The sequence below is a fragment of the Parasteatoda tepidariorum genome, chromosome 2, assembly GCF_982258835.1.
Source record: "Parasteatoda tepidariorum strain Cologne lab strain chromosome 2, Ptep-v5.0, whole genome shotgun sequence".
Taxonomy (NCBI): Eukaryota; Metazoa; Arthropoda; class Arachnida; order Araneae; family Theridiidae; genus Parasteatoda; species Parasteatoda tepidariorum.
In genome coordinates, this window is record NC_141756.1 from 56,302,527 (window position 1) to 56,428,371 (window position 125,845).

The window sequence follows — 125,845 nt, forward strand, 5'->3', positions numbered from 1 at the left end:
TTGTGAATTTGCACAAAAAATAGACTGAACATGTTATTTTAGAACAACCATAGCTTGGAGATCAAAATAATCGATTGCAAAATTAAAATCAGTGACGCGAAAGTATCCAAGATCCGTTAAAAATCTCCGACAACAGAAAACAAGTAAAAAAGATTTGGTCCCCAGTGATATCATTATCAATATTTCTTCAAAAAATATTTTTTTTACTTAAAATTTTTCTATAACAAGATCATTTGTTTTAGAATATTATACTGGTAATTTAACTACTAAGTTGTCCTAGTATTTGTAAAATTCAAAGCTTTCATGAAATGTTTAAATAAATTTCAACTTAGAATTAGAGGATTAACATATTTAAAGTGAACTGTATAAATTTAATATAATGAATATCTGGGAGCAAACAATGGAATACAATTATTTAAAAGAGCTTTTCTATGTATTTTTTTATATGTAAATTTCTGATGAATTTATTCTGCTATAAATAAACAAAAGTCAGTTTAAAATGCTTAAAATTTAACATTGTTACATTTGTAATATTATTTACATTAAAAATATCGATATTTATAATTCCAAATTTTTTATTCTGTTTCATGTAAAAAAAAAATTATATATATATATATATATATATATATATATATATATATATATATATATATATATATATATTGAAAACTTTCTATTTCCCCAACTAGCAGAGCTTCAGCCACATGTCTTTTTGCAACAAGATGGTGCACCACCTCATTGGGGTATCATTGTTCCTAGTTCTTTGAATGACCATTTTCCAGGAAGATGGATTGGGCGAAAAGGTCCGATTCCTTGGCCTCCCAGATCACCTGATATAACGCTGCTGGACTTTTTTCTTTGTGGATTTATAAAGGACAATGTTTACAGGAGAATCGTGTCGAACATTGATGACCTAAAAGCCAGAATTACAACAGCATTAGCCTCTGTGGATGCCGACATGCTTGCCGCAACCTGGCGTGAAACTGACTATCGACTTGATATTCTCCGTGCGACGAAAGGGGCGCACGTGGAAGTTCATTGACATGGGTCATGAAACTTTTTGAGTCTATCTAACCATTTATGTTATTAATTTTAATCTATCTTTATTATTTTATGAGTTATTAAACATCAAAATGGGCCCGGGACTTTATAAACACTCTGTATATATGTGTGTGTGTGTGTGTGTGTGTGCGTGTGCGTGTGCGTGCGTGCGTGCGTGCGTGCGTGCGTGTGCGTGTGCGTGTGCGTGTGCGTGTGCGTGTGCGTGTGCGTGTGCGTGTGCGTGTGCGTGTGTGTGTGTGTGTGTGTGTGTGTGTGTGTGTGTGTGTGTGTGTGTGTGTGTGTGTGTGTGTGTGTGTGTGTGTGTGTGTGTGTGTGTGTGTGTGTGTGTGTGTGTGTGTGTGTGTGTGTGTGTGTGTGTGTGTGTGTGTGTGTGTGTGTGTGTTTTTAAATTTTAAAATATTTATTTTCAGCATGCTCCATAACAAGAGTTATAATACATGCATTGAATAATAAGAATAACAAATTTAGATCAAAAATACAAAATGAAATTCAAATATAAAAGCAGACAAGTAAAATCAAAAAGAAAGAAAAGGAATATCATGAACAAACTTTTGAAAAATTGGTAGACAGTCAGTATTAATCAGAGTTTGACAGTTTGGTGGCCATTGTAATCCGCTTGTGATTACATATTTGAAAAGTTCACTTCGATGAGAGTCTAATTCAGGGCAGAAGAATAAAATATGTTCAATACTTTGAATTTTATTTTGATCACAGCTGCAGAGTGGAGAATCTACGTGCTTGAATCTATGTAAGTATTCTTTACAACGAGCGTGTCCGGATAAAATTTGTGTTAATTTGAAATTGGGAATGAAATTTTGGGTCATTCTTTCTTGCACTGATGGAAAAAACTTCTTTGTTATATTGCCGTTTTGTGTGGAGTCCCACTCACCTTGCCACATATCCTTGGTCTTTTGAAGAATATCATTTTTAATAAAAGATTTAGGCAATTTACTGAAGCTGATGGTAAGATCTGATTCGGCTGCCGCTTTTGCAAGCTCATCAGCCTTATCATTTCCGATTACTCCAGAATGGCCCTTGACCCAATTAATGGTTATATTGATGTTTCGTCTAGAGAGTTTCCAAATCATGAAACGGATATTTTCAGTAGTATCGTCATGGCACTTCCTATCTTGAATTTTAGATATGTTGACTTGGCTATCTGTGAATAGTATGATGTTATTGAATGAGAAGTCATCCCTGGAGTTCATCCAGTTCAAAGATTGGAGAATGGCAAAAGCCTCTGCCTGGTTATTAGAACAATTAGGGTGAAGCTTAAATGATCTTTCAGTAACAATATTATCATTGTAATACGCCACAAAAGCGCAGCCTGTGCAATTATTGATTTTGCTTCCATCTGTATAGATGAGAAGATGATCATCACTATCTAAATTATTGTTAGTAGAAGCGACCCTTCCAGGGTGCAGCCAATATCTTGGGGCAAGATTTGACTCCGTATCACTCAATGTATCTGGTTGCACCTTAAAGTAAATGTCTGCACATTCCTGTATTTTAATACAGATTGGTACAAGTCCAGCTAGGACACAAGAAGCCTCATATGAGATCGTGCGAAATCCTTTAGTAATTCGTAGGGCTATTAGTCTCTGGATCGATCTTAGCTTGCGCCTGTTATATTTGTAGCGGATGCCATCAGACCATGCTGGTGCAGCATAAGTAAGCTGAGGCAAAATTGCTCCATCATAACTAATTTTTAAGGCCTTTGAACCCATGCCCCAGTTCACCTTTGCCAATCTGGCAAGGGCATTGAGGGTGTAGCTAACTTTTTTGAACATATTTGTAATGTGTGCATTCCAGCAAAGTTTCCTATCAAGAATCACGCCCAGATATCTCATCTCACTAACACTATTCAATATACTGCCGTTCATATATATTTTAATATCTCTTCTAATTCGTTTTTTTGATAAAAGCAAGATATTAGATTTTTCTGAGTTAAATGTTATTTTATTTTTGTTTGACCAGTCCAAGATTTTTGACAGACAAAAATTACCGTCCGCTTCCAATTCTAGTTCAGACTTTGCAGTAATAAGCATGAGCAGATCATCGGCGAAAGCAACTATGTGAACATTTTGGAGTCATAAAAGATTGTCCAAAATCCCGGACCGCAGCAAGACCCCTGAGGGCAGCCCATTGTAACTTTTCTTCTGATGCAATTCGTTGAAGTACGTAAGCAAGCCGAACGTTCGGAAAAATAGCTTCTAGCAACCAAGTAAAAATTATTGGGACATTTAAAATTTCTCAATTGATTCAATATCGCCGGCCACCAAGCAGCGTCAAATGCCCCTTTTACATCCAAAGAAACAGCTAAAACCTGGAAATTATTCCGTAAGTTTTCTTTTGCAAAATTGGTAACATTCAAAACAGCATCAGTAGTTGACTTTCCCGGTGTGAATCCAAACTGATTTGAGCTTAATTTATCATTTGAGTACAAAAAATGCATAATTCTTTCAATAAGCAATTTTTCGAGTATTTTTCCACTGACAGGAAGCAAACTAATTGGTCTAAATTTTGATGGGTTGAAGGATGTTTCTTTACCAGGCTTTGTAAAGTATCGAAGGCAAGAATGTTTCCACTGGCGTGGGAACTCTCCTCTAGATAAGCATTCATTATAAATTGCTGAAATAAATTTAGGATAAAGCCTAAAAACCTCAGACACAATTCTACTAGATATCCCATCTTCCCCTGGAGTCTTCCCCGGGTTCATGCTAGTAATAGCAAACTTAATTTCCTCTTCAGAGAAGTTCAAATCATCTTGAGTATTCATGGGAATATCAATTAATGTTCTTAAATTAGCTTGGTACGAATTGTCTAAACTGATATCGTCCAGAGGCACGAATTGTTTGGCAAGAGTCTCCAAAGTTTCGTCAAGATCCGATGTATAAAAGCCTGTTGGAGTGTGAACAGTTGTTAATGTTGTTGGATTTTTAAGCTTACCTGAAGCGATCTTATGTAGAATAGTCCAAGGTTGTGAGCCAATATCTGTGCAAAAATCCCTCCATGACTGAATTTTTTTTTTTTGCAGCCCTGAGTTTTCTACCATAAATCTGTTTACAACTGAAATAATCAATTTTCCTAGCATCTCTTAGAGTCAAATTGTTAAAAGTCCTTTGGTATAGTCTTCTTTTGGAATTAACAAGTTTTCTCATCTCCGTAAGTTCATTGTTCCACCACGGAACTGTTCTCTGTCTATTTTGTTCAGAATTCAGTCTCTTAACTGGCATTGACTTGAAGCAAGCATTCTTAATACAGTTAATATATTTAGAAACAAAGCTATTCAAGTCACACACTTCTCTTACAATACTGACTAACTCTGTATCGAGATCCTGGACATGAGTGTGCTTCAATCTTGGATTAAAATTGATCAAAAGTTTAGTGAATTCTTTTTGTAAGATTCCATGAAAAGTGGACCAGTTTGCTTTATCAAAGATAAATTTTAGCATTGTATAAGCAGTGCATATAGTTGATTTATTATTGAAATTGATGGAAAATTCAATAAATTTTAGCATTGTATAAGCAGTGCATATAGTTGATTTATTATTGAAATTGATGGAAAATTCAATAATTCTGTGGTCAGAACAGCTTTCCTCGTCCAAAACAGACCAGGAACGAATACATTGCAGTAATGAGTTAGATGTAACAGTCAAATCAATAAAACTCTGTCCATTTGGTGAGCAAAAAGATGGAGTATTCATATTGTCATTAACAATCCAAAGACACTTTGAAGATAAAAAAGATTCCAAAACTCTACCGCGAGAGTTTGTATGTGAATCGTACCATGAAAGTGAGCGAGAATTAGTGTCCATGGCCAATAACAAATGTTCACGAGCACAGAAGTCAGTGATGAGATCAATTTTTGAAACATCTAGATTGATATCTCTATGATAGTCCATGTACACACTAGCAGCATAAAAATGAATGTTATTAATGATGAATTCTGCAAGAATCATATCTTCACTGGAATGTTGACTAATTAGGATAGCATCAATATTCTTGTTAGCAACAAGAATAGCAGCCCTCTTGAGACCAATGCCCATTTCAAAAATTCTAAAAGATCTAGAAAATCCAGCCACCTTGTTATTAATACAATAAGGCTCCTGAATAAAAACAATGTCAGTGTTATTGTTCTGGATTATAGCAGAAAGATTAATAGCAGCCTTACGAGATTTCTGAAGATTGATTTGTAAGCAACGAATATTAACATTATTTGCACTAGTTACCATAGTTACCATAGTCGACATTCTGTTTTTTTCTCTCAATCTGTTTTAAATATGTAGGGCATCTTCTATCCAAGGCCTCGTGCTTAATATCAACTTTCATTTCACCCTTGACATACTTATTATAGTTTATGCAATTAGAGCAATTTAATTCATTCCGCGATGAGCAATCTCTCATTAAATGAGTACCAGAACAAATTGGACAAGTGGTCTGAGATCTACAGTTAATTGAATCATGATTAAATTTATTGCATTGGAAACATCTCTTGACACTAATGTAATCTGAACACCTGCACATTGACCACTTCAATTTGATTCCATATTCAAGAAAATATTTCCTAGCTCCAGGAGAAACTTCAGCAACTAAGAATCGTCTATTTATATTTTTTTTCATTGCCCTAATAAACTTGACATCATCCCCTTTTGAATTATCTTGATTTTGATTTTTAACAATCATTTCAGCATTATTTATGTCTATTTCTTCCGGTATATCAAATATAATAATCTGAGGTAGAAACTTTTTATTTTGTGATATACTCATTTCCTCGCCCAATTGTTCATCAACTGCGTGGCAAAGTTTATCTAAATCCTGTTTATTTTTACAGCTAATCAAAATCTTACCTCCATTTAGAGACTTCATTCTCTCCACTCCAATTTGAGAATCTTCTGGGTTAACTTTTCTTTTGAGACGTTCCCTCAATTCCTCCGAAGTCTGCTTTTTCAATGGCGCAATCACCGCAGTAAACATCGGGAGCTTCCGCGGCCGGTCATCGGTAGGGCGCGGCGTTGAACTCGAGACGATCTCCGCAAAGGTTCTTCCCGTTGTAGGCTTAGTATTTGCAGCAGCCATTGTGAGTTTTGAATCCTTTAGTTGATCATTTAAAGACAATATCATCGATTTATAATCATTTTTAACTGCATTCAGATCGCTTATTGCCTCCAGAATGCTTTGCTTCAAGTCTTTTCTCAAATTCCCACTAATTTCGCATACTTTTTTCAGTTTTTCAACAGCCGATAGGAATCTCGCGTCTACCTCGTCCGCCATTCTCCCGCGCTGTGTCATGTGTGTGTGTGTGTGTGTGTGTGTGTGTGTGTGTGTGTGTGTGTGTGTGTGTGTGTGTGTGTGTGTGTGTGTGTGTGTGTGTGTGTGTGTGTGTGTGTGTGTGTGTGTGTGTGTGTGTGTGTGTGTGTGTGTGTGTGTGTGTGTGTGTGTGTGTGTGTGTGTGTGTGTGTGTGTGTGTGTGTGTGTGTGTGTGTGTGTGTGTGTGTGTGTGTGTGTGTGTGTGTGTGTGTGTGTGTGTGTGTGTGTGTGTGTGTGTGTGTGTGTGTGTGTGTGTGTGTGTGTGTGTGTGTGTGTGTGTGTGTGTGTGTGTGTGTGTGTGTGTGTGTGTGTGTGTGTGTGTGTGTGTGTGTGTGTGTGTGTGTGTGTGTGTGTGTGTGTGTGTGTGTGTGTGTGTGTGTGTGTGTGTGTGTGTGTGTGTGTGTGTGTGTGTGTGTGTGTGTGTGTGTGTGTGTGTGTGTGTGTGTGTGTGTGTGTGTGTGTGTGTGTGTGTGTGTGTGTGTGTGTGTGTGTGTGTGTGTGTGTGTGTGTGTGTGTGTGTGTGTGTGTGTGTGTGTGTGTGTGTGTGTGTGTGTGTGTGTGTGTGTGTGTGTGTGTGTGTGTGTGTGTGTGTGTGTGTGTGTGTGTGTGTGTGTGTGTGTGTGTGTGTGTGTGTGTGTGTGTGTGTGTGTGTGTGTGTGTGTGTGTGTGTGTGTGTGTGTGTGTGTGTGTGTGTGTGTGTGTGTGTGTGTGTGTGTGTGTGTGTGTGTGTGTGTGTGTGTGTGTGTGTGTGTGTGTGTGTGTGTGTGTGTGTGTGTGTGTGTGTGTGTGTGTGTGTGTGTGTGTGTGTGTGTGTGTGTGTGTGTGTGTGTGTGTGTGTGTGTGTGTGTGTGTGTGTGTGTGTGTGTGTGTGTGTGTGTGTGTGTGTGTGTGTGTGTGTGTGTGTGTGTGTGTGTGTGTGTGTGTGTGTGTGTGTGTGTGTGTGTGTGTGTGTGTGTGTGTGTGTGTGTGTGTGTGTGTGTTGGCAAGGGCCGGCAAACGAGGACACACATAGGCAATTTCACCGTCGAACGAGGACCTCGTGCCAACCGAGGACGTCCTCGGTTAGAAAATGGTATTTTCGTACTCAGGGGGTCATGAAATAGTCCCAGAAAATTTTTTAGCAAAATCTAATTTTGTCCTCGATTGGCAGCATTTATCAAAGTTGTGTATAAAGAGCCGAGTCGAAGTGTGTATGCGTGCAAAAACGACGTCCTCGGTTGTCCGATAAAACCACACGTTCAGCGGGGGTCCTCGTTTGCACTTAAAAACCGCCTACTCGGAAACACACACCCCGGTCTTTTTCGTATTTAACGAATAAGCATGAAACAAATAAAGGAAATACTTAAAACATATTTACGTACGATGTTAACTGATTTCATTTCATTTTTATCAGATAAATGTAGATGAAAGTTCATCAGTTAATATATAGGAATAAATAATTGTTTCTATTTGAAATATTATCACATCCATATTAACTAGTAACTTTTCCTTAGTAACTTTTTTGGTATGTAAGAAATACATAGAAACGTTTTCACGCAATTTTAAGAGAAATTAATGATTTTCTTTAATTTTATTTCTCTGAAAGTGTTTGTATGTTTATAGCGAAGAACATGTTAATGAAAAATAATACCGTTAGCTAGTCATTATTAATTAAAATGCAGTCATTTAATGTTAAATTGTTATCTTAAAAAGCTCTCCTTTTTTAAATTATTTTTTCTGTTAAATTCAGATGATTTTAACATGAAATACCTTTCAAAATAACAGCTTTTTAAAAATTCGCCTTACACATATTTTAATGTTTACACGCGTTTCGAAGAAAACCATTTTCTTAATTTTCTTGTATGATAAGACTTCTTTTAATAAATTGTAATCGAATTATTTTTATTTTGTTGATAAAATAATCTAGTAATTACATTAGAAGCTTTTAAAAATTTATATCTGACATTTTCTTAGGACTAAAATATTATTTACGTCTCTATTATTAATTAGAACTTATTAGAACTATACGTTCGAAAAAAAATAAAATTAAACATATTTTGTAATTAAATTTAATATTCGAAATAAATTGTTCTAAATAAAAAAAAACGATTAAGCTTTTTGCTTTTTAAATGCATTCTAATTGAGATTAAGCTGGAAATCAGTTTTAGATATTTTCTTCAAACTAGAACTTTATTATTTTAAAGAACTTAGCGAAAAACTTTCGTACGCACAGCCTACAATACATACAGCCAAACGAGGACCTACAATACACACAGCCAATCGTGGACCTACAATACACACAGCTAATCGAGGACCTACAATACACACAGCTAATCGAGGACCTACAATACACACAGCTAATCGAGGACCTACAATACACACAGCCAATCGCGGACCTTAATTACTCGCGGCTAATTGAGCTTTTTTAAGGGATAATGAGGAGCTAATTTTATTAAGATTAGTGACTAATCATCCATATGATATTGACTTATACTTTAAGGCTTTGTTAGTGATATTTTTTCCATCAGACTTTAATTTTAAAATTGCAAACTAACTGAAAATGCTCTAATATTAACTAATGCTCGGCATAAAAATTTTTATCTTTAGGTCATTCAGAGTGTTTTGTAAATACCACCTTTAAAAACTATTTATTTAATATTTGTCGAAATTGAAGACAAAAAATATGTTTATATGAGGTCAAAAGTTATATTAACGCAAGGTAAAAATAAAAATACAGAAATACAGTCAAAATATAACATATCACAGTACAGTGAAGCAAATGAAACAGAGAACAAGGCATTTTTGATTGGGGAATAGAACAGAAAACAGTTGAAAAACGATGGTAAAAACATTTAAACCTCAATAAAACTTTTTTTTTTTGCTTATTGGACATTCACACTCCTCTATATTATAGTTAGTTAGATTTCGATAGACTTTCTGTTTTTAATCACTTAAATACTAATTTACAAACCCCAATTACTTGGTTTTCATTTTTAATAAAGATTTTAAATTTACATATAAATTGCGGTTTTTACCGAACACCCTGTACTCTTATAGGTCAAAGCTTAAGAATGAATATTACAGAAACATTATGGAATTAAATTGCCAGAAAATATGCAGCAATCAATTGCAAATTCTTTATTTGAAAGAAAAAAAAAGTGTTTAAATTTGGCAAAAGACGAATCAACAGTTAACCAAAAAGATTTTATTTGTGAACAAAAACAATATTTTTTGCATGAAATTTATTTATTTCTATAACATCAAAAGATAATAGTCTTACAGTTTCTTACTGTTATCTGCGCAAACTTACTGACCACAAAAATTCTATCTTGGTGTTTTTAACTAAAAAACATCTGAAAAAAGTTCGCCGTCGTCAAGAGGAGTTAATAAAAATCATGATCCTACTTTTTTCTTATCTCGTTTGAAGGTATCTTTATTCGGTTCTATTTTGATTACAGAGGTATTTAATATAAATTTATTGAAGATATTTCCAACTTTTTGAACTCTCACAAGCAGTCAAAAATATAAAATCAAAGACATAAAGTCCAAAAAATAAAAGCTGAAAGTGGTGTCCCTTTATTATAATTTCTCATGATGTTATCTAATTACGCTACATTTTTTGATAAGCATGTTATCGGTTTACAATCAATAAACGATCATTAAGTTATGTTTGCTTATAAATATTTTTTAAGTATAACTACTTCCTATTAACTAGAATAATAAATAGTTGAAAAACATGCAAAATAGTTGAGCAATATTAGAGAGTCATTTTTCGCACTATTTCTACACTTTTTCTTCAGCGAAAAACATTTAAAATATTTTTATAGTAGCAACAAATTAAGTAGATAAATTGGAGTAAATAATCAAGCAAATTTATTACATTTAAATTCCAAAAAAAATAAAATTAGAAATTGTTACATAAATAAAATTAATGTGGGAATTTTATTTATAGAGGATTTAAAAAAGAAATTCGGGATACTTTCATAATTATTTTTTTAATTTGATGCGGTAGCATAGCAAAAATGAATGCGTAGAAGTAATAGGGGTTGATGAGAGAATCGATCAGATCGAACAGATTTTATATATATATCTGTTGGTTGGACGGTATTTCTATGAAGGTTACATAACTTAAATTAGGAATAATATTCTTAATTTTTTTTTAAACAGTCGATGAACAGCCGACCCAATGTAGGGTATACGTCTACCATCTCCATATCCTTCCAATTTTTAACCCAAACCAGAAGACTAAGGAACTCATGGATCAAGTTTTGTGAGAAATTTTACTTCGTGAAGGGTTTTTTGAAGTAACTAGACCGCTTTTGCGTTAGATGATGAGGAAAACCACGAAAACCTCTCGCAGTAGGACTAACTGCAAGGGGACTTTAACCCATAATCCGTCTGCCCCTGAGGATATTAACTCAGCTCTGAGGTCGGTGCGAGCCGGGTGCAAAATTGAAATCTACCAGGCGTTGCCGGCATTCGAACCTGGTTCACCTCATTGGGTGGCAATCGTTCTATCCCCTGACCCCAACTGCTCTCCTAATTTTATTATCCTTTTGCTACCACTTAGTAAAGTTTTTCTCAATCATCATTTTTAAAGAGCCATGAATGCATCTGCTATGCTAATCTGGTCTACGCCCTTAGAAAGCTAAAAACTGGTTCTAAAATTTCAAAATTAGTGCATGAAATTAAATATTCTTAATAATCAAATAGAGCAAAATTAGATAGAACAAAAATACTTAGCAAAGGTTCTCTAATTATTTTTTGTAAATAATTGGAAAGATAAAGATGTGAGTTCTCGAATGCTCGTTTAAAAAGATTGCTACCGGTTTTTAATTTTCTGAAGAACCTGGTCACCTTACGCAACGCCGCAGTGCAGTGGTCCACATACCTCTGCAAAAAATGTGGTTTATGTAGATAATATATGAATAATTTCTTTCCTAAGACATAATTTAAGTTTCAAAATTAACATAAATGCTTGAATTTCATAATTTCATAGAATGAGACAAAGATATATATATATTTTTTTATTATTATGACACAGATGATAACGCTTTACTTCTTCTTTACGAAATATATTTGTGCAATTATGCTGCAAATAACATAATGTAAAATTACAAGGGGCTAGAGAAAAAATTTTCAGTATTTATGTTCTATTTTACTTTCATAATTCAGCATTAACCAAAAACAACTTTGCAGTGTAAGACAATTGAAATCAGCAATGGTCACCGTATAATATGAATGGCTTCCCATTTTTTCATCAGAAACTTTCCATCTCGAATTTACTGAACATAAAATAAAATAAAAATTTAATTCAAATTCCATAAGTCCAATTCTATAATTCCAAAATAACTGAGTGATCTTTTATATCCCTGAATGATCTATTGAACATTTAGTTTTATCTAATACATAATAAGTGAGAGCATGAAACCAATATATTTTAGTTGCAAATATTTTGTGTTTCAAAAAAATATTGCTTGTTAACAAAAAATTACTATACATGAGATTTCCTGCCTACGCATGATATACTTATCTTTTTCTTTTAATTTTATCGATCGTTTTAAGATTTTTAGTTGATGAGCTTATCTCTTCATTAAAAACTATCAATTTTATAAAAGAATATTCTTATGCTAGATGTCAAACGCGTTTTTCTAAGAACTACCTTTTTAAAGTTTACAAGCACACTTTATTCTTTTGGATTATTTTACTGCTTATGCACATTGTTTACATTATTAGAAATCTTGGGTTTTAATTTTACAATCGAATAGTATTTCCTACTTATCTGCCATGCGCTAAAATGGTAGTTATTTAAATAATATATTTGATCGTTTTACTCGATTTTAACTACTTCAGGAGTTGAATAATAGTGTTTAAATTCTGCCTTATTACATTATACAGCAGTTAAAAATGTTAAAATATTTCTTAAATAATAATTTAAGAAATATCTATGATGAAAATATGGCTCCTAATTGCCTGTGTTTAAATCTAGATAAAAAAAAATTTCATTCTTCAGATATTATGTTTTCATTAAATATCATGGAAATAATAATATATATAAATTATTTTTATTAGCTGAGCATTTTTCTGAAGAAAAATGTTTACAATCCTCCTTGAAAGGGGGGGGGATGGGAGCAAGGGTGATTGTTTACAGTGAGAGACTAAACCATTCTATGCCTGGAAGCTAAAAGGGGAGCGGAGTGATTAAACTGGTTCTTCACTGTGCACATACTCCTTTTGCACAAATGACTTTAAAGAGCTTCTTTTTTAAATCCAAGAATTCCAAAATTTTATCGGAATTGGTATTACACACAAAGTGAATAAAATATTTCTTATTATGCTGCAATCATAATCATTTTTTTTTCTATTTTTAATTCTTTGATGATGTATAACTGAGTTATTCGCCAATTTTGTCTGTAAGGTTTTGACGTGGGAAGTACGTTTATAAGAATTAACTACAAATAATTCATTCCCCCCCCTTCAAATTTCCTAAAAATTAGGGAATATGACATTCCAATTTTTAGTAACTTTCTTAAATCCCCGTATTTTGCAATAAATGCGGTTTTCTAACATTTAAGCACTAATGGAAAATAAAATATCAAATGCAACTGTTCTTCATAAATTTAGTTGAAACTATAAAATATGATAAATCAGTTACTTTAGATATTTACTAAAAAATTTAAAAGAAATAAAAATAAATTTGTATAAAATTTATTAAAAAATGAACTTTGGAAATTAAAGACGATATTTATCCAAATCACACAATAGATGTGCTAAGAGATTTTTATCTAAAAATTAAATTGACTCGCTGTAAGTTTTTCGCAATTAAGATCTAGAAACAATTTTAAATATTCTGAAATGAAGCCTATTGTCTGATTCAACTGTAGATCAAATATTTAATCAAATTAACAAAATAGCGATATTTTTGTTTCATGAATACATCGTTATGCTTGATGAAGGAGAGAAAAAGGTAAAAATAACATAATTAAACGTAATATATTCAAAAACAATTATGTAATAATTTGATAGTTCATATAAGCACTTTACATCACTTTTAAAATTAAACGACATAAACATACTCAGTTCCCCACCTACCCAAGGAACTAAAATTATGGTTAGTATAACCTAAAAATGAGACTTTAAGAGACAGAGAAGTTCTAAAATGAATATATACATAAAATGGTCGTACCGTTAATCGTTGTATAAAAAAGTCGATTTCAGAAAAGTTATTGTCTCCAACAATGCAGTTTGAAAATTTTTTGTTTCGAATGTGCTTCTCATTTTCAAAACTTAAAAACGATTGGCTGAAATTTTGTAATATCAAAATTTTATTGATGCGCTCTTTAATTTTCGAGTTACTTCATGTAGAAATTAAAGAAATTTTTTGTAGGATTGTAATTTAGTTTAGCGAAAATAACTGGAAGGGAAATGATTATAGGTGGAGAGTTTTCTGCAGTCATGCTATTAAGATTTAAAATTTGGAAAATTAAACTTTATTTAAAATTTATAGTTATGTTGCAAAAACAAATTCGATTCTTATAATTTTAATTATCATGATTTATATTCCATGGCGTGCTTTCAACAATAAATTAGATGCTGTCAATCTAATTATAACACTTACGAAACAATTATAAGAAAAACTGTCTTTGTAGCCCTTGTCTTTATTTCAGCAATATTTGAAATGTTGCATTTTGTCAGAAATATAAGTTAAGATTTGAAAGTAATAGGGGGACTGGAAATTAATGTCGTTTTTCCTGCCATTAAATGTTCGTTAGTCTTAAAAGCCAATTCATTCCTTTTCGATCCATGTCGATTCATTTTCTATCTGGCATTGAGAGGTTGTTACTAATGAGGGAGAATATATTATTGATTAAAAATAAAATCTTGATACGAAATATCAAATGCACCAAAAAGACATTACTTTCTGGTCCCCCTAATATTACAGATTAACCGACTTTAAAATCCCCGTTTTCTAAAATGTATAGGATTTACAAATATATTTTCATTATTTTATACAAACTCTAAAATCAATATTTTATATAATTACAAAAATACTGTATTTCGTAAACCTCAAATAACTCTCTATTATTAGATAACTGGCATCATCAGAAGCACTAAGAAACTAGCAATGAAGTTTCTGAAAAAACATTCAAAAATTTACCTTTTTAAAAAAATTATTGTTAGAAAATCTCAGAGAGGGAAAACGTGGGTCATGACAGTGGATTGCAATGTTATTCCGAGTTATCCAGGTGTACCTCAACCTTCCAAAAAATTCATTACTACTGTTTTTAATCATTATACTTAAAAAGTGAGAAATGAAAGTTAGATATGGACTGGGCTACAAATAGATTTTGAATAGAAACACACTAATTTACTAAGAATATTACTTTCCTCTTAGGATATCTTAACTCCAATCTTACTTCTCTCCAATAGGATATCTTTACTTTCCTCCTTCTGTTTGTTATATGAAAATAAATGTAGCATATTTTGGTTATTACTAAACGAACCGAAGTATAAATTAATTCAAATTTTTCTTTTCAAATCTGGTATCATGCTTAATAATTTAAATAACTTTAAAATATTCCAATAACTGATATTTAAATAATGTAGCTGAAATTTTCCTGAAAAGCTTTAAATAGGAAAAGTTAACAACAAATTTAACTGCAATCCAACTTAAAATTATTATTGTTATTTTTCTTCTTTTTTTCAAGTAACAACCGAATTTTAAAAATCATGAAAAATTTTGACCGCAATCAATATTATTGATCAATATTTTCCGACGTAAAGCTACCGGAAGGAATTAACGAATGAATCCAATACGAGGACAAAACTAATGAAATAAATTGTTCAATTATAGCAACAAAAAAATTTACAAAATAGGACTAAATGTATCAAAAACAATGATAAGAGTACGTCTAAGAAAAGGAATAAGTATATCCAAAACTATTGCATAAGTATTTTCAAAAGAATGGTATGAGTATATCCGAAGAAATTGATTGAGGAATAGCTTAACTTTAAATTATTATAAATCTTGAAATTACGAAGCAAAGACAGATTTATTTCGTCAATTGATAACATTTTTCAACATTATTATAGGATCACTTAATACATTTGCGTCTTTTTGCTAAAGTTGAAAATTCATTTTAAATCAGAGTTTGCAAAAGAAGAACTAAGGAACTCATGGATCAAGTATTGGGAGAAATTTGACTTCGTGGGGGACTTTTTGATGAAACTAGATTTGCGTTACATGAAGAAGAATATCAAGAAAAACTCCCACTGTAAGCCTGATTGAAGAGGGACATTAACCAATGATTTGTCTATCACCGAGGATATTTTACCTCAACACTGTGGTCAGCGCGAGCCGGGTGCAAAATTCGAATCAACCAGCCATTGCCGGAATTTGAAACTGGTTCGCCTCATTGGGAGGCAAGTGCTCTATCCCCTGTCCCACAACTGATCTCCTAATTTTATTATCCTTTTGCTACCACTCAGCAAAGTCTTTCTCTACGATCGTTTTTAAGTAGGCATGAATGCATCTGCTATGCTAAGCTGGCCTGCACTCTCAGAAACCTAAAAACTGGTTCTTAAATTTCAAAATTAATACATAAAATTAAATATGCGGAGAATAGAAGTACTTCGCAGAGATTCTCTAATATTGTTTTTAAATAATTAGAAAGCTAATGAGGTGAGTTCTCGAATGCTCTTTTAAAAATGTTGCTACCAGTTTTTAGTTTTCTGAGGACCCTGGTTACCTCACGCAACGCGGCAGTGCAGTGGTCCACATGTCTCAGCAAAAAATGTGGTTTATGTAGATACTGTATCAATAATTTCCTTTCTACGATGTAGCTTGAGTTTTAAAATTACCACAAACGCTTGAATTCCGTAGAATGAGGCAAGAAAAAAGTTATATTATTATTATGTCACAGATGATAAGGCTTTACTTCCCCGTTACAAAATATATCTGTACAATTATACTAAAAATAACATAATATAAAATTACAAAGGACTGCGGAAAAAAATTTCAGTCTTTATGTTCCATTCTACTTTAATAATTTAACATAACCGAGAATAACTTTGCACAGTCAGAAAATTGAAATCAACGATAATCATCATATAATATGATTGGACTCCCATTTTTTATCAGAAACTTTCCATCTAGAATTTAATGAACATAAAATAAAAACAATTTGACTCAAATTCCATAATTCCAATTCTATGAATCAATAATTACTGAGTGATCCTTCATATCCTTGAATGACCTATTGAATACTTAGTTTTATCTAATACATAAAAAGTGAAAGCATGAAACCAATATATTTTAGTGGTAAATATTTTATGTTTCAAAAAAATATTGACAAAAAATTAATCACAATCTTCAATTAACACTAGATTGCCTAAGGAAGTCATTTTGACTGCTTTTAATTTCAATTAGAAAAACAATGACGTATAAAATGACACAATTTCTAAGAATTTTGTGACTTTTTGAACAACATATAAATTTTTTTATTGTTAATATTTACTAATAACTCGTTTCATAATTGTAAATAATATAAAAAATTTTAAAAATTAATTTTAAACAAATTTATTGACGCATTCACAATTTAGTCATTTTGACTGCTTTTCGGCAATATAGGTACATACTAATTTTCTGTCTTTCTAGTGTTAATAACAATCTTTAACAAAAAATTACTACACATGAAATTTTCGACCTACGAATGATATGCTCTTTTTTTTTTAAATTTTATTAATAGTTTTAAGATGTTTAGTTGGTGAGCTTATCTCTTCATTAAAAACTATCAATTTGATGAGAGATGTTCTATGTTACTCTTATGTTAGATGCTATAATATTCTAATTCAAACGCGTTTTTCTAAGAGCTATCTTTTTAAAGTTTTCAAGCATGTTTTTAAATAAGTCATGAACTAGCTACATTGTCCATAATAAATTCGCACATTACGTATCTTTTTTTAAAAAAATAATAAAGTAAATAATTCTTTTTATTACTTTTTTATAACACATTGCTTCGTTTCATTAGGAAAAAGCCGAACATTTATGTACTAAAGCGAGTACACTATTTCGATAATTAACCTTAAAACAGAAAATTAAAAATTCTCTTTTAATATAATTTTTTTAATTTTATTTTTATTACAAAAATTTAAACGCATCATATAATTCGCAACATAGAAGAAGTAAGAACCACTGATACTATCTCTTATATAGTTTTCAAATAAAACAAAATTCTTTGTACAAGTTAAAGAATTTTTCATTACTTATTTTGCGACCATTTAAAAACCATTTTTATTCAATCATTCCATGTCAACAACTACGTGTTTACTTAATTAAGCAACTATCGTAGTTATTTAATTAATTTATTCACTCTTTTTGTTTGATTCTTTTAATTTTCAAAACAACTCTGAAGAGTTGGGTTAAAAAGTGTTTAATTTAAATACTTCATAAAGCAGAAGAATAAGTAAAACAACTTATAAAAATTAAAATATATCATAAAAACTAGATGAGAAACATTCAAGTAATTTTCTCTAAAGAAATCATGTTTTATTAATAACCAAGTACAGATCTCGACAGTTTTCAGTTTATCTCTTTTTATTAGATATAATATTATCATTTTGATAATAATGCATTTCAAACAAACTCTACGTATTCCATGCATATTTTACCAAATAAAAATGTTTAGCGGGTAGTAAAAGGGTATCCTCTTTTCTCTATTATTTTATTCTCAGACTATTTACAATGACGCGGAAGTAACACTCCCTCCTCCTCCTAGTTGAGGGGAGAGTAAAACTGGTTCTTGACTCCCGACCCCCTAAGAATTGTTTCCAAACAAATGCCAAGAGGGCTTTTGGAGACCAGTTTTTTAATGCTTTTATAATTTATAATATTATTTTTATATTATTAGTTTATTTTATTATTAATATTTCATTATTTTCAGTTTATTTGACATTATTATTTTTTTATATTATTATTTTTATTTTCGTCTCAATGCTTTAGCATGAAAAGCATACTTATTAAAGTTAATTTTTAATATTTTTTTTCTCCAAATTTTGTAAAAAACTTTAAAATTAAAATCTAATTTAATTTACTTTTTAATTCAAATATATGACACAAAATAAGATTCATCGAACATTTAGGTACTCATAATTACTTGAAATTATCTTCGAATAAAGATTTTTATGAATGTGTGTAAAAACTTTTCGAATAGCTTAAAAACTTCTCGAGATATAACAAGACACGTAAAAAAAAATTAACGTTAAAGATTGCATTCCTACTTAAGCTATGAGGGCCATATTTTCCATAGTGGCTACAAGGTGACCAGTGTCCTCAAAAAAACTAAACTGGTAGAAAATTTTTTTAAAAGAACATTCTGTAATTTATCCTTTTACCTTTTCAATTGTTTCAAAAATATATACATCTTTTTCAGACACTCTCGACGAGGGGCTTCTGTTCTCAGATTATTTAATTGCAAAGGTTAATCATTGGGTTTTCAAATGCACATTTTTTAAAATTTTAGCAAAAGTTTTATTTAGTTTTCTGAGGACGCTGGTCAGCTAAGAATACCCTCCATATCTTCAGAAATTCATCAGAAATCCAAATCCGATTTAAGAAAGGGTATACTTATTCAGAGAAAGTAAGTTTTTGTATCTAATTTCAAAACTTAAAATATAGTCTATGCTTAACTAGCTCTCAATACTGAATAATCCTAGCACATAAAATTGTAACCACTAGCCCGAAGTTATTCATTGAATTCGCAATTTCATTTTGCGCAATGTGCGCTTGAAGTTATCACAGGATTGCAAGAGTCTGGAAAATTTCACAAAGTGAAAGAAAATATTAAACGAAACAAAATTTTTCATTTTAATAAAATAAAAAAAATAGTCGTAAATCAAATATGTATGTTAAAATTGCTAAAATCTTATTTTGAAAGTGGAATTGAAATTGGTGAAATTTTAAACAACAGCATTTTTTAAATATTTCTGGACCATAGTCATCCTGCCGTAACAACACGGTTTACGAAGGTTAATAAAAAATTGCTACTAAGGAGAAATTTAAATTCAACAATATTACAGATCCAGTTTTCTGATTTTTTTTATCCTTGTGAAATACTTCATTATTTATTAACTTTATTTACATTATTAAAAATCTTGGATTTTAGATTTACATTAAATTAGGGTGATGTAATGTTGCGATGTTAGTGTGATGCGTTAAAAAATAATTTTGTAAGAAAATTTCTTCGTTAATTAGTCGACTGTTTTATATTTGTCTGAACATTTTATACACAATAAAATTTTAAAAGCTAAGCTCGTTTGAAAAGAAAGTCTGCTTCAGAGATGTCTGCTCCGAATTTCTTCATTTTAAAGACCTTAAAATTAAAACCTGACACTAAACAGACACTTGAGATAAAAAATTGGGTAATTTTCCTAAAATACACCTATTTAAAAATTATAAATAAATAAATTTGAAAAATTACTAATCCGATCTTACTTTACTTATGGATTGATCCATTACGACCTTATGGATTGATCCATTATTTCATCGACATCCTCTTATCTTAAATGAAAAATAAGCAATATAAAATTCATTTGTAATTTTCTTTTCCTTACACATTATTGGAACATTTTATATTTTTTATCGACAATATAGTACATCCATTCTTCATACAATTTAATGTACTTTAATAGAGTGATAAATCACGTTTTGAAAGAGTTACGGTCAGAAGACTTCATAAAAATAAAAACAATAACTCATTTTGAAATTATACAAAGTAATTCAAAACTAGAAGAAATAATAACCTGGTTGGTTAACTCTAATTGGAAATACAATCCTAACTAGATACTTCTTAGAGTCTGACGCAGGTACTGCGTCAACAGTCACGCGCAAGGGCTGTTCGAAATGAAATTAAACTATGATTCTATCATTGGAAGAGAAAATATGGACTCATTTTGGATGAAGTTTGAAAATGCTAAGCTTAAATTAAATTATCATTTTCCTGTTTAAGATTTTATCCGAAGTTTCATATTTAAGGGGCCATTCTTACTGCATGCGAATATCCTATTGTAACAAGCAAGAAGTTTTTCTTGAAGCAGTTTCTAATAATTTTCACATGCACGATGAGAAACCAAATGCTAAGGAAATGGGCATTAAGTCGTGCTCAGAATCTGATGATGAGACAAGCAATGGCATGTCTTTCTGCATATGCGTTGGCATGTCTTCTAGGATCTAAGCAGTGCTCACGTTACGAAACTTACGGTAATTCCATCACTACTCAGAAAAATCATTGCTTGTTTAAAGCAAGATCTTTGGTTTGGTTTGAATTTCTGTTGGATTCCTACTTTATTATCTATATTATTATACCTCTGACAATCGTTGCCGCTTGGGTCGCGATGTAGCATCTGCGTCAGCCCCTAGAAACCTTCTAGCAATGGATTTGTGTTTTCGACACCGCGTATTTGATTTCAAACTGTTAAATGTACAGTGTCACGTACTATTATGCATTCACAATATTTCATGAGGCTAAAAACCAGTATGATAATTAGATTACGTATGGTCACAATAGTTTATGTAGAGAGCGAACGAAAATTTAAGTCCTTTGATGTTAATTTCCTTTTCTGCATAGTATGCCATATCTCATGAACTATTTAATATCTTAGCACACTATTACTGACGGTCAAATATTGTTTAAATCATGAGGTATACAAATTTGTACATCATTTTCAAAGTGCGTTGCTGTTATTCATAAAATACGAAATTTTGAGTGAAATCGGCTGAATCGTTTTTGAGTGATAAAAAATTGCTTTCCTAAATTTCATTTCTCTACTAAAACTAAAAGATGCCAAAATTTCTATCATACAAGTAAGACTCAGGAGGATTTTCACAAAAAAAGCAAATTTCGAAAAATTTCTTCAAAAAATTTTAATAAGATAAATGGGGTGAACAAATTTAATGTTTAGTACACGAATTCTTCGCATAGTTTTATATAAAAAAAAGTGCAGTTAGTTATGATTTTTGCAAATTGAATCAAGGAATTCAATAATTTGAGTACAAAAGTTTATAAAAATTATATTTTAAATACTATTTCCCCGACTGTAAATCTTGTTATGTACAGTTAGAAATGATTTTATTTAATATAGCTAAATTAACACAGTTAAATTATTCCGATTTATTTACTAATGTAGCAAGACTTATTTTAAGAGACATATTTAAAGAATAAAAAAAACTCAATTAGTTAAAAAAAATGTTTTAAAAAATTCTTAAAAACCTAACAAATACCTGAAGTTACCCCACAAAATCTTTGTAAATGGGTTTTTTCTGGAATACAAATCCTTTTTTTTTTCAAACTATGTTTGAAAGTCAAGTGACTTTTTAAATAACATTTTTTTTTTTTCACTTTTCTTATTTCCGTTTTAGACAGTATAACTTTGCATATCAGCCATAGTCTTTAGTAGCCCAGTAAAAGCTGTTTTTTCTCTTTTCTTCTTCTTCTTTTTTTTTTTTTTTTAAATTTTTTTTTTTTACAAAAAAGTGTTACATTGTTGTTGCTCTGCTACACACATTTGTAGCTATAAAACATGTACAAGCCATATTTTTGCTAATTTTTAAAAACGTAGAATAGCTATAAGCATCAAAGCTACTTGATAGCTATAAGCATCAAAGAAGTTTAATTTTAAAGTAAGACTTCTACTAATATTTTAATATGCGTGAAGTATAGTATTTGTTAACAATTAAGGAATGCAAGAATTATTTTCTGAAATATTGAATTTAAGAAACACCGCAAAAATATTATGAGAATGTTGCTCTAATATTATTATTATTTTTTGATTTAACGTTCTAACTTGCCTTTTTTTAATCTAAAAATTATTTTCAACTTATGAATAACGAAACAATAAACTATGCGTACTTCTTATAAGAAAGAAAATAAAAAATAAAGTGTTTTTCTATCAACTTAATGTCAAAGTATTTACGCATATTTACAATTCTTAATAATTTATCGCATAATTGGTTTTTCTGTTATTTCCAACCTGTGTTAATACAATATAATAATAGTTTCTAATTTTATCGTAATCATTTTCCCCCAATCTTTTTAACATACAAAAAATTTTAGTCTGGAGATTTCCTAAAACATATGGTGAAGCATTACAACTTATACTAAATACTGTAAAATAATTTTTTAATCGTAATATTTATTCTTGAAACTACTATTTTTATTCATTCCAGTTAAACTGTTAAGAATTAAAACTTCCTAAATCATGAACATGATTATATAAAAACGACTAGTTTTTAAACAAGGAAACTTTCATGTGAAACGCGAAAATTTTGTAGAAACATCGTGTAAACTTCCACAATAGTTTGAAACTTATTTGAATTGTAACTCACTGAAATTTTAATCGCTCCCACGAAGATAGCATTTGTACCCTGAAGGACTTCCGTAAATAAAGTTCAAAATATTTCTATGGTCTTTCCTTTTATTTTACTTAATATGATTTTTTATTAGACGTTCGGTGCAGCGTAACCCCTTTCAGCTTTTTCTCATCAAGCTTTAAATTCAGCCAGCTAAAATGTGATCCACAATACTTAAAGTTATGTTTCTTTAATTCTTAAAAAGAATTTATTTATTCTGCTACAATGCAGTTCAAGAATGGCAAGCCTATTGGGGAAAAGTGTCACAATCAGTAGGGGAAAAGATTATGCGTGACACAATTTTCAGAATTATAAAAATTTGAAAAATATTTATATACTCTGATCAGTCGCGTCTAAATACTTTCAAATCAAATAATTTACATTTAATTAGACTAAACATTTCAATTCGAAGAAAAGTATGCAAATCTAAATGAGCTTCGTTATTTATACTCCGTACTTTTAAAATTATATCTTGTAGAATTATCTATGATTTCTTTTTCAAAGCTTAAGAATCTGCTAAAATTATTATTGTTATTTTTTTAAAAATTATTACTTCAATTTTCAAATTAATTATAAGTTCAAAGATCCAATTTTTTTTTAATAAAATCTACTGTTGCTGATATTTTCAGAGGCATTGGTCAATATTTAACCACTCAAATATATTTCTTGAAAAATACAAATTTATGCCCCCTGAAAATGCACATGCTGCCCCTGCATTTTTTTTTCTTTTTGCAGTTCCTTCAACTTCAATGCGAGCATATGTAAAATAAATACATAAGTAAATCAATAAAAAAATTAATTATAAATAAAAAATTTTTAAATAAATAAATAATAAAAAGAATTGCAAGGAGCATGTTAGCACCTATTATTTCTTGCGTTGTGAAAAACTTGTGCTTAACCAATTCAATGAGAGCAGTATTCTGCCTTACATTAATATCCTATCTAGATTGATTTAATAAGTTTACAAATTTTTAGTATAGAATGAAGTAAAAATGACAACTTTTTGCTTAATTATGTTGACTGAGTTTGAGCGTTCCTAATTGTAGTTTCAACAATTCAATTTTAAGTCATTTCAATAATTCAATTTAATTTAGAAGAAGTTAAATTGGCATTTTATTAATGTATTTTTGAAGTTGGAATTTAAATGTCTACTTGTTACATGAGCTGGAATTTGTTGTTTCTTTTCTTATTTTTGTTCTCATTGCTGTGTTAAAGTAATGCATTCGAGTAAACAAATATAAGTGTAAAGAGTGATTTTCCTAATTTTCCATCAAATAAGAAAATATATGTTTATTCACACAGTTTTAAGTAATATGAAAGTCTCTCGAAAAGGAATTTCCAAAGGGTACAGTACATGTGTTCTATTTCTACAAAAAGAGCTGGAATGCAGAAAGCGCGGGAATTTCTCCGAATCATCTTTTCAGGAATTAGGTAGGGTCCATCCATGTCCATCCGGCACCAACCTTTCTTTGCCCCAAAGCATGGGGGAGGGGAGACTTCCCTCTGTTTTCAAAATGAACCGTCAAAGAGAAGGGTCAAGCTGATAAATAATATAAGGACAGTGACCTTTCTGTCATAAATGCAAACAGTAAACACTTTCCCTTACACTGAATATTCTAATTGTTAATGAATAATGCTTCGACACCTTTAAAATTATAAATAAAAATGCCAGTATTTATCAATGTTTCGATTTTTTATTATAATTTATTTTATTATTATTAAAATTCTAGAAGCGCCAAACTTCCCAACTATTTCTACAATTTTTTAAATATCCGAGACCCTTTCAAAGATAATTTTTAAGCGAAACTATTATGTTTTTCTAGTTATCATTATTAGTTATTTTTTATCTAGGTATAATCTAGTTACTTTTTCTATACTGCGCACTAGAATAATTTTAAAAAATACTAGTTAAAAATGAAAAACGTCCTCATCTATATTTTGTAGACTTATATAAAACAGTGAGAGAAATGGCTAATTATAAAGCATAGGAAATAAAAAAAAAACAATTAAAAATTGCAATTATTAATTATTGCAATTACAGGAGGCAAGGCAAGGAAAGGAAAAGGAAACGTTGCTTTAGTTATCTTATTTCCTAAAATATCTTTTTTTTCTTTTACTTATATCTTATCTTATCTTATATATAGTGTTTTATTTATAAGGATATCAAATTTTTTTCACAGTGAAATAAAATATAGACCCTTACGAAGTAATTAAAAAAAATTTTCCACTATATGCAAGGCAATGCACAAAATGAAATTTAGTATTTTTTTCTCTAAATTTGAATTCTCGAATGAAAAGTCTTAAAACTTTCATTTTATTTTGAATAAAAATCATTTTTAATTAAAATAATTCAACATTTCTAAAAAAAAAGTTGCAAATAATCCCACAGAAATTTATCCCTACAACCAAACTTTAGAGCATGTATAAAGGCATGAATTTCGTGTTCTTAGGAAGCAAAACTTCAAATAATAATGTTTTTACATTCCAATAATCAGGAACTATTTAGCAGCTACTGTTAAAAAAGTAGAAACGTTTATATAATGTAAAGCATGTGAAGAAAATTTGAAAATCCTAATACATCAATTAAAATGCTAAAACTTTTCCCTCAACGAAATTATCACATTTTAAGCTACAATAAGATAACCAGGTCTTTCTTTTGAGCCGGACTTATTTATTTCATACTTTTTTCATTATTTTGTATTAATTTAGGAGAAAATAAATGATTATAATATCGTGCCTTTTAATAATTTTTGGAAATAAAAAACAACATGAAACACCAGTTGTATTGAATTAAAGTCATTAGATCTAAGCTAAACAGTTAGCCATCGTAGAACTTTTTTTTACTTTACAGAATTAATAATCCATACATTTTTGAACATGAATAAAAAAAAAATGTCAGGCCACATTTTTTGTATTTTATATTTTTAACCAAATATAAATCCGATAAACTGACTTTTTTTTAGTAACTATTAAACTGTTTTTTACACTTAAAAAATACCAAAATATATTTTTGATTGTAATTAAAGCGTTAAAAATATATATACATAAGAGACACCGATGATCCATCTGGATCAAAGGGTTAAGAAACAATTATTTCTTAACCCTTTGATGCAGTTGGAAACAATTATATTAAGGAACAATTATATTAAAAACAATTATTTCAAAGGGTTAAAACATCTTCCTTACATCGGAAAGGTTCTGGGTTCGAATGCCGGACAAGGCAAGGATGTTTTTTTCATTTTCTGTGCTATCTGTCCTTACTATGGGAGCAACATTAGCTCACCTAATATGGTGCATTGGAGGAAAAAAATAATAAATATCTCAATCAACGCTTCTGTTTTGGATGTTCAACATTTTATTACTCTACGTTTTGCTCTCAAAAACTATACGACTTAGAAGCGTGAAAGTTTAGCGATTTTTGTAGTGAACGGTAAGGTGTTTTTAGAATGACGCTTAGAATTTAGATCTATGGGTATTTAGAATGACGTAAATTTTGTGTTTCATAATTTTTGACTTATAATTGTGTATAAGAAAGGGGTAGGTTGTCTTGCTAACTGCAACAATATTATTCCAAGAAAAAAAAATTAGATAACAAAAGAAGCTAATAAACAAATCAACTCCATTATACCAAATGATGCAGAATAGTCCAGCACAACAATCAGTTTTTGCGGCTAGTAAATATATTCCCACTTTGATTTTTGGATATTATTAAACTCCTTTTTTATATTAGTCAGACTCAGATTTTAATATCTCAGAATGCTCTCAGCAGAAGAAAAGAAAATGTAATGTTTTTTATTAGTCTTTAACATTGTTAAGATTTTATTCTTTAGCATGCTTTTGTTTCACGAGTATGAGTATGAGTATCTTCCTTTTAATATTCTTTTGTTATGCTGACATTCCTAAATTAAATTCTTGAATAAATTTAGTATTAACAAAATTTATTGTTTTATTTCATATTTTTATTTTTATTTATTTAATATTAATCCTTCAATCTTTTTCATTTAATATTTGTTCGCATACTATTGCTAAAAAAACCTGGAAACCTGGAGTGGTAAGATCTTGCTGCAATGTAATAAATAGCTAAAATTTTAAATTTTCGTGTTCGTCGGGAGTTTTTTGCTATCTATATATTACACTGACTAATAAGATGAAAATAATTATAGTTACATGATGATTATTAAAATAATTTTTAAATTTTGGATAATTTAATAATACAATTTTAGAAATGTTTACAAAAAATTGGTATGTGATTCTCTAAAGTTGAAAAACAACAAACTATTGAACTATCAAATTAGTTATATCTTCTATTATATTGTTTTTAATCCCTTAAGGATGTAAATCGCGTGATTCTTTCTTCACTACCCACGGTATCAAAACTTTCTCTCTCTAGTAGCCCAAAATCACAAAGGATGGGTTTTTTATACGTTAGACTCTTATTACATATTGTATTCATATGTATACATACTCTTTAGTGCGTATACTCTTGGAGTATTTCGGGCTGCAAAAGTTCTTTCTCATTTTGAATTCGGTTAATAATCAATATTTAGATTAAAAATTATATTGTCTCATGTGAAAAAATCTCAAAAGTTTCTAGGTATGTGTACGATGTATATTAACAATATTGATTTCTAATGATCCTTGATACCCTAATATAACACCATTTAATATCTTTCAGTCGAAAGTTATTTAACAAGAGGCATTTTGTATTAGTAAGTGAGTGATCAATAAGAACAAATAAACTAATTACTATAATTTAGGAATATAGGAAATGAATTAATGAATGATTAGAAGGACCGGTAAATTTGCAATACGGCTATAAATCTGTGACGAAATCAATGTATTTCTGAATTGGAGAGGGGTCAGTGGCTCGTACTGGGCAAGGGAGTGAATCTGTGATTGAACTAATCAAAGAATATGCGATCAGTTTAAATTTGAATCAATTTGAAAATAAATAAATAGAAAGACTTAATGTAAATCTTCGAACGAATTTGGGAGGCCGCAAATTTTCTCGAACCTATTTTTATAACTAATTCCGCTAAATGAATTCACTAAGTTTAGTCGCAATGAACTTAGATAATAGTTAAAAACTAACTAGATTGTTCTAATCACATTGCTAGAAAGTTGTAATTTAATCGCTGAGTCAACCGTTAATGAATGTAGTTTTTAAAATAAATTGAAATAACTGGATCATCCATGAAAAATTTCAATTTTAGGTTTAAATTCATTATGGATGAATACATCATAAATATTAATTAAATGCTGATTTCGACTTAAATTTCTAAATCAGAATCTAAATTGTTCTAACTCAAGCATGATAAAAAGAAGTAAATTTAGTGTTTCCCGTAAAGTATATTTAGCTAATTATGAGATCTACTGAAATTTTCTTAATATTGTCCCTCCGAAATACCTTGTTAGCCAACTCAATGCACGTTGCTGAAATATCTGATTTTAGAATTGTTATATATTAGTCTGAATTTACTTCAAATTTTTTTAAACAATTCTTAGAAAATTCGAAAATATGCCTGAAAATATCATTTATTTATATTTAGTTTTTTAACTTCTGGTTCATTCGTTCAACATTGATTTTCATTGCTTTTAAAACGAACATTTACTTTTTAAAAGGGATCTATACAATAGGTTTTCGAAGCGGATTCTGTGCGAGAGTATTTAAAAGAAACCCCTCTTGACTAGCCAGATGGTATAATCTATTTGTCCACCTGTTGTTGGAAATATGTTGTATTCGTTTCGGGATTCAGAGCAGAAAAATAACACAATTAATGACTAATCACAGAGAAAGGAATTTTTAAAAAAAATCATTTTTTTATTTAATCTGAGAATTTTTGGCTCTCATACAGCATTTGTTCGGTTAGAATAGCACGGTGATTGATCGCATTAAATTTGTTCCTGTATTTTTAAAACATGCATTTTTAAAGTCCTCAGTTGCCGGCGTGTATTGCAGGAGTCCGCGGTTGCCGGGGTGTATAGTAGAAGTCCGCGGTTGCCGGGGTGTATAGTAGAAGTCCGCGGTTGCCGGGGTGTATAGTAGAAATACACAGTTGAATTAATGTATAAGTAGTTTTTGTTCATTGCTCTTCTTATTAGAAATAATTTCGCTGTTCTATATGTTTGCAGTAACACCTTGGTTGCTGATTTACAAAAATCTTAGATTTTAAGAGGTTTACATTCACATATTTAGCTTTCGGAAAAGAAACTAATAGAATATTTAAGAGTTTCCTTGATTTTGATACTTTAAGCATTCCCCTTTCTTCATTCGCTACTTTGCAGTTGAAAACAACTTTAGTTATGGACATGTTATAAGTTTCATCAATAAAAAATTTAACACACTTCTTAACTAAATATTTAAAAAAATGACAAGCATAAACAAATTTTAAAAAAATTAACAAATTAAATAAACAAATTTAAAAAAAAACTATAAATCATGAGAACAAAATATCCGTGATGCGCAAGGAACTCCAGTTTTGTAGGAATGGTACTGTCATTGTAGTCTGCATTGCGCGCACCGACCGCCTTTACTTCCCAAATAAGTTTATTTTTATTGATCTGAATCTGGATGAGCTTTAATGTGCGACCGAGTTTAGTGCCCTAACATAAGCAAAATAATGAAAAAGTATGGTATTTGAGAATTGAAGGGATGTATCTTAAATTTTAAGAAAATTTAATTTTTAAAAGCTATAAAATAGAGTCTATTTTGCCATATAGTTATTAATTTTCATTCGAGTTGTCATATTTCTAGGACCAAAAAGGTTTTAAAAAAATTCAGCATCTAAACACGAAATATATATATTTTTTTGCAATAACATTCAAATAAAATGTAAAACACAAAGTATAAGCATCTCCTAACTAAATGATTTAAAATTTAAATGACTTGGAACAGAGTAATTCTGTAAAAATGCATGCTATGCGACTTTTTCTACTGAAGGTCCTCGATTAGCTGTGTAAAGTGTGTATGTTGTGTATGGAAGTCCTCGCTTACCTTGCAAAATTGCCTACTTCGAAAAAATAAAAATATTTCAAATTTGAGCATAAAACTATTATCAACCATGTATTAGAATATATATACCCAAATTTTATCAAAATACACCCATTATTAACGGAGGTCCTCGGTCGCGGGTACCGGCACACACGTCCCCGGTTGCAGGCTCTTGCGTACCTGTGTGTGTGTGTGTGTGTGTGTGTGTGTGTGTGTGTGTGTGTGTGTGTGTGTGTGTGTGTGTGTGTGTGTGTGTGTGTGTGTGTGTGTGTGTGTGTGTGTGTGTGTGTGTGTGTGTGTGTGTGTGTGTGTGTGTGTGTGTGTTGGCAAGGGCCGGCAAACGAGGACACACATAGGCAATTTCACCGTCGAACGAGGACCTCGTGCCAACCGAGGACGTCCTCGGTTAGAAAATGGTATTTTCGTACTCAGGGGGTCATGAAATAGTCCCAGAAAAATTTTTAGCAAAATCTAATTTTGTCCTCGATTGGCAGCATTTATCAAAGTTGTGTATAAAGAGCCGAGTCGAAGTGTGTATGCGTGCAAAAACGACGTCCTCGGTTGGTCGATAAAACCACACGTTCAGCGGGGGTCCTCGTTTGCACTTAAAAACCGCCTTCTCGGAAACACACACCCCGGTCTTTTTCGTATTTAACGAATAAGTATGAAACAAATAAAGGAAATGCTTAAAACATATTTACGTACGATGTTAACTGATTTCATTTCATTTTTATCAGATAAATGTAGATGAAAGTTCATCAGTTAATGTATAGGAATAAATAATCGTTTCTATTTTAAATATTATCACATCCATATTAACTAGTAACTTTTCCTTAGTAACTTTTTTGGTATGTAAGAAATGCATAGAAACGTTTTCACGCAATTTTAAGAGAAATTAATGATTTTCTTTACTTTTATTTCTCCGAAAGTGTATGTATGTTTATAGCGAAGAACATGTTAATGAAAAATAATACCGTTAGCTAGTCATTATTAATTAAAATGCAGTCATTTAATGTTAAATTGTTATCTTAAAAAGCTCTCCTTTTTTAAATTATTTTTTTCTGTTAAATTCAGATGATTTTAACATGAATTACCTTTCAAAATAACAGCTTTTTAAAAATTCGCCTTACACATATTTTAATGTTTACACGCGTTTCGAAGAAAACCATTTTCTTAATTTTCTTGTATGATAAGACTTCTTTTAATAAATTGTAATCGAATTATTTTTATTTTGTAGGTAAAATAATCTAGTGATTACATTAGAAGCTTTTAAATTTATATCTGACATTTTCTTAGGACTAAAATATTATTTAAGTCTCTATTATTAATTAGAACTTATTAGATACGTTCGAAAAAAAATAAAATTAAACATATTTTGTAATTAAATTTAATATTCGAAATAAATTGTTCCAAATAAAAAAAAAACGATTAAGCTTTTTGCTTTTTAAATGGATTCTAATTGAGATTAAGCTGGAAATCAGTTTTAGATATTTTCTTCACAGCCTGCAATACATACAGCCAAGCGAGGACCTACAATACACACAGCCAATCGTGGACCTACAATACACACAGCTAATCGAGGACCTACAATACACACAGCTAATCGAGGACCTACAATACACACAGCTAATCGAGGACCTACAATACACACAGCTAATCGAGGACCTACAATACACACAGCCAATCGCGGACCTTAATTACTCGCGGCTAATTGAGTTTTTTTAAGGGATAATGAAGAGTGTCTAATTTTATTAAGATTAGTGACTAATCATCCATATGATATTGACTTATACTTTAAGGCTTTGTTAGTGATATTTTTTCCATCAGACTTTAATTTAAATTAATTTTAAAATTGCAAACTAACTGAAAATGCTCTAATATTAACTAATGCTCGGCAATAATGCTCGGCAATAATAAAAATCAAGATCCTACTTTTTTCTTATCTCGTTTGAAGGTATCTTTATTCGGTTCTATTTTGATTACAGAGGTATTTAATATAAATTTATTGAAGATATTTCCAACTTTTTGAACTCTCACAAGCAGTCAAAAATATAAAATCAAAGACATAAAATAAAAGCTGAAGGTGGGGTCCCTTTATTATAATTTCTCATGATGTTATCTAATTACGCTACATTTTTTGATAAGCATGTTATCGGTTTACAATCAATAAACGATAATTAAGTTATATTTGCTTATAAATATTTTTAAGTATAACTACTTCCTATTAACTAGAATAATAAATAGTTGAAAAACATGCAAAATAGTTGAGAGTCATTTTTCGCACTATTTCTACACTTTTTCTTCAGCGAAAAACATTTAGAATATTTTTATAGTAGCAACAAATTAAGTAGATAAATTGGAGTAAATAATCAAGCAAATTTATTACATTTAAATTCCAAAAAAAATAAAATTAGAAATTGTTACATAAATAAAATTAATGTGGGAATTTCATTTATAGAGGATTTAAAAAAGAAATTCGGGATACTTCCATAATTATTTTTTTAATTTGATGCGGTAGCATAGCAAAAATGAATGCGTAGAAGTAATAGGGGTTGATGAGAGAATCGTTCAGATCGAACAGATTTTATATATATATATATATATATATATATATATATATATATATATATCTGTTGGTTGGACGGTATTTCTATGAAGGTTACATAACTTAAATTAGGAATAATATTCTTAATTTTTTTTTTTCAACAGTCGATGAACAGCCGACCCAATGTAGGGTATACGTCTACCATCTCCATATCCTTCCAATTTTTAACCCAAACCAGAAGACTAAGGAACTCATGGATCAAGTTTTGTGAGAAATTTTACTTCGTGAAGGGTTTTTTGAAGTAACTAGACCGCTTTTGCGTTAGATGATGAGGAAAACCACGAAAACCTCTCGCAGTTGGACTAATTGCAAGGGGACTTTAACCCATAATCCGTCTACCACTGAGGATATTAACTCAGCTCTGAGGTCGGTGCGAGCCGGGTGCAAAATTGAAATCTACCAGGCATTGCCGGCATTCGAACCTGGTTCACCTCATTGGGTGGCAATCGTTCTATCCCCTGACCCCAACTGCTCTCCTAATTTTATTATCCTTTTGCTACCACTTAGTAAAGTTTTTCTCAATTATCATTTTTAAAGAGCCATGAATGCATCTGCTATGCTAATCTGGTCTACGCCCTTAGAAAGCTAAAAACTGGTTCTAAAATTTCAAAATTAGTGCATGAAATTAAATATTCTTACTAATCAAATAGAGCAAAATTAGATAGAACAAAAATATTTAGCAAAGGTTCTCTAATTATTTTTTGTAAATAATTTTAAAGATAAAGATGTGAGTTCTCGAATGCTCGTTTAAAAAGATTGCTACCGGTTTTTAATTTTCTGAAGAACCTGGTCACCTTACGCAAAGCCGCAGTGCAGTGGTCCACATACCTCTGCAAAAAATGTGGTTTATGTAGATAATATATGAATAATTTCTTTCCTAAGACATAATTTAAGTTTCAAAATTAACATAAATGCTTGAATTTCATAATTTCATAGAATGAGACAAAGATATATATATATATTTATATTATTATGACACAGATGATAACGCTTTACTTCTTCTTTACGAAATATATTTGTGCAATTATGCTGCAAATAACATAATGTAAAATTACAAGGGGCGAGAGAAAAAATTTTCAGTATTTATGTTCTATTTTTCTTTCATAATTCAGCATTAACCAAAAACAACTTTGCAGTGTAAGACAATTGAAATCAGCAATGGTCACCGTACAATATGAATGGCTTCCCATTTTTTCATCAGAAACTTTCCATCTCGAATTTACTGAACATAAAATAAAATAAAAATTTAATTCAAATTCCATAAGTCCAATTCTATAATTCCAAAATAACTGAGTGATCTTTTATATCCCTGAATGATCTATTGAACATTAAGTTTTATCTAATACATAATAAGTGAGAGCATGAAACCAATATATTTTAGTTGCAAATATTTTGTGTTTCAAAAAAATATTGCTTGTTAACAAAAAATTACTATACATGAGATTTTCTGCCTTCGCATGATATACTTATCTTTTTCTTTTAATTTTATCGATCGTTTTACGATTTTTAGTTGATGAGCTTATCTCTTCATTAAAAACTATCAATTTTATAAAAGAATATTCTTATGCTAGATGTCAAACGCGTTTTTCTAAGAACTACCTTTTTAAAGTTTACAAGCACACTTTATTCTTTTGGATTATTTTACTGCTTATGCACATTGTTTACATTATTAAAAATCTTGGGTTTTAATTTTACAATCGAATAGTATTTCCTACTTATCTGCCATGCGCTACAATGGTAGTTATTTAAATAATATATTTGATCGTTTTACTTGATTTTAACTACTTCAGGAGTTGAATAATAGTGTTTAAATTCTGCCTTATTACATTATACAGGAGTTAAAAATTTTAAAATATTTCTTAAATAATAATTTAAGAAATATCTATGATGAAAATATGGCTCCTAATTGCCTGTGTTTAAATCTAGATAAAAAAAATTTTCATTCTTCAGATATTATGTTTTCATTAAATATCATGGAAATAATAATATATATAAATTATTTTTATTAGATGAGCATTTTTCTGAAGAAAAATGTTTACAATCCTCCTTGAAAGGGGGGGGGGGGCAACGGGGTTGTGATTGTTTACAGTGAGAGACTAAACCATTCTATGCCTGGAAGCTAAAAGGGGAGCGGAGTGATTAAACTGGTTCTTCACTGTGCACATACTCCTTTTGCACAAATGACTTTAAAGAGCTTCTTTTTTAAATCCAAGAATTCCAAAATTTTATCGGAATTGGTATTACACACAAAGCGAATAAAATATTTCTTATTATGCTGCAATCATAATCATTTTTTTTTTTTATTTTTAATTCTTTGATGATGTATAACTGAGTTATTCGCCAATTTTGTCTATAAGGTTTTGACGTGGGAAGTACGTTTATAAGAATTAACTACAAATAATTCATTCCCCCCCCCCTTCAAATTTCCTAAAAATTAGGGAATATGACATTCCAATTTTTAGTAACTTTCTTAAATCCCCGTATTTTGCAATAAATGCGGTTTTCTAACATTTAAGCACTAATGGAAAATAAAATATCAAATGCAACTGTTCTTCATAAATTTAGTTGAAACTATAAAATATGATAAATCAGTTACTTTAGATATTTACTAAAAAATTTAAAAGAAATAAAAATAAATTTGTATAAAATTTATTAAAAAATGAACTTTGGAAATTAATGACGATATTTATCCAAATCACACAATAGATGTGCTAAGAGATTTTTATCTAAAAATTAAATTGACTCGCTGTAAGTTTTTCGCAATTAAGATCTAGAAACAATTTTAAATATTCTGAAATGAAGCCTATTGTCTGATTCAACTGTAGATCAAATATTTAATCAAATTAACAAAATAGCGATATTTTTGTTTCATGAATACATCGTTATGCTTGATGAAGGAGAGAAAAAGGTAAAAATAACATAATTAAACGTAATATATTCAAAAAAAAAAAATGTAATAATTTGATAGTTCATATAAGCACTTTACATCACTTTTAAAATTAAACGACATAAACATACTCAGTTCCCCACCAACCCAAGGAACTAAAATTATGGTTTGTATAACCTAAAAATGAGACTTTAAGAGACAGAGAAGTTCTAAAATGAATATATACATAAAATCGTCGTACCGTTAATCGTTGTATAAAAAAGTCGATTTCAAAAAAGTTATTGTCTCCAACAATGCAGTTTGAAAAATTTTTGTTTCGAATGTGCTTCTCATTTTCAAAACTTAAAAACGATTGGCTGAAATTTTGTAATATCAAAATTTTATTGATGCGCTCTTTAATTTTCATGTAGTTACTTCATGTAGAAATTAAAGAAATTTTTTGTAGGATTGTAATTTAGTTTAGCGAAAATAACTGGAAGGGAAATGATTATAGGTGGAGAGTTTTCTGCAGTCATGCTATTAAGATTTAAAATTTGGAAAATTAAACTTTATTTAAAATTTATAGTTATGTTGCAGAAACAAATTCGATTCTTATAATTTTAATTATCATGATTTATATTCCATGGCGTGCTTTCAACAATAAATTAGATGCTGTCAATCTAATTACAACACTTACGAAACAATTATAAGAAAAACTGTCTTGTAGCCCTTGTCTTTATTTCAGCAATATTTGAAATGTTGCATTTTGTCAGAAATATAAGTTAAGATTTGAAAGTAATAGGGGGACTGGAAATTAATGTCGTTTTTCCTGCCCATTAAATGTTCGTTAGTCTTAAAAGCCAATTCATTCCTTTTCGATCCATGTCGATTCATTTTCTATCTGGCATTGAGAGGTTGTTACTAATGAGGGAGAATATATTATTGATTAAAAATAAAATCTTGATACGAAATATCAAATGCACCAAAAAGACATTACTTTCAAGACTATTACCCCCTAATATTACAGATTAACCGACTTTAAAATCCCCGTTTTCTAAAATGTATAGGATTTACAAATATATTTTCATTATTTTATACAAACTCTAAAATCAATATTTTATATAATTACAAAAATACTGTATTTCGTAAACCTCGAATAACTCTCTATTATTAGATAACTGGCATCATCAGAAACACTAAGAAACTAGCAATGAAGTTTCTGAAAAAACATTCAAAAATTTACCTTTTTAAAAAAATTATTGTTAGAAAATCTCAGAGAGGGAAAACGTGGGTCATGACAGTGGATTGCAATGTTATTCCGAGTTATCCAGGTGTACCTCAACCTTCCAAAAAATTCATTACTACTGTTTTTAATCATTATACTTAAAAAGTGAGAAATGAAAGTTAGATATGGACTGGGCTACAAATAGATTTTGAATAGAAACACACTAATTTACTAAGAATATTACTTTCCTCTTAGGATATCTTAACTCCAATCTTACTTCTCTCCAATAGGATATCTTTACTTTCCTCCTTCTGTTTGTTATATGAAAATAAATGTAGCATATTTTGGTTATTACTAAACGAAGTATAAATTAATTCAAATTTTTCTTTTCAAATCTGGTATCATGCTTAATAATTTAAATAACTTTAAAATATTCCAATAACTGATATTTAAATAATGTAGTTGAAATTTTCTTGAAAAGCTTTAAATAGGAATAGTTAACAACAAATTTAACTGCAATCCAACTTAAAATTATTATTGTTATTTTTCTTCTTTTTTTCAAGTAACAACCGAATTTTAAAAATCATGAAAAATTTTGACCGCAATCAATATTATTGATCAATATTTTCCGACGTAAAGCTACCGGAAGGAATTAACGAATGAATCCAATACGAGGACAAAACTAATGAAATAAATTGTTCAATTATAGCAACAAAAAAATTTACAAAATAGGACTAAATGTATCAAAAACAATGGTAAGAGTAAGTCTAAGAAAAGGAATAAGTATATCCAAAAATATTGCATAAGTATTTTCAAAAGAATGGTATGAGTATATCCGAAGAAATTGATTGAGCAATAGCTTAACTTTAAATTATTATAAATCTTGAAATTACGAAGCAAAGACAGATTTATTTCGTCAATTGATAACATTTTTCAACATTATTATAGGATCACTTAATACATTTGCGTCTTTTTGCTAAAGTTGAAAATTCATTTTAAATCAGAGTTTGCAAAAGAAGAACTAAGGAACTCATGGATCAAGTATTGGGAGAAATTTGACTTCGTGGGGGACTTTTTGATGAAACTAGATTTGCGTTACATGAAGAAGAATATCAAGAAAAACTCCCACTGTAAGCCTGATTGAAGAGGGACATTAACCAATGATTTGTCTATCACCGAGGATATTTTACCTCAACACTGTGGTCAGCGCGAGCCGGGTGCAAAATTCGAATCAACCAGCCATTGCCGGAATTTGAAACTGGTTCGCCTCATTGGGAGGCAAGTGCTCTATCCCCTGTCCCACAACTGATCTCCTAATTTTATTATCCTTTTGCTACCACTCAGCAAAGTCTTTCTCTACGATCGTTTTTAAGTAGGCATGAATGCGTCTGCTATGCTAAGCTGGCCTGCACTCTCAGAAACCTAAAAACTGGTTCTTAAATTTCAAAATTAATACATAAAATTAAATATGCGGAGAATAGAAGTACTTCGCAGAGATTCTCTAATATTTTTTTTAAATAATTAGAAAGCTAATGAGGTGAGTTCTCGAATGCTCTTTTAAAAATGTTGCTACCAGTTTTTAGTTTTCTGAGGACCCTGGTTACCTCACGCAACGCGGCAGTGCAGTGGTCCACATGTCTCAGCAAAAAATGTGGTTTATGTAGATACTGTATCAATAATTTCCTTTCTACGATGTAGCTTGAGTTTTAAAATTACCACAAACGCTTGAATTCCATAGAATAAGGCAAGAAAAAAGTTATATTATTATTATGTCACAGATGATAAGGGTTTACTTTCCCGTTACAAAATATATCTGTACAATTATACTAAAAATAACATAATATAAAATTACAAAGGACTGCGGAAAAAAATTTCAGTCTTTATGTTCCATTCTACTTTAATAATTTAACATAACCGAGAATAACTTTGCACAGTCAGAAAATTGAAATCAACGATAATCATCATATAATATGATTGGACTCACATTTTTTATCAGAAACTTTCCATCTAGAATTTAATGAACATAAAATAAAAACAATTTGACTCAAATTCCATAATTCCAATTCTATGAATCAATAATTACTGAGTGATCCTTTATATCCTTGAATGACCTATTGAATACTTAGTTTTATCTAATACATAAAAAGTGAAAGCATGAAACCAATATATTTTAGTGGTAAATATTTTATGTTTCAAAAAAATATGGACAAAAAATTAATCACAATCTTCAATTAACACTAGATTGCCTAAGGAAGTCATTTTGACAGCTTTTAATTTCAATTCGAGAAACAATGACGTATAAAATGACACAATTTCTAAGAATTTTGTGACTTTTTGAACAACATATAAATTTTTTTATTGTTAATATTTACTAATAACTCGTTTCATAATTGTAAATAATATAAAAAATGTTAAAAATTAATTTTAAACAAATTTATTGACGCATTCACAATTTAGTCATTTTGACTGCTTTTAGGCAATATAGGTACATACTAATTTTCCGTCTTTCTAGTGTTAATAACAATCTTTAACAAAAAATTACTACACATGAAATTTTTGACCTACGAATGATATGCTCTTTTTTTTTAAATTTTATTAATAGTTTTAAGATGTTTAGTTGGTGAGCTTATCTCTTCATTAAAAACTATCAATTTGATGAGAGATGTTCTATGTTACTCTTATGTTAGATGCTATAATATTCTAATTCAAACGCGTTTTTCTAAGAGCTATCTTTTTAAAGTTTTCAAGCATGTTTTTGAATAAGTCATGAACTAGCTACATTGTCCATAATAAATTCGCACATTACGTATCTTTTTTTAAAAAAATAATAAAGTAAATAATTCTTTTTATTACTTTTTTATAACACATTGCTTCGTTTCATTAGGAAAAAGCCGAACATTTATGTACTAAAGCGAGTACACTATTTCGATAATTAACCTTAAAACAGAAAATTAAAAATTCCCTTTTAATATATTTTTTTTAATTTTATTTTTATTACAAAAATTTAAACGCATCATATAATTCGCAACATAGAAGAAGTAAGAACCACTGATACTATCTCTTATATAGTTTTCAAATAAAACAAAATTCTTTGTACAAGTTAAAGAATTTTTCATTACTTATTTTGCGACCATTTAAAAACCGTTTTTATTCAATCATTCCATGTCAACAACCACGTGTTTACTTAATTAAGCAACTATCGTAGTTATTTAATTAATTTATTCACTCTTTTTGTTTGATTCTTTTAATTTTCAAAACAACTCTGAAGAGTAGGGTTAAAAAGTGTTTAATTTAAATACTTCATAAAGCAGAAGAATAAGTAAAACAACTTATAAAAATTAAAATATATCATAAAAACTTGATGAGAAACATTCAAGTAATTTTCTCTAAAGAAATCATGTTTTATTAATACCCAAGTACAGATCTCGACAGTTTTCAGTTTATCTCTTTTTATTAGATATAATATTATCATTTTGATAATAATGCATTTCAAACAAACTCTACGTATTCCATGCATATTTTACCAAATAAAAATGTTTAGCGGGTAGTAAAAGGGTATCCTCTTTTCTCTATTATTTTATTCTCAGACTATTTACAATGACGCGGAAGTAACACTCCCTCCTCCTCCTAGTTGAGGGGAGAGTAAAACTGGTTCTTGACTCCCGACCCCCTAAGAATTGTTTCCAAACAAATGCCAAGAGGGCTTTTGGAGACCAGTTTTTTAATGCTTTTATAATTTATAATATTATTTTAATATTATTAGTTTATTTTATTATTAATATTTCATTATTTTCAGTTTATTTGACACTATTATTTTTTTATATTATTATTTTTATTTTCGTCTCAATGCTTTAGCATGAAAAGCATACTTATTAAAGTTAATTTTTAATATTTTTTTTTCCAAATTTTGTAAAAAACTTTAAAATTAAAATCTAATTTAATTTACTTTTTAATTCAAATATATGACACAAAATATGATTCATCGAACATTTAGGTACTCATAATTACTTGAAATTATCTTCGAATAAAGATTTTTATGAATGTGTGTAAAAACTTTTCGAATAGCTTAAAAACTTCTCGAGATATAACAAGACACGTAAAAAAAAATTAACGTTAAAGATTGCATTCCTACTTAAGCTATGAGGGCCATATTTTCCATAGTGGCTACAAGGTGACCAGTGTCCTCAAAAAAACTAAACTGGTAGAAAATTTTTTTAAAAGAACATTCTAAAATTTATCCTTTTACCTTTTCAATTGTTTCAAAAATATATACATCTTTTTCAGACACTCTCGACGAGGGGCTTCTGTTCTCAGATTATTTAATTGCAAAGGTTAATCATTGGGTTTTCAAAAGCACATTTTTTAAAATTTTAGCAAAAGTTTTATTTAGTTTTCTGAGGACGCTGGTCAGCTAAGAATACCCTCCATATCTTCAGAAATTCATCAGAAATCCAAATCCGATTTAAGAAAGGGTATACTTATTCAGAGAAAGTAAGTTTTTGTATCTAATTTCAAAACTTGAAATATAGTCTATGCTTAACTAGCTCTCAATACTGAATAATCCTAGCACATAAAATTGTAACCACTAGCCCGAAGTTATTCATTGAATTCGCAATTTCATTTTGCGCAATGTGCGCTTGAAGTTATCACAGGATTGCAAGAGTCTGGAAAATTTTACAAAGTGAAAGAAAATATTAAACGAAACAAAATTTTTCATTTTAATAAAATAAAAAAAATAGTCGTAAATCAAATATGTATGTTAAAATTGTTAAAATCTTATTTTGAAAGTGGAATTGAAATTGGTGAAATTTTAAACAACAGCATTTTTTAAATATTTCAGGACCATAGTCATCCTGCCGTAACAACACGGTTTACGAAGGTTAATAAAAAATTGCTACTAAGGAGAAATTTAAATTCAACAATATTACAGAGCCAGTTTTCTGATTTTTTTTATCCTTGTGGAATACTTCATTATTTATTAACTTTATTTACATTATTAAAAATCTTGGATTTTAGATTTACATTAAATTAGGGTGATGTAATGTTGCGATGTTAGTGTGATGCGTTAAAAATTAATTTTGTAAGAAAATTTCTTCGTTAATTAGTCGACTGTTTTATATTTGTCTGAACATTTTATACACAATAAAATTTTAAAAGCTAAGCTCGTTTGAAAAGAAAGTCTGTTTCAGAGATGTCTGCTCCGAATTTCTTCATTTTAAAGACCTTAAAATTAAAACCTGATACTAAACAGACACTTGAGATAAAAAATTGGGTAATTTTCCTAAAATACGCCTATTTAAAAATTATAAATAAATAAATTTGAAAAATTACTAATCCGATCTTACTTTACTTATGGATTGATCCATTACGACCTTATGGATTGATCCATTATTTCATCGACATCCTCTTATCTTAAATGAAAAATAAGCAATATGAAATTCATTTGTAATTTTCTTTTCCTTACACATTATTGGAACATTTTATATTTTTTATCGACAATATAGTACATCCATTCTTCATACAATTTAATGTACTTTAATAGAGTGATAAATCACGTTTTGAAAGAGTTACGGTCAGAAGACTTCATAAAAATAAAAACAATAACTCATTTTGAAATTATACAAAGTAATTCAAAACTAGAAGAAATAATAACCTGGTTGGTTAACTCTAATTGGAAATACAATCCTAACTAGATACTTCTTAGAGTCTGACGCAGGTACTGCGTCAACAGTCACGCGCAAGGGCTGTTCGAAATGAAATTAAACTATGATTCTATCATTGGAAGAGAAAATATGGACTCATTTTGGATGAAGTTTGAAAATGCTAAGCTTAAATTAAATTATCATTTTCCTGTTTAAGATTTTATCCGAAGTTTCATATTTAAGGGGCCATTCTTACTGCATGCGAATATCCTATTGTAACAAGCAAGAAGTTTTTCTTGAAGCAGTTTCTAATAATTTTCACATGCACGATGAGAAACCAAATGCTAAGGAAATGGGCATTAAGTCGTGCTCAGAATCTGATGATGAGACAAGCAATGGCATGTCTTTCTGCATATGCGTTGGCATGTGTTCAAGTTTCTAAGCAGTGCTCACGTTACGAAACTTACGGTAATTCCATCTGTACTCAGAAAAATCATTGCTTGTTTAAAGCAAGATCTTTGGTTTGGTTTGAATTTCTGTTGGATTCCTACTTTATTATCAATATTATTATACCTCTGACAATCGTTGCCGCTTGGGTCGCGATGTAGCATCTGCGTCAGCCCCTAGAAACCTTCTAGCAATGGATTTGTGTTTTCGACACCGCGTATTTGATTTCAAACTGTTAAATGTACAGTGTCACGTACTATTATGCATTCACAATATTTCATGAGGCTAAAAACCAGTATGATAATTAGATTACGTATGGTCACAATAGTTTATGTAGAGAGCGAACGAAAATTTAAGTCCTTTGATGTTAATTTCCTTTTCTGCATAGTATGCCATATCTCATGAACTATTTAATATCTTTGCACACTATTACTGACGGTCAAATATTGTTTAAATCATGAGGTATACAAATTTGTACATCATTTTCAAAGTACGTTGTTGTTATTCATAAAATACGAAATTTTGAGTGAAATCGGCTGAATCGTTTTTGAGTGATAAAAAATTGCTTTCCTAAATTTCCTTTCTCTACTAAAACTAAAAGATGCCAAAATTTCTATCATACAAGTAAGACTCAGGAGGATTTTCACAAAAAACGCAAATTTCGAAAAATTTCTTCAAAAAATTTTAATAAGATAAATGGGGTGAACAAATTTAATGTTTAGTACACGAATTCTTCGCATAGTTTTATATAAAAAAAAGTGCAGTTAGTTATGATTTTTGCAAATTGAATCAAGGAATTCAATAATTTGAGTTCAAAAGTTTATAAAAATTATATTTTAAATACTATTTCCCCGACTGTAAATCTTGTTATGTACAGTTAGAAATGATTTTATTTAATATAGCTAAATTAACACAGTTAAATTATTCCGATTTATTTACTAATGTAGCAAGACTTATTTTAAGAGACATATTTAAAGAATAAAAAAAACTCAATTAGTTAAAAAAAATGTTTTAAAAAATTCTTAAAAACCTAACAAATACCTGAAGTTACCCCACAAAATCTTAGTAAATGGGTTTTTTCTGGAATACAAATCCATTTTTTTTTCAAACTATGTTTGAAAGCCAAGTGACTTTTTAAATAACATTTTTTTAAATTTTTTTTTTACTTTTCTTATTTCCGTTTTAGACAGTATAACTTTGCATATCAGCCATAGTCCATAGTAGCCCAGTAAAAGCTGTTTTTTCTCTTTTCTTCTTCTTCTTCTTCTTTTTTTTTTTTTTTTTAAATTTTTTTTTTTACAAAAAAGTGTTACATTGTTGTTGCTCTGCTACGCACATTTGTAGCAATAAAACATGTACAAGCCATATTTTTGCTAATTTTTAAAAACGTAGAATAGCTATAAGCATCAAAGAAGTTTAATTTTAAAGTAAGACTTCTACTAATATTTTAATATGCGTGAAGTATAGTATTTGTTAACAATTAAGGAATGCAAGAATTATTTTCCGAAATATTGAATTTAAGAAACACCGCAAAAATATTATGAGAATGTTGCTCTAATATTATTATTATTTTTCGATTTAACGTTCTAACTTGCCTTTTTTTAATCTAAAAATTATTTTCAACTTATGAATAACGAAACAATAAACTATGCGTACTTCTTATAAGAAAAAAAATAAAAAATAAAGTGTTTTTCTATCAACTTAATGTCAAAGTATTTACGCATATTTACAATTCTTAATAATTTATCGCATAATTGGTTTTTCTGTTATTTCCAGCCTGTGTTAATACAATATAATAATAGTTTCTAATTTTATCGTAATCATTTTCCCCCAATCTTTTTAACATACAAAAAATTTTAGTCTGGAGATTTCCTAAAATATATGTTGAAGCATTACAACTTATACTAAATACTGTAAAATAATTTTTTAATCGTAATATTTATTCTTGAAACTACTATTTTTATTCATTCCAGTTAAACTGTTAAGAATTAAAACTTCCTAAATCATGAACATGATTATATAAAAACGACTAGTTTTTAAACAAGGAAACTTTCATGTGAAACGCGAAAATTTTGTAGAAACAACGTGTAAACTTCCACAATAGTTTGAAACTTATTTGAATTGTAACTCACTGAAATTTTAATCGCTCCCACGAAGATAGCATTTGTACCCTGAAGGACTTCCGTAAATAAAGTTCAAAATATTTCTATGGTCTTTCCTTTTATTTTACTTAATATGATTTTTTATTAGACGTTCGGTGCAGCGTAACCCCTTTCAGCTTTTTCTCATCAAGCTTTAAATTCAGCCAGCTAAAATGTGATCCACAATACTTAAAGTTATGTTTCTTTAATTCTTAAAAAGAATTTATTTATTCTGCTACAATGCAGTTCAAGAATGGCAAGCCTATTGGGGAAAAGTGTCACAATCAGTAGGGGAAAAGATTATGCGTGACACAATTTTCAGAATTATTAAAATGTGAAAAATAATTATATACTCTGATCAGTCGCGTCTAAATACTTTCAAATCAAATAATTTACATTTAATTAGACTAAACATTTCAATTCGAAGAAAAGTATGCAAATCTAAATGAGCTTCGTTATTTATACTCCGTACTTTTAAAATTATATCTTGTAGAATTATCTATGATTTCTTTTTCAAAGCTTAAGAATCTGCTAAAATTATTGTTATTTTTTTAAAAATTATTACTTCAATTTTCAAATTAATTATAAGTTCAAAGATCCAATTTTTTTTTTAATAAAATCTACTGTTACTGATATTTTCAGAGGCATTGGTCAATATTTAACCACTCAAATATATTTCTTGAAAAATACAAATTTATGCCCCCTGAAAATGATTTATGCCCCTGCATTTTTTTTTCTTTTTGCAGTTCCTTCAACTTCAATGCGAGCATATGTAAAATAAATACATAAGTAAATCAATAAAAAAATTAATTATAAATAAAAATTTTTTAAATAAATAAATAATAAAAAGAATTGCAAGGAGCATGTTAGCACCTATTATTTCTTGCGTTGTGAAAAACTTGTGCTTAACCAATTCAATGAGAGCAGTATTCTGCCTTACATTAATATCCTATCTAGATTGATTTAATAAGTTTACAAATTTTTAGTATAGAATGAAGTAAAAATGACAACTTTTTGCTTAATTATGTTGACTGAGTTTGAGCGTTCCTAATTGTAGTTTCAACAATTCAATTTTAAGTCATTTCAATAATTCAATTTATTTTTGAAAAAGTTAAATTGGCATTTTATTAATGTATTTTTGAAGTTGGAATTTAAATGTCTACTTGTTACATGAGCTGGAATTTGTTGTTTCTTTTCTTATTTTTGTTCTCATTGCTGTGTTAAAGTAATACATTCGAGTAAACAAATATAAGTGTAAAGAGTGATTTTCCTAATTTTCCATCAAATAAGAAAATATATGTTTATTCACACGGTTTTAAGTAATATGAAAGTCTCTCGAAAAGGAATTTCCAAAGGGTACAGTACATGTGTTCTATTTCTACAAAAAGAGCTGGAATGCAGAAAGCGCGGGAATTTCTCCGAATCATCTTTTCAGGAATTAGGTAGGGTCCATCCATGTCCATCCGGCACCAACCTTTCTTTGCCCCAAAGCATGGGGGAGGGGAGACTTCCCTCTCTTTTCAAAATGAACCGTCAAAGAGATGGGTCAAGCTGATAAATAATATAAGGACAGTGACCTTTCTGTCATAAATGCAAACAGTAAACACTTTCCCTTACACTGAATATTCTAATTGTTAATTAATAATGCTTCGACACCTTCAAAATTATAAATAAAAATGCCAGTATTTATCAATGTTTCGATTTTTTATTATAATTTATTTTATTATTATTAAAATTCTAGAAGCGCCAAACTTCCCAACTATTTCTACAATTTTTTAAATATCCGAGACCCTTTCAAAGATAATTTTTAAGCGAAACTATTATGTTTTTCTAGTTATCATTATTAGTTATTTTTTATCTAGTTATTATCTAGTTACTTTTTCTATACTGCGCACTAGAATAATTTTAAAAAATACTTGTTAAAAATGAAAAACGTCCTCATCTATATTTTGTAGACTTATATAAGACAGTGAGAGAAATGGCTAATTATAAAGCATAAGAAATAAAAAAAAACAATTAAAAATTGCAATTATAGGGAGACAACAGGAGGCAAGGCAAGGAAAGGAAAAAGAAACGTTGCTTTAGTTATCTTATTTCCTAAAATATCTTTTTTTTCTTTTACTTATATCTTATCTTATCTTATATATAGTGTTTTATTTATAAGGATATCAAATTTTTTTCACAGTGAAATAAAATATAGACCCTTACGAAGTAATTAAAAAAAAATTTCCACTATATGTAAGGCAATGCACAAAATGAAATTTAGTATTTTTTTCTCTAAATTTGAATTCTCGAATGAAAAGTCTTAAAACTTTCATTTTATTTTGAATAAAAATCATTTTTAATTAAAATAATTCAACATTTCTAAAAAAAAAAGTTGCAAATAATCCCACAGAAATTTATCCCTACAACCAAACTTTAGAGCATGTATAAAGGCATGAATTTCGTGTTCTTAGGAAGCAAAACTTCAAATAATAATGTTTTTACATTCCAATAATCAGGAACTATTTAGCAGCTACTGTTAAAAAAGTAGAAACGTTTATATAATGTAAAGCATGTGAAGAAAATTTGAAAATCCTAATACATCAATTAAAATGCTAAAACTTTTCCCTCAACGAAATTATCACATTTTAAGCTACAATAAGATAACCAGGTCTTTCTTTTGAGCCGGACTTATTTATTTCATACTTTTTTCATTATTTTGTATTAATTTAGGACAAAATAAATGATTATAATATCGTGCCTTTTAATAATTTTTGGAAATAAAAAACAACATGAAACACCAGTTGTATTGAATTAAAGTCATTAGATCTAAGCTAAACAGTTAGCCATCGTAGAACTTTTTTTTACTTTACAGAATTAATAATCCATACATTTTTGAACATGAATAAAAAAAAAATGTCAGGCCACATTTTTTGGATTTTATATTTTTAACCAAATATAAATCCGATAAACTGACTTTTTTTTAGTAACTATTAAACTGTTTTTTACACTTAAAAAATACCAAAATATATTTTTGATCGTAATTAAAGCGTTAAAAATATGTATACATAAGAGACACCGATGATCCATCTGGATCAAAGAGTTAAGAAACAATTATTTCTTAACCCTTTGATGCAGTTGGAAACAATTATATTAAGGAACAATTATATTGAAAAACAATTATTTCAAAGGGTTAAAACATCTTCCTTACATCGGAAAGGTTCTGGGTTCGAATACCGGACAAGGCAAGGATGGTTTTTTCATTTTCTGTGCTATCTGTCCTTACTATGGGAGCAACATTGGCTCACCTAATATGGTGCATTGGAGGAAAAAAATAATAAATATCTCAATCAACGCTTCTGTTTTGGATGTTCAACATTTTGTTACTCTACGTTTTGTTCTCAAAAACTATACGACTTAGAAGCGTGAAAGTTTAACGATTTTTGTAGTGAACGGTAAGGTGTTTTTAGAATGACGCTTAGAATTTAGATCTATGGGTATTTAGAATGACGTAAATTTTGTGTTTCATAATTTTTGACTTATAATTGTGTATAAGAAAGGGGTAGGTTGTCTTGCTAACTGCGACAATATTATTCCAAGAAAAAAAAATTAGATAACAAAAGAAGCTAATAAACAAATCAACTCCATTATACCAAATGATGCAGAATAGTCCAGCACAACAATCAGTTTTTGCGGCTAGTAAATATATTCCCACTTTGATTTTTGGATATTATTAAACTCCTTTTTTATATTAGTCAGACTCAGATTTTAATATCTCAGAATGCTCTCAGCAGAAGAAAAGAAAATGTAATGTTTTTTATTAGTCTTTAACATTGTTAAGATTTTATTCTTTAGCATGCTTTTGTTTCACGAGTATGAGTACGAGTATCTTCCTTTTAATATTCTTTTGTTATGCTGGCATTCCTAAATGAAATTCTTGAATGAATTTAGTATTAACAAAATTTATTGTTTTATTTCATGTTTTTATTTTAATTTATTTAATATTAATCCTTCAATCTTTTTCATTTAATATTTGTTCGCATACTATTGCTAAAAAAACCTGGAAACCTGGAGTGGTAAGATCTTGCTGCAATGTAATAAATAGCTAAAATTTTAAATTTTCGTGTTCGTCGGGAGTTTTTTGCTATCTATATATTACACTGACTAATAAGATGAAAATAATTATAGTTACATGATGATTATTAAAATAATTTTTAAATTTTGGATAATTTAATACAATTTTAGAAATGTTTTCAAAAAATTGGAATGTGATTCTCTAAAGTTGAAAAACAACAAACTATTGAACTATCAAATTAGTTATATCTTCTATTATATTGTTTTTAATCCCTTAAGGATGTAAATCGCGTGATTCTTTCTTCACTACCCACGGTATCAAAATTTTCTCTCTCTAGTAGCCCAAAATCACAAAGGATGGGTTTTTTATACGTTAGACTCTTATTACATATTGTATTCATATGTATACATACTCTTTAGTGCGTATACTCTTGGAGTATTTCGGGCTGCAAAAGTTCTTTCTCATTCTGAATTCGGTTAATAATCAATATTTAGATTAAAAATTATATTGTCTCATGTGAAAAAATCTCAAAAGTTCCTAGGTATGTGTACGATGTATATTAACAATATTGATTTCTAATGATCTTTGATTCCCTAATATAACACCATTTAATATCTTTCAGTCGAAAGTTATTTAACAAGAGGCATTTTGTATTAGCAAGTGAGTGATCAATAAGAACAAATAAACTAATTACTATAATTTAGGAATATAGGAAATGAATTAATGAATGATTAGAAGGACCGGTAAATTTGCAATACGGCTATAAATCTGTGACGAAATCAATGTATTTCTGAATTGGAGAGGGGTCAGTGGCTCGTACTGGGCAAGGGAGTGAATCTGTGATTGAACTAATCAAAGAATATGCAATCAGTTTAAATTTGAATCAATTTGAAAATAAATAAATAGAAAGACTTAATGTAAATCTTCGAACGAATTTGGGAGGCCGCAAATTTTCTCGAACCTATTTTTATAACTAATTCCGCTAAATGAATTCACTAAGTTTAGTCGCAATGAACTTAGATAATAGTTAAAAACTAACTAGAATGTTCTAATCACATTGCTAGAAAGTTGTAATTTAATCGCTGAGTCAACCGTTAATGAATGTAGTTTTTGAAATAAATTGAAATAAATTGAAATAACTGGATCATCTATGAAAAATTTCAATTTTAGGTTTAAATTCATTATGGATGAATACATCATAAATATTAATTAAATGCTGATTTCGACTTAAATTTCTAAATCAGGATCTAAATTGTTCTAACTCAAGCATGATAAAAAGAAGTAAATTTAGTGTTTCCCGTAAAGTATATTTAGCTAATTATGAGATCTACTGAAATTTTCTTAATAGTGTCCCTCCGAAATACCTTGTTAGCCAACTCAATGCACGTTGCTGAAATATCTGATTTTAGAATTGTTATATATTAGTCTGAATTTACTTCAAATTTTTTTAAACAATTCTTAGAAAATTCGAAAATATGCCTGAAAATATCATTTATTTATATTTATTTTTTTTAACTTCTGGTTCATTCGTTCAACATTGATTTTCATTGCTTTTAAAACGTACATTTACTTTTTAAAAGGGATCTATACAATAGGTTTTCGAAGCGGATTCTGTGCGAGAGTATTTAAAAGAAACCCCTCTTGACTAGCCAGATGGTATAATCTATTTGTCCACCTGTTGTTGGAAATATGTTGTATTCGTTTCGGGATTCAGAGCAGAAAAATAACACAGTTAATGACTAATCACAGAGAAAGGAATTTTTAAAAAAAATAATTTTTTTTATTTAATCTGAGAATTTTTGGCTCTCATACAGCATTTGTTCGGTTAGAATAGCACTGTGATTGATCGCATTAAATTTGTTCCTGTATTTTTAAAACATGCATTTTTAAAGTCCTCAGTTGCCGGCGTGTATTGCAGGAGTCCGCGGTTGCCGGGGTGTATAGTAGAAATACACAGTTGAATGAATGTATAAGTAGTTTTTGTTCATTGCTCTTCTTATTAGAAATAATTTCGCTGTTCTATATGTTTGCAGTAGCACCTTGGTTGCTGATTTACAAAAATCTTAGATTTTAAGAGGTTTACATTCACATATTTAGCTTTCGGAAAAGAAACTAATAGAATATTTAAGAGTTTCCTTGATTTTGATACTTTAAGCATTCCCCTTTCTTCATTCGCTACTTTGCAGTTGAAAACAACTTTAGTTATGGACATGTTATAAGTTTCATCAATAAAAAATTTAACACACTTCTTAACTAAATATTTAAAAAAATGACAAGCATAAACAAATTTTAAAAAAATTAACAAATTAAATAAACAAATTTTAAAAAAACTATAAATCATGAGAACAAAATATCCGTGATGCGCAAGGAACTCCAGTTTTATAGGAATGGTACTGTCATTGTAGTCTGCATTGCACGCACCGACCGCCTTTACTTCCCAAATAAGTTTATTTTTATTGATCTGAATCTGGATGAGCTTTAATGTGCGACGGAGTTTAGTGCCCTAACATAAGCAAAATAATGAAAAAGTATGGTATTTGAGAATTGAAGGGATGTATCTTAAATTTTAAGAAAATTTAATTTTTAAAAGCTATAAAATAGAGTCTATTTTGCCATATAGTTATTAATTTTCATTCGAGTTGTCATATTTCTAGGACCAAAAAGGTTTTAAAAAAATTCAGCATCTAAACACGAAATATATATATTTTTTTGCAATAACATTCAAATAAAATGTAAAACACAAAGTATAAGCATCTCCTAACTAAATGATTTAAAATTTAAATGACTTGGAACAGAGTAATTCTGTGAAAATGCATGCTATGCGACTTTTTCTACTGAAGGTCCTCGATTAGCTGTGTAAAGTGTGTATGTTGTGTATGGAAGTCCTCGCTTACCTTGCAAAATTGCCTACTTCGAAAAAATAAAAATATTTCAAATTTGAGCATAAAACTATTATCAACCATGTATTAGAATATATATACCCAAATTTTATCAAAATACACCCATTATTAACGGAGGTCCTCGGTCGCGGGTACCGGCACACACGTCCCCGGTTGCAGGCCCTTGCGTACCTGTGTGTGTGTGTGTGCGTGTGCGCGTGTGCGCGTGTGCGCGTGTGCGCGTGTGCGCGTGTGCGCGTGTGCGCGTGTGCGCGTGTGTGCGTGTGTGCGTGTGTGCGTGTGTGCGTGTGTGCGTGTGTGCGTGTGTGCGTGTGTGCGTGTGTGCGTGTGTGCGTGTGTGCGTGTGTGCGTGTGTGCGTGTGTGCGTGTGTGCGTGTGTGCGTGTGTGTGTGTGTGTGTGTGTGTGTGTGTGTGTGTGTGTGTGTGTGTGTGTGTGTGTGTGTGTGTGTGTGTGTGTGTGTGTGTGTGTGTGTGTGTGTGTGTGTGTGTGTGTGTGTGTGTGTGTGTGTGTGTGTGTGTGTGTGTGTGTGTGTGTGTGTGTGTGTGTGTGTGTGTGTGTGTGTGTGTGTGTGTGTGTGTGTGTGTGTGTGTGTGTGTGTGTGTGTGTGTGTGTGTGTGTGTGTGTGTGTGTGTGTGTGTGTGTGTGTGTGTGTGTGTGTGTGTGTGTGTGTGTGTGTGTGTGTGTGTGTGTGTGTGTGTGTGTGTGTGTGTGTGTGTGTGTGTGTGTGTGTGTGTGTGTGTGTGTGTGTGTGTGTGTGTGTGTGTGTGTGTGTGTGTGTGTGTGTGTGTGTGTGTGTGTGTGTGTGTGTGTGTGTGTGTGTGTGTGTGTGTGTGTGTGTGTGTGTGTGTGTGTGTGTGTGTGTGTGTGTGTGTGTGTGTGTGTGTGTGTGTGTGTGTGTGTGTGTGTGTGTGTGTGTGTGTGTGTGTGTGTGTGTGTGTGTGTGTGTGTGTGTGTGTGTGTGTGTGTGTGTGTGTGTGTGTGTGTGTGTGTGTGTGTGTGTGTGTGTGTGTGTGTGTGTGTGTGTGTGTGTGTGTGTGTGTGTGTGTGTGTGTGTGTGTGTGTGTGTGTGTGTGTGTGTGTGTGTGTGTGTGTGTGTGTGTGTGTGTGTGTGTGTGTGTGTGTGTGTGTGTGTGTGTGTGTGTGTGTGTGTGTGTGTGTGTGTGTGTGTGTGTGTGTGTGTGTGTGTGTGTGTGTGTGTGTGTGTGTGTGTGTGTGTGTGTTTGTTTTTTTTGCAGGTTTCACTTTTTACGTACAAAATCATGCAATTATTAATTAACTATAATTTATGAAATTAAATATTATTTATATGTGAGCTGTATTCATAAATTACGAAATTTTCATTTACAAATTATAGTAATTATAAATAGTTTTAAATATTAAATTTTCATTAATATTTTGTATTGAAAATTATAGGGAAATAAACTCTTAAAAATATTTTTAATATATATTTTAAATAAGGTATATAAGTTTCATATTTTAAAAAATGAAACTTGTAAATTTTCAACAACTTAACATGTTATAACAAAGAGTTATGTGTGTTCACGCTTTTTTATGGCTTTATTGTATTACGGATAATGGTGAAGATTTACTAATAACATAAATATAAGGTAGAATTTTTTTTCTCCATCTTATTGCTAAATGATATATGTTAAAAATATATATATTAAAAATATATACATTAAAAATATATATATTAAAAATATATATATTAAGAAAATAATTTAATTCAGGTATTAAAACAAAATAAATATCTAGAATTGCTAAACTGAAACTAATATTCCAATATTAAATTGTTCAAATTCAAATATAAAATTCCTATTCTCAAATTTCTAATTCCGCTTTACGCGATTCGAAAATCATGAATCGTGATAGTTTAGTTTTAGATGTTTTTGTTTGTTTAGAAATCAATTAAATCTAACGGCACCAAAAAAATTATTGCAAAAATAAAAAATAAAATAAAATGTGAATTTACTACGAAATTGGCGAAAATCAAACACGTTCGAAAATTATTATTCAAATGAGAGGTTCGAAATTCTGCTGCTCGTACTAATATCCAATAAAATATATCGAGATTTTAAGAAGCCATATCGAAATCTGTAAGAGTAATTGCTGAAAAACCGCATGAACTTAAAATGAAATCACTGTAAAATCGAAGGAGCGTAGTCAAAAATCGAAAGGTAATAGCTCATTACGCTATTCAAGAGTAATAAATCGTGATTATAGACGTATTATCTAGGGAGAGTGTTCGCGATGTATTACACGTGAAAATCAGCTGCCCCATCACGTGACTCGGTGGACTAGGATAAATACAATTACATAATTCAATGTAAATCCATTTATTTAAGGAAATTACAAATCATTTATAGTTTTAATTAAATTAGACTTGCTGTTTATGAACTGTTTAGAAAAATCATCAACTGAATTTATATTATTAAATAATTAAACATATTGTGTGTGTACATATTTGTAAGCAACAAAATTTTTTACTATGAGTGGCCAAGCTTCTTGATAGTAGAGCCATTTTTCAAAATTTGAAATTTTTCGCGAGCCGCAACTAAATACGTATTTAAAAGGTAGGCAAAAAAGGTATGAAAAATTTTTTTTTTACAGAAATTATATTTATTGAAAACATATCAATAAAAGTACAAAATATGTGTATTGAATTTAAATATTGAAAATTAAACACATTTATTTTACTTCTCTTGATAATTCTATTAAATTTGGTGAATAATTGATGACAGCACTTCTCAGTAATTCTTTGAGATGCTGATTAGTTAATACTGATCGGCAAAAGACAAGAATGCGAAAGGAATTAATGTCATTAGGAAGTTCTTCGTCCTTTAATTTTTTAAGGAAATTTTTGGATTGTCGATGATTTTTTGCATTGGTGCGAATGTAATTTGTAATGGGTAAAACTGTTTTCAAAACATCAGGATATTTTAAATATTTTGTAATGAGATGTTCTCGGTGAATTATACAGTGAATCGGAATAAATTGTGGAATTTGAGAATCATCTCTTAAAATCCCAATAAGACCGATTTTTTTAACCAGCATTGCCGGAGCTCCATCATTTGCAATGCTTACAAGTTTATTAAGAAGCACATCAAAAGTTTTCGCTATGGAATCTAATGCATTTTTGATATCGACACCACGGGTTGACTCTTGAAGTGCGACTAAATCTAATAATTCTTCCTTAACAACGAAGTCCGGTGAAACAAAATGTATAAAAACTACCAATTGCGGAAGATCTGTGATATCTGTCGATTCGTCAAGGGACGTTAATAATTTTGCTAAAATATAATAGCGCAAAAATGAAAAGGGTACGCAGGTACATTTATCGAGAGCCACAAATAATCCTTCAAGGAGCCGCATGTGGCTCGCGAGACGCAGTTTGGCCACACCTGTGCTATGTTATGCAAAAGAATTTCTCATACAGAAATTGAGGACTTATAATAACTTTTGATCAAATGATGAGTTGTTTTTGTTGGTTTATGTCGCACTAAATCTGGGCAACGGGCTATTAGTGAAGGGCTGGGAAACATCCCTGAGGATCATCCGAAGACATGCCATTAAAATTTTGATCCTCTGCAAAGGGAATGGATTCCCTACTACGGTAACCCGATGACCTGCGAGAGAAGTCGAGCACTTCACGGTAGAACTGTTTAATGAGGATTGATACAGCACACCCTCGGTTCCTTTGCAGGCTGATCAAAGAGGTCACCCACCTGCACACCTGATCGTAGCCAGAGTGATGGTTAACTTCCGTGTTCTACTGGGAGCCGTGTCTTAACGATCAGTTCACAGTCTAATGATCGGATCTTCACGTTCTAGAACTAAATCTTAAAGGTTCGAATGGATAATCTGAAAATGTGCTAATTGATTAGTGCAAACGATATTTTAGTTATGGAATTTGACAAAAAAAAACGTACTTTCTCTGAAAAACATACATTTTTTTCAACGGATTCGGATTTCTGACCCACAAAATATAAGAGGGAGCTTCAATCTTGGAAATATGGTACCAATAGTTTGGTCAGGAGAGCGGTCCCCAAAGTTTGGACCCATTAATGTAAATTTCCCTTTTGCTTATTTTGACTCATCTAGAGAAAAAAACTCGTAAATAATAAACATTTTATCACTCAATTATAAAATTTGTTTACCCAAAATTATCTCCCTACAAAAAATGATTTTTAATTATTATTTTTAATTGCTTTGTATATTAAAAGAGCTGAAAACATTTTGAGTTTCGAAGTATACAAACTGTTACATCTTTTTAAAAAATGAAATCTTATGTGGTAAAGCAGAAAAGGCCATATTTAGCACAAATTTGCATAAGGAATTATGACTAAATTCACAAAAAAATAATCGTTGAACATATATTTATTTAACTAAATTAGGCTAAAAATAAATTTTTTTCATATGATACTCCTCTCTGGATTGGAAGTATTTTCATGCAACATAGTTGATATTTTAATAACAAAATTAATCAATAAAAACGACTGAAAATATTTGGGTGATATTTTTATCAAAATAAAAATTTCAAGTAGGGATTCAGTCGGCACATAAATTTATAAAAAAGTTTTTACAAATAAAAATCAGTATTTACTCAACTGAGATTTAAAAAAAAACTAAAAACTGTCGGAAGTATCTTATTTCAGTTAATTATTAAAATTAAAAATTAAGTAATATATTAAGAGAGCTATAGTTAAATAATATAATTTTCAAACACCCGATAAACTATCCTTACTATAAATTGAAATTTTAAATTATATTTTTAAAATAGTAATTTCATGATATTTGACTTCAAATTAAGCTAAGAGTACATCAAGAACTTTAATTGCGGAATAGTTATTTCATTTAAACTAACACTTATAAATAATATTAGAGTTCATTAAATCATTAAGAAAAAAATCAAAATCTTACCTGTAAACTCTGTAGCAACTTCAATTTTTAAATGCTACATTTAGTTCTTCTATCTTTCAATATTCGTTATTTTCGCCTTTAAGCAACACCTCCTAGAAAAAGAAGGCCTCAGCACCGACCAATTTAGTAGTCCACCGTAACGAACATAAACTGCTCAATGGATAAAAAATAAGAAATATGTCATGGTAATTACAAAGATGTCATTACGTTTGGACAACTAAAGGATCAAATTTCTTGTTTATGGAACCTGTGATGAGGCCTTCTCTTTTCTTGGAAGTATTGCTTTAAAGCACCTTATTGACTAAATAAAGCTACTAAACAATCAAAGAGGACAGTAATTATAAACTTTACAAATATATATATATATATATATATATATATATATATAAAAGCATCATTGAGCTTTTTATTCGAACACAGCTCAAATTAAGTGTTTAATTAAAAGGACGCAGCAAAAAGTCTTTCTTTTTAATGTTCAATCAAAATTTCACAGTTGAACGAGGAATTTCTCCTTAACTTTCCCTTATTTTTTTTTAAATACTAAGCATAAACAGGCCTATTTCCCGGTTTGTTGTTAGGATGGCTAAGACTTTCTAGATTTCAATATATCTATCTAGATATCAATTTAGTGATTCCGTGAAATCCTTGTAAAAGCAATGATAATTGTTTTTGAAAAGTCAATATATTGAATTATATAGTTTCAAAAAATGTACTACTAATTGATTTAGGAAAACGAACGATATCACATTACGAACTTATTTGGATTCATTACTAATTGTTTAGAAAATTCTTTTGGCGAAGAGAAGTTTGAGAAACAGAATCAAGCACCATATGTCCATTTTCTTAAACATACTTTTTTTTTAAACACGCAATTTGAAATTTGTCTATTTTTGATACGTACGGTTTCATTCCATTTCCTTACTTTAAGCTGGTCCTTTTTCTAAACACGCATTTAGTGCTGCATAAATTTTCTTACACGCGCCTTCCTTAACTGGGTCCAATTTCTTAAATACGTATTTTGAGCTGAGTCTTGTAAAATAAGCTCATCGACAAAAAATATTTTCCTAGTTTTTTTAAATCAAATCAGTGAATATGTGAAGATCTCAAATCTTTTCACATAGCAGTTTATCGCAAGACCTTAGAACTACTGTTTTATATTCATTTATTTTCCTTCTCCTGAATGAGGTTTTTCATTGAGGTTTAAATTTTTTTTAAAAATTAATTAATAATTTTTTTTTAAATTTTTGCTAAAAAGGTTGGTATGTTGGTATTTACACTATTTTGTTTCCTTGGAAAAAAGATTTTCGCATTGTATTTCCATTTACCTTATCATGGCAACCAGCAAAAATACAAAAAGAAGGTTTACCATTTTTCAAACCTAAATGTAACATGCAGTGTCAATAGTCCTATATTGTTTCTGCTGAGTAAAGATTTCTGTTCATTTTGATCTCCAACAGTTTCCCTGCATAAACATTTTCTTCCACTTTCAAACTTAAACACACCCAAAATTATCAATAGGCAATTGTAAAGTTCGAATACGCCCTCTGGGGAAAAAACCAGTTTCATGCCTTTGATCCATGCTTTGGCCCTACCTCTCCCCTCCGCAGAGGATCAAAATTGTGATGGCATGTCTTCGGATCATCCTCCGGGATGTTTCCCAGACCGTCGCCAATAGCCCATTGTGCAACTCTAGTGCGACGTAAATTAACAACAACAACTTGGCCCTTCCTCCTCTTTTCAGTTGTATAGGAACGTATTACGTTATTTTTCTTTTTCTTTATAGTTTTCGTATTTAATTGTTAAAAATATTTTTTTAAATTTCCCTGATGCTTTCTTTTTGAACTATGTTTAACGTATTTTTCAGTTTCTGGTAGCTTCCTAGTTTGAAAGATTTTAATCTATTTGAAAATCACGACAGAAACTGAAGTACTTCCTTCTTTCTAAGACTCGCCACACGTTAATGGTGAAAGCGTGAGAAGAATTGCCATGGGTAGAGCGTTCTGCTCTACGCCACCTCCAGTCCATTTCGATCACCCTTTTTCAAAGTAGTAGTTTTTGTTTTTAGTTCAAGCAAATTATATTTTAATTAAATATCTTGTTTAATCTTAAAATGCACAAAAACAGGAAACTCAAAGCTATTTCAACATTGCGAACTGAATTTGATGCAACTGCCTTTTGATAATGCACGAATAACGTGAACTGATTCAACTTGATAAGTTTAAAACGTTCGTTCATATCACAAACCTGATTGTATAACCTGATTAGTAGCTTTTGGGATTGCATCACATGATGATTTCGTAAATAAAGAGACAGTGAAAAGATTTTGCAATGATAAAATCATAAACAATACTGATTGATATTGAGCGATTATGCTTTTTTTTTTTTATCGTACATGAACTGTTAACGATATGAGGATAAGATAAATTAATAATTTTATCTTACTTTAATATTTTTATCTAATATTTAAAATAAACAAAATTATTTGCTATCATATAATAATATATAAATGTGTTATGTTTGTATTGTGTATTCTCGGTGCATCATATGATAGCCCCCCAGAAATAAAGGACTTGATCGTGCATAAAAATAAGTATAAGTTTGCATACTAGTCGTAAAGGAAGTGTGCCCATTTTTATTACATAATTTTAGCTGAATAGCAACGAGGAAACTTTTTTTTCGTTTCAAGGTATTTTCTAGTTTCTTCTTTTTCCTTCATTCTTATAATTTGTATTCTAGAAAGCTGCTATTTTCGTAAACCTATATTTAACGTTTTCAGTTTATATATTGATTCTGGGAATAAAAAAAATACGTATAATTCAAATAGAGTCGAACATCGTAGAAGGTAAATTTGTTTTAAAAGTTACACTACTGTCTAAATTTGTGTTGTCTAACTCGGAAATTTATTTTAACTGAAGTCAAAACCATCTAAATTTGTACTATTTTTTAGATAGGAAATTGTTACACTATGAATGTATATATATTGTATTTCAAATGTATTATAAATGCATCTTAATCTGTCAAAAAAAAAAATCTATTTTTGCGACATTATATAATTTTTTTTTCGAATATAAATTAGAAGCTAAACATATATGCCTCATTGTAAGGAAGGAGGCAGTGGGTATACGTACTTACTCCTCAATAATTAGAAATCTCTAAAAATCCTCATAATTATTTCAGACAAATAAAGAGAAAAATTTTGATTTGTCATCGTTTTAAATTCCTTAAATTTTAAAATAAGAGTAAAAATAATTAATATTTTTGTGGGTATTTAGCACATTTAAGAATTTTTCTTCTTCTTATGTGTTATAAAACTGTCGTGACTGTGTAATTTAATTCCCTCTCCCTTAGAAAGTGGGCCTTTGCAATATCCATAAGTATCATTAATAAAAATGTATTAAGCAGGAATAAGGATAAGCAGGGGTATTATTATTAATAGAGAAGTATTTAGAGTTTTTCTATGCTTTTACATTGTATTTTTAACAGGGTTGGCACGGTATTTACCATATGAGTTTTTTATCGGTATTTACCATGATTTTTACCGTCTTAGGAAAAACCTGTTTTTAGCATGGTTTTTATCATCTTAGAAAAAACCTGTTTTGTCCATGGTTTTTACCATCTATAAAATATTTTTTTCTCTCCATGTTTTGTAAAAAGAAGCAGTTTTCCCATCCTCATCATCTTATCGCTTCTGCAATTTCTGTGAACATTATAAAAGTGTACATTAGAGCATAATTGAAACAAGAATTTGGAACATAGTTAAAATGGCCTTTTTTTTAAACATTGCTGTATAATATATGATCATATTAAGAACTAATGTTCTAAAAATTTTTGCAAGGATCAAAATTTTCATGATATTCGTAATAAAATATATTTTGTCCTTTTTAACCTTTTTTTTCTGTTATGGAGATGTATTATTACTCCCTTATACTACTTAATGTAACAAGTATGGCATATTATTAGATACTGTTCAAAATGCTAATATTAATAGTACAAAAATTGTATGTTACTAGCCTTCTGTTTTAGCAACAATTTCTTTCTTTCTTTCTTTTTTTTTTTTTTTTTTTTGTATATTAAAGTGAGCAATATATACTATGTGAGCTATGTGTACTTGTTATGGCTAAGTCAGAAATATATATTCAGAATAGAGATAAATAAAAGATTTTTTTTTTCATTTCTGTTATCAATATAGAAAAGTAAAAAGCTAACATCATTTCAATTTGTTTTCACTTACAATCTTAAATTGAAATGTTTATGTTGCAAGCAAGTTGTCTTAATCCCTGAAAGAAAATACCTCAGAAATTCTGCTGTCTACTTCACAATAATGAATCTTTATTTTTGTTGAACACAATCTGTCATGCTGCTTATTTTCCATCTTTTAGCTAACTATTGAGATCAACATTCAGGGAAGTCAGAAATCATTGCACCTCATTTTATTTTTTCGTCACGTCTTCCAAATGCTTTTTATGTTTTGGCAATTTATTGTTAATTTTTTACCTGTTTAAGTTTTAATGCTAGTTAAAGTAAGTTTGTAGAAGAGAATATAGCATTAAGGAAAAACAATAAAATTTGGCATTAAATAGGTGTGCTCGTTTACCACTTTTTTTTTTTTTTTTTATCATCCAAGCTTGTATTTGTGACAATCAATTTAATTCTTAAAAATTCTTAATAAATAATGTTTACGCTGAATGAGTGTGTTATGATCTAAAATAATAGAATGTTAAATATATTTTTTGTTTATTTCTTACTCTTAAATATGCAGATGTTGAATTTTTATTAAGTCGAAAGATTAATTCGTTTTAAGTTTATTGAAAATTAATTTAAATTTGGTGACCACAAAATAATGTAAGTTTTTTAGTACTCTAAATATTAAAATATGATAGGAAATATCATAGATATAATTTTTATCGAATAAGGTAATTCTGAAGTAAAAAATGAAGTTTATTAAATTTTTGAACTAAAATTTTAGTTTATCAGTTTTGATGAAGTTGAGAAAAAGTTTTATTAAGTAAACTATAACTTTTAGAGAGATTTTTAGTCTAGTAAATTTTAACTTCTTAGTTGGTTTTTCTTCTTGCTCTTTTTGAAGAATATTATTTAGTAAAATTGTCTTGATTTTCTCAAGTCTCCTTTTTTTTAAATTATTTTTTTGTTTTTTATTATTTACTCCTAATTTTTTGTTGAAACTATTAGGAAGCCTGTTTTTGCAATAGATATATTTTTCAATGTTTATCATATGGGTCATTCTCACGAAAACTGTCATTTTTCAGTTCATAAAATCCCAAAAAAGTAAAGTGAATAAAAAGCTCTGAAACTTTCTATATTAATAGAAATATGTAATGGCATTATAAAGAAAGTATATATCCTATAAATTATACTTAATATTTAAATTAATTAATTTTTTAAATAATTAATTTATAATTATTAATTTATAATAATAAATAATTAATTAATTTAATAAATAAATTAATTAGTTTAATAAATCAATTTATTAATTTATTTTTCAAATTAATTAATAAGTAAATTAATTATTTTCACTATTTAAAAAGTGAGGGACTGACACTAATAGTGAGGGAATGATATTTTATTTTAATACATGTTTTTATCTAAGTTACATCTACCTAAAGTTTGAAAATGATAACATACTAAGTATATCTAATATTTATTTTAATTTAGTCTTATATATTTAATAGTTTTTACAGGTTTGGGAAATAAAATTGGCTGGCACGATTGAACAAAAAAAAATTTAATAATATACTCATCTTGAATCATTCCCTCACTTCAGTGTCATTCCCTCACTTTATACACTAGTGAGGGAATGACGAATTCAATAAAATTCAAAAATAACAGTTAGGCTTTATTAATTTCCGAAGTCAATCACATACAATTATACTCATACAAGAAAGCAACATATAATTATCCACTTTCTCGATGAAGTTGTATTTTATTTTACTCTAAAAAACGACATGAGGGAATGACAAATGTAAAAAATTTTACCTGGTTTGATTCATTCAAATTTATTCCACAGCAAAGCTTCTTTAAGTTGAAGATGGAAGCATACTGCAATTTTGTTCTATGATGCCAGTTGTTAACTTCTGAAGTTTTTATTAAAATATTTTTATTCTAAGATGATTGCAGGTGATAAGAACATTGTTGTGAGGGAATGACGCAAAACACTGGGGACAAAGTTTAAAATAGTGCTGTGTTAATATTTTTATCAGAAATTAAATTTAAAATTTATTTTCTGAATTCTATATTTCAATATTCTCAAATAAAAAACATAAATTTGTAAAAAAAAAATTTTTAATTTCAGAAACAATTTTTTTCTTTTTTTAAATCAGCAGTGGGGACAAGTGAGGGAATGACATATTGGTATATTTTTATGACCTAAAATTAATAAAAAATAAAAATTGATAATTTTATTTTTATTCTTTTGTTAGCTTGCATTCTGAAGGACACTTTCCTTGAAAATTTTTTTTTCGTAAGTTGTAAAACAAACATAAAATATACTGGGGACATGAAAATGACTGTTTTTGTGAGAATGACCCATATATTGATTTATAAATTATATCTTTTGGCAAAAATAAAACATTTGTGTATTTAATATATTGACAGTATCAAACTTTTCTTTTTTTGAAACTCCATATTTCTTCTATTATTAGTATTTTTAAAAATTTTCTGTTTTAAAATTAGTTCAAAATGATTTATTTTTTGTTATCCAATTATTTTTAATACAGATTAAAAGAAGAATCTTACACTATAAATTTGCAAAATGAGTGTAATGTTTTTATTAGTAAGAGTTGTAGATTTAAAAATATAGTGGAAATTTAATATTTTAATTTCATTTAAAGGTTCTCACAAATAAAAACTATTTCCGGAAATTTCAATTTTACGTTATTTATGTTTTATTTTCTTTCATTGGTCATAAAGAATATCAAAATTCCCTTTGTGTCAAATATGCCACTTTTCTGTTAAATTTTACTTGTATGTCAAGTTCTGATTGAATGACAATAGCACAACAATTTTATAGTTGCATAAATTCAATATGTTGAACTGAGGGAGCTATAAAAATTCTACAATAGTAATCCAAGTGATCTGTTCTATCCTATTTTTGCCTCAGAATTTTTTGAAATCTTGAATAACATTATAAAGGGAAAAAAATTTATTAATTACATTAAAAAAAAAATTTCCAAGGGAAAATTGGAGATTTTTTACTGATTGATTATTTTCATCTTATAATCACAATTTTATTGATACATTGAAAGTATAAAATCACAAACTAAACATATACTTTAATACAAATCATATAGTGAACATGTACTCTAATACTTATCACATGCTAAACATATCCTAATCTAATCACATACTAAATCTGTAACTTTAATGGAAATCACATATTGAATTCATAATTAAAAATTTATAAAACAATTTTTATAACAATATACTGTTAAGTATGGATACTCAAACCAATTCTGAAATAATTTATATATATATAGATTTTAATATTATGCATAAAACAAAAGTAAATATGAAAATAGTTATTATAGAAATAAGTAGACATAAATTTTTTTATTTTTCTTCTGATATATTATGCATGATTTGTTTAAATTTGTACTATTTTTATAATACTTTTCTCTTAACAAGTGTATCGGCCACTCTCAGTTTCTAATATTTTGTCCAGTTACTTTCGGTTTATGCAACTGTTTTTTAGTGTTTTGAGGGAAATGGGTTTTTTCCAAACAAAATCCCTACCCTGGAACTATTATATATTTTGAAATTATAAATTGAATATTCGTTTTCTCTTTGTAATTTATTAATTCTTCTAAGCTTTTCATTAATAAATACTTCATGCATTTTTAATAAAAATATTTATAGAATGGATTACGAAAAAGTGAAGTTCGATGATTTCCCGCCTGGGCCATTAGATGAATACCGTTGTAAAGCTACATTTGATTGGAAAGAAATGAAATTTATTTTAGAAGGAGAAGATGTTGCCAAATATCAGGTATATCTTATTACAAAATGCATTAAAGAACAATTGAAATAAAAAAATTAAGGTCATATTGTGTCATAAATTATCATGGTGTAGGCGATATTCTGTGGAATTTTTCTTGTTAAGCACTAAACTCTTATTGAATAATTTAACATAATTCATTAAAAGCTTTTTTTTCTTCTGTCATTTGGGTTGTAAGTTAATTTTTGGATTTTCATTCTTTTTAATATTATTTTATTCATAAACGTTCGATACTAGTGTTTCTTTCAAGTGCATTTCACCTTTCAAACGAGGTATTAAAAAAGTCATTGGTTTATTAGATTGGTTAAATTCAAATTATTAAAAGTGTATTTTGGATATTTCTCTTGTTTTGCCTGTACCTTTCTGATAATTAATTATTGAAAGAAGGAAGTCTGTGAATTGTCCTTTAGAGCAGAAAACCTACCAGTTTGGGAATTCCCAAGTCTACTAATTTAAAAATAGCTCATGAGTCGACATACCGGCACACGTAAGAAACAGACGAAATTTTATAAACAGAGTAAATATCCAAGCCTTAATTAAAAGTGAAGAGCTAACTATAAAAGTATAAAAATTAAAAGTTTGATTAAAGTAAATTATATTTTAATTGAAATCTGTGTTAATATCTTAAATTTATTTTAAGATGTTTTTATACATCATGATTTTATAATCTCTTGTACAATTTCTCATTTAAAATATTTTAATATATCATTTTTATTTTGAACAGCTTTACATATGGAAAAGTTTAGAGGCTGAGCCTATATTTCATCGTACAATGACAGATGAATATAAATGGCAAGAGGATCATCACATAACATATCGAAGAATGAAACGTATTTGTGAAATTAATTTTCTACCACCAGAATTATTAGCAGAAAAACTTCACTTTTCACCTGCTTGCCACAATGCACTAGCTATGTATGATTTGGCACTTTACATTAAAAAATCTCTCGCTGTAGAAGTAAGTTTTTAATGAAGATCTTAAAAACAATGCTAAAATCACTTTATTGTTTATTAATTAATATAATTGAAGAAAATTCACACTTTATTTAAAGTATTTAATTCTCAAAGAGTTTATTTAGTTAAATAGCATAAAAGCAATATACAAGAATGTACCTCAAATTGTCAAGCTTGAAAGGTTGCTTTTTGATAATGTAAGCAAATATAATCATCAGTGCCAAGACAGAGATAAAATTATTGTCTATGCATTGATGATGCTTATGTTATCACAATGATTGTATGTCTTTCAAATTTATTAGTTTGTGCCTCAGGCATTGTTTTTAAATTTTTTTTCTTATTCTCTATAGGGTTATTCTCATTGCATCCATTTCTCATTTACTACATGTAAGAGGAATTGCTATGCATGTACCAATTGTATAGGCATGCAATCGCTTCGTAGAATGAGAATGGCTGCTATGTGTTTTTATTTATAACCGCTACAGAACCCTATGCTAAAGTCTTGATTTTTTCATGAGTTATAATCTTGTTTTGTCTTTGTAAATTTTTTTTTTGGATATTTAAATAAAATAAGAGATATTTGAAATTTTTAATAATCAATTAAAAAAATCATTAATCATTTGCCGCTCTGAGTAAATATGTTTCTTAAACAATTCTAAAAAGTTTAAATTACAGAATCGAATTTTTTTTAATATAATAACTAACGATCATTGAATAAAGTAGTTATTATTTATTAAAATATAAAAATTTTAAAATTCATTGTTCTGCCTTACAATGTCGCCACAGAGGGGCCAATGAAGTATAAAGACTAAATCATTAAAAATTATTAATTTCAAAAAATCTTTTACTTTTTTGTTTTAAAAATTATTAATATTCTTAGTAAATTTTTTTTTTCTAAATTAATTCAAAGTAGAGCGAAATATTGTAAGTTCTGCTTAATAAGGAATTATCCCTAATGTATAGTTTTAGTTTTATAACTGGTTTTTATTTAATTGCCCCGTTTCAACTTCTTAGAAAATATAATTTGAATATTTTTTCAAGAGAATAAGTTTTGCGCATTCTGCTTCCTGTATATTTATTTTAATGCAGATATACTTATTGGATTCAATCACTGTCCTTATTTCCAAAATATATCAAACCAAAAATGAAATAACTATTTTATTTTTCAATTTGATGTTATTGTGTTCTGAAGTTCCTAAAACTTATGTGCAATAAGAACTTTATCTTTTGCCATGTTTTAATTTGTGTTACGATTGTATTGGCTATTTAATTATTAACAAACTTGTTTTTTAAAAAAAATAATGTATAATTTTTTTTAAAATTTGTAATTTACTTTCCTCAGTATCCTACGTATGTTATGAGAAGTAATGGAACTGCACAGCACATGAAGCTTTTTGAACCCTTAAATAAAATGGAAGTAAGTTATTTTAATTGTCACATTTTATGTTTGATTGTTATATAAAAGTGTTTAAAATTACAAACAGTAAAATACATCAAAAACCTAAACGGATTTCGGTGTCAGGTGGTACACCTCCATTACCAGGATAAATGACAAGGTTGGTAAAAACAGAGATTATTCACATTTTGCCAAATGGTGAGAAAAACATGCACTAGAGTAATGCATTAAAAATTTGCAGTTTCGTGTATAAAAAAAGGAAAATAAGTATTAGTGAAAATAACAGTTATTCATTAAGAGTTATTATTAATTGGTTAAAATTATAAGTAAGTTATAACCCATTTTTTTTATTTTAACTTTCTCTGATCTCACTTAAACCTGATCTGTCTTCAGTCTCCAATAATTTAAGAAATAGCCTAATACAACCCATAAGCCAAATTTTCTCATCATCTGTTTATTTCTCTTTGTCAGTCAGCCAATAATTCACCCAGTTTGAGTTACATTGTGTTACTTGTCTTTAGCATTAAATGGGTACTTATTTGTTGAATTTATAAGACAAGAGACTTCGATTAATGCTCATTTTTACAATTAAGACTACAAAGAATCTATCAAAGTAATTGTAATCATGATTTCTTGAATTGTTTTCATCCACAAAAATGTCTGTTGGAGCAGTTTAAAAGGGATATGCAAGATTATGCATTTAGTCTTAGTTATAGAACCAAGTGTGTCTCGCTACTCGTTTGATTAATTTAAGAACTGGTTAATTGTCCAAACCTTCTAAACTAATGAATATTTTTAAAAGAATTTCCTGACCTATTCTATATCAATGATAGAAAAGTTCATCCTCCAATACAGTAGTTATCTCTTGCTGTTAAAAATAAAATCTATTTCACATTATTGAAGGCTACATTCTTCCAAGTGAGAAGTAGGAAGCTAGTTCCTTGTTATAACCATGCAATAAACTTTTGCTCAATTTGTTTCACATTAGCTACTTAAAGTTTTGAGTAATATCATATGTCAATTAATTTCCATGACGAAAAATGTTGCCATACCCATTGCAATAGTAGTTCATCAATGACAAATTTGTCATTATACCCAGTTAACAAATGCCTAAATCTTCACAGCAATTATGTTAAAAAGTAGCATGTTCTCACAATTTTTGATAATAAATTCATTGTTTTCCATTAAATAGTTGTTGCATTTAGCAAATGCTAATAAATACTCAGCTATTTATTAATTCTTTATTCTATGATTTATTCAGTTTCTACTTCTGATTTATGCTCTTCAAAACTTTTTATGCATATCTAATACTGTATAAATATTTCATATTGTAAGGTAAATTTTTTTTAATTCTTATCTCTTTTTAGTCAGAACAATTTTCAATTTATATTACTGTCTTATTTATCCTTCGATTAACACTATTGACACTCATTAGTTTTCCTATTATGTAAAAGTTTAAATTCTGACTCCAAAACATTTTGTATTTATATTACAAAGTTATTTTCAAAAAGAAATTTTCCAAAAATTTAAGATTAACAATGTTACCATATCTCAAAATTGCTTTGCAGCTATCATTAAACAAAGTCTACAATAAGAATTGTATTAATTTATCTATAAGAATGGTTTTTTTATATATGCTTAACTTTAATGTATACCATATTTGAGTTTCATTTGTTATATTTCCTAGTATACTGGTTGTTTCGCTCTGACTGAAATAAGCCATGGTACGAATACGAGAGCAATGAGAACAGAAGCAAGATTTGATCGAAAAACACAGGTTATTTTCGTTTTATTTTTTCACGTTTTAGAGCTTCTTTTTTTTTTTTTTTTTTTTTTGTAATGGAAGATTATTTACAAACAGTAACAACAGTTTGTAGAATTATATCATTTCTCTTAAATGTTTTGTTAATTAAAACATAGATTATAAAAATGATATTATTATATTTATGTAAGCGGTTTGCTTTCTTCCTCCATATCAATTCATACTTCAGACATTTAAATTTCATCAAGTAATATAGAATTATTAATTGAATTGGGAGTGAATAATGACATAGTCCATAGACCTATATCTTTGTATGTTTTTTTCCCTGCCAAAATATAAGTTTTATAACTTCAAGGTACCCTAGAAATATTTCTACCTTTTTATTTTATTTTTGCCATTAGACTTAGTTTATAACTGATTGATTCCATTATCATGAATATGTAAGTATTTAAGTTTAGGAGGGTATAACCCATTTCACTTTTTGATGCTAATCAATAAACTCTAGATTCAGCACAACTCACGAATATGTAGTTTATGTTATAAACAACAAGTATTGATATAGAAAAACTTTTTGTCTTTTACGTAAAATATTGATCTTCTAGGAATTCGTTTTGCACTCTCCTGATTTTGAGGCAAGTAAATGTTGGTGTGGAAATTTAGGGCAGCTAGCAACACATGCAGTTGTCTTTGCTCAACTATTCACTCCAGATGGGAAATGTCATGGCTTGCATAATTTTATAGTTCCCATCCGTGATCCCAAAACTCTATTACCATATTCAGGTATCACAGTTGGAGATCTTGGACCAAAAATAGGCTTAAATGGACTTGATAATGGGTAAAAAATTTATAATTTCTCTCTTTTTTTGTGAAAATATCTATGCAAATCATAATTATCTGTTACAGTTGTTATTATTATCTGCTATGCAACAGCAACAGATTTGTTACATGTTGCATACCTAGATAATACTTTTTTTATTAATACTTTTATTATGTTTTTTAAAATTATTTGGAATTACTGCATTATTATAAAACAAGTTTTAAAGTACTGGCCAATAAAATAAACCCAATGAAAGGTTAAATTACAGATTTCAGCTTTAAACTTTCTAGAGTCAAGTTCGTGTGCTGGAGCAAAATTGTATTTAGAGCACACTATTAATTTGTTTAAAAAAAGTTTTGATTCATACCTTTGGAATGCGACATAGACATTAGAGACAATTTTATTATTATTATTATTATGATGATGATGCATTTGAGGTGAACTTTTATTATTAAATATTCACTCATCATCATGTGTTCCTGGGAATAAAATAATCCAATATTATTATAGTTAAATCCAATATTTCTGAATTGAAAATTGTTATTTTACTCTGCACTAATGAAAAGGACAGAATTGTGACCTGTGATGAAAAATGGGTATACTACAACAATACTAGCCGTAGAGGAGGGTGGTCAGCATCCGGGGAATCCGCAAGTTCAGTTGCAAGACGAACGCTAACTAACAAGAAGGTCCTTCTCCGTATCTGGTGGGATTGTCGTGGAATTATCAACAAGGAGTACCTTAAAAGCGGGTAGGCTATTAACAGTACAATATACAGCAATATGCTAATCAAAGTTAGCGATGCGATTCGCGAAAAACGAGAAAACGAGCTCAGAAGGAAGGTGATTCTCTTTCATTAAGATAACGCTTGGCCACATGTTAGTGCAATGACCGGCATGACGCTCCACACGTTAGAGTGGGATTTGATGCAACATCCACCATACAGCACAGCCATGGCGCCTTCGGATTACTATCTGTTTTCAAATCTGCAGCTGCATCTTGATGGCACAATCTTCTGTTCAAATGACGAGGTCATAAATGAGGTCGATTGCTTTCTCTACTCGCGCACCCCCCAGTTCTTCGCAGAAGGGAATGAAAAGTTGCCAAAACGTTGGCAGACTATTGTTGATTTGAATGGAGATAACTATTCTCATTAGCTTTGCTGATTTTGTATGTGTTTGTAATTTTTCAGGATTTTTTTTTTTTGGCGGAAAACTTTTTACTCAACCCGATATATATGAATGTATATATATATATATATATATATATATACAGTGGTGGCCAAAAGTGTGGACACTTTTTGAAAGTTTCATGTTTTTCCACTTTGTGCGCTTGTAGAATATATTAATTTTCACTTAAATACAAACGTTTAGATATCAAATTGAAGGTAATTTAATGTAGAATTTAATAATGAATACAGTATTACAATATCTGTATTACAAAAAAAGTTATGAAATTAATAGTAAGATCTATCTTAGATTTGCATTTTTTAAAGTGATACTTACACAATCAATACTTAGTAGGATAACCCTTAATTTTTAAGACAGCTTCACAGCGTCTTTTCATCGAGTGAACGAGTGTTTGAAGTTCATCTTTCGTAATCACATGGTGCCAAAAATCAATTATAGCTTCACTTAGTTGTCTTTTATTGGATGGACGTTTTTTTTCGTGCAAGAATTTTCAAACGTCGCCACAAATTTTCAATTTGATTGAGATCAGGGCTGTTTCCTGGCCATGGTAATATATCTATGCCTTTATTTTGAAACCATGCTTTGCATACTTTTGCTGTGTGGCATGAAGCTGAATCCTGCTGAAAAATAAATGGTGCGTTGTTGGAGAGGAGATCCCTGATGGAAGGTATCAATTTTGGTTTCAGGGCAGTTTCGATGTATTTTTCGGCATTCAGGATGCCATCAATCACTTTAACTCGGCCCACAACATCTGCAGATATACATGCCCAAATCATGACATTTGTTGGATTTTTAGTAGTTGCTTCAATGCAATCAGGATGAAGCGCTTCACCTACTCTACGTCTTACGTATTTTCTACCATCACTTCCAAAGAGCGATATTTTACTCTCATCACTCCAGATTACTTGCTTCCATTGATTTTCTGACCATTTAATGTGTTCTTTTGCCGACTTAACTCGTTTTTTGCGTTGCTTTTGATTTAAATATGGTTTTTTCCTTGGAATTCTAGCTTGTAGTCCAAATCCTGATAAGCTGCTTCTTATTGTTCTTGAACTTACTGCAATACCAGCTGCATTCATTTCACATCTAATGGCATCTGATGACATTTTTCTATCTTGAAGACATAGCCGTTTAATTTTTCTATAGGTAGTAGCACTTGTGTATTTTTTTCGGTCTGATTTGGCATCCTGAATGCCAAAAAATACATCGAAACTGTCCTGAAACCAAAACTGATACTTTCCTTCAGGGATCTCCTCTCCAACAACGCACCATTTATTTTTCAGCAGGATTCAGCTCCATGCCACACAGCAAAAGTATACAAAGCATGCTTTCAAAATAAAGGCATAGATATATTACCATGGCCAGGAAACAGGCCTGATCTCAATCCAATTGAAAATTTGTGGCGATGTTTGAAAATTCTTGTACGAAAAAAACGTCCATCCAATGAAAGACAACTAAGTGAAGCTATAATTGATTTTTGGCACCATGTGGTTACGAAAGATGAGCTCCAAACACTCGTTCACTCGATGAAAAGACGCTGTGAAGCTGTCTTAAAAATTAAGGGTTATCCTACTAAGTATCGATTGTGTAAGAATCACTTTAAAAAAATGCAAATCTAAGATAGATCTTACTATTAATTGCATAACTTTTTTTGTAATGCAGATATTGTAATACTGTATTTATTATTAAATTCTACATTAAATTACCTTCAATTTGAAATGTAAACGTTTGTATTTAAGTGAAAATTAATATATTCTACAAGCACACAAAGTAGAAAAACATGAAACTTTCAAAAAGTGTCCACACTTTTGGCCACCACTGTATGTATATATATATATATATATATATATATATATATATATATATATACAGTCAATTCGCTATAACTCGAATATTACTATAACTCGATTTTTTTATGAGGTCCCGACCCTTTTATCTTCAATTTCATGTTAATTATTCTCGATTACTCGAATTTTACTCCCTTTAACTCGATTTTTTTTTTATCTTTTGAAGCAAGAAAAAAAACATTGGAGCTGATATCTTGTCCCTTCCTTTGCAACACACACACAATGTCTTTCGCACTCTTCATGGAGAAGCTAAAGCTGTCCCTCTTGAAGTATGTGAACTGTGGTTAAATGAAACGTTACTAAATTTACTTCAAGGATACAGTTAATATGATGTTTTCAATATTGATGAAATGGGTTTATTTTTTAAATGTCTTCCAAATAAGACTATGATGTTTGAGGATGAAAACTGCTCAGGGGGTAAAATGAGCAAGGAACGTTTGACTGTCCTAGTTGGAGGAAATGCGTCTGGGACAGAGAAATTGCCCTTACTTGCTATCGGAAAATACCGAAATCCCCGATGTTTCAAGAATGTAAAAACGTATCCTTTGGATTACAAGTCTAACAAAAAGTTTTGGATGACATCAGTATTATTTGAAGACTATGTAAGAAAATTGGATCGAGAATTCTTCGCTAAGAAAAGAAAACTGATACTCTTTATGGATAAATGCACAGCGCATAGTGATCTACCTAATTTGAAAGCAGTAAACTTGCAGTTTCTCCGCCAAACACAACAGCAAAGCTGCAGCCGATGGACCAGGGTATCATAAAGTGCTTCAAACAGTCTTATTGTAAATGGCTTGTCAGAAAAATTATCTTAAATATTGTAAGCATTTAGAAGATTTGTTATTAATAAGCATTAATTAAATAATCCGACAATATTTTGAAAGTCCAAAACCGAAACTAAGGGTAAGTCGAACTTCCGATATGTCGAAGTTTTTCGTCAGTCCTATCAGATTCGAGTTATCGCGAATTCACTGTATATATATTTGTTTTATTTTGCAGTTGCTTACATTGTTTTTAAAAAAGAAATGGTCTTAATTACCAAGTCTAATTAAACTTATGTCTGTATATTTTTCATTATTAAGTATTTATTATATTAATATATATTTGAATATTAAAAGCAATGCTGTCAATGTTTTTCATAAAAAAAATCACCTAATAATGTTACTTTCTTCCCCCATTAGTTTTATAATGTTCAACCAGTATCGCATACCTAGAGAGTGCCTTCTTAATAAAAATGGTGATGTGGATCCTGATGGGAAATATATTTCTACTAAAGTAAATATACTTTCCTTATTGTTATTTAAGTATGTTATTTGATTGTAATTAACTTCATTATAAAAATTTATATTGACAGTTAACAATTTTTTTAAAGTTTAATTTTAGAAGTTGGTATGCTGTTAAGATTATATTTTTAATAGAGTTTGATTTAAATTACCTTTTATAAAGCATTTTGATATTTAAAAATTTGTACTTTAAATCAGTCCTAACAAATCCTTGGAAGTGTTTTGATTTGCCATACAAACTTCATTCACTTTTGTTACTTATGTTGTGCACAAAATTACCCAGATTTTTAAATTATAAAATTGCATTTTTTGTTATACTTTACACTCTGTAGAATAATGTCTGAAAAAAAATTTTTTTTGAAGTGTACCGAGCTAAATTATTACAGTTTAGAGACAATTTTATGAAGTATGTAATCAGTGCCTTGATTGAAATATTAAAATTATTATTTTTTGATAATGTGATTTCGATGCTAGCTTACAACATTTTAATCTTGTTTTCTTCATAGTTGAGAATCGTTTTTAATGATTTTCTTAAAGTAGTTTATTGGATTATTGTGTTTGATCAAATAAACAAAAAATGATACAACTTTACTTATTTCTTGTTTCCTTATAATTTTTTGTTAAATATCGAATATTTCTAAAAGCGCCAATAAGCCTCTTTTGAAAACATTATCTATTTTATTGGAAAGGAGAGAAAAAATATGTAACCTTATGTCTATTAACCTTTACTAAGGAATAACCGCTAATTTTTTCTAAGGAAACTTATTTTTCTAAAGGAATTTATGAATCACATAATTAAAAACTAAATTTAATGTAAAAAAATGAATTATGTAAAACTAAGCACACATATTGTCAATAAGTCAGATATCTGATTGTATGCTCGAAAGCAATGTTTCCAGCCACCGGATCGCAAGCCAGTACTGGGCCTTGAATCCAGTTGTATTGTGCTGCTCAAGGAACATTAGAAGATTATTATAATTTTATTTACTCTATTGTATTTTTCTCTGGTTTATACAACTTTCCATGGATGAGAGGTTAACGGGTAGCTGAGTGAAGGCATATTTAAATGTAATTAAAGTTATTAAATCAAATCAATCTAAATGTCCCTCCACCCCCTCCTCAGTGAAAGGCTTTAAAATTATTAACCCTTGACCAGTCCTCAACAATAAAAAGGTTGGAGAGCACTGCTATAGACTAGTGGTCTTTAAACACTGGGCTGTGGACTGGTACTAGCCTGTAGATCGAATGGTACAGGGCCACCCAAGGAATATAAAATTCTTTCCATTTTATTTACTATGGTGTATTTTTCTCAGGGTTTGTGTGACTTTCCTAGGGTGAAAAGTTGACCCTGAAAAAAATTATGATCTTGGTAGAGATATAAATTTTGGAAATATTCAATCAAATATTCTTGGGTAATTCATACATGTTTACCTTGAGTTATTTTAACTTATGCATCCTACATAAAACATTAGTTGTAAAACATAAGATTTTTACAACTAGTTAAAAGATAAAACATTAGTTTCATGTCTAATATCCCCCATCCCCTACTTATTTATAAGTAACAATATTTCATTTGTGAACAGAATTCTTAGGAAAGTCCTAAATTCTGTTGAACGGGGGTAAAATATAATATTTTTCTCCACGCAAGGAAAATAAATCTTTGAATGTAAGAAAATGGCTTCTTACATTCCTAGTAGGCCTGCTCCATTGTATAATTAGAAGAGTAGGGAAGATTCTTTCGATGATGTGACATGTAGTGAGTAAACTAAGTTTTCCACCACTTCAAGAGAGCGAGAGAGCTAATAATTATTTAGAAACTTACTTTTAAGTACATATTTATTAAGTACATATTTATTATACATTATGTTAAGTGCATATTTTTCATCGAATTATTTGTTTTTATTCATTTTCTTACATAAATAGGTATCTTTCATTATCAATTCTATAAATTCACTTAAACAGTTACTTGTGTGTTTATTTCTCATTTAACTAACAACATGAAATTTGAATATTTCGTAACAGATTATAAACCAGTTTTTCTTTAAAGCCTCTTATTTCTGGCACAAACATAAACCACCGATATTTTTCAAATTAATTTTGTATAAACTTACCAATTTAGGGAAGAGAAAGACAACTGTATTGTTGAATTCTGTCGCAAAGTGCATTCAAATTGATTTGAAAATTTAAATTTGAGTTATTTCTTTTTCAGAACCAAATGGAGCGATTTGGTGACTCAATGGGAGCATTGAGTATGGGGCGTGTTGGAATTATAATGCTTTGTGTTAATTTTTTGAAGATGAGTGTTCCTATAGCCATTCGCTATTCAGCCGTGAGGCGACAATTTGGACCAACACCAAATGATGAAGTGCCAGTCTTAGAGTATCAAGTTCAGGTAAAGAAATAGGAAACCAATCATTGTAATAGAAAAAATAATGAAATTTATGATAAAATGATTTGAAAACATGCAATAAAAACATTTAAAAAGTATTTAGTTACAATAAATTTAGAATTTTATCTTTTTGCTGTTCCTACTTTGCTATTATGCAAAAAAAAAAGTATTCTTCTATGTATTTCACTAGTTACATGTTGCTTCATAATTGGCAACATAAATGTCAAAAAACTCAATACTCTTTCAGATTTCTACACATGAAAATTATGTTTAATTCAATATAATTATAATAATGATATTGATAATTTCAATATCACTTAATAACTTCATAAAATACGAACTAAATTGTCTTTTTTTTTATCCATGCTTTTAAGTAATAGTAGTATTACTCAAAAGCAAACAATAACTCCAACATAAAATTATTTTTAAATTCTATATCATGAAAAGAATTATTTTATCTCAAATAATTTGTATATTAACACTTAATCAATTTGAAAAATTAAAACCAAATTAAAGCATTGTTTTTAAAAAGAATATTTTTTTTTATCTTGCTTTTATGTATAAAAAAGTTTGTTCTAGCTTATTCATTGTTTAAGTAAATTATCATATTTATGTTTAAAAGTAGGCTCTCACTTTTTATTTATTGACATAGAAACTCTAAATTTGTTTAATTTTTTTTACATTTAAATATTTTCAGTGTAAACCACTTCAAACCTATTGTTACACCTTGTTTTTTTATGCTCTTAACTATGTTTTATTATTGAACAATTTTTCTTTCCACTACAAAATGGTTTTTATCAGTTGAAATTATTGAAAAAGTTTAAATACACATTTGTATGCATTCTGTTTAATAAAAGCAAGACCATTTAAATAGCATTTTTATATCATAGAATTTGAACCAAAATAGGTGCAAGCAAAAAAGTACAAAGATATTAAATAAAGAAAGGAGCAAATAATATAGCCTCCTGAAATGGAGATTCTGATACATTTTTATTAATCATGGATTCTTTATTTTCTGATATTACTGTTATGTTTACATTATTCAATAATCTTGAAACATCATAATTTGTTCAGTTTTTTTCATGGATATTTTTTGCTCGTACCAAATTATCTCAGTTTTAAAATTTGATTTTTTAGCAATGGAGACTCCTACCTTATGTTGCTGCTACATATGTTTGTTATCACTTTGCGAGGGATTTTTATCAAGATTTTATTGATTATTTTGTGGAGTCTCTGTTTGGACGTAGTACTGCAGAGATGGTAAGCATGTTAGTTTTTAAAAATTGTTATGAAAACATCAATCTCCGTTTAATATATTAATTTACTATTTATCTTCTTACTTATTGGGATTAAAAGACCCATTCCGATACTCCATCTAAATTTAAAAATATCCAGAAACTTTTGTTGTCATTTCCCTTTACTTATAAGTCTTATACATTTTAGTATTTATTTCAAAATGCATTTAATGTAGGGCTGCCAAACTAAAATGACTATTTAAAAAAAAAGACTACTGTGGCAACTAAGTTTCATGGAGTGTAGGCAACAACAATTTTTTTGCAATCAATTGTGAACAATCGGCGACTTTCTTTACCAATTCACTACTGAAAAAATCAATTAGCAATTTTTTCTCGCTGTGGTATGGATAAGAACTGGTTCCTTTTGTTATGTCTGTTTTCCATATTTATCCTCATGTGTCAATTTTTTTTTTCATTTCATTTCATCCATGCAATTACAATGGAATATTTCATGCCACTGAAGTGATCTATAGTTGTGGATTATTGCAGGAAAGAATAATCCTCTGACCTGTTGTTTAACAGTTGGATATTAATATAAAATGTATAGAGTTTAATTTTACACTTTCAGAAAATGTATAGCTGAGTTTTCCTATGATTTTTTTTCTGTTTGTGTAAACAAATTTTGCCCAAGAGAGTTCTTAGCCCTCTGTTTTTAATGAGATAGTAAAAAGTTTTTATATTACACAGCATATAACATATAATATAAATTTTATTTATATATTCATTTTTGAAAATTTCTGAAAACATCTACATAACATGATATCTATACATCTACAGCATATTGAGGTTAAAACTTTATAATTTTATGTATTTAAAATGTACTTAGCGTTTGTATTTTATAAAGTGTAATTTTTTTAAAAATACATTATTTGGATTCTTTTATAACATTGAAGTATAAATATTGTAAAAATATGTTAGAAGAGAGAAACTATTTTATGCTTCTGACAACTATTCAGGATTTAATACATTAAATATCTGAAACAATGACAGCAACATTTTTGAAGTCTTATCAAGTGTCTGCCATGTAATGTTATACATTTTTGGTATGATTAATATATTGATGATTAACGCTGTTTTACGAAGCTCTGTCGCCAAGGGGGAAGGGGAAACCATAGTTTAAGTGCCTTACACTTGAAGCAATGCGACGATTTTAAATTATATGCATGATCTTACCATGAAGAATTATCTGGGCTTTAGAACAGATAAATACCTTAAATATTAAAAGTTATTAAACTTTCTTAAAAATCGTCAATTTGGTGACATTTTCCTACCTTGATAAAAATTACCAAAATCGCTGCCTTTATCTCAGTTTTTGCTAATTTTTATGTGCCCAGGTAATGCAGCATTGGAGTAAGTTTTTTAATTTTTAAAAAATTAAATCTTTTTATTTTCACAAAACCATGGCTTTTCTCCATATTAATGCCATTTTCAAAATAAGTGTAGACAGTGCTGGTTTTAGATAGGCTAAACTTGACTTTAACAATCATGAGTAGCATTTGCAAACTCACAGCAGTTATAAATATAGCATATTATTCGTAAAAAAGCATAATTTAATATTGCGACAGAACCTTGAAATATGATTAAGATATTGATTTATTTCAGCACTGATTAATTATTTTTTTTTAAACTATTTTTATGTATAATTTTTTTTTTACATATTAATAAATGACTACATGAAGCAATCATCATTCTATTCCCTTTTATTAAATCAAAATCAATTCGCCTTTTTTATTTTGCAATGATAAAAAAAGATTATTTAGTTATTTATTTTAATTTTTCTAGCAAATTTTTTGATGGTTTATTAGTGCACAAAATTTTATTCAAAATATTTGCATTGGTAATTATTAATGGGTTTAGCCTTTTTAAATTTCCAATATTTGATCACTATTAAGTTTTTCAAAATGCTTGAAAACTTTTTTGTGCACAATTAATGTAACTTGCAGAAAGGAAACGAAAGGTTATAGCAATTTTAAAAACATTTCTGTATGCATCTCTCTTGATATCATACAAATGGAATTTAACAACTTGCCATGTTTATTTGGTTCACAAAAATATTATTAAGAAATGTTATTAGTTGTTATTGAATAAATACTAAATTACAATGAAGCCTGTGTACTTGAACAACTTCTTAAGTTGATCACTGTTAATAAGATCCAAATTTATCAAATGTAAAGAGAAGAGGTTGTAATCTTGTAACTTCACCATTTTCCTCGCGTGTTGATCATTAAAAAATTTTAAATTTTCTTCTGAGCCTCTTTTAAGTTTACCACCTTTATTAAATAAAAAAAGGTGAAATCTTACTTAATAAAAAAAGCCTTATCAAACATTTATATATTTTCCAAACTAATTTTTTTCCATGTACCAATTAAGTAAGCCTTTTTCTTCTCTTGCTTTTACTCACTAAAAACAAGTGTCATTTAAAAAATTCATGAAATATTTTTTCAAGTTTCATTTTTGATTAGGTAATAAATAATCTTTTAACTGATGTAGGGCATCTACTAAATAAAATATTTAGCAACTACTTTAAAAAAAAATTATAAAGCCTTAAAATAAATGCATGTGTATTAGAATTTGTAATAAGAATGAATACATGGTCTGAGAAATGACAAAAAAGCAATAATAAATTACCTCCATAAGTTAACCACCTGTCTTTTTACCAATAAAGTGTTTAAGTAAAAAATAAAATAAAATGTAATAAATTCAAAAATTAAGTTGAAAACTTAAAGTAGGTAGTCAAATTATCTTTGAGCTTCATTAATATCCACTTATGATGAATGTTAACAAACCTGTAACACTTTGTATAAAATCTTTTCATTCTGTTTTAGGCTGACAAAAAAGTTTATATACATGCTTTAAGTTGTTGTGGCAAAGCTGTTGCTGGTTGGCTTGCAAGAGATGCTATACAAGAATGTAGAGAAGCATGTGGTGGGCATGGTTATCTTAAAGGTATTAAGTATTACAATTATGACACAAATTTTATATATTTATTTTAAAAGATAATTTGTTGTACCAATTTTCATTTATTTTGATGGGTTCTTCATTCTAAGAATTTCACTGTTTTGGGTATTTTATAGAAATTAATTTAAATGATGTATTCTTAGAAATATAATGTTCTATATTAAGCTTCATTCAAAGCTGTATGTTTTGTGGCCATCATTAGTTTAAAAATAAAAATTTTTGAGACTCAGATTCTGTCAAATTATTGAAAGTGCCTGTGTGTGTTTGATTTTGTAAAAACCATTTGCACAACACTTTAGTTAATGTGTTTATAAAGTAGAAATTAATGCCCCTGGAAGCACTGAGATTGTATCATAGTACTGATCATTGCTGAAATTTTTTTTTTATTATTATTGAAATAGTGAAAAATCTGAGTTATAGTTCAAAATTAACTCAAAATGGGTGTTTTCTTTTTTGTTTTAATGCATATTACCTGTGCTTTTTTTTTTTTTTTTAAACTAGCCGTGCACATGAAAATAATCAGCATTTCTTTAAAAAAAATTATTTTTGCCACCATATTTTTTCTAAAAATCTGAATCAAAAATTTAATAAACTTGAAAAAATTAAAGAGGAGTCTTATAAAAATTGTTAAGAAAAGAAGTGACTTATTTATAGAAGTCATGCTGATTTGTCATATTTTTCTTTTTTTTATATACTTTAATAAATGGTGATAACAAAATTAATTTTATTCTTATAATTTCTTGTTAAAATTAATGTTCTTAAATTTTAAACTTAGAGACACTTGTATCTTTTGAGAGATTAATTTGCTGACTTTATGATTGAATAAATATTTTTTATATGCTTTTAATTCAATATCTTTTGTTTGCTTTTTTTTGCATTGGAATCAAACTTTTTGAAATTTAAAAAGCAGTATAACTGAAACACTAGACCAAAGGTCAACAGAATTGTCTTATGCTGTACAACAGAAGAAATTTTTATACTAGGCTAATTTATATTTTGTCCATTTCTTTGCAGTTTTTTGAAACTTATACACATAATTTTTACGCTCTAAACTTTTACACATTTATTATTTTATTAAACACTGAGAATATTGATCACATTTTTTGCACATCAAAACAATTAATTATTTTATTTCTTTAGTTTTCTGCTAAATAAATATTTTTATAGACTTTTTTTATCATTACTCTTATTGAAATATATGCATAAATTAATTTTTGTTCACCTGCTGCTTATTGTTATGTATTGTACTTCAAGTGTACCCCTTTTTTAAATGACTTTTATTTTTTTATTTCTCTGTCATCTGAGTAGGATAAATATGTTCTTTCTTCTTTGTATTTCTGTTTGTTTTTCTATGTTTATTTATTAAGGTTGCTCTGTTTTATTAAAAAAAATTAAACAGAAAAACATCAAAATTTAATATATGATATTAAATTATATGATTATTTTATTTATATTAATATGATTATTTGAGATTAAAATTCAATGATTAAGTAATATAATAAAAGTCAATAGTTAATAATAATCAATAATTAATAAAAAGATTACAATTCAAAAAATTATATCAAACAAAATTTTTGATTTTTTTTTGTAGCATGATTTGGCAGTTAACCATGTTAGGCAACTTATCAAACAAGTTCTATTTAAATGATGTCAAAATTTAAAAAATTGGAAGCAATTTAAAAAGTATTTTTATGAAATGAATGAGTATTTTTATGAATTGTCATTTTGCATAATAAGATGTACTAAAATAAGATATACTAAAATGTGCATGAAAATATTTTACTCTCCTCTTAAAATAACTGTTAATGTATGCATAAAGCATTTGCGATATTCAGATAATTTTTAATATACATTTTGCAAAATGATAATTTGCAGGAAAAAAAGCTTTATTATTTTGTAATGCTCAAAGTACACTTTTTCATTATTTGCTTTACATAATTAATGATTATCAAATTTAAGAAAAATATTATTCTTTCAAATTTTAACTCAATTTCAAAACTTTTATCACAACTTTGAAAACTAACAAAAATCCTGTAACTTTTGTTGCATTTCCTTAATTATTTCTTATTTTCAATTAAAAAACATGGCTCAACTATATACACTTGTGAGACCACATGCACTGTACCATGTAATTATGCAATGTTTAAAAGTCAAATAACTGATTGTTATATTTTATGGCAATGGTTGATCAAATATGTCATACAAATAATTTTTAATTTTTGTTGCATAAGGTTTTATGCGAATTATTAAAACATTTTTTGTTAGCTGCTGGATTTGGAAGGCTTCGGGACAACAATGATGCAAATTGCACATATGAAGGTGATAACAATGTCATTCTGCAGCAAACAAGCAACTATCTTTTAAATTTATTAAAGAAGAGCAATGCAGGTAAATAACTTTTAATAAGTTTTTAAATAATTAACTTATTTTAGTTTAACATGAGATAATTCTTTTTTTGTTTTGTTTAATTAATTGTAAAAGTTTTTTTCCTGAAATAATTTGATTAAAAAAGATTTATACTTTAGAAATGTTATTTTTTCCTTGTCAAACTATTATTCATTTATTTTTACTTGAAGAGTATATTAAATCTAATAATGGATTTTCAACTCATTGATCCTTCAACATCGCTGAGATCAAATCAGTGCATACAAAGAATTTTTTCTGTTTCGCACACTGAGAGTTGAAAGTTGAAGCTTTTCAACTAGATTTTGATTTTTCAAAGACAACTAAATTTTCCTTCTTAATATATATGTCATTAGAGTGTACTTTGTATGAAAGATTTAACGAAGAGCAATTTTGTATTATTGATTTATTGTATTTTATTGATTTTTCATGAGATTATTATTATAAACAACTTTTATTTTATGAATTTGATTTTTCAGGAGAAAGCCTGCCAACTTGTTTAAAAGATATTGCATTTTTAAATAACATGCAACAAATATTAAAAAGAAAGTATTCCCCCTCATCTCCATCTGCAGCTATAGAATTATCAGGTATTTATTTTATTTATGTGTGTTCATTTATTATCTCTTTCGTGATGTTTCTTATTTCTTTTCCTGTTCTAGGAAACAAGCTAACATTAACTCCTTTGAACATACATAATCTGAAACATATTCTACATTAAGATACTATTCCAACTTAGTTTTTATATTCTTTGTCTTTTTTTCACTTAAATAACAAATAAGTAAAGTTGAATTATACTTAGTAAGCATATTTTTATTGTCACTAAATACATAATTCAATGATTAGAACAAAATCTTTTTTTAAGGGAAATACTATAGATGATAAAACTTATAATTGAATAAATCTGGTTTTATCTTTTGTTCAGTTAAAATGAAGGATAAAACTCTGTTTTATTTCTTTTCAATTAAAATGCATACTCAAATTCCTTTATATTATTTATTCGTTATATGTATTATTTATTTGTCCGTAACTTAAAATTTCATTCTGCACTAATTAAATAGCATATTTGATAATCCCTTTGAATCATTAAGATTGATTATTAGATCTAAAGTTATTAAGGGTGTTCCCTTCTTTTATTTTGTGCATTGAACATGTATACAGATATAGAGTGATTTGACACAATTTCTGACTATGACACATCCAGAAATTGTGTCGTTGAAAAGAAAAAAACTTAAAACTGTGTTTTTAGTGATATTACTTGAGATTGTTTGTTTTATTAAAATATTTTCAGTTTAAACATAGTTTTGTTTATCAATAAATGTGTAGTTTTAAATAATGAGAGTATAATAATAGTTCCAACTTTAAAATAGTAAGCACACCAATCAATTCTCATTTGTGACCAAAGTGAACTATTTAAATTTTAGTTATTGTAGTTGTTTTTGGCTGAATCATTGTTTAAAAAGCTTCTGTTGCTATTAGGTTAACCTTGAAAGTTTTGTAATTTTCATAACTACAATAAGATCAGTATAAAGTAAAGGTTTAGTTTTCAAAAAAATGATTTTTAATATTCATGTTTACTTAGTCGTAGTGCTTTATTTCTTTGCATTATTTCTTTCAGTGCTTTATTTCTTTGCAGAATATGTAGCTATATGTGCCATACATTGGCAAATGTTTTTTTTTTCGACATTTTAAAATAAAGCCAGTAAAAATTTTAATTTTAATAATTAAAATTAATGCCAGTAAATTTAAGACCAAAGGTACAATGATTTCTACATCAGAAAATTATTAAGAGAAATCTATTTTAAGCTAATGATTTAATATAGAAAGACTCTTAGGAGACATTCTATAATATATATATATATCCACAGAATACAGGAAAAACTAATTTTCTCATGCCATTATAATTACTTAGAAGTCACCTCAACTGATTTGTAATCTATAGTCAGTGCAATACAAGTTAATCAATTTCTTCACCATTTTATTTATTTTAAATTTTTACATAATTTTATTTATCAAAATACTAACCAAAGACTAAAGAACAAAAATACATATGTATATATATATATATATATATTAAGACCAAAATACTTATTTTAAGATTAATTAAACAATTAAAAAACTATACATAATACAGTATTTTTGTTGAAGCAAAATTATATTTATCATTTAGTGAACTAATAATAATACTTAATATGAATTAAAATTATTAATTTAAATCTCTTGTCATCCAATTAGCTGAAAAAATGCTAAAATACCATATTAAAACAAGTTCATGAACTCAAGAACACACAATTTTTTTACTGTATTTCTTGATAAAAAAAAATTATGTTTAAAATTTGCCGTAAGCAACACTTCCCCCCCCCCCCCCCAAAAAAAAAAATTTAAACCTAATTTTCTTACCTATCCACTTTAGAAGAAATTAAAGTAATCAAATTCAATAATTATTTGAACATAACTTACATACCTTGAAGAAAATACGGAAAACTAATATAAGCTTATTTGAATGAATTGCAATTATTAGTAAAATTGTTTTTAATCATAAGTTTGGTAGAAGTTTACGAATTTTATTTATTTTTTAATTGACTTATTGTGTCATAAAAGGCGTTGCACTGTTAAACAGTTCTTATGAAAAATAAATTCTTTTCCGTTAATTTTATAAAAAAAAATAAACGTGGACAGAATTATTTGTATTGTGCAGACAGTTTTTTAGATATTATATTTGTGTATTAAATGAAAAATGTTAAAAATTACTTCTATTGTTTCAGAAAAAATCTAATTGTTTGCTTTAATTATTTTGCAGAAATAATAGAGATGTACGAATGGCTAGTATGCCATTTGCTTCGTAAAAGTAGCGTTAAATACCAATCAGAGTTTGAAAACAGCAAAAATGCTTTTACAGCTCGTTGCAATTCTCAAGTTTATCATGCTCATACATTGGCCATTGCATATTTTCAGGTAAATTTACATATAAACTTACTCTATTATTGTTTTACATTTCTTGACAATTCCATTATGTAATATGATTTTCGTAAATTTTTACACCTGAAAATATTGGGTCCTAAAAATAAAAAAATTGTATTGTAATAAGAATGAGCTTCAGTAAATGATAAAACCTAATTTAATTCAATTAAAGGTCATTTAAAAAAATTTATTAATTTAGTACACTTCTTACATAATTCTAATAGAATCCATAGAGCTCAACATTATATCTGATTCGCCAGCATCCCCTTTCTTGAAATGCGCCAAAGATGGCTCTGATGATCTTTCTTTCAAAGGTGACGACTGACCGCTGAAAAATGAAATATATTCTCATTGATCTCAAAATGTAAGAGCATTGATCAAAATGTAAGAGCAGAGCAATTTTTGGAATACCTTAACAATTAAATTTACCTGTCCTGTTGAACACATGAATGTGAATTAGGTAACACTCTACCTTTAAATACCCAGGACAAGAGATAACCATGAAATATAAATTAGTGAGATAAAAATCCTACTGCAAGATAATCCTACTAGTGTTCAAGATATTTTAGGGTAGTATTTTAAACCTACTTTGAATTACAAATATCTTGTCTCTAAGAAAAATAGACTAAGTTATGTTTCAAATTTTAAATCATGAATTAATTAATCATGTAAGTGTATGAAAATTTGGCACTGAATTTTCTGTTTAGGTAGTATGTTATCTTTTCGATATTCTATTGTAATAATAAAATAAAAAATGCATTCAAATTAAATACATTCTTACTCTGTGTCTTATTAATACTATGTTTTTCAGTTGGTAGCTTTGAAAAGATTCTCTACTCTTATTGATAATCAAACAAATGCCTCAATAAAAGCAGTACTAATGAGAATGGGCAAACTGTATGGTTTGTGGACTGTTGATAAATATCTAGGATTGCTTTATGCAGGTAATGTTCTCTATTAAGACTAAATTTAAATTAATTTTGTGCCATAAACGGAATAATTAATTAAACAAATTAATTAAATGTGCTATTAGGTTCTGTACTTCCTGATCATCTTGTTGAGGTTTGGCAAGGTATCAGCTACTACACTGTCAGCTGCAGACACATGTTCAGTATTAGGAAATATAATCAATTTGACGTGATTGTCAAGGAGAACAAGTATTTTGCTTTTGCCTAGACCCATATCAGTGGGCGGTGATCTTCTAAAATTAAAAAAGATTTTCCTTCAACTGAAAACTTCACGAAACTTCTAGACGGCTAATAATTCTCTATTGTACTATACTTTTTTCAGCTGTAGATAGCTTCTTCTGTAAAAAACAAACCATTTGGCATGAGCATTTTAAAGACTGCACCTAAAGAAACCTCTGAAGCAGCGACGATTATAAAGATTAGATGTGCTGAAGGAAAATATGCTAATGTGGCTGAATTGGTAAGGTCTTACTTACTCTTCTTGTACGCAAATGTAGAGTCGTAAGTCCAATCTATTATAGTTTTTCTTAGAATTTTTAAGAATATCCTGAAATGTATCTTGGATTTTGCAGTGCTATAAATGAAACGACGATAAAAATTAAGCATTGTTAAAAATCTTCTCAACTTAAATATTGTTTTAAGCAATGCATATTTAAGATTACCACAGTATCTGTATTCAGGATTGGAACTGCTCACACTACTACTGGAAAGTAAGAGGATATTTTCTAATTTCAGGGATGTGATTCTTCCGCGGATCCGCTGATTTCCGCTTTTTTCAGATTTTTCCATATCTTCCGCTCTTTTTTCATAAATTTCCGCGCGGAAAAAATTTTTATGCAGTAAATGATATTTTGCTGAAAATTTTTTTCTTTTGTTGAAAATCAATTCCCATTCACGCAATTTAAAAATTTAATATCGCGATTTGTATTTAAGCGTTTTTAAAACCCAATATCGCGATTTGTATTTAAACGTTTTTAAAACCCAATATCGCGATTCATATTCCCGCTAGTTTAAAATCCAATGTCGCGATTCGTATTCATATATATTTTTAAATTTCAATATTGCGATTCGTTATCATTATCACGCGGTTGTAATATCAAACATCGATATTCGAATTTATACGCGGTTTAAACATTCATTACTCGTTGCGATAAGTACTCACGGACTCTAAAAAATTATGCATCGTGAATCTTATTTACGCGATTTAAAAATTCAATACCGCGATTTGTATTTTCGTGCTTTTAAAATTCAATATCGTGATTCTTATTCAAGCGATTTTAAAATCCAACATCGCGATTCTTATTCACCCTATTTTAAAATCGAACATCGCGATTCTTATTCACGCAATCTTAAAATCCAACATCGCGATTTTAAAATCCGATATCGCCTTATTCACGCTATTTTAAAATCCGGCATCGCGATTCTTTTTCACGCGATTTTAAAATCAAACATCGCTATTCTTATTCACGCGATTTTAAAATCAAACATCGCTATTCTTATTCAAGCGATTTTAAAATCCAACATCGCGATTCTTATTCAAGCGATTTTAAAATCCAACATCGCGATTCTTATTCACCCTATTTTAAAATCCAACATCGCGATTCTTATTCACGCACTCTTAAAATCCAACATCGCGATTCTTATTCACGCAATCTTAAAATCCAACATCGCAATTTTAAAATCCGATATCGCCTTATTCACGCGATTTTAAAATCCGGCATCGCAATTCTTTTTCACGCGATTTTAAAATCAAGCATCGCGATTCTTATTCACGTGATTTTGAAATCCAACATCGCAATTCTTAATCTAAGGCCTCTAAAAATTGTGTGAGAAATGAACTTTCTTGTCCTATCAACACTGATGATCAAAAGTCTGCAAAACGCAGTCTACAGATCAGTCATGTTAATAAAAGACCATCGAAAAAACAAAGAACTGATGAGAAAGTCCATAAAGGTGCTTTAACCAATAAAGAAATGTTTTTTAAAATGATGTGATACATAAAATCCTGCTTGTGCATAATTACTCAAAGTTATCTAAATTATTAAAAAAAAAATTTTTTAATCAAGATTTTATTTATGAACATAATTACCATTTATTTATATTTATTTGAATAGATAATAATGTAATCATTATCAGATTGGCTATTGAATTCATATCATTTTTTCTTTTGCACATTTAATGCTACAGTTATAAACTTCCTCTTTTTTGTGTTTTTGTCAATCACATCCCTGTAATTTAGATTTATGTAGAATGTACCACCAAATTCTAGTTAACCCTAAAGATATGCCAAAGACAGGAATAACAACTCTGTTTGGTTTATTTGATTATGTATTTATGCCACTCAGATTATGAAATGCAGACCAAACATTTCAGCGCTTTATAAATCTAGTATTATCAGGTTTAAATTTTTGGATACTTTAGTTTGATAACATTTTAATTGCCTCAAAGGGTGAAAGAAAACTTAAAATGCATTTAAAACTGGTATTACGAAGGTTGCTTCAATATGGTTTAACATTAAATGCTTCTAAATGACTAGGAAGATCTCACCTAATAGGGTAAAAACACTCACTGCTATCGAACATGCACTGCCTAAAACAATATCTGAGTTGAGAAGATTTTTAGCAATGCTTAATTTTTATCGCTGTTTCATTCCTTCACAATACACGAACTCAAGAAACACTTCGTTATCTCGTAAAAATGATTTTAAAAAATTAAAATTGATTGGCAGATTGGAGTTGCAACTCTACATTTGCGTATGAGAAGAGTAAGCATGATCTCGCCGATTCATCCACATTGACATATTTTCCTTCAGCACATCCAATCCTCATAATGATTGATATTTCAGAGATTTCATTAGGTGCAGTCTTAAAAGAGCACACGCTAGATGGTTCACAAATTATCGCTTTCTTTTGGCAGAAGTTAACTCCAGCTGAAAATGAAGTATAGTATAGAATTATTACCCATCTGCTCTGCCATGCAGCAGTTCAGGGAAGTTTTTTAGTTAAAGGAAAAAGTTTACAGTTAAAAGGAAAAAGTTCCACCCACTGATATATGCTTTGAGGAAAACACATGATACTTGTTCTTCTAGACATATTTCTAGATTACATTTCCCAATATACCACAAACATTAAACATGCGTCTAAGATAAACCACATTTGCCTGATACATCTGACTGTGCTACATTTGGCATCGCCAAATGTTTAATAGTTCGTATAATTTCAACCAAGATTGTGACATTTACCATCAGGTTATGCTAGTTTAAACTTGTTCTCACAAGACTGAACTTAATGCCTCGAGCAAAAGTTACTGGATGTGCAATTATTATTAAAGTGGGCAAATGATTTAAAAAACAATGCATCCTCAGTGGTTTACCTTCTTTAGGTAAACATTGGAAGATAAACTCAAGATGCTCTGATGACCTTCCTTTGGTTTTAATTTCCCCAGTCGTGGTTGTAAATTTTACTGGCGAAGACACTGTTTATTGTGCTGGTGGAGAAAAACAATGCACATGTTTGTGTTCAAAAACTTGTGTCCTCAGAAAAAGGGATCCCTACACTCGAACACATTACTTTAGCTTCTGCTTCAGGTAAACGGAAAAGGCATAATTAGCCATTATTGATCTATCAACAAGTCACAAAAGTCATCCACTGGATAGGATCAACTTACTGATGTCACTTACTAGGTATTTCGTTAAAAGTGGAATCCGTTTCAGGAATGAACTCACAGGTATATAGCTGGTGTTGGCACAAATCTATTACCTGCTTATTTTTCACTAGGCTGATGGTGCTGCTGATAGTTGAAGGAATTAAATTTTCTTTCACATCTGAAAATGGCAAGGTATCCAGTACACCATGTGAATATGCTTGATATTATATCATCGCACTTGCAAATTCTGCCTAATCCTTTATTTGCAAAAGTGTCTCTTTTCTTGATACACAAAGCTCTCCTTTCCATGCTATTGCAAGGGTGTTCCTGCAGCTTACTGCAGTAGTTTTCAAAAATGTTCACAGCAAAATGTGCAGTTTTGCATGTATTATTCTGCAGTTGCTGAGATTTCATGTAATTCAGTCAGCACATAAACAGATTTTGTACAAACATCTTACTTACACCATACAAAACAGAAACTTTTATTCTCTCTACTTCGCAGAACACCACACTGCAAAATCGACATCTCACCTACCTAGAGAAAAACCTGGCTTCACTGGAAAGAAAAAGAATCCCAAATTTAATCACACTGTCATCAATCTGCCATTTTGCGGAAGATGGATGATGTGATGATGATGCATCCTTTGGAAGATAAATTGCAATAGATGACTTGACTCTGCCATTATTCTACTTTGTCACTGCTAAATTTGCTAAAATGATTGACATTTGTACATTTTCATTCTTTTCTTCATTGCATTTTATAACCAACTACAATCTTCTATGAATTTGGCATATTCTGCATTTTAGTGATACTCTGACATATTTGTGTGAAAATTATACATAGATTTTAAAAAGTAATATAAAAGCACATTTAAAACATTGCATTAATATTGAAAAATGTTTGTAATAATCTAATGCTGTACTTAAAAGTAAGCTGAAGACATAAAATTAAAACAACTAGATATATGTCAAAAATTGTTTTCAACTTAATGGCTCTCTTTTATAATTTATTGTATTTCAGGTGGTTACATTTCTGGAAACTTAGCAGATTCAGTTATAAAAGAAAATATAATAAACCTATGTGGGGAGTTAAAAGATGAAGCTGTTACGCTGGTTGATGTCATTGCACCTCCTGATTTTATTCTGAATTCTGCTCTAGGAAAGTCAGATGGTCAAGTAAGTTCTTTTTTTATGACAATTATATAAATGTACGTAAATTATATTTTCTAAATTAATTTATCAAACTTTTTGCATGAAAAATCGAGTTTTTGGTTATTATTTTTATGGTACTTTTGTACCCACAATAAAGATATTTAGACTACTATATGATAAAAAAAAATTCTTATTATATGAATTAAAATATACATGCAGTACCTCCTTCACCCCAAAAAATGGAGCTTAATAGCTTTTAAAGCAAGGATTAAATATTTATATATTAAAATGCATTTCTACAGTTCGAAGAGCTTTAAGCATGCAAATTAATTTGTGCTGGCAACTTTAGGAGTTACAAAGTAAGACATAGAAACATACTTTTTCTCAACGAAAATACCCATTTTTCTTCTGGATTTAATTTTCCACCCTCAAAAATTTCAGCAAATCAGACCTTTTTTTGATCATAATTATGAAACTATTTTATATAAATACAATGAAATACAAAATGATATTATTTTTTATAATAATAATGTAATAATGAATTCAAAAAGAATGTGTAGTTATGAAAAACATTTAAAATTGGAAGATACATGAAATTTTACATCAATCTAAACTATGTTATTTTAAAATCTGATAAATTTTGAGTGAAATTAGTTAGTCCCAAAGTGATTTTTAAAAAAAAATGATTTTTTAAGAGCTTTTCTTCTCAAGAACCATTGGACATCAATCTCAAAATTTGGATTTTACCACTTAACTTAGTTTGAAAGGAAATAAAAATATTTAAACCTAGTTATTGTAAATTATTTTTACCATTATTAAATGAAATATTAAATAATAATAAAAAAAATTATTTTGCATGGAATTATTTTTGAATAAACTGGTTTTATATTCATCGAAAAAAGTTTTTATTCATTTAAATACAATAACGTCGGATTATAGTCCCATTCGTACATAAGCCAAGAGTAGGCCAAAAAAATTTCAGTCAGCAGCCAGTGGCTGTAGACTCTTAATAACTTAGTATTCACTTTTTCATAAAACCTAATGAGTTTGTGACTGATTGATAGGTCATTTTCATTTAAAAGCGGATTTTTGCAAACTTTTTTTTGTTGCTTGGTTTAAAATTATATTTTTAAAAAAATTCATGACAGAAATAATCTACAGCTATGAAAAATTAATTCACCAATAAAAGTAATGTGAATGTGACAAAATCTAGTTAATTACTGACTTTAAAAAACTTAATTTAAAAATATTCAAGAAGACAAAATACATTTTATGAATATAAAATATGCAACTTAGAAATATGTGAATTGTTAAAGAACTTACCTTCCACCTGAATCTTTTCATCGCAAAATTTTTAATCGAGACATTGGACGTTTTAACTAAAATTCTGTTTTCCAGATTCTTTCTGCATTGATGTAATTTTATCATTAAACGGTTTCCTGCAAAAAAGACAGTATTAAGTGATCGGTTATACTTAATTTTATTCGCCACTTTTTTATTATTTAGCCGTGTGACATACGGTTATTTTCAGGTCTAGCTTTTTTCTTTTTTTGAAAATTTACCAGAGAGGAAAAAAATAATAAAACAGACTAGTTTTAACTTCCCTTTTGCCTACCCAGCTATATTAGTTTACCTTTGTTTAAAAATAAAAACCCATAGAGAATCTCACTAATTCTTTCCTCCTTGCTTTGAATCCGTTCAACAGTCCACATTGACTGACTAGTTTGTAGTCCAGATGAGCAATGAGAGCTATCTAAATTCTGAAGCTTGCATGTTTTAACTTTTTCTGTTTTACTTTTGTATGAGGAAAAATAAGTAGTAAAAAAATCTTATTAAAGAAAATATTCTTTTAATGTTGTCATTTTTATGTGTTTTCTTTTATGTGTCTTCTTATTTTCAACTGTTCATGTATTTACATGTTTACTCATTAGGTTTTATGTTTCATGTATTTACATGTTTTGCATTCATTACAAAATTTAACAATCTATTGCTATTGCTCGACCAATGAAAAAGTACTTTTATTTTTCGACGTTTACTTGGGTTGGTTAAAAAAATGAATTTCGACATTTTAGAATGCTTTTGTGCGAAAAAGTTACAATAAGAATGAAAACAGCATGCAAAAATTTTAAATCAGTTAAGATTTTCTGTTTGTGCATCGCACTTGCAATTGGTTAAAATTTGAAAAAAATCTTGCATTTTTTAAAAAAAATTTCAGGTTGGCTAAATCTTTTGAAACAAGCAGGCTTCTTTAATGGTTTAAATAACAAATTTATTAAAATTTAAAAAATAATTTTAGTTTTCTGCGTTTGTACAACGTTTTAAAATAAGACATTAGTTTACCAATTTTTTCACTTCATTTGTTATGTTAAATCAGAAGAACATAGATTTAACCTTGCAAAGATGGTTGCACATTGAGTTCCACCTACATTCTACCGAACCAACTATTCAGTTTTTTTGTGGTTTTCAGTTTATATTTATAACTATTTAGATAGAAATTATTATAATATTACAGGGAAACTTCTAATTTGCATGGTACCAGAATTTATGATGAGTGATTTAATATCTTCCATTTTTTAAGTCTTGAAGCATTGGGGAGGATATACCATATAAGAATTCGAATTTATGATTTCAGTGTAATCCTAAGCTTGAAAGTTTATCTTTGGTGGTACAAAATTTAGTCTTTGCTCAACTAATTCCTGTTAACTAACAATATCTGCAGTACATTTTAAACGCAATCACTTTAAGGCCTCGTCCAGAAGACTTAGCTAGCCATGATCTTGTTCCTTTGTCCAATTCAAAATAACTAACTATTGTCCGACAAGTCCTTAGGTTGTATTCGAGAAAGACCTTAAAAGCCATTCCAACAATAAAAACTGTTAGAAATTTTGCACTATTTAAGATAAGCTTTTAACCTTCGCATTTCTTCTTTGGAATAATTAATTGGAATTCTTGCTTGGTATACCTTCCCCAAAGTTGCATGATTTGAACACACAAGTTCTAACACTACATATTAAAGAAATATCAAAATCTGTCACTCCCACGCTGTGGAAAGAAGCATAAAACTTGTTACAGAGACTTTGAATAAAATATGTGAACATGAAGATAGAGATGGATATATTTCAGCAAATTGAAGTCTCAATCTTCAAAAAATATATGTGTAGTGAATATAAAAAAGGAACCTTTGCAATGCAGTAAACCAAGAATTTGAACTCCATTCAAAATCTTTGTATATAGCTATAAATCTAATGTAAATGCTCCTCTAATAAAGCGGGTAGTTGGTTGGGTATAATGTTGGTTGAATTAATATACAACCATCTTCACATGGTGAGTTTTAGGTTCTGAGCAGAGATGCATAGTGAAAATTAAGAAAAATTGGTAAACTTATGTTATTTTTTATTCTAAAATATTGCGCGAATGTAAAACATAAAATTTTTGATCAGAATTTTATTTTGGTTATTCAAACTAAAAGGAGTTTATAAAGTTTTAGTCAATTTAAAAACATTTTTTTTTCAAGTTTTCATTAATTTTAAGTATGATGTGCAAACAAAAGGCCTATTAACAGATTTTAAACATTTTTATGTCATTTTCATTCCGATTACAATACCCACCTTTCCTTACTAAAGGGTTTTAAACTCAAAAAGTAATTTTTTTGACCCACTCTAATGTTTACATAAAATTTAGCGAAGTTAACAGATCTGATTATGAGCTGACTTTCTCCTCATTTCAGCTTTTGAAAATTTCCCACTAATTCAAAAATATATGGTATATTAGTGTCTGATTTTTTTAAGTTTTGTAAGCACAGCATGATTATCATATTTTAGGTTAGACCCTTGAACCATTAAAGTTTCGTCTTAATGAAAATCCAATAATTCGATCAAAAGTTATTAAAGAATTTGGGTATTTTTTTGATTTTGTGAACTAAACACAAAATATTCTTTTTTCAGGTATATAAAAATTTGCAAGATGTGATCATGAATACTCATGGAACAATGGAAAGACCATATTGGTGGAAAGAAGTTGTTGAAAGTGATACACCAAAATTAAAAGCAAATCTTTAATCACTTCTGATAACATTGTTTTATTTTAACTATTGTTTTATGCATTAGTATTTTGAACTATGATATTGATTTTTTCAGTTACATTTAAATAGATTTTCAAAGATCAGCAACTGAACAGATTATGTTCGCTTTCCAATAATTATTTGTATATATCTTATGGTAAATATATATATTTTTAAATTTTTATTAAAGTTTTGTATAATTTATGTTTACATAATATATTTGTGAGACTGTAATTTATATTATATATAAAGATAATAAAATCAAATGAAAATTTGTTAATTTGCTAGTGTACTCATTTAAATAGTTACAAATAAACAGCTTTGAAATACACCATCAAGAAACTTTTTAAATGAATTAAAACAACCGACTGATTAAACTTTGTTACTTACTTATCTTCTTTGTGCTTCAAGCTTTCTTTGCTGAACAATCTTAGAACTTGCAACTAATTTTGCTTCTGTCAAAAATAATCTTTGCTTGCTTCTGCTAAAAATATATAATTTATTAAACATTCTTTGCCAATCATGTGCCAGTGCAGGATGCTAGTCCTAATAACTAACTATCCACACTGGCATGAAATTAGAAGCAAACCTGTTAGTAGTTATTTCTTTAGATTAGTTTCTTTTGAAGTTTTGACTTCATATAAAAGCTCTCTCTTAAATCACAATTTAACTCTTGCACTGCAATTGACAAGATAACTTGTCTTTCAGGAATATTCGCTGCGCTGTATTAGTGAGTATGGTTATTGCCTAGAGCTGACTCATTAGCTCTTGTTAAACCAGTTTTTCAATCAGAGTTTAATAATCAAGCAGAAAGTTTTAACTGCACAAAAATTTATTGCAGTAACTGTAATTGCAATATATATATATATATATATATATATATTAGTTTGTTTTTTAAATGCAACAGTCCGTAAAATGAAAATTAAGTTCCAAATGACAGAAAAATTCAAGTGGCAAGTACTCAGTCATCATGGATTCACAACATAAACATGGAAAATAAAGAATATGAAAAAACACTATTGTGAAAAACTTATATATTTTTTCATTCATTCATAGATAGCAGGTGTAATTGATAATGCAATATCATAAATCATTGATACTTTACAAACTCATATACTAGAGCCATGGTGGTTCAAGGGATAGAGAGATCGCCTCTCATTGCATTGCTGAGATTCGAACAGACTAACAGTGAGAGGTTTTACTCTACATGTAACACAAATGCGGGTTAGTAACATCAAAAACTCCTCCACGAAGGTAAATTTCTCCCAATAGAGTTGAGCATTTTTTGTCGTATGGGTGGGCTGTTCAACGGTAGTTGTAAACCAAAATAAATAAAATTTGTAAACTAGACCCAGGTTCGAATCCCAGTGATGACTGGTCGACACAAATTACATACCCAGCTCACACTGCTGTCGTAAAATATCCTCAGTGGCAGAGGGATCACAGGTGACAGTGCACTTGCCATCAGGCTAACGTAAATGCGGAATAGTTCTATTAAAAATTTCTCCCAATGCTTGATCTAAGAATTCCCATTTCTTCTGAATCGGGTTCAAAATTACAAGATTGTGGAGTTCAACATTGGCTGTCGTAAACTCAAAATTGGGTTGCCCAACGACAGTTAAAAAATAAAATAATGTTTATTATCATTCTTAACTGCAATCTGGATGAAGGTATTTGCTAAACTTTTCAAAAGACTTTGATCTATTATCATTGCTTTCCAATTAACACTTGCTGCTTTTCTAATTTCATTAGACAACCTTATTTCCACAAAAACCTAGGGTTCCATTGAAAGGTCTTTGGGTTTTAAGAATTAGCCTTTGTTCAAGAAGATATACTAATGCAAAAACCCAAAAAGAAAATGGAACAGAAATATCATTTCTTTAAGGTTACAGTATTGATGCAGGTGGAAAACCACATATTATAAAAAATTTTATTATAACTATGTATAACAGAAATAGTTGGCTGTGTACTCTGAGAAGATGCCACGAAGGAAGTTGTTTTTAGATTGTTGAACAATCAATTTCGAGATCCGTAATTCATTTTGAAATATATTGTACAGCAATAGCTGTCAAAAATCTGATCACCTAAGAAGTGTATATTTCGGTGATAATCAGTTTTCTGATTAATATGGCCAATTCATTACCATTTTAAACATTTGTTTTGCTTGATAATATTAATAATTTCGATTTGTTTTCTGATCATTGTTTCCTGGTTTTGATCATTTTTTATGCAGCATAAGCATCCTTTCATACCTCTTTATGTTGTTTTAAGTCTTTAAGTAAATCTGCTAGAAAGTCCAAGTGTCTTCCCAATACGTAACTTTACACCATGCATATTTCTGCAGATTCAGTATTAATTCCTTTCATTTCTTATAATTAATAAACATTTTTTCATACTTCATGTTGCATTGAGTCTTAATGTAGATCTACTAATAAGAGTATAAGTTGCTGCTCCATAAGTTAACCAGGTACTTTTTGACAGATTCAATTTTATAGATTGCAGAGGTATTGGCTTGTACGCTATGAGTTTCGGGAGTTGAATTCATATTGATTTGCAATTTACTAAACATAGTTGCCAGTAGGTTGCATTACTTATATATTATATCATTAAAATATAAAAATTATTTAACAGATACTATTTCAGAAATTGCAACAGAAATAGTTAACTTTTTTTAATTTAATTATTTTATTGGAATTAGGAGAGCATTTATTCTAGTGGGAAATTATTTAAGGATTCATACTGTGTTTTCAGGAAAAGTTACATAATTTTTTGAAGTTCAGGAAAGGTTTTAATGAGGAAAAACTTTAAAAGCAGGTAGTATAAAATTTTTACTTACATTTTAGCAAGCTAAATATGAAGGAAATATAACCTAAAGCATAAAAATACTGTATGAAATCAAGCAGGTTTGTTTTTCTTTCATTTCAGTGTATGAGGACCACTGGAATAAAATTTATTATGTTAATTTGAATTAGATGCTCCTCTTTATAATATTACTTTACACTAAGTTCACAACAGAAAAATATATTTGTCTATTTAAAAAAAATGAAAGCAACACTGCGATTATGAAATACATTTTAAATTTAAGAAAAAAGAAGTGTCGAATTAATTAGAAAATGCCTTACCTCAGAATCAAATTCTAGACAGTAATGAGAAGTCAATTTGCCATAAAATTATTTGTCTCTGTGCTAAAATAGGGTCGAATCATGAATTTTAAAAGAACTACACACACAGTCAAATTATAAGTCACTGAGATTCATTTATTGACAATAAGATTAATATTAAATTACAATAAATACTTATATTATCATTTCAAAATAAGTAAAATAGCTGTCAGAATGAAATAACACTAAACGTTATTCCAAACACAAAAATATGTACAGTATAATTAATATTGATTAAAAAAGACTAGCATTCATTCATATTTGTAAAATACAAAAACCAGTTCATAAGATAAATGTAAAGATAAATTCATATATATAAAAACAATTAAAATAAACTTTTTTGGAGTTATTCCTTAATATATGAAAAAAGAAATGCATAAATGATTTAAAATAAAAATAAAAATCTTATTATGAGAGATTATGAATATAAATATAGGAGTTAACACAATGAATGCTGCTGCAGTTCTGTGCAAGTGCGTGATGTAGCTAAGACACAATGGATTTTGTAGATTGTTGTTTCTGCTAACTCTCGCATCTTTCACAATTTCAAAAAACTGTTTATAAGTCAGAATATTATTCAGCAGTTCATGTGTTGCAAAACATTTTAAAACATCAGAAATCTTCACACAGTGCATAATAACAACCACTATACAACATCAGTTAATTTAACAACAATGCTTGCACATACTCTAAAACAAGTTTTAAAATTGATTTTGGTTACCCTGCATTAAATTTTTTCAAAAAACAAGGTTAAGAATTCTTCAACAGATAAAGTTGATGAAGTATGTTGAACAAATTTAAATTTCTAAATAAGTTGTATAAACAATTGAAATAAAATAATGCAAAAATATCACCTAATAAAATGGATATTTCGCATACCTTGGCACAGTCAAGTATTTACATAGACATTCAAACAAAAATTAAAACAATATGGCAGCAAAGCCTTTCAGCATTTGCTCAGTTGTACTAAAAAAATAAACAGAATAAACAAACATGAATTGCCTAAACTTGGCTTTTCAATAAGTAATCAGAATTTAAAATATGCCTTTTCATTTCATGCTGCAAGGAATTATCATTTCAACTGTGGTCTGATTTATGGTGATTCTTCATTGTTGAAGATCTCTCACCAAGATCTCCATGCTGAAATAAATTATAAATCATTAAATTCTTTAAGAAATAATTTCAGATATTATAAGATTATAAGCAATTGTTCATATATAGCTTCATTAATTAAAAATAATAAAACTTTTTACATCCTTTTCCTAAAGGGTAAATACTATTTCATATTTCCTTACACTGCTTACATTTACACCAAATAATGTACAGTGGAACCATTTACACCAAATAGTGTACAGTGGAACCATGTACACCAAATAATGTACAGTGGAACCATTTACACTAAATAATATATATCCAGAAAATTGTAAACTATAAGTGAAATATCCTATGAAAAAAGAAGGGGGGAAAACACCTAACAAGAGAGCAAGCCTCATAATGAGCAAATTACAGCAATCATAGGATATTTTTTAGAACTGTATACATATATTAGGCTACTTTAAAAAAAAGACAAATGGCAAACTATATATATATATATATATATATAATTTGCTTTAACAAAGAGTAATTAAAGGCATATTTTACAGCAAAAGAACAATAAAATATACTATAATTAATTTAAGAATTACTTAATCTAGAATAAAAGTTTCAACAGTTTTTAGTATAAAATTATTGCTGGTGCACTAATCAACTAATAGTTTACGATTAATAAATAGAAAATTGTTATAAAGAAAAAGAAAATGAAGGAAATAAAAATGAAAATATGACCACCGAAGCCGACGTCTTCAGGGGGTACCGGCCTCATATTTTCATTTTTATTTCCTTCATTTTCTTTTTCTTTATTGCTACTTTTTTCTGAAATTTCTGCTGCTTTTTAGCGCGTTTTTTTCAAAGAAGTTTTTTCTATTTAGAATTAAAAATATTTGTGTTTTCTTTTAGAATAAAAAATTGTTATAGCACTGTTGTATTAAAAAATAACCACAATCAATTATTTAATATTATGTCCTATTCAAATTTCTCTCTAATCTATTATATATAATTCTCTTATGTGGCTCCCAAATTTTGGCTGTATTTCTTTTCCGCCGGTGGCAACGTTTGCTTTGCTTTGAAAACACCAAAGCATTCTGCCTTTTAATGATGTGTTTCTGATCTAATATATATAATTCTCTTACGTGGCTCCCAAATTTTGGCTGAAGTACTTTGTACAACTAAATAACATTCTTTTCACAACAGTTAAATATTTACTTTATTTTCTTCATTCATAGAGAAAACAGTCGGCAAAGAATTCTGTTAGGTTAAAAAACATTTCGCTAAAAAATAACGAATTCCAAAAGAAACAAAATAAACAACTTAAAAAATAAAAATGCTGTTGCCAGCCATAGAACTTTTTGAAAGTTAACTTAGCAACATAAATCAGAATGACATAGAAGCGCAACTAGACCAAAATTATGATACCTGAGCGCTTGACGTAACAAATCCTTCAATTCTAAAAGTGTTGTATCGCCAAATGCCCAAATTAACAATTGTGTTCTTAAAGAAATTCTATAAAAAGTTTTAAATAAACAATCTACTTCTACAACTGCTTCGTGAAGAACTTGGCTCATTGATTAAAAATATTGTTTTAATTTTACAGTACTAACTTTACTTCTACTTTCATTATTGCTATGACCCTCTTTCATTGCATTTTACAACTTCATGCTAAATTTGAGGACTTTAAGTTGTTTTGTGGTTGAATACTGACATTTAGAAATGTGTGCACGAAAAAAATAATATTTAGAGGTTAAGAGTTGCCTCAGAAAAATTTGAATTGTTGGCATTGAACTAAACGATGCAAACAATCGTTTTTGTGAAAAATTGAATTGTATTGTTGACATCAAAACTAAAAATATTGTGTTTCAACTTAACAATATTACCTTAATTTATACTTTAGAATTGCCTCGGAGAAATTTGAATTGTTAGCAATGACTTAAATAAAAAGTTTTATTTTAACTGACAAATACTATATTATAATTTTAACTTTTTCTATGACTACACTCAATTTCTTACTTTTCTTTGTTTTTTATACATTTTATATTTTTGTGATAAAATAAAAAACTTATAGTTGTTCTGCTTCTGACCACTGATGAAAACACAAAATGATGGGCTTCATCAACAATCAAAAATATATACATTTATTTTACAAATTCCATATTATTAAGGTGGCGCCCTTCAGAGAATTAAAAATACAAAATTATCTTCATCAAAGCCGATGCTTTACATCCGGCCTTCAGAGGCAGACTACTATTTCATATTGTTTTACAACACATAGCTTTAGCCCTCTGGTGGGGAAGACTTTAAAACATAACTTACAACAGTTACTTTTCTCAACAACTGAAATTTAGAATAGTGTGATTAAGAAAAATATGTGAACTGTTTGCAATTTCAAATTAATATTGAAATGTACAGGTTTAGAATTTTCTACAGTGAGAAGTTTTCGGAACTTCAGTATTCAAAAAAGTATACAAGAACTAGACGTTAAGAACGTCTCCAATGAGCGAGCAAAGCGAGCATTGGATTGCGAAGCAATCCGAAATGTACTGCGAAAGCAGTTCCGGGGGTTGGTGAGCGCCAGCAAGCAGGGGATGAAGCCTCCTAGTTAGTTCATATTCTCTTATACCAATATTCAATAAAAAAATTTAATAGAGTTAAAGCCTTCCTTGGAAAAACAGTGAATATTCTGTCTACCATTTTCATACAAAGGTCAATAATTTGATGTCAATCATAGTATATAATTAGTACATAATAAGTATATAATAAGTGTATAAGTATGATAATGTTTTATGTCAGTTGAATTTAATTGTGAAAATTAAATAATTGTGAAAATACAAAATTCTACTCTACAAGATTCATTAACTGCATTTTGCTGAAATAGTTATTAATCATATGATCCTTAAATTCCTCAGCACAAAAATTTTTAAATGAGTTTCTTTTTTATGAAATGATAATTTTTGAAACAAAGAATCCGTTGGGTTAGGTTATATGCCTGAACTATTTATGCAATTACTAGATGATACCTAAGTTTTGAATTTTGTAAGTTTCACTAGTATAATTAATTAAGGTGTTAGGCCGAATATTTAAAGTTCCGCATTTGTATTTGTAGTAAATGTGTTGTTCTGAAAGCACACAAACACATGAATACTAGCACAAAATGCTTAAAATCAGGACAAATAATAACAAAATATTTTTCATCAGAAAAATCAGGAATATCAGGACAACATGAACTCTGAAAGAGATTATAAATGTTTCACATTAATCTGGGGTAGCATTAAAAACAGTGGTTTAATTAATTTATCTCTCTCAAACTTTTGCTATCAAATGATTTTTGTCATATGAACTACTTTGTTTTGAAAGCAGAAAGCACTCTAAATAACATTGTGCTTAGAGATTTGAAAACAGGACTTTTTGTACTGATGTATCACTCATTGTAACTAAAAAGTTATTGTACTGCAGAGGGATAGTGACAGTAGAAAAAAAGGATAGACTATATATGATAAGAAGGTATAATAAAATTTTACATATTTTAAGTGTTTATAAATTAAACTTCACATTTAAATCTTCTTTTTATATAGATATAATAAGAAGATTAGATGTAAGATAAAGAAACAATTTAAATAAACAGAAGGATCAAATTTAATCTTAATGCAAAAAGACCTTATATTAAACTAGGTTATTATTTTAATACACAATATAAAAGAAATGGTTCCTCAGATTGAATTAAGCATGTAGTTAGATGTTTATAAAGCCAATGGGTTAAGAACATGTGCAAACTTAACTAGATTTTTCTTCCACGTGGCCAATAGGGCCATTCACGCTGCTGAATTTTTTGTAGGAAAATATATTTCACTAATTAGGTGCTTATTCTCATGACAAATATAGAAAAAATGAACGTTTTTAGTGCAGTGTAATGGTTGCGAAGATTTTTGTACATATGTCAATAAGGGTCCTGATTACCCTGAAATAAATGTCATGCTTATTCGAGTACTAAATTAGATATCTTGCACAGAATTTTGAAACAGAAAAATAAAATCTAGAAGACTAATTAAAAAGAGATAAACACTTTTCTTTCTCAACCTTAGGCTGAGGGCTAGCTGTTTTTGCTTTCCTCGGTGAAATAGATATCCCACAATTACAAATTGATAATTTGTTAGCTACAAATCGTTTGCGGTCGCCCCCTTTTACATGGTGGACGCTAGAGGAAGGGGGGTTTCAACTGCGAGAGGACCACTCGTCTGGTCAGCAGATGGGGGAGATAAGAAGTGATAGATTTAAATGACCCCGTCCGAGGAGTCTGTCGAGGCACACGTAGGCACAAGCCATTTTACATGCAGAAAGGTAGACCCCCTGGCCGGCTGTGGTCAATGGCACGTGGCATCCATGTCTAATTGGTTGATATCCATGTCTAATGAGGGAGGGCTTTCCTTCAACTTTGCGAGGTTGCTCTCTCCGTTAGAGATGTTTCTCAGATCGTCGATACTTATATTCTTCTTTATTTCAGTGGAGAGCATCAGTGATTGTATGATAAATGAGTGAAGGAATATTAAAATAAAGTCAAATTAATTCACTCTTCACATGATATGAAAAAGATATTCAATCATTATCATATGCAACTTTTTCTATCGTTATATAAATCATTTTAATGATTTTTTTACAGTGCTCTGTTTTAATTCTGAATCCTTTCTTTTCTTTGATGGAAAAAAAACTACTTTTGGACATTACAGAAGCTTAAAAAACCTTTCAAAAGTAAATAGTTTTCAATCAAAACTCTGAAATTGAATTGATTATTGGTTTGGTAATGCTGTAGAAATCAAATTCAGAACTTCCAGAACATTTATTTTTAATGGATGTATTCGAAAATTGAAGCTTGCTGGAAAAAAGTCCACATACAAATTTTACAATTTAAGCTCCCATACTTTCTTCAACCATACTTAATTTCCCCTACTTTGCCCATCTCATCACCCTTCGGATTTTGACAAAAGGGGGGATTCTCTTCTCACAGACAATAAGATAGAATAGAAAGAATGTCAGAAAAGTTCAAAACAGCCAATAAACATGGCTCTTTCTTTATTTATTTTAATAAAAAAGGTCAAAGAAAAAGATAACTAAAAAAAATTTGTGCAAGTTTTGTAGTGGAAAAATGATTTTGATCTATAAAAAAACATATAGAGCTGAAATTTCTCAAAAAGTGTAAACATAAAACAATCCAAGACAATTTAACATTATTTATACAGACAATTTTTACAGACCAGCTGAAAATTACAAAAGATACAAGATAACATATGAAAGGAACTATGTAAAACCAGGGTACCACTGTGTTTATAAATACAAAAGTGCAATTTAAGGGTCATGAGTGCTACTTAAATGAATTAATTGCTCAAAAGTGCAATTTAATTCATTTAAGTGGGTAAAATATTGAAAATTCACCCCTCTTCTTACTCAAAAAATGGCCTAAAAAATCAAATTATTACTTGGCAATAAGCTAAATAATTTATTTTTATGAATTAATCTCAATCAAAAAATATTTTAACATAGCATTACTAAAGAAATGGCCCCATAAAAAAATTAAGCTATTACCTTGAATATCCAAACAATTTAATTTTTTGGGATCTTTATTAGAGTTTTATTGCAGACTTCTAAAAAAGAAACATACAAATTTTTTGCTTTAAACTAAAAATAAGCAACAGATAAAAAAATTATATAAAATAAAGAAAAACCACTATTGAACTATATATTTGATAGAATCATAGAAAATGTATAACACTAGCCGCCTGCAGCGACCTTAAATCTTACATGGCTGTTCCAGGAATCCTTCTTATTCCAATCAGTATCTGAATCATCTTCTGACAACTCAGAGTACTCATCTTCATGAAGAAGCAAATTGTCTCGTGATGGATTGCTACCTTCTCCCAGCCTGGTACGAATTAAAGAAAATTTTCCATTTGAACAGAAAAGAGCTACATTGCAATCATTAAAGCTAAATTATTTTGTGAATTCAGTATAAAACTGAAATTTAGTTTAAACTTTAATAAAAGTGAGAATTAGGAATGAAAATATTTATCTAATTTAGAAAAGCTAATAAAAATTATTATACCTTGTGAAGCGCTAATGAATTTTAAAAATATAGAGAAGACATAGTTTAATAAATTTAGCATGTCACAACTGAAGAAATTTTGAAAAGAGATAATGGTTGATTCAAACTGAATGGTTTTTCTAGTTTGCTAAGCTTTTTTGCTAACCATACAAGACTCTTATATGCTTAAAAAAATAAAATGACAACAGTGAAGTGGAGTAAATTAAAAGTAATACAATCTGATATAAGGTGAGAAATGAGTGTCATTTGTTATAAATAGAAGCTCTATTAAATGGATTATATTGTAGCAGTTAGCTTCACGTCTTGCTCGTCTCATGTTAGAAAATTTAAAAATAATCCATATTTCGTCCTCTTAAGAGGGAAATAGTCCTAAGGACACAAAAAGAGCCTTTTCTAGAAAATATTTTCCTAAATAAATTTTATTTTTATTTTTGTGGATAAAGTTAGTTTTAAAATTAAAAAGGTAAAGTGGCTCACAAAAATAATATATAGATATATATAAAAATCAATTACATTGCAAGTGAAATAATATCTATAATAATGTAATTATTGAAAAAAAATAATGCATATGCATAATAACTTACAGTGAAACTTCTCCTAAAGGTCACCTCTACTTAAGGGCCACCTCTATTAAGGGCCAATATTTCGAGGAACGAAAATTTTCCCCATAGACGTAATGTTAATTTTCCTCCCATTAGAGGGCCACATTTTTCTGGCTACCTCCAATAAAGGCCATTTTTTTTTAAAAAACAATTTCTCAAAAAAGCCATTTTTTTACATTTTTCTTCTCATAAAGGCCATAAATCTAAACATTCCTTAACTAAAAGATAAGAGTTCAGGAATTCCAATATAAAAATTTTTTTTTCGAGGAACGAAAATTTCCCCCATAGACGTAATGTTAATTTTCCTCCCATTAGAGGGCCACATTTTTCTGGCTACCTCCAATAAAGGCCATTTTTTTTAAAAAACAATTTCTCAAAAAAGTCATTTTTTTACATTTTTCTTCTCATAAAGGCCATAAATCTAAACATTCCTTAACTAAAAGATAAGAGCTCAGGAATTCCAAACGCCTGCACTTTCAAGAAGGAAGGGGGGGGGGAGGATTTAACACAATGAAGACTCAGAAGCTTTTCCATAAGTGAGAAAACAGGTGTTCATCACACTCTGTTTGACCTTTCAACTTCTTTTATGCTGAAAAATTTTGAGCATTGGGGGAGGAACTTGACCTTTTGTTGTGGGTGCACAAAGGATAACAGGTTTAAGCCTTTGTACTCTTTTGATAGTAAGAAACTAGAGTCCTCATTTACTATAAGTGTGAAGGCATATTGAAGCACAGTTTTTTACACTGGAAATTTTATGCTCTGGCACAAGTAAAATTAAAAATCATGGCACCTAAACCAAGTAAAATATTACATTCGGATTTGAGTGACAAAATCAAAGTTCTTAATTATCATGATCAAGGAACATCTGCAAGAAAATTGGCTTCACAGTTTACTTGCAGCAAGAATCAAATAAACAATGTTGTTAAAAACAAAGAGAGCTTACTGAAAGAATATGAAGATTTTAAAAATCGTGGGATAAAGAGAAAGAGAAATGAAAAGTTCTGTGATATAAATGAAGCTGTAATTCAGTGGTTCAGATGTGCTAGGACTAAAAACGTCCCACTAAGTGGTACTTTAGTGAAAGAAAAAGCCATTCAGATTGCAGAATCACTTGGTGTAGAAAACTTTTGTGCAAGCAACGGATGGTTAAATAAGTTTTGTAATAGAAACAAAATTGTTTTTAAAACATTATGCGGTGAATCAGCTAATGTTGATAAAGATTTGTGTCAAGACTGGAAATCAAAGCTTCCAATCATTCTGGCAGGCTATGAAGATCGTGATGTTTATAACTTAGATGAGACAGGACTTTCTTTCCGTGCCTTACCTACCAAAAGTTCAGTTGAGAAAGCAGAAGAGGCCAAAGGAGGAAAACAAGCCAAACAGAGGCTCACTGTGTGTTTTTGTGCTAATGTTGCTGGTGAAAAGGAAAAGCCCATCGTCATTTGGCACTCCAAGAAACCTCGTTGTTTTAAAGGTAAAGATTTATCACAAATGGGAGTAAAATATCATCATAATAAGAAGGCATGGATGACCATGGAAATATTTAAAGATTGGTTGATTAGTTTTGACAATAAAATTACAAATCAAGACAGAAAAGTGATTCTTTTTTTGGATAATGCACCATGTCACTCGTTTTACGAAAATTTGAAAAGTGTAAAGCGTCAATTCTTGCCTCCAAATACTATGTCTGAAATTCAACCTCTAGATACGCTGCTTTAAATTAGAATCAGTGGCGTAGTGAGGGGTGGGCAAGGGGGGTCATCATGCCCCGGGCGCTACTCGCAAAGGGGCGCCAAATGGTCCGCAAAACAAAAAATTGTAGGATAATTTTTATTATAATTGATATCTGGAAAATATATTTTAAATTTAGTGCCAGTGTAATATAATAAATGCTAATTCGTAAATAAAAAGGAACATTAATAGTCTAAATAAAAGTGTAATAATATATTCATAATGGATATGGCACGTCTTTTCTACTGGCAGGACTGACTCGACCTGTGTCTGTCTGCACTTCCTTATAGCATCTACGCTGTGTGGTCACATAAATTATCTCCTCCTTTCTTGATTTGTCTGATGAAATAATATGTCATAAACGTTTGTTATTTTAAAACGATAACAACAACACTCTTATTTACTTATATGTACAGTCACTGAAAAAAATATCCCGAAAATAACAACTGAAGGATCGTCTATTTTTTAATATAGATACTTCTCAGGCACAGAACAAATACAGCGTTTTGTCGTTTCTAGGAAAGGACACAAACGCCGTATTTGTTGTGTGCCTGATAATTATCTGTATTAAAAAATAAATAATTCTCTAATTGTTACTTTCCGGATACTTTTTTCTGTGGCTGTACGTATCCGTGCAACTTGCGACAGGTTGCGGGAGTCCGCAACAAATTCGAGAAATACTCGAAATATTAACGTTTAAGTTATTTTGTGTGTGTATTTTTCAGTTTTGCGCCCTTGTCATCGCGCTCTGCTTAGAATAAAAATGAAATGTTATGAAATATTAAATGTTATAAGTTTAATGTTAGCATAAATTATAGTGTATATTTCACTGTGTTCACCTTTCAAGTTCAAGGCATTCCTGGTAAGTAATAAAACAAATAATGAGGCCTTGCTGATAAACTAGCACTTCAAGATGGTACAAATGTAGGAAACCTATTATCTTTACTTAGACTTAGCTCAGTTTGATCCGCTACTAGCAAATCATCTTAAACATGCCACAGAAAATCCAAAAACTGTCTCATATTTGTCAACACAGATTCAAAATGAATTCATTCATCTTCTGGCATCTACAGTTCGAAATCAACTAATAAATGATATCAAAAGAAATAAATATTATAGACTTTTGTTTGATTCAACTCCTGATATCTCTCATCGAGAACAAATGTCCCAAGTCGTTAGGTTTGTAGATGTTGATTTTAACAATAAAAAAGTTTCCATCCACTATTCTTCGACTGAGCCAACGAACTTCAGGGAAATAAGGGACATCAAAAAATTTTTCGTCCAAATCTTGTAAAAACTGCCTGAACTGTCGGTGATTTAGTCCTCTGCTCCTTATAAAATTTACATTTTTAATTATAGGTAGCATGACATGGTCCATTTTTAAATGCTTGGATGCCAATGATTCCTGATGAATTATACAGGGAAATCCCACAAAATTTTCTGATGTTTTCTGTTTTAATTTAGTTACAACGCCCGAATGATTGCCAGCCATGGCAGTAGCGCCATCCGTAGTTGTGCTGTTAAGTATATTCCAGTCGAAGATTCCGCTTGCTGCTAAGAAATGTCGTTACTGTCTACCTCTCTCGCTTGTCTAGGCACGCGCTGCCCTTGAAATTACTTGTAAATGTAGTGTGCACATTTTAAAACTTCCGTAGAGGAATCGAGTGAAGTCTAAAAGCTCTAAAAAACACGATTCTCCTTTCTGTGACATATCGCGATCGCGGGCCGTATATTTGACATGACTGGGCTAGAGAATATAGTAGAAGTATTTGAAAAATTAGCAGAGGACACTACCACTACAAGTGACACTAGCAGTGAAGCTACAATTCTGTTGCAAAATGTACTAACTTTTAGTTTCATAACTTCAGTTCATTTCTGGTATGAAATCTAAAGGAGGAATGATCGTGTGCAGCTAAGATTACAAGATCCTAGACTGAATTTTAGAGAAGCGTTCCATGATCTTGAATCATTAACGACTGAACTAGCCGAAATTCGAGACAAGCTCTGTGAAGAGGTAATCGAAAAAGCGAAGTTTCTTTGTGAAAAATGGGATAATGATACAACAATGCGTGTAAGAAGACGACGCAAAATACCCGAAGAATTGGCTCGAGATGTTGGTCTTTCAGCAGAAAGTGAAATTTCTCGCGTTAGGAAAAGCGTTCTTGATCGTCTCCAACAAGAAATATGTACACGATAAAGTGATCTTAATTTCAAATTTGGATTTCTACTAGACTTTGAAAATTTATTAAACGAGGATAATGTTGATAACGACCTTGAAAAAAATTGCAAACATTTGAGTGAATTTTATAATACAGATTTCAATGGAATAGAACTCTTTATCGAAATATGTGACTGCAAAATGTTACTCCGCAGTAGAAAAGAAATTGAACCCAAAACTCCATTAGAATTTCTTACTTTTATAATCTAGTGTGGAGAAGATGTTTTTCCAAACCTGAGAGTGGCACTTCAAATACTCCTGACTATCACAGTATCAATTGTTAGCTGCAAACGTTCATTCAGCAAATTAAAATTAATTTTGACATATCTACGACCAACGATGGGACAAGATCGCCTAAGTGACCTAGCATTTTTAAGTGTGGAAGGAGAAAAATTTGAAATGATCACCTTTGATGATATTATTAATAAATTTGCTTCATCAAAAGTAAGGAAAATTTATACATAGTATTTAGTTTTATAAATGTATTATAATCATACTATTGTTAAAAATACGTATCTCCTTAGAGATAATAAATATTTACTTTTTATTGTTTTAAAACTGCGTGTTTTTAAAATATTTCTTTATAAATATATAAAATAAATAATAGGTATCTTTTGAACTAATTCTAGATGATTAAATACATATTTATTGATTTGCGAGTATATTTTATGTATAATATTATATGGTTTTCGAGTAGGGGGGGGGCGCTAAAAAGGTATTGTGCCCCGGGCGCGAGTTAAGCTCACTACGCCACTGATTAGAATACCGACGTTTTGTTTTGCGAAGACTCTTTTCTCTTATAGATTGCGATAAAAATTCATCACAAATCATTCAATCTATAACAGTATTAGATGCCATTCGGTGGATTAGACACGCCTGGGAAAATGTAAAAGGACAGACAATTGTAAATTGCTTTAAAAAATGTGAGCCACTATATAGAGGCCACTATCGATGCAGCTGATTTAGAAAATGAAGTGGTTGAACTTTCAAAAGCTGCTGCAATTCAATATGACCCAAATTCAGATAAATATGAAAATGGGCTAGAATGTTACGATGATTTATCGGAAGATTGGGAGAAAAGATTTATAGATGATTTAGATACAGGTAAAACATTAATATTTATTGTTCTAAGTTTTAAAAAAATACAATAATTTTTTTAAACTTATTTGTTCAATTTTTTCAGGAGTTCAGTCTGATTCAGATAATGAGAATGAGTCCCCCGTGCCATATTTATCAAACCAAGAAACGCTAATAGAAGTAAATAAACTGATATCCCAATCCAAGTCATTAATAAATGATGCGAATTTAACTAATTTGTTTTATAGAGTTAAGGAATCATTAGAAACTAAAATTGTTTGCGAAAAAATTGTAAAAAGTTAACAAACTTCAATTGAAAAATTTTTTAAACATGTATAAAAACTTAAAATGTTAATAAACAGTTTTTTTCTACATAAATTTTGATTTCCTCATTTTATTTCTTGGTCACCCCCATTTAAGGGCCATCCCCCATAAGGGCCAATTTTCAATGGAGCGACAGGTGGCCCTTACCAAGAGGTTTCACTGGTATTATGATAGACTTATTTTAATCGAACCTCATGAATTAATCAACTGCTATGAGCAATTTTCCCTGATAATATAAAGCAGAACAATCAGGGATGCAGCTGAAAATTCTTACCAGAATTCTTAAAAACCAACTAAAATTGTCCATGGTTTCAAGATAACCCAAATTTTATTATTTGAAACTCATGAATAAATCAACTGCTAAGAACAATTTATTAATGACAATCATGTAACTAGAGAATCTGGAATTTTTAGACTATAAAAAGGAGCTTGAATATACTTTGTAGCATTAAAACTAAATAAAACAACCTATGATTAATATTTACATCTCAGAATTATTTTCACAAATCTGATAGTAATTTAATAATTAATATTTATAGACTAGAGTAAATAAATTAAAATTATCAATTATAATTTTAAACTTTAATGAAAATATGAAATCATTTGTTTTTTAATAATCTCAGTTAGCTAAATACACCAGTCTTTTTTTTTTTTTAATTTTTTTATAACTGTTACTAAATTTTCCATACTTCATTTTGATACAATTTTGCTATCAAACAATAGCCTTTCAATATCATAATATGATGCTTATCTATCCATTTTAGATTACACAAAAATTCCTCTGAATGCAATAGTAAGTGAATTCTGAATTCAACTGTTGCACAGTGGGACAAAATCAGAAAAATGCGGCCAAAATTAGAAACTTAACTTCAATGTTCTAAAAATTGATCACCTATAGGTTTTTTGGGTAGCTGATTTCTTCAAACATGAAGTCAAAATTTCAAAAAAACAAAATGGCGGATCCAAAATGGCGGATGATTATTGAAAAAATTGCAAATAAATAAAAATTATTTACTAGTAGCTTTTGAGATCTTTGATTACAAATTAACAATTTGATTCAAGAATTTTAAACAATTTGATTCAAGACAATTAGACTGTACTGCACATCCATTTGCTGATTGCAATACTTTTTCGGCAGTTGCAACAGTAGATTATTGAATCCGAAATAATTATTTTTATCTTTATAGCAGAATATCATGATTTTAGTAGGGGTGAAGCTAGACTATTTTCACTGAAATGTATCCTACTTCTAAGATATTTGACTTTTTACAGCAGCAACAATTCAAAATCATATTTAAATATCAATTTTGAAAAAACACATTATTAAATTTTAAGATAAAGAGGACGAGAACAAGTTATACCAAAAAATATTTGAAAGGAAACTATGTATCAATATGCAAACAGAATAAAATTATTACTGTAACAAATTAATAAAAAGAAGCGTCTTGATAAAAGCATATTTTTTTTAGCATAACATGCATTTAAACACTAAATGAAGAGTTAAAAATATCATATGAAGTAAAAAAAAAATATATACCACAGAAAAATAATTAAAAAAATTTATTAGTATGAAACTATTATTACGAATGCAAACAAAGGATACATTGGCTTAAATGCTCGCTTTCTTCGTGAAAAAATACTAGCCAGTTGGGCAAATTTTCTTCTTGACACTATAAAAATATATATAGTTAACAAATGTCTCATTAGACACTAAAGATGAATCAAGTAAAATACTATAGCACAGTTTTGAAAAAATTATTAATGAATTTAATTGGAAAAAAAAACACAAAACAGATTTTATTACCATTAAAAAATATATATAAATAAATAAATAAAAACCTAAAGAAAGAAAGAAGACTGATTATTTAAACTAATCATCAGAAAGGGAAAAAATAAAATTAGGAAACACAGATAATTTAAAAACTATTTATTTGGAAGTAGAATAATTTAAATTTGGCTAAAATTTAAAATATTTAAATGCAACAAATGATAACAAAATACATATTTATCATAATGACTTATGTTTCTTGCCATGTACTGTTTGAATTCTAAATTTATAATCATTTAGTAGTTCAACAATATATTTATTTTTTATTTTTGAACTTCTAAACAATTTTAAACTTTCTCTTGATTGAGAGCATATTTTATCAGCACTTCACAAATAATGTTCCTCCCCAAGAGCTTGTACAAAAAAAATATTCTGCAGTAAAGGCATATTTGAATGGAAAAAGCAAAATAAAACATTTCATGTAAACAAAACATTTGCCATAAAAAAAAGGAAAGCATAATAATGAAATGCTTATCTTATTTATCACAGTATTAATTATGAAACAGAAAAAGAAATTTTTATTTATCTTATAAAGAATTATATATTTAATTAAATGCATTAATGTAAAGAAACAAAATAAATTAACAGTTACAATAACCCAAAAACAATAGTTTCTGCCTTATTAAAATAATTTACTTACTTTTCCCCATATTTTTTAATCGTTCTCTGAATGCTGCATCATTTTCATCAGGAGTTAGGACAACAGGCAAATCAGAATGACCCTCCAACTTTGGGATATTTGCTGTGGCATTTTTCTCACATTCTTTAGAAGCTGAAAACAAAATCATTAATAAAAGACTTCAGTTTCATAACAGTTTCAGTATTATTTAAAATAGTCAAATGAAATTGGTAAAAGTAGTAGTTAAATTGCTTATTATAGTTAGCTAACTTACAATTATAAAACAAAGAATAATTTCAAACTAAAACTTGAAAAATCTAGTAGGAATGAAAAAGTAAAAGAAATAAATATTCTGTTAAAATATCAGAACAAAACTTTAAAAAATCAGCATTTATACAGCAAGAGAAAAAAATGAATACATTTATGTATTTATTTAATCACACTACATCTTTTAGAGCTGTAATGGCTCAGTGGTTAAAGGCACTGAGATGTCATAACAGTTATGGATTCAATAATCAAAGGTTGCGTTGAAACCATGATTGAAAATGATTACCTTCTTTATTATACCTACTTTCTAGATTAAATAACACTAAAAAAAGTAAAATTATCTTATAAATTTTATGAAATTGATCAAGTAGCTAAGAATTTCTTGTGAATAAAGTTTTACTATTTCAAATTCAATATTGAAGATAATCATAAAGAAAAAATTGGAAAATTTAGCCAAGACTATTTTATTGCAATTACTGTTACATTACACCAATTACAAGAAACAAATATATAAACTTTGTCTAAACATCAACATTAAGTGATTATTATTAAATCTAATATATTTGTTAGTAAACAGAGTTGTACTAATTATTTTAAAACTGAAAGGACATAAATTCCAATGTAGTAAATTAACCCTAAGAACAACAGTCTTAGCTTTTTTAACATTAAAAAAAAATTTTCTTCTATGCTTTGTTCCTCATGAAAAAAAAAAAAAAATCTTATGTTATTTAACAGGATTGCACAGCAAGAAAATTTCAGTACAGCTTTGCCCAGTTTAGGTAGAAACAGAAAAGTTTAAATCATTTAAAAATTAGTACTGATTCAAGCCAAAACAATTATAATTAATGTAAACAACTTTTAGCAACATTTTCAACTGAAGAAAAGATAAAAAGGTACTAGTTATTATAAAAAAGGAACTACAAATTTATTCCAGAAGTTGTGACTTACCATTTGGCTGCCCTGCCTGAAAAGTTGGCAATTCATCAGGTCTAGAATCTGCAAAAGTTTAAATTGTCATTTAGAACATAAATAAATACACTAATTAGACAAAAATGTAGAAAAAACAATACCCTTTTCCAAAGTAGTTAAAAAATCTTGATTAGCCATTAACTCTCTAACAAATTCCTCATTTTGAAGAAAAAGAGCAACTCTCTCATCTTCTAAATACTGAGCAACTTCAGGATCTGATGATCCAATAGTGTTTCTTCTTGATTCATTTTCTTGAATACGTTTTTGAATCATGGCAGTGCTCAAGACAGTCACATACTAATCAAATGAAACATTCCAAATTTAAAACAATGTCTGTTACTCAGCAAAACAATATTAAATATCAAAATTTCATTTTGATAATTAATATTATTGTTAATTTAACAATATTAAGCATCAAAATTTAATTTCAGTCAAAAAATCTCTGAAGTCATACTGTACACTTAGAATACAGTAAAGAACTTCCATAATAGAGTCTAACGTTATCTGCTAGATAAACAAGAACAAACACATTTTAGAGAGGGGATCTTTTGATACTTATCTGGCCTAAAACTGCTAGAACTTGTTTTAAGCATTTAATTTATACCCCACATTGAAATAGTTAAACATTGTAACTATAATCCCAGACGGTGCTAACAATTGGCAAATGGAGATAGATCAGATAGACTACAGATATTAAATATACAGATGAATAAAAAATTTTAAATATACTGTCTAAGAAAACTTTTTAGTTTTTTACATTTGGAAATAAAAACATAACTCCATGAAAATACAATCTAAAATTTTGTATTGATAATTGGGATTTCTGCCAAACACCTATTTAAAAGAAAACTAAGTATTAATTATGAAAATTTAGAAAGTCATCAAAATGTGAAAATATGTTTATTCTATATTGTATTAATGATTTAACAATAGGATGTAAGTTTGCAGTTGATGTCAGCGTATGCACGAGAAATTGATAATTTAGCGAACGCTTTAAATTTACAAGGACTCGGATATGATTGGATTTTAAGAGCAATGAAATATTAAAATGAACAAAAATATGTAATAATATACTTATTTGATATCATGTAATATATATTCTTATATATTTTCTCCCACCAACAAACTATGCAAAGTTTTCCATTAATGATGACTGAACATCACTACAAAGTATTCTTAGAATGTTAAATAAATATATTGATACATAAAATATGGAGGTATATGTTGTATTAATTAAGCTTGTTTCAATTTCAGCCCAGCTTTGATGTAGAAAACCTTTTAAATTGACATGATTATAAACATGATTTGTTAAATTATTCGATTACATTTTTTGTTTGTTTTTGTGCATGATTTAATATGGATTTATACATTATGGATACAAGTTATTGTGTTACAATATTTGATCCTCCGTTACCACATTTTTGTTCTTCTGCTACATTTTTTGTCTTTCCGTTACCATAAAAAAATAACTAAAATAAATACAGAATAAAATTTTAACTGTTTCTCATTTATAAGTGAAGAAATTCTGTTTTGTACAAAAAATAATTATTACTAAAACTGATAAGTTTTAAGTGAGGTATTTGAGATGTAGTATTCTAATAATGGAAGGATATTTAAAGAGTCTCCTTATTATAGACCTGTTCATGATTACAAAATACATCTTTCTTAAATTTCTTAAAGAAAATTTCGTTACATAAAAATTAACCTACCCATTATATTGTGAGAAATTAATTCATTCAAATGACATACTGATGCAACAAAATAGAGATTTACATACTGATTTGCATACTACATTGTTGCATACTGATGCAACAAAATAGAGATTTTCAGCATTGTACAATTATGAAAAGTAAATATGATTTGGTTCATGATTTTCTGAAAATCAATAAGATAATTGCCAAAAACATGTTAATATTCAAGGAATTTTTATAAGGTTGTCCTATTTGATAAATCTTTTATCGCTCTATTTCCAATAGGTCGCAACTTGTTGAATGCTGTTATGAATTATTTGAATACAATTCCACATTAGAGTTTCTACTAATGTTACTGTTTTACGATAAATCCATTTCAATATAATTAAAATATTATTAAAAAAAGTTTTATCTTCGTTAAATTCTCATTGATCAAAATTTGGTACATTTAAAAAAAATTGAAACAAAGGCATGTAACAAACATTCATTTATTGTGCTTCAACTTTCATATAACATAAATTGTAAAATAATATGAGATAGATACCTATGAAAATTAATATAAAAATACATTATTCAATACTTAATCAAAACTAAGTACTACTTACTTTTCCCTTCCTATGAGTATGTGTTTGATCTTCCAGACGCAAGAAAGATGATGGAAGAGGTCCAACTAGCGGAGGATTCCATTTTCTTCTTTGAGGAGACTCAGTTTCTGACTTCTTCTCATTGTCTTCACTTTTTTGAGATGCCACTAGCTTGGGCACCACTAATGGAAGTTGTTGTTGATGTGGTGAAGGAGATAGCTTTTGATTGTGATACTGAGCATGCCGAATTAAAGATGGAGATGCACTCGTTTTGCGGCCTAGTTGAACGGTAGCTAGACGCCCAGGACTATGAGCATAAGGAACAGCTTGATGATAAGATGGTGGAGGTGTAGCTGGAGAATAACTAGGTGGAAGCTCGTCATTCTCGGTTGCATCTAACTCGGCTCGAAGTTTCTCATTTTCATTGTCAGTGGACATGGATAGTAGCTGATCAATAGTGGCATCTACAGCACCATTATTTGCTCTCAAAACAACTTCAATAACATCTTCATCCATTTCTGGAAACATTACTTTGAAATCTGCCATAGCTTGGTGAAATTCAAGCTGCGTAACAGGCTGTTTTTGCCTGCTGTTTTGCTTTGCGGGCTGCAGTTGAGGTTGATGACCAACAGCCGCCATTATAATGAACTTGTTTTATGTCAAACAATATAGAATATCTATAAATAAATATAATAAGCTTTAAAGAGCAAAGAAATTCTTTTTAAAAATTTCTGCTCATACATTGAAAATTTATTATTATTTAAAAACTTATAGAAAAATACAACACATCTCTTGCGTAAAAGTATGACAAATTATTTTAAGAATTTAATTATCAAATTACCAAAATTTTTTAATTTATAATCAAGTATTGCAAATAAATTTAAATACTATAAAAGAAAAACATTATAGTAAACTTTTTAAAAGGAACATAATATAGTAATTCTAAACATATTTTCTTCAGGTAAATCATTGTTAATAAACGCATATATGTTACCTTAACACATAATTTTGCTTGCTTTAAATTAAATATAGGGAAATAAAAACTAAATTCTTTATTATTCTACCTATAACATTATTCTATAAGTTTAAAACTAAATTGAAAATAGTAAAAACAAAATGCATGCTCACAAATGTGCAACTTCTTGGAGACAAAATCTGAAACAAAATATTAATCCAAAATTTTTTTCAAATGATTTAGATTGTGTGAAAAATGTTTAAAATAAAAAGTTTTTTTGGTTTTTTAATTTACTACTTATGTTTAAAGAACTTTCTGAAACATCAAAATTGATAAATTAAAAAAAACATCTATGAAAATAGTTTGATAGCAAAATGAAAATAAATAAACTCAACATTTTAAAGAAAGAAATTTACTCAACAGGCTTAAACTATTGATTGCCACTGACGAGTTAGCAAGTTGAAATTTTCAGCTTTGCCCTATGGTGATTAGTTGTTAAAAATACTAACAACATTCCTTTCTGATTTGTAATATGAATACAAAAGGAAGAGAAAGTTTGCCTCTTTTTACCACAAGAAAGAATAAAATAAGTGGCTAAGCATTTATTGAACTGTTTATAAAACAAGAAAAAATGCTTGCAATCCGATTTCTTTTTTTAAATAGCTTTATAAATTTAGCTAATTAGCAAAAATTAGCTTATCATATCTTAAAAGATGATCTCATTTTATTTTTGACCCTGATAATGCAAATTTAATAGTAAAAAGTAAGGCACACTAGCAAAGGTTTTGAACAATCTATGTTAACGGTTAAAATAAGAGTTTTTGAAGTGAGAAAAATTTACTTTGTCTCTCACTACATAAACATTTTTTTTATTTGTCTGTATATTTTATTATTATTCTTATTAAAAGATCAAAATTTCTAGTGAATCTTTAGCAAATTGAAGACTATTGTTTCTTCTGACAAATTATCAACCATATGTTAATGATTTTATTTCTAGTATCAATCAAAAAACATGTTGATTTATTCTTTAAAAAAATACAGCAACAAAGAGAGGAGTCAAAATCTAATATTCTTCACTAAGACTTTTGATAATTAGGACTGCATTGCTTTGAAAATAAATGAACAACTCTCACTTAATATAAAACTATAACTATTATAATTATAACTATTTTCATACCTAATTTAAAAATAAATTATTAACTGCATAAAACATGACTGCAAGAAAGTGGAAATAAATAGTTCTGCTTTAACAATAACTTATCCTGAAGTGATTCGGATTGTTCTACATTGTTTGTCACAGTTTTGAACACTTTCTGCTTTGGGTGATACAAAAATAAATAAAACTATTACAATCTTTAAAGACTTAAAAATGTTACAAGAACATTTATAGCTAGGAAACTATTTATTATAATAAGGTTCAGTAATTTGGGGTAAAATTTGAACATTAACCTTATTAAACTGAAATATATTTGCACTGGTTTATAAGTTTCATCATTGTTATTGTCCCTCCAGAAAATGCACCCAGTAGCGTTAAAACACATCCATTTGTTTGACTAATTGATTTGTGATATTGAAACATTATTTTATTTATTTTTTTGAATTAATATTATCACAAAGGATGCATTGTTTACATTCATAACAATTGATATATTTAACTCATTCATTGTTAAATATCATATAGACCGCAAGGAAATATTGGATGTGGCAACTCCATTAAAATAAAAAAACTAAAAATTATTACACACAACAAAGCCATATACACACGAACAAAAAACGCAACACATAATTTTGAAATTGAAGTGCTTCGGTAAAGTACGTAAGTGTAAATTTAGGTATAATAATTTGGCAAATTTTAGTACCATAATACCAAATTAAACCAATAGTTTAACTTCGGAACTAAATAAATATTTAAGATACACTGAATAAAAAGATTAATTATTATTTTAAGGGGTAATTTGTGTTGGTTAAGACAGTAATTTAAAACATTACCGGCACTAATGTTAAAAATAAAAAATTCAATACAAAATACCGTGACTATTTTATTTTGAAAAGAAATATTACACCATAATATTCAGTTTTAAAACATATAAAAACAATCTTACTCAATTCAGTAGGTAAGCGGATTTAGTTGAAATCGATCTGTCATTTTTCCCTAAACACACCAACAAAAGCAAAATAAATAAGCAGACAGAAAACTCCAATTTATCGACGATACATCGGTAAAAAATCAAAAGAGTGCAAATACTTCAAAAACAATGCTAACTCAGAAGTTATATGGTCTTAAACTGATTAATCGAGTTAAACTGATTGAACAGAAATTAACTTCTCGTTTCTGTAAATTGCAGGTACAGTTAAAAAGTTAAAGAAAATTTCAGGCTTGATTATTTGATAGCCGCACAAATTTACGCAATGCTCGAATACGCCATCTGGAGAGAAGACCGGTTCCATGCCTTTCACTCTGGACTCCATGCTCTATCCCTTCCCCTTTTCCTCCCCCTCTCTTTTCAGTTCAATAGGAATGTACATGGAGTCATGGAGCTTTAAGATGCATTTGAATGAATTACAATATTTTTCTTTTTCTTAATATTTTTCATTATTAAAAATATTTTTTGAAACTTCCATGCCGTTTTCTTTTAGAACACATGCTTAGTGCAGTGTTCAATATTTTAATCCAGGTGGAAATCAAGATCGAAATTATTGCACTTCCATCTTCTATGACTCTCCACATACTAATGCTGAAAGCATGCGAAGTGTTGCCATAGGTAGAGAGTTCTACTCTACGCCATCTGTAGCCCATTTCGGTAGCCAATAGCTGTAAGAGGGGTATAATTTTTTTTTTCACTGCGGTGCAGGAAAAATCCTGCTGTGTCATTTCAGCTTATACTCTGTTAAAATGACCTCATTAATTCAAAAATAACTCCGATATTTTCTCACCACCCATTAAGTATCTCCCATTTTTCTTTCATATTTACTATTAGTTCACTCCAATATTTATCACTTAGCGATATTTTTATATATTTTTATAGCCTATAATTCAATTTGGAGAGAGAGCGTAATTATTTTAATCGATAAATATCTTATGAAAAGGCCAGCGAGTTGAAATCTATTAAAACCTAAACAATTATAACTGTTACATTTTACGAACGTGACAACTTTATAACATGAGAGGCGAAATTCATGAGTTAAATACAATGCAAATTAATACTCAGATCTTAATCATCAACAGACCACAACAATCTTTTATTCCAAAAATTTTATTATACTGCTCTCAGATATAGTTGGCTATTTATTCAGTCAATAATCATAACAAGCGCGGTTAATCATATCGATTCTCAACACCCTCCTTTTGAATTGATTTCAGTCAAGACGAAACTTTGTAAAATAATCAAATTAGACCGAAAGAGTAAAATGCATGTGAGAATAAAAACCTTAAAGTGATGATTACAATAATTAGCATGAGAAATTACTTTTACAGAATATTGGAGAGTAATATACTTAAATTTAAAGTCTCTAAGGTAAAGTCGATAATATTTGATAGTCAAATGCCTAGTCTCAGTGGCATCTTTACTTTGCGATCTCTTCGGGTGCACTTCCCAAGACAAATTTTATGATGGTTTTTCTTTGATGGACCAACATGAATATGATGGTAGCCATCATGAATTTCCATCAAAAACCATCATATTTTATGATGGTACCAACAAGACTGACCATCACCTCATATTAGGAATTGGAACAAATTTATGTTGGACCAACATGAACAAAACCACCATGGTATGATGGTATTTTCCGATAGTCCAACAAATAAATCCATCAAGAACCAACATGGTTTGATGGTAGTTTTTGATAGCCCAACCTAAAAATTAATCAGGAACCAACATATGTTGTTGGTCTCAACTTATATTCCATCAAAAACCATCTTAATTCCTGATGGTACCAACAAGACTGACCATCACCTCATATTAGGAATTGGAACAAATTTATGTTGGGCCAACATAGACAAAACCAACATAGTTTGATGGTGTTTTTCAATGGTCCAACAAAAAATCCATTAAGAACCAACATAGTTTGATGGTATTTTTTGATGGTCCAACAAAAAAATTTATCAGGAACCAACATATTTTGATGGAATTTTTCAATGGTCCAACAAAAAAAAAATCCATCAAAAACCAACATGGTGTGATGGTATTTTTTGATGGTCCAACAAAAAAATTTATCAGGAACCAACATATTTTGCTGGTATTTTTCAATAATCCAACAAAAAAATCCATCAAAAACCAACATGGTTTGATGGTATTTTTTGATGGTCCAACACAAAAAATAATCAGGTACCAACATATTTTATTGGTTTCCAACTTACATTCCATCAAAAACCAGCTTAATTTCTGCTGCCACCATCAAGACTGACCATCACCCCATGTTAGAAAACCTACGTGTATTGATGGTTTCCAACTTAATGTCACAAAAAAAAACCATTTTATTCTTTGGTACCATCAATATAGACCATCACTTCATATTAGAATTTGGAACAACCTATATTGAACAAATATGAGCTAATCCAACTTTGCTTCATGGTTTAACAAAACACAAATGAACGAATTCCAACAACAATCATACTAATTCTTGATTACATCGTTAAGACTAGCCATTACCCATATTTCAGCTTGTTTGTTGGTACATAAAAAACCAATATATATTGCTGTTTTCATTATGGTGAACCACTAAGTATATCGTAAACAAAATTGGCTGGTTACAACCATAACTTTTCGCCGCAATCCATGTATTTTTAAATAAGCATGATTGGAACATCTTTACGTTAGTCCAATTTACATTTGAAAATAATATATAATAAAAATTTTTTGTATGGAATACTATGTCAATATCGGCTATGATTATGTAGAAGTTTCCTTATAATATTGAAATTAAATTAAGCAAAATTAAAGCTTAAGACTGTAATCATTTGGTGTTACAGAAAGTTTTTTCCTACATTTAAAAAAAGATAGCATTCCATAATTTATTTTTAATTTAACATTAAGATTGAAGAGGAAAAAAAATTTCCTATAGTTTATAAGTACAATTTACAAAAAATATATAATAGATTTCAAAAAATAGAATTTTGATAAATAAAGACAAACATGTAATTTGAAAACATTTATTTAAATTCATTTATACATTTATACTTTTAATAATTTTTTTTTTACACACATAATCTACAAAAGTATTTGACATACATAAATGTTGAATTTCAATATACAATATTGATGAACTTTGTTCCCATAAATTCTCGAATTATAACTGCAAAATAAAAAAATCAAATTAAAACACATTAGATAAACAAATGACAGTAGCTGTTTGCTTATTTTTATGCTGAAAATAATAACAGGTCTGCCAGCTTATACGCATTTTAAAAAATATTTTATACAGTGGTGGACACTTAAAAATCAAAGCTTTAAAAAATTTTGTTAAATTTGCCAACAGCCTTAAAACAAAAGACCTAGAACAAAATCTCATTGCATATGAACGAATTTATGAGTATTGGCATTGAAAATTGGCTAAAATAAATAGAAAATAATATCCTAAAACAAAAATTTATGTAGCACTAGAATAAATATTTGAAAAAAAAGCATAGAAAGTTGACAGTCCTGTAATAATAATGAAAACATATAAAATAAATATAGTCCTGGGAGAAAATATTGCATAATTTTTAACACTAGAAAAACTGAACATTGCTGTATACCTTAAAAAGACTGAGGGGGTTAGTGATTAGACATCCAAAATCTTAATATAATTATTTAATAAAAATATATTATAGGCTTGATCATTGAAATTCTGTAGTATTTCATTCTAATTAGTTAATGAAAATATTTGATTAAACTAAACACTGTATTTTTAACATGTTTCTATATTGCTAAGGCATGAATGATTAAATAAGCACTTAAATTGGAACAATTTATGGAAGGTCAGAAATACTCAGCACTTTCAGTAAGTTAGTGTTTGAATGAACAAGTACAGCATCTCTTTAATTTTTTTTCAATCCTAACTTATTGGAAATTCTCTCCTAAAACCAAAAGTAAAATTTTTTTCTTTTGCCAAATGTTTACTTATTTAGTTATTAAACATTTTAACTCAAAAAAGGCCTCTGTAAGTAATGCAATCAAAAACGATCCCTGATTCGTTATGAGGCCACATGTGCTGCCTCCATCTGCTAAGGCTATTTTAGTTTTGATATCACTTACATCATACCATTCTAACACCTTTTTGCTGAACTAAAAAATCTTAAATATTCAGAACTAGAAAATTTTGTCAACTATTAACAATGTTTCAGTGGGTACCATTGAATTTTAACATTATAAAAATACATTATATCAAACCCACATTTTCATTCAGCTACATAAGGGCAAAATTTATAATACAGATAGTTATTGACCATGTGAAATAGTAGGATTTAATCACAAAAAATCAAATGAAAGCTAGAATGTATTGGGTTTCATAGCACAGCTATTGCAAATGAATGGCAGATGGACAAGTGTGGTATAATAAAATTATGTTTACGGAAAGTATACATGTTTTTTGCGTAAAAAAAAACTTTACAAATCGTACAAGTAAAGTAATAAAATGTTTTTTGGGAGTTTCAAGGAATTCTGAATGCATGAAGAATTAAATTATAAAAAAAAAAAGAGATTGTAATTGTCTATTATAGAGAAACCAAAAAAAAAAAAAAAAAGAGAAAGGGGTTAATTTGGCTTCTTTTGTCTTTCTAGTGTTAAATTTATCAGGGAAAATTGTTTTAAGGCAAAGAAGCTCTCTTATTCAAAAATAAATAAATAAAATTACTATAAAATAAATTATACATTAACTATTCTTCAATAAATATTAGAAATTAGGAAAAATTATTTTCGATGGATAAAAATAAAATATTTCATTGATTAATAAGAGAAAAAAAGACATCTAATTTTGGTTCAACCAAATATTTGCTTTGTTATATAATATTTAA

The 125,845-nt window shown here is 29.0% G+C and overlaps 3 protein-coding genes and 2 long non-coding RNA genes across 11 annotated transcripts in view; 1 reads left to right on the top strand and 4 right to left on the bottom strand.

The window, feature by feature from the left end:
• Positions 1-5,286: 5,286 nt before the first annotated feature.
• Positions 5,287-6,336, bottom strand: LOC147815777 (uncharacterized). Its single transcript, XM_087156579.1, has one exon. The coding sequence runs from the start codon at positions 6,334-6,336 to the stop codon at positions 5,287-5,289; it is 1,050 nt and encodes a 349-aa protein (XP_087012705.1).
• Positions 6,337-58,835: 52,499 nt separating this feature from the next.
• LOC107450948 (peroxisomal acyl-coenzyme A oxidase 3) lies at positions 58,836-95,925 on the top strand. Of its 2 annotated transcripts, none has more exons than XM_016066891.4 (16): positions 58,836-59,237; positions 64,424-64,553; positions 65,287-65,520; positions 66,859-66,933; positions 68,600-68,689; positions 69,277-69,509; positions 73,713-73,806; positions 76,024-76,206; positions 77,341-77,463; positions 80,324-80,444; positions 82,722-82,844; positions 83,339-83,449; positions 85,660-85,814; positions 86,632-86,764; positions 91,455-91,609; positions 95,530-95,925. In XM_016066891.4, exons 2-16 carry the CDS (start codon positions 64,425-64,427, stop codon positions 95,641-95,643), a joined length of 2,073 nt encoding a protein of 690 aa, XP_015922377.1. In that variant the 5' UTR covers positions 58,836-59,237; position 64,424; the 3' UTR covers positions 95,644-95,925. The 2 variants fall into 2 exon arrangements, with proteins under 2 accessions (XP_015922377.1, XP_015922378.1); XM_016066892.4 differs by lacking the exon at positions 58,836-59,237 and adding an exon at positions 59,260-59,393.
• Positions 85,993-96,174, bottom strand: LOC122269260 (uncharacterized). The gene is made up of 3 exons (XR_006225086.3): positions 96,036-96,174; positions 92,909-93,024; positions 85,993-86,148 (listed from the first exon to the last, which is right to left on the bottom strand). It is a non-coding gene; the product is annotated as an uncharacterized LOC122269260 (long non-coding RNA).
• Positions 96,175-98,881: 2,707 nt separating this feature from the next.
• On the bottom strand, positions 98,882-121,273 carry LOC107450949 (CUE domain-containing protein 1). 4 transcript variants are annotated; one of them, XM_016066893.4, is made up of 8 exons: positions 120,957-121,273; positions 117,921-118,576; positions 115,726-115,921; positions 115,604-115,651; positions 114,410-114,541; positions 113,545-113,611; positions 105,689-105,809; positions 98,882-99,946 (listed from the first exon to the last, which is right to left on the bottom strand). In XM_016066893.4, the coding sequence occupies exons 2-8, from the start codon at positions 118,536-118,538 to the stop codon at positions 99,884-99,886; spliced, it is 1,245 nt and encodes a 414-aa protein (XP_015922379.1). In that variant the 5' UTR covers positions 118,539-118,576; positions 120,957-121,273; the 3' UTR covers positions 98,882-99,883. The 4 variants fall into 4 exon arrangements, with proteins under 4 accessions (XP_015922379.1, XP_015922380.1, XP_071033669.1 ...); XM_016066894.4 differs by having other exon boundaries at positions 117,921-118,596; positions 120,957-121,159; XM_071177568.2 differs by lacking the exon at positions 120,957-121,273 and adding an exon at positions 120,844-120,862.
• Positions 121,274-123,989: 2,716 nt separating this feature from the next.
• LOC147815778 (uncharacterized) overlaps positions 123,990-125,845 on the bottom strand; it is a 6,188-nt gene continuing 4,332 nt past the window's right edge. For all 3 annotated transcript variants that reach the window (XR_015431383.1, XR_015431382.1, XR_015431384.1), the window contains exon 3: positions 123,990-124,146. This is a non-coding gene — a long non-coding RNA (uncharacterized LOC147815778). The remainder of the gene's footprint in view (positions 124,147-125,845) is intronic.

Coding starts and splice junctions, on each gene's coding strand:
- LOC147815777 (XM_087156579.1), bottom strand. CDS start 6,336: ATGGCGGACGAGGTAGACGCGAGATTCCTATCGGCTGTTGAAAAACTG.
- LOC107450948 (XM_016066891.4), top strand. CDS start 64,425: ATGGATTACGAAAAAGTGAAGTTCGATGATTTCCCGCCTGGGCCATTA. Junction 65,521..66,858: donor AAAAATCTCTCGCTGTAGAA/GTAAGTTTTTAA, acceptor TACTTTCCTCAG/TATCCTACGTATGTTATGAG. Junction 91,610..95,529: donor TAGGAAAGTCAGATGGTCAA/GTAAGTTCTTTT, acceptor TTCTTTTTTCAG/GTATATAAAAATTTGCAAGA.
- LOC107450949 (XM_016066893.4), bottom strand. CDS start 118,538: ATGGCGGCTGTTGGTCATCAACCTCAACTGCAGCCCGCAAAGCAAAAC. Junction 115,922..117,920: donor ATACTCATAGGAAGGGAAAA/GTAAGTAGTACT, acceptor TCATTTGATTAG/TATGTGACTGTCTTGAGCAC. Junction 113,612..114,409: donor ATTAAAAAATATGGGGAAAA/GTAAGTAAATTA, acceptor ATATTTTTATAG/TGTCAAGAAGAAAATTTGCC.